This window comes from Pimephales promelas, chromosome 9, assembly GCF_988280905.1.
Source record: "Pimephales promelas chromosome 9, fPimPro1.hap1.1, whole genome shotgun sequence".
In the NCBI taxonomy this organism is placed as follows: Eukaryota; Metazoa; Chordata; class Actinopteri; order Cypriniformes; family Leuciscidae; genus Pimephales; species Pimephales promelas.
The window spans coordinates 3,944,509-4,088,687 of NC_142777.1; the positions used below are offsets into that span (position 1 = coordinate 3,944,509).

Below are 144,179 nucleotides of genomic sequence, written 5' to 3' on the forward strand. Positions count from 1 at the left end.
CACTGGCCTTCCTAAAAAGACCATAAGACAGTTGCAGCTCATACAGAACGCAGCTGCCAGGATTCTGAGCAGGACCAGAAAAATATGAACACATCACACCAGTCCTCATGTCTTTACACTGGCTGCCAGTTACATTTAGGATTGATTTTAAAGTATTATTACTGGTATATAAATCATTTAATGGGTTAGGACCTCAATATATTGCAGATATGCTCACTGAATATAAACCCAACAGATCACTCAGATCATTAGGATCACATCAGCTAGAAATACCAAGGGTTCACTCTAAGCATGGAGAGTCTGCTTTTAGCTATTATGCCAGCCGCAGCTGGAACCAGCTTCCAGAAGAGATCAGGTGTGCTCCTACAGTAGTCACATTCAAATCCAGACTCAAAACACATCTGTTTAGCTGTGCATTTACTGAATGAGCACTGTGCCACTGTTCGTCCGACTGTTACTGCACTTCATTTTATTCTAAATAGTTTTAATTTACTGTATTTTATTTTTATCATAATTTTTATTTTTCATTATTTCTTATTTTTTATTCTAAACTGTTTTAATTATTCTGATTTCTTTTGATTATTTTAATTTCTTCTATGTAAAGCACTTTGAATTGCCATTGTGTATGAAATGTGCTATATAAATAAACTTGCCTTGCCTTGCCTTGCCTTATAATAATAATAATAATAGTAACTTTAATTTATATAGCGCCTTTCAAAGTACCCAAGGACGCTTAAAGGGAAGGGGGAAATAAGATAGAGGCAAGAGGCCAGGGGAGCTAGAGCCCAAAGGCCTCAGTGAAGAAGAGGTGTGTTTTAAAGCTGGTTTTTAAAGGTTGATAGAGAGGAAGCAGAGCGGATCTCATGGGGAAGCTTGTTCCAAAGTGACAGAAAGCTCATGTGTCCATTTATAAAGTTACTCTGAGGTCTTTAGAGGACAAAAATGTCTGTGTTAAATAATGAACTGTCAGAAGACCCTCGAGAAGAAGAAGATTATTCTTGAAAAAAGTTACAAAAGTGAAAAAGGAAAAAAAAAGTTAGAGGTTTAAATTTTTTAAATTTTTCATATTTTTATATAAAATCTATATTTAATAAAACATGTTAAACTACCAAATAAAAGCCATGAGTAGTGTTTTAAATCTAAAGTAGTGTTTAAAAAAAAGGTTTCAGTGAGATTTTGTTTGGGTTCAGTGCTAAACTTTCCAGCAAATCTCCAATAAACAGTCCTGGGATCTGTGATTTTCAGTACAGTGGAAATTTTCTCTATCAAATGACACACACACACACACACACACACACACACACACACACACATTTGCTTTATAGGACAAACCTGAGCAAACGCTGCCATCTTGCAAAAAAAAAACTAAATTAAAATTTTGTATCTTTACCAACAGAATAAAAATGTTAAATATTTGTTTGTTAAATGGCCCTGGAGATATTTTGGTCCTTAATGTCTTGAGCGTAAATTTGTGTTACTCGTGTAAAATTGATTCATGAAAGAAAAAGATGAGGGTGAAATAAGAAAAATCCAATAAAAATACACACTTGTGCCAAAATGGATGAGTTTGGCATTATGATTTTTTTTTAATAAAGACAAAAATGTCCTGAAGCTCTAAATTTTACATTTATGTGTGATTGATGAACGAGACCCTTTTATTAGTGTTATTATTGAAGCATAATTTGCCAAACTGAATTAATCTAGAAGCAGAATCAGATTTAACTGTGATTTTCTGCTGTAATAATCAGTTTAACTGGTAAGATCCTCAGAGGAGTTGTATGGTTATTACATAAGAATGGAAAGACTGTGTCATTGAAGGTGTGTGTGAATGTGAGTAAATGTGTGTTAGTTACAGGATCAGAGAATGACACTGTTCCTCTGTCATAGTCCAGCTGAACTCTCACACGCTGGAGCTTCTGTTTAACAGTGAACACAGTCTCGGGTTGTTCTGGGGATTCTGAAGTGTATTCGCTGTTTATGTAATCCACACACCAGAAATTAGACTTAAAGCATTCCCCCTTCCTTTGGTTTGATGCTGTGGTTATTCCAAGACTCCAGTCTGTATTGTCTCCAACCTCCACATCCCAGGAGTGTGTTCCTGAGTTAAAGCCCTCAGATCCCAGGACACATGCATACTTGTCAATCCTCTCTGGATTATCAGGAAGTATTTTATCTTCATCACTGTCCGACACACTGGTCAGATCAGCAGAGAGTGTGAGATAAGGATTTGCTGTGTTTGGATCCAGAGTCACCGGAGCTGCAAAGAGAATAACATCAGATTACAGGATGAGATATGATGTGTTAGAAATGTAAGTAAAGACTTTGTTGAAAGAGATCATAAATCATAACAATGGTCTCTCAGTTTCTGTCAGAATGGATTCAGATAGATTTATATGATAATTTAAAATAAACACTATTTTATCTCCAAATACATAAACATAGATCATGAGGAATAGACTTTCATTATGAGTTCGCTGTATGATCTGATGATCTTCTGAAATACAGTTCAGATTCACTTGTAAATGATTAAATATATTTCTATCAAATGTTGATGTTGTGTGTGTTTATATCTGAACTATCTTCTGCTCTGTGTCAAATCTGCGAGACTCACTGTGTTGGACAGTTTCCAGCATCTTCTTCCCGACTCTGAACGGCAGGTTACCCAGATAACGCGACACATGAATCAAAGCTCCAGAACTCATCCGTGGATCCGGCTGTGAGATCTGGACTCTGAGGAACATTCAGGAGTCAGAACTGCAGTGAATTTGAGTTCACATCCACTGAGAGAAGAGATACGAGCAGCTCACTTACCTTTCCATCCAGACTTTATACTTCTAGAAAATATAGAGTTTGAAAACATTTTAATATCTTATCACACACTCTCACTGTCAATGAGTCTCTCTATACAAGTTGTTTTATACACAGAGAATGAAGCCAGATTGATTTGTCACCTTTAGAAACGAGACGTCATTGTCTTTCATCATCTCCTCCATGTCTCTGAGTGTGTGTGAAAGAGCTGAGATGTGTGTGTTCATCTCCTCCAGCTTCTCCTTCATCCTCTGCTTCTTCTGCTCCTCTTCCTCCCTCAGTGCAGTGATTGTAGCTTCTTCTTCGTCTCTGAGAAACTGATGAAGCTTCTCAAACTCTTCTTTAATCTGACGCTCTGTGTGCTCAGCTTGAGACTGAAATCACATCACATTCACTTCAGTCAGCTCTGTATGAACACACACTCCACTAATGTCAGTAATAAACTCTGTGTGTGAATGTTGAGTGTTTAACTCTTTATATCCTCACCTCGATGTGTTTAATTGTTTCATCACACTCTTCTTTCATTTCTTCTCCATGTTTGAGCTTGTTTTGTAAGGACGTCAGCGCTGTATTAAATTCCTCCTGCAGGTTAAGATGAAAATCAGTATTCAGCTATAAGAGATTTAAACATTGTTTGGATGTTTTTATTGTTATATTATTTATATGTTGAATTACGGAGCCCCCGCATGATTTACTTTATTGTCTTGTATGTCCTGTGGACAGTTAATTAATTAACTGGTTGGAAAGAGTAAATCTTATTATATATGATAGGCTTCTTGCAGAAGATTGGCTGAAGGGAAATAATCTGGCCAGTGTTGCAGAGACTCAAGAGGCTTCAGTAGTATTTGGAGGGTATTGCAAACGCAATGTCGAAGTGAACCAAATTGAAAGGAAACTGTTTCTATGTTTAGCACTGTGTTTAGCATGTGGCATAAGAGACACTTGTCTTACCTTGTGAGATGAAAGCACTTCACTGATGGGTCTGAATGTGTGATTGGTGTGTTTCTCTGAGTCTCTGCACACTAAACACACAGGCTGTTTGTCCTCCAGACAGAAGAGTTTGAGTTTCTCACTGTGTAAACTGCAGATCTCCTCAGATCCTGATGAAAGTTTCGCATTTCCCTCCTTTATCAATGAATCACACAAGTTTTTTAATGCAAGATTAACTGGAGGATCTTCTCTTGAGGATCTTCTCCTGCAGACAGGACACTCCTGAGTTTCCTTAGTTCTCCAGAACTGTTGTAGACACTCTTTACAAATACTGTGACTACAGGACAGAAAAACAGGAGCCTTGAAGATTTCATAGCAAACAGGACAAGAAAGCTCTTCCACAGATTTTGAATCCATTTCCTCGTCTTGTAAAAGATCCAATAATCTACAATTTACTTTCACTTTCTGAACTTTGGTTTGAAAAGTAAATAACCATTACAATCAAAATCTCATCTAGTTTCTTTCACAAATACTCAAAATCCTAAAATAATGAGTCCTCCTCTGTTCTTCACAACACTGACTCGTTTTAGCTTTCAGTAAAAATGAAAGGTAGAAATAATAAGACTAGTCACTTCCTGGTAGGTTTAGGGTGGAGTTTCTGAAGGCAAACAGGTAGGCTATTCATATTTATTTTATTTGTACTTTCAAGCATAGTCTACACTCAATGAACTAGCATAATCTGTATATAGCATAATGTTATAAAATAACATAATTGGCCTAAGTAAAATGATAATTATAATTGTATAATTATTTGTTCTGGTCCTTAGGTGGTCCCAAATGCTTATGAGCCGTCCAAACACTGATAGGCTAACCGCTTTTTTTAGGTTGAAGTTTTAAGTTTGAAAACTTTAACCCAAAACAGTGGTTATTATAAGTTAAGTTATATTAGTTGTAATTGATTCATAATCTTTGATGACAGTGCAGCCATTTATTCTCCATTAAATGTATGAATCCATTAAAATCGGTCATTTTTAATATTGACTCTCTTGTGTGCAATTTATCCTGTCTTTTAACAACAACAACAACAACAACATAGTAGGCTATTATCATTTATGGTCATTGGTATTATTAGCTGTTTTAGGCTCTTTTTGATGGTACATGGTAATGGTAAATGAACTAAATACTGCAGCTAAATACTAAATTTAACTCACAACTGCAGAAGTAAAAATAATTCATGTTTTATTTTGCTTTGTAGTTTCACAGGGTGTGAGATTAGATCTGTAATTTCGATCAGGCAGTAATTTAGACAGTTGACGTAGAGGTCCTCAGAGCCGAAGCGCATGTGATGTGACGACGAATACTGCGCGCGCGAGCTGCTGTGAAGTAAGTTACTATACGTGCTACGTAAATTTTATTTTTATTTTCCTCTGATATGAAGTGTTTTATTCCACATTATAATACATTATTTAGTGAGTCTGTCTTAGTTTTAAAGTAGGAACGTGGGCGATGTGATTGTGCTGAAGTGCGCGTTCAGTGAACGTAATGAACTGTCGAAGAACGTGATGAAGTTAGCTGTATTATACAATATCGCTTATTTTATCGCTTTTTAAACAACCAATAATACTTAGCGTTTATCTCTAAAGAAACACACTCACACACACTTCTATAATGCTTTAGTTTGTTATCATCTGATTGTAATATCATCATGATATTATCATGTTATCACTGCAGGCTAGTTGGACACCAAAACACTGGCTTTCTCCAAACCTAGTGAGTTTCCTTATAGATAGATAGTATGAGTCATCTTAGCCTCAAAGCCTAGTGAACATAACGTTAGCTACATGTTTGGACGCAAAACCTTGTAAACTGCTAATTCTGCAGCTTTTACTAGCCGTTTTTTTTTTTCATGCTGCGTTTTGTGTAGTGTATTGAGCGGACTAACGTTACATCAATAACATTTGTGGGCACTGGGCATCATAGTCTAAATGAATGAGCTAACAGTTGACTCAGCACACATCTACTGTACAATGGCCAATACAAACATTAGGTCTAGGTGGACAGCTAATATAGGTTTTGAGAGTCAACAGCTCTCTCCAATATGTGTCAATATATTTCACATTTAGCTTTCCAGTTGACTAAAATATGTATACTGTCTTATAGACCATTTTGCAAGATGTAAACAACACTGGTCCAGAAACACTTCCTGTTTCAGTTTGTAACTGTTTTCTTTATTTCACATGTAAAGAAAACATCTTAAAGATATTTGTTTAACTTTTTGATTCAGTTTTATATGTACTGTTGGTTGTATTTTATCCCAGCTTTTATGTAGTGTTAAAAAACTGAAACAGGAAGTGCTTCTGGACCAGTGTTGTTTACATCTTGCAAAATGGTCTATATCCGCTATTCTTAAAATTGAGAAAAATCGAAACAACAGATCTCAAATTGGAATATCGCATAACATTTGCAAATCGTTTCTATCCAGTGAGCTGAGGAGAACAAAATTGGCACTTCATGATAAATTGGCACTAAATATCACTAAGAAAAATGAAAGTTGCTGCAATTGGTGTTTGCATCCAGTGTTATTTTATGAGATATTCCAAAATGTTAAAAATGGGTGTATGGAAACATGGCTACTGTTATTTCACTCTTAGTTCCCCTCCTGTCGTCATTTACAGGGTCTTTTGAGGCACTATGGCGTTTAACTTTGGACAAGCGGGCACTGGGGGCTTTAGCTTTGGACCCCCCAAAACTACGGCGGCAGCCCCGACGGGCTTCGGCCTGCAGACCAGCGCTCCTGCAGGGGGGGGCTTCTCTTTCGGGGCCAGCCAACCCCAGACTCAGACCTTTGGCCAACCCCAAACTCAGACCTTAAGCCAACCTCAGACTCAGACCTTTGGCCAACCCCAACCTCAGACTCAGACCTTTGGCCAACCCCAACCCCAGACTCAGACCTTTGGCCAACCTCAACCCCAGACCCAGACTCAGACCTTTGGCCAACCTCAACCCCAAACCCAGAGTCAGACATTTGGCCAACCTCAACCCCAGACCCAGACTCAGACCTTTGGAAACCCCCCGCAGCAGTCTCAGATCGCTGGACTCCTCGCACAGCCCACGCCGAACAATGGAAGCACACAAGGTGGATTCAGCTTCGGAGCCCAGGCTCCGAGCAGCACATCTGGGGGAGGCTTCTCTTTTGGGTGAGACTTTATCTGAGGTGGTGTGTGTGTGTGTGTGTGTGTGTGTGTGTGTGTGTGTTTTGGGGTGGGGTGGGTTGGGGTGTCGGAACAATCCATTTAATAAAGCGATAATAAAGTTATTCTTTAGGAATAAGGAAGTGAGTGGAGCAGCTGGGTTCTGGAAATCCTGTTAGTTTTCTCCAAAAGGAATAATTGAATTTACCCTAAAACCGTTAAAAATTGACTTACTGTGAGCTACAATGTTGTAAATCGATGGTAAATGATTTTGTTAAAGCAATCTGTTTGCATTATTTCAACTAAAAAAGTCTTTAAAATTAACAAAAAATATTTGTTAAACAGCAGAATTTCTGTTGAAAACAATTTTCATTTCACCATTTTTAATTATATGTTTATTCTCAGTGCTTCATGGGATTGTAGTTCCTTCGCTCACTAAGTACCTTTTTGAATGATTTCAAATACTTTTGTTTCAGATCAAAGTTTGTAATGATGTGATTCATCTTGGAGCTAGTTGGCTTGTTCATGGCTTTAATTAAGACTTTTTTTAAAAAAATCTCTATGGGAAAAATTTGAGATTTTTTTCTGAAACCAAGGCCACTATAAAAGTGGGCAGTTTCACTGTATAATTAACCTGAATGTCATCTATGTAGCAAATTGACACATTAGGAATTTTTGCTGTGTTCTTGCTTGATTTCAAAGTAAACTGGCTCTTTCCAAACCCTCAAAATGCATGGGATGCATATTCTTATCCATCACGGCTGTTTTATGATGACTTTGGACGTGCCTCATCCAGTCAGATTTTTGAGTTGGAAATATACATTGTATAACTAAAAAATGACAGTGAAACAATAACATGTCTGTTATATTTAAAGTAACTGATATATGTAATATTTATATATTTAAAGTCTGTTTATGTCTTTGCATCCAGCGCCTCCCTTCCTAAACTCAGCACACCTGCAGCAGCTCAACCGGCGACCACAGGCATGACTCTGGGGGCTTCACCTGCCGGGACGGGCTTCACTCTCGGAGGTCTGGCTCCACAGACTACAGCGGCCCAGCAGCCTATGGGGGGATTCAGCTTTGGGGCGGCCAAAGTTCAGGCGGCCTCCGTTGCCCCGACACAGCCCAGCCCTGCGCTCTCACTGGGGGTTCAGCCCACAGGTCATACAGAGTTACATATGTCTTGACACCCAGTTCACAATATCAGATTTACTAAACAGGGCAAATCAGCGTGACAGCACAATCCTATAAAAGTGTTGATGGGAGAGTAAAGTTTTGCTCATGATCTACTGATGACACAAATTAATCTATGAAGACCAGAGAATATTAGCATTTTGACTTTAAAGGGGACCTATGCAATATTCACTTTTATAAGGTGTTTAAACACTGATGTGTGTCTACAGTGGGTGTAAACAAACATCCTATAATGGTAAAAATCCATCTACTCCCCATAATCTAGATGCGGTGTCTGAACTAGGGCTGAATGATTGTGGAAAATAATCGAATTGCGATTTTTTTTTTTTTTTAACCAATATTGCGATTGCGATTTAATATGCGATTAAAAAAAAAGTTCTTTACCTTCTGTATTAGTCGACAAAGACAAGCAATAAATCATTGTACAGTAGGGATGGGAATCTTTAGGCAGCTCATGATCCGATCTACTTTTTTTTATTAATTAATCTTAATAACACTTAAAATATCTATTTAATTATGTGTGTAAAAACACATACTTTAAAAAATTAAAAAAAAAACATTTAATTAAACCAATGTTAAGAATATTAAATAGGCTATATAAAATAATATATCTTCAAATATAAAAGCTAGTAAATAAAGAGAAACAAAAAAAAAGCATTACAAGCAATAAAGAAAGAGTGCTCTCGGTGTTTAAAAGTAGGCTGTCTGACTGTTTATCATTCAAGAGCTGGAGTGGCATTCACACTAATGCATAAATCTCTTGAAATTTTAAATGTGGTTTGTCCTGTTGGTTTAAGAACTGACCGTGTTTACATTAATTTCGCGTCATAAAAGCATTTTGACATGCAAGTTTATGCACATTTAACCAATGAGTCGCTCACGGCCGCATGCACGAGCGCTCTTCACAAAGCGCGTGTTAGTATTTTAAAATGAAAGCAGGCTTCTCAGTGATTTTCATAGTTTTAATATATAAGCCAACTGCATTCCAAAAGACATAAATAATGCCTCTGTGAAGCATTTGTAAGGAAAATTCCCGCGGGAGAGAACGCGCACTGCAAGAGTATAACATCAAGCAAAGCGGCAAAACCCATAGAAGCAAGCAGAACACGGTTCGTTTCTGAAGCACGCGCAGCGTCATCACACATCTGTGTTTAAAAACTATAAGCTCAGACTCGATTCTGAAATTCTCTGAATCGATCCAGGATTGTTGGGAAGAGAATAAATAACACATTACATTAAAAATAAACTGTTCTTTTCTGAACGCCAGACCGTGTAGCGTGGCAAGTTGATGCTTGATCTTGCAGACTGCTCCCGCGTGTCACGTGACCAGTGTAATCGCAGCTCTTGCGATTACAAAATCGCGTTTCATCATATCGCGATTTTATCGCAAATGCAATTAATCGTTCAGCCCTAGTCTGAACATATGTAGTTTGTAACACTAACACACTGGTCCCTATATGAAGGATATATACAATTATGTTATATGTATTTATTTATAGGTCTGACTCTTGGGTCTTCAACTGCCTCCACAGCCTCAACAACCGCAATTAACTTTGGAATTAAAACTTCAGGTATGTAATGTGTAGAGTGGATATTCAAATATTAGAAAAACTGGCAAAAGAAAAAAAAAATGATTGTACAACATGTTTGTTTTGTGTTATTTTTTTCAGCCACCCCAGCTCCCGCTAGCTCTGCTTCAACAAGTCAGTCCATGGCGGCTCCAATATCCTCTCTTTTTGCAAATCCTATAGCCTCAACACCAGCCACAGGATTCACATGTGAGTCCCTCATCCACCTCTTGTCATGAAGAAACTTCTACTTCAGTCAAATTCTGGAAGAACACCATTGAAAGAAATATATAACACTGTTTAAGTGGTTTTTGGATATTTTGATACATAATTCTTACATATTGTACCAACTTACATATTGTTTAACCTACTTTAACAAAGATTGATATATGCTCTAAAAAAACACACATTGCTCATTGTTAGTTCATGTTAGTTGATGCATTGATTCATGTTAACAAATGAGACCTTGTTGTAAAGTGTTACCAATTATTTATATATATATATATATATGAAGAGTTCAGATGCAAAAGCCTCTAAATGCCATTTGAAATTTTCTTCTTTAATGATGATTTTTATCAAACTTGTATATTTAAGTTCAGTAATTTCACTTAAATAACAATTAATAGGTATTTATCATTGCCATTTAAGTGAAATCACTGAACTTAAATATACAAGCTTGATAAAAATGATCATTCTAGAAGAAAATTTCAAATGGCACTTCATATATTAACTTGCCCATTAACCACAAACAATTGGAAAAGTAATGTAAGTTCATTGGACAAGGGGTGGGAGCGCTCTTGCCATCATTTTGGATTGTTCTCTAGGAATCAGCATGAGATAACATGGTCTTCTCTGTGCTCTGTCAGTGGGCACCTCGATGGCCTCCGTGGCTCCTGTGATGACCTCAGCATCCATCGCTCCCACAAGCCTGTCCCTGAAGCCTCTGGGAGCGGCTCCTGCTGTAACCTCAGGTGCGCTCACTAGGGTTGGGAATCGTTTGAATTTGAACGATTCTGATTCCGATTCCTTGTTTCGATTCCGGTTCCTAACGATTCTCGATTCCGATTCTTTTAAGAGGCAGGGTCAAAAAAGTTTAGCTAACCTTGCTAACCAACGGCCTTTCTGAAGGAAATAATCCTTCTGTCACAAATACTCCTTTTGTCACAAATTTAGCATTTTGCCGAGATTTCGTTATTTTTAGAAAAGTGAAGCCACACTTTGGACCGCCGACGTAAGCTACTCATGTTCGACTCGCGTGGTTATGCCAACACTTCCGGTAGACGCTTCTTCGTTGGTGTTGTTCAGCGGTTTCTTCTTCCGCTCGGCGGACTGTAGGTGCGTTCCATTCGACAGGGTCCCTACACAAGTGTTCACTGCTCCCTACTCCCTGAACACGGTATATCAGTTGAAGTGGACTTCACTGACTTCCTGTGAAATGATTTATCAATGTTCCCTTATTCCCTATGCCGTTTGCATTGCCCTTTGAACCGAACATGTTCGTTCCCTTCGAATTGGAATCTCACTTAAGATGGCAAAATACCCTGTGAAGTTCACTTCGCAGTCCACTTACGGTCGAATGGAACGCACCTTGTGAATATCGAAACTAGGAATCGAAATTTTAACTTTTGAACGATTCCGGGAAAAACGAAAAGTTAGTCCCGGTTCCAATCGATACTCGATTCTCGATTCCCTACCCCTCACTCACGCTCATTAAATAATTGAGGCCTAAGTACAACTATTAAAAGAGCTCTCGTTAAAGCTATTTTCCTCTGTTGTTTGTATTATTTGTGTGTGTGACTGTGTTTGTGTGTCTTTTATAGCTATTGCTAGCACTGGAGTTAGTACTGGCTTTTCTCTGGGGCTGAAGACTATAGCATCCACTGCACCAGCCACCACCACCTCGACCTCCGTCCTCACAACCAGGTACAAAGCTTTCCACATGTGTCATCTTTTCCTTCTTCAAGTTGCAGAATGACATTATTGCGTTGTCTTCTCTCAGCACTGCTCCAGTGATGTCATATGCTCAGCTGGAGGCTTTGATTAACAAGTGGAGCTCAGAGCTGGAAGACCAAGAACGACACTTTCTCCAGCAGGCCACTCAGGTCAACGCCTGGGACCGCATGCTGGTGGAGAACGGAGAGAAGGTAGAGACGTACACTGTTTTCTCTTACTGCATACACCATCTTTGCACTGGTACAATTACAGCAACATCAAATGATGACATGAGCAATAAAGAGATTTGAGCCTCTCTCTCTTTCTCTATTTTTTATATCATTGAAGCTATGAAAACCTTTTCACAATATTATAATTTTGAATTTGGGGTTTTCATAACTATAAGCCATTATCATCAAAATTATAACAAATAAAGGCTTGAAATATCTCACTTTGCATATAATGAGTCAATATGTTTCCATTTTAGGTTGAATTACTGAAATAAATTAACTTTTGCACGATATTCAATTTTTCGAGTTTCACTTGTATATTGATATAACACACACACACACACACACACACACACGCAATCAGAATTATTCAACCCCACAGAGATTGAAACAATTTTACTAATTTAAGCTTTTCTAAATATCCAATATTCCAATAAAATTTATAGCTTTTATAACATTTTAAGGTTGGGACACAGCGAAGCGACGCCAAAGAACTCATGACTCATGCTAAACTGAACAGTCAATCAGAGTTTTCTTTATCATCAATGGCCCGGAGAAAAAACAAAAACAACAACGTCCGACTAGAACAAATGGAGCAGAACATACCGTAAAAACTAAGTTGGCAGACGGCTAGGTGTACCCAAAAATTTTAGTTTCAGATATAGCCAAGACAAAAGAGCTCTCACAGAAGCTACGAGAAGATGTTTTATTACATCAAAAAGGCTATGGCTACATGAACATTGATGTTTAATCAGAGCAACTGAGAAAACCCCTTGATCTACTGATGACCTGATGAATGTAGGGGAAAAACATTTCAGTGCAGATTATAAGAAAACACCCGACAAGCATCGACTTGATACCCAGACACCTCGACGAACGCCACTCTTGAACGAGAGATCGTGATAGACTGGCTTGAATATATGCTTAAAGGGAATTGAGATGTGGCATTTATTATAATTTATGGGAAGTTTGTTTTTCATCAAATAAATGCAGCCTTGGTGAGCATAAGAGACTTCTTTCAAAAACATTAAACAATCTTGATAAATCCAAGCTATTGACTGCCAGTGTTTATGAACTAAATTTATCAGTGAGTTACAGGTGTTGGCTGTTTTCTTTGGCATGAAGGAAGTGACTGGGCTAGAGATACGTGTTATTTTAACCTACTGTAAACCCAAACCTGTTGACGAGACACTGCCTGAACAGGTTTCCAGTGACAAATCAGTCAATTTTCTTTTCCTTTTCTTTTAGATTACTTCTTTACATAAAGATATGGAGAAAGTGAAACTGGACCAACGAAGGTAATGAATGTTTTACTTGGATTAAAAGGTTATATGTACATGCAAAAACTAAAAACTGCATATTAAGTAATTCACTAAAGCTTGGTTTGGTGGTGGACGAGCATTAATAGGCAAGAGATAATGAACCATCATCCAGTCCTTATTACACACACACACACACACACACACACACACGCACACACAAACTAGCACAGCAAGAAATCAGATTCAGAATAAACTTGAATGCCAAGTACGTTTACACACACAAGGAATTTGTTTTGGTGACTGGTTGAGCTTCCAGTGCAGAAAAAAGTACATACAGATATAGATAAGGCAGTGAAAAGAATATAACACACTTATAAAGAAGAGACAATGACATTAAATATAATACTATACAATACAGTAATACAAAATATAGAATATACACAAGACAGAATAATTTATGTATATGTTCTATTTACAGATGTACAGATATATGCAAACTTAAGTGTATGAAAGTACATAAGAAAGTATATAAAATTATAATTATTGTAGGGCTGATCGATTATGTCAGAAATCATAATCGTGATTTTGTTCAGTTTTGGTCAGCACTGCAATCACGATTATTTCACATGATTATTGGTGGGTGATATTATCAACGTCTTATTTTACGATATGAGTCTATTTAAATATCAGCGAAGTTTTTCACAATTATTCATACTTCAGCATAAACTACTAGCTTAACTAATGCAAGTAAAAGGTCCTCACCCCTACATAAGACAAGAAACAGTCGGCAATGCAATAAGAACAAAGAAACTAATTACACACAAATAAATACAATAGGATGAAAATACAGATTAAATAATCAGTGTTTTAAGTTTTTCAGGAAGATATACTAACAGTGGTGTTCAGATGGTAATAGTAATAGCCTGCAACAAAAATAGACTAATCGATGTAAAATAAAATAACTCGTCATAGTCTTACTCTACACATTAAATATAGATTAATCCTTATTAAAGGTACTTAACCCTCAAACTGTATTCACTTTATAGCCCTTAATCCTGTAATTGTGGACAAATGTGGGCACAGAGGACTCAAAGTTTTTGTATCTATTTTTTTTTTATTTTTGAATGTATTTACTTCAAAAAGTAGCATATTTTTCTATGTAAATTATGCTTATTTTTATGTTTTATTAATTAATTAATTTATTTTTTTAACTACATTAAAATATCATTCCAATAAGTTCTTAGAGCTAAAACCTAAAACCTTATTTTGGCTTATTGCAGAATGCTCTATATTACAGTTTTTCCTAATTATTTCTATGGGTGCCCATTTATGACCCAAATACAAGATTAAGGAGGTTTTTTCACCCACTTAACATTGTAGAATTGAGTAAAAAAAAAAATTGTGTGTGTTCAGGAGGCAAACTTAGGAAAAGTAGTCAAGTCTTGTACCGCTCAGATCAAGGGAAGTATTTTAAAAAAATAAATAAACTATTTTGCCCACATTTATTTGTCCAGAATATGGTTTTAGGGTTAAGTTAATCAGATCAGTGAGTGATTTTCCTTTGTCATTTGCTGTTTGATTATCCTCAGTGACAGACTGCAGCTGATTTTTTAGGCTGCTGTCACTTTAAGAGCTAGGCATAATGTACGGATCCAATATACTGTTACACTGTGTGCGTTTACTTAAGACATAATTTTTAAAGACTTTTTATTGTCAAACACGTCCCGCAGTTTAGCAACAGTAGACTGTATTTTACAACACACTGATTTGGATGTAAAGTTTGTCTTCGGGAGGAATGAAAGTGCACCGCAGTGAAGGAATGCAGCAGCGGCACAATCTTTATTAATTCAATCAATCAGTTACGATTAATCGCACATTGTACGCACAATGAAAAGACCCTGTTGGAAGTATCCAATTACTTCTTCAGGTGGGAGAATGTGCTTACTATACAAACATATTGCAAAAAGTACAGCACTTGACCAGTCACAGTCAAGTATTCGAGAGCCGTGTAATAAGTTGTGCTTATTAAACCCTGGTTCACACTACATGATTTTAAAACTTCGGGCTGAACTGTGCGGTTCATGTTGTTGAGCTGTTCACACCACACGACACAACATGATTGATCCGCAACAGGAGGTAACGCACTACACGAGTTGACAACAACTCTTGTCACCCAACGATTCTATCTAGTCTACAAACCACGTTTTGTCACGAAAAAACACGCGATAAAACGAACCGGAAATGACGCGAAACAGCACGCGCGCCAATACCCAGTGAAGAAGACAAAGAACACAACACGCGAATATGGACGTTAGACAGAAACTAGCGCTGCAAACTGTTTGTGCGATGATTTGCTCTGAGAAAAAACGCAAAAAAAGAAAAAATAAGACTTACCCGATGACCTCAACCCATGCCTTGCTCTGATTGGCTGTAGCTCATGACATCATGTGAGGTTGAGTCGTGTGACAGCTCTGGATATCTAGAATGCAAGATATTATTTTCTGGGCTCGGCGATGCGTCTGCGAGCGTCTTTGATGCGTTGTTGCCTCTAACAGATTGGCGAGCGTTCATCGCCCCGCTAATTCCCCGCGATAACACCCTGACCTGTCGCAAGCTCAACGATTTGCATATCGGGCTTAAAATCATGTAGTGTGAACTAGCCTTAAACGTATTGCAGAGGATCTTTCCGAATTTTAGAGAAGACTCTCCAATTTTTCCAAACCTCTCTCAAACCTCTCCAATTTTTTTAAAAATGCACATGCGCAACACTCTATTTACTAAACATATTTTATATTTTATATATTATTATTATATATTATTATATTATTATATAAATATATTTTATATATTTTATTTTGTATATTAGAGAAATGCATCAAAGTAGATTGTTTGGAAGGGCATCCAATTAAGTTTGCAAATTGCAAATTATAAACTTACTCAAAAGCATTCATGCAAGACAAAATGTCAAATGCCCTTCCGTGTTTTATTTACTTATACTGATCGATTGAGTGACCGAGGACTCAAGACATGATATGCGATGGAGAAGTAGCTTGTTGCATTTGTGTAATAAATACTTTGGCTAACACATTGGAATTATTGAAAATGAACACACAAGGTTTTAGAATATTTCAGGGTGATACCATTTACCATTTGGTCATAAGGCTACTTAATGCCTTGTTCACACTACATGATTTTAAAACGTCGGGCTGAACTGTGCGGTTCACACTACATGACTTGCTCTCAGTGAAATCACGAGTGTTCAAGTTGTTTAGCTGTTCACACCACACAACACAACGTGATTGATCCACAACAGGAGGTAACGCACTACACGAGTTGACAACGCACTACATAGAGATACAACCACGATCAAATGATGAGAGCAAATCATTTATGACTCAATGAGAGCTGTTTCAGTACTATGGTATGGTCTAAATCCTGAAAATAATCAAATTAATAACGAGTTGACAACAACTCTGTCACCCAACGATTCTATCTTGTCTACAAACCAAGTTTTGTCACGAAAAACCATGCAATAAAACGAACTAGCAATGACGCAAAAAGCACGTGCACCAATACAAAGCGAAGAAGAGAACACAACACACGAATATGGACGTCAGAAACTAGTGCTGCGCGACGATCTGCTCTGAGAAAAAAATGCAACAAAATAAACAAACAAATAAACTAAGATTTACCTGGTGTCCTCAACCCATACGTTGCTATGATTGGCTGTACTCATGACATCACTGAGATTGAGTCGCGCGACGGCTCTGGATATCTAGCAGGCTAGATATTTTTCTGTGCTCGGCGACACGTCTGCGAGCGTTTTCGCTGCGTTGTTGGCTCTTTCATACTAACAGATTGGCAAGCGCTCATCGTCCACTAATCCCCCGCGATTTGCAGCGCGATAACACCCTGACCGGTCGGCGAGCTCAACGATTTGCAAATCGGGCATAAATCGGGCTTAAAATCCTGTAGTGTGAACTTGGCTTTAGACAAATTGAGATGTTTACCGTGTCTATGCGGTGCATGACTTGTGCCAGGGCTAGCATCGCTAATCATAGCTTTCATTAACTTTTACTAGCAGTGATTTTAAATGGATTTCTCCAAATAGCATGACAAACTTTACCTGTCTATTAGAGTCTTTGCGACTGCGGCATCAGTGGGAAGCCCAACCTGTGCTTTTAGCACACGCCAGCGTGTGAAATATTCACTTTGGTCTTGTTTCTATATTCTGCGGCCTTTCTCTTCTTATCATACACTTCGTATACATTTTTTCTCTTTCAACCCTCAGCTATTTTCAAAGGAATGGCTGAAACCGCAACTCCGACATAATAATACACCTGAAAGTCAAAACTACATGGGGACGAGCACGTACGACGGCCTTACGTAAACATATCACCAGAATGATTGACACTTAGGTGGACCAATAGTATAGGCTACCCACCCGGAGAGAGAAAATCCTCCGCTATACCTTTAAGATGCTTGAAACGAACCCTCTAAGATATCACCAGACGGCATGCATACTGTCATTTGCTGTGTTTGATGTGAACTGTGCGTTACTCATATCTCAGATAGGGATATTACTTTATTTTATTTTATTTTTACTCTTAACTGTTTTTATTTATATTGATTGCATTTACTGAATGAGCACTGTGCCACTGTTTGTCCGACTGTTACTGTACATTTTATTTTCGACACTGTATTTTATTTTTATTATTATGATTTTTTTTTTTCTAAACTGTTTTAATTATTCTGACTTCTTTAATTTCTTCCATGTAAAGCACTTTGAATTGCCACTGTGTATGAAATGTGCTATATAAATAAACTTGCCTTGCCTTGCCTTGTACCACAGGCTGGATCAAGAGCTGGACTTCATCCTGTCCCAGCAGAAAGAGCTGGAGGATCTCCTCAGTCCGTTAGAGGAGTCTGTGAAAGAGCAAAGTGGAACCATTTACATGCAGAATGCAGATGAAGAGCGAGAGAGAACGTAAGAACAAAAGCAGTCCGCTCGTGTTTCCTCTGCATGCACTGTGACGTCACTGACTGTTTGAATGATCTCTTTTATTCAGGTACAAGTTGGCAGAAAATGTGGATGCCCAACTCAAGAGAATGTCCCAAGATCTGAAAGAGATTATTGAACACCTCAACACATCCAGCGGACCTGGAGACACCACCGACCCGGTATGCAAAACATGATCCATATTTGATACAGAAAAGCTTTTTATGAATCGTCATGCGATCTGATCAAAGAATGATTTGTGTTTGTGTGTTTTCTAGTTACAGCAGATCTGCAAAATCCTGAATGCACATATGGACTCTCTACAGTGGGTAGAACAAAACTCTGGTTAGTATCTTTCTTGGATTTAGAGCCTTTTTATGGAGTCTTTTCGGGTGTGTACACACTTGGCATGTTTGGTTGGATTAAAACAGGGTTTCTCAAACTTTGAGTTTAGCTCCAACCCTGATCAAACACACCGGAGCAAGCTAATCAAGCAGGGCTCCAGACTAACTTTTTTTACTTGGAGCGCTGTTGATTTAAGGAGCGCAAGCAGAAAATTTAGGGGCTCACCTTAAATCAGCTTGCAATGCAATTATTCAAATTTCCCCCAAAATAACTGTAATACTGACAAATTCTTTAATAATAAATAGACTTGACATTATGATATGCTGTTTTATTTTAAGTTCACAGGGCTCCAGACCCAAAGTTGAGGGCATCATCACCTCAAATGAGAACTCACAGCGAGTTTTACAAAAAAAAAAAAAAAAATTCTGGTAGCACTGGGGCTGACAATAAATCACTAAGCTTAATTTAGGGTGTAGATGAAATTAACTTTAGTTATTATCATTTATAATGTCTTAATATCAATTAATAAAAGTAGTGAAGATATGTATATGGAGTGAAAATAGCCAATAAACATCCTACTGTTAACAATGGTATTATTATTTTTTTTAAGTGTTTAAATAAGAGTTTTAGGGCTATCTTTAAAGGATGAACAAAAAAATGTGTTGGTAATCACATAAAAAATACAATATTATTGAAGTGCTGGGAAAAGATGTGTAGTAGGCTACTTGTAAGCATTTGACTATTTCTTGCACATTATCATATTTATGGTTAGAGTTAACTTACTATATTAGCCTAAATGCATGGTTCTGTTAGGCTGATTTGTGGATTCTCCTGGTTTCCACGTCAGCGCTGTTTGATCTGATAGGGTTTATAACAGAACTCTGCGCCGAATCTGAGTGTTTCTCACTGGATCGCGTGGTGATGATGTTTTTAATTCTGAGGCGAATTCAATGGATTTCTTCACTGGATCTCCTAGTAACAGTGTTGCGTGAGCGAGATCGGCCCGCGACTGGCAACTTCGGGGCTTTGTTTTACTGTCAGTGGTTCGGATCGCTGCTGCTGTGCTGCTCCACGGTCCTAATCATATGAGTGGCGTATTTTCGTTCCACTTTCATTTTGTTTGCATTCGCTGCTAGGTAACGACTAACGAGTCGATGGATCGCTTATTGCTCAGACGCACATCAGGTTGTGATATTTGTCTCCGTCTCCTTCCCGCACGCTATTCTTGTCACGGATTCATTGACGCGCCCCTTCCACGCTTTACCATGCGTTCATGTGCCAAATTTACTGGTCGCACATGTGCGAATGGATGTAAAATTCAGTCGCACACTCTCAAATTTTGGTCGCAAAATGCAACCATTTGATCGCAGTCTGGAGCCCTGTCAAGGTCTTCAGGATCACTAGAAATTCACAGGTAAGTGTGTTTGATCAGGGTTCGAGCTAAACTCTGCAGGACAGCGGCCCTCCAGGACCGAGTTTGAGAACCTGGATTAAAACAAACCCTGGTGTGATTGCTGTGTTAGTGCGGATCATTTGAATGAGTGTGATCTGAACCCTGGTGCCAGGGGCCTATACCATGAAGCCGGTTTAGGTGGCTAGCCAGCTATATTTCAGTTTCGTTTGCGCCAACCCTGGGTTTTAGGCAGCATGAAAGTGGTTTGGCTTTTAGCAGGGTTCATCGCCATAGTAACTTGAGCTCCACAGCTAACCTGGTCCGGGGCAGGTTATGTTCCAGGTAAGAGGTTACAAACCGAACTTGGACCAATCAGCTGTGAGCAAAGTGAAGTCACTTCACCTGTTTCTACTCCAAATTAAAGGTCACTACATAGCAAATGATTTAAAAAGACAAAACCGTGGCTTTTTGTATGCTTTAGAAAGGATTTCTGTAATTATTATACCCTTAAACGATCTCACATGTACGATTTCAGTTCATCAATTATTATTATTACGCAGATTTTAAATGAATACGTATATAAAGGTCATATAAATGCGCTTTAGAATCAATAAATGAAGCTATAAAATTACTACATGTAACGATTCACTCGCAACTGATTGAAAATTGATAAAAATGTGTGATGATTCAAGTCGGTTGAAATGTTAAACGAATCACGATTCACGTTTTAAACAGCAGGGGCGTTTACTGAATAGCCTACTGTGAAGTTGTGAACCTCGCTTTACAGTCACAATAGCAGCGATCACACACTGGCGCAATCCTAGCGAGTGTTTTCACTTCATTCTTAAGGAACTTGAGCTTGTGTGAGCACTCATAGTAATGAACTGAAAACTCTTGGTTTGCTCCGCTCGCACCGCACCAGTGTGTGCCATAGACTGTGTGCACGTGCTGTCAAACACATGGCGACGGCAAGCGTAACGTTAGATGTTGACTCATTTAAATCGGAGCTGTGGCGGCATTTTGACTCTTCGTAGACTAATAATAATCACCACCGTGAGAAGCACATCACCTCCGTTTTCACGTAAAAGTCATTAATACGACAAGTGTGTGAGCTATGGAGATCACAAGATGCGTCAGTGTTTCCATGGCAACCATATGTTGTTCAACCATATGTTTTTTCATATGTTGTATATTTTACTATATGTTTTTCTAAATGTGTACATGGATTATTTTTTAATTTTTTAAATATTTTGTTAATGGTTATGGCATATTTTGCTAAATGTGTTCTTTTCACATTTAACTCTTTCTAGTTTAATGATACAAAAAATATGACAAAATTAAAATCTTTCCTTTATTACAATGTAAAACGCCTGTCAATGTGGTAGGCCTACTAATTTTACAGTCTTTTACTTAGTGTGCGAAGGTACCAGTGGTCAGCCTCTTGACCAGACTGACAGAAACACTGAGTTAAAACAACCTTTTTATTATTTGACAAATATATTTCAAAATGAAAAAGAAATGTGCACCATTTTGTTTCAGAAATAATAAAATAGACACTTTTTCATTTTTAATTTGTCTTAAATCTCATTTGTTTAAAAAATCATGAGAAAATCGTATCGCGAAACCAGTGTCGTGAATCGTATTCCATCGTGAGTTGAGTGAATCGGTATCCCTAACTACATGGGAGCTTAAATGTTCAATTCTCTCAAGTGTATAAAATAACTTCACAACTTTTACTTGCACTGATATACAGTAACACGACATTTTTCCTTTAGTTGTCCTCTTTTATAGACGGCTATTTTCTTCTTGCTGTGTACATTTGTTTAAATTCTTAATATTTTAATATTTCTATTTATTAAGTAACTACTTCTCTCGGGAGAAATTCATTTCAATGAGTTTTGAATGAGTTTCACTCTTTCTCAGCATGCGATTGGTTGTTCGCTTCTGATGTCGCTCCTAAACTCAGGATCAAAGTCTGAGTTGACAGAGAAAGTTGATGATCAGCATCATGGTACCAAACAAAGCCTGGTTTGATTGGTTTGGTTTTGTCAACTCGAAACTTATCCTGTAATCCTGAGTTTGTTCAACTACCATCATGGTACAGGCCCCGGATCTTACTCCACTTCCAAACAAATTATTGCGGTTCGAATGAAATATGAACACAACAAGAACCAAAGACATGTAAACAAACCAAAAACAGGAAGATGTGGCCTTAAATAGCACAGAATGCTCAAGCAAACCTGTTTTTTCTCATCATAGTGGTGATGTTGCCCATCAGAAACGCATCTCCTCACAGCAGATCTTCATTTGTGTGTGATGGAGGGATTTCTTTCTTCACGAGTTCTCAGCTGGTCAAAATACCATCATATGTAGGCTACAAAGAGCGCATTTATCCCAGAACACAGCATTGTTTTAGATGTGTAATAAAAGACGACCAATCAGGTTGTGAACGTATCCCTATGCCCTTAGGTTTGGTGTTAAAATGCCAAAGTGAACACATTGGCATTTTAACAAACTGAACTACAAGTGTGAACGCACCCATAGACATAATATAAATAAAATGCCTGTCCATTATAAAATCGTCATGTTTAACGTGTACTTTTTCTGTGCAGTGTTACTCCAGAGGCGTGTGGAGGAGGTCTCGAAGGTGTGTGAAAGCCGCAGCAAGGAACAGGAGAAGAGCTTTCGTTTAAACTTCCAGTGAACATGCATAAAATATGATTTTCAATCAGATGTAAATGAATGTCATTGTTTTTGTTATTTGCTTCAAAATAAAATCATTTCTTTTACCTGATTCGCTCTAATTAAGTTTCTTTGTGTTCTTATTGAATGCAGTTTTGCTAAATGATCAATTTTCACACACGTTAGTGATGAAGTCATTGCAATGGCAGACCAGTCTATTATTTTATTTATAAAAATGTAAAATGAAGAATGTATCTGTAAACCAAGGACTTTCTCTTCCTGGTTTACATTTATGAGATAAAACCAGCCAATCAGCTGCATGGAGCTCCACCATAGCAACATGGATCCTGGCATTGTTTAATATCAAGCAATCCAAGTCTGCGTCTAGGGGGAAATAAATTCAAAATATAAAAAGCATGTTTTAAATGAGGTCGCAGGTTTAAAAAGGGGACGAAATGACCACCGACATCTGCAGGTATGTCTGCTCATGCACACACACACGACCGACACATGTGCTGGAACACACAGACAGACTCCTCTCCTCCACATGCATGCAGTCTGTATGTTGAGTCTGTCTGAAGTGCAGTCTGCATTGCGATGCTTGCATAACAAACTGCAACTGCACGGTTGCTAAGCATATCGGGGTCATAACGTCATGTGAAACAAAATGCATGCCGTGATTTCCACACATTAATTATTACAGCACGCGCCGGTAACGGCAGGCATGTGTCTGCCCAGAATGCATCATAGAACTAATGCCCTAGTTTCCCCTTCCATGCCGCACTTTATTTGCATTACATTATATATTATCTTTCTGTGCATTTCAAAAATGCACGCAAAGAGGTCGCGGACTGTCGTGTCAAAAGTGAACTGCATGTGACCACTCGCGTCCAGTGTGTTCCCAGAGCGCGCGCGCAGATCAGAGGAGTCTCGCGTGCGCCATTTTAGCGCGTCTCGAGCCATCCGGCAAGATGGCGCTCTCGCTTTGTCTGCCCTGATCGGCGTAAAACACAATTTACTTTTACCACACACGTGAAAATTGACCGGATCGAATGCAAAAACAGCTTTCCTCGCGGGGCCAAAACAGTGACATCTCGAAGATCTGCGCGTGTGAGGAGCATTGAGATCTTCAGGTAGGTGTAGGGATGTAGCCGGGTAATATGCGCGTGCATTTGTGCACTTTACATCCATGCATAAGTGTTGCGAATAGTTAGGGGGGTGTCATAATGATATTTAATGATGATTTCATCCTAATGTAGTGCATTGCTTTATGTTTTACAAGTAGTTTTCTTTATTCACCCTATTGTGGAGATATATCTGCATTGGTCGTGCAAAAACTAGGCCGTTCTCCACCAAATTCTCAGTACTTCATTAAAATGGCTGTTTTGGCGTAGATTTAGGGGATGTGTGTATTACTTTTGTGTCTCTCTATTGTGTTTTCTTTGTACATCAGCTCGTGTATTGAAAATTAATCAGTCAGTGTCAAACAAGTAGCCAAAACATCATGAACAGTCTGTAGCGAGACGATTTTTTTTTTTTTACCCCACTCTCGTCTTATTCATGTGTTTGGTTTGGTGGCATGTTTCTTACTCTTAATGTGAGCACGAGCTGATCGGTTTGTTTATGTTCGCTGTTATCAGTGCGTGTCTTCCGTCCTGTAACCGGCTGTTGTGTTTCGCGCTAATAGGAGACGGGCTCAGTGATGACGCCACCTGCCAATCAACAGAACCCGCTAAAACTCGCCTCACATTAATAACGGCTCTCATTTTCGGTCATTGCTAGTGTTTAACCTTAATTTCAGCTATTTATGTTTATTTAGACCTAAATTGTGTTTTTTTTTACGACATACAAAGTCACTTTTGTTTGTTGTTAACCGAGGTTTAAGCATGATTTTATTTTTCAAGGGACACTTCGTAAATCAATGGACCGTGTGAATTCTGCTTCCTGTACTATCATTTTGTTACTCTTTTATTGCTAGTTATCTTTATTAAATTAACTGTGGTTTCTTCCACAATATCTTAAGTACTAACTTACAGTAATCCACTGATGTCCTTTTTTGTGTTATAAAATGTAGCTCTTCCTACACTGAAATTCCTTATTCAATTCAGTCTGTGGTATTATTGTTTGTAAATGTGGCCTATTGTTTTCGTATGTCTTTGTTTCTTGATACATACTATATCATGTGTTTCTTTCAGGTCCAGTAAGCTGAATACATTGGTGACTAAACTTCATGAGTTCTTGGGTAATTCTCCGGACGACGAAAGCATTGGTTCTCAAGACATTTCCAATGGTGAGGATAAGTGATGGGAGTCTTCTCCAAAAGAGCCGATTCAAAGACTCTGAATTGTAGAGATCGACTAATATAGATTTTTTTTAAATAACCCAATTCGATTATTTGGATGTGTATACATGCCTGAAAAAACGGTATAGCACACAGAACCATATGCGGTTAATTTACCACAACTGTAATTTCTAATAAATTATGTAAAACTAATCACATATTTATATTAATAAGCCATAAATCATAATAAAAAGCCTTCATATATAATACATAGCCTAATCAGCACTCAAACGCACACATAATGCTTGCCACAGCTCATCTGCAAACCTAATGATTATGAATGTGTTGTGAAAAAACAGGAGACAACATTCTAACTCTATTGTTTTAATAATCTATTGTTAATGATCTATTGTTAATGTTTTCTGTTTTTTCTCGGCTATAAAGATTAAGAGCCAGTATACACTGAGGTTCGGTTGGTTTTGTTACGAGACTGAGAGTGCCCTGTTTGTTTTAATTATTTAACATAAGCACAATGTTTTGTTGTTATTGTGAGTTTAACAAATATAAAAGTAGATCCTTTATAGTTTGCATTACTCTTATCTGCATGACCAAAAATTACAGTTAAAAAAATATATATTTTCAGTGAAATGTAAGTGATCACACACAAACGCTTGAATTTGTGGCTAATTGTATTCTGGAAATGTACATTTTATTACATATCATCCAAAACATAAGAGCGATGTTTCAAGTGATGGGCCATATTTGAGGTCGATGAATGATAGGCGAATGTTTTGATTTCCTGGCGTTAGCGATCCGTCCGTCGTGGACTGTGTGATTTCGCCACTTCCCGTGGAGTTTTTATTTTTTCTGCGACGACTAGATTAATACAATTTTGGTCGACAAAACCTCATCTAGTCGACTATCAGGGGTCAGCCCTTGAATCAACTCTTGCTACGTCTGAAATGGCTCGCGGATTCTCTGATCCCTGTATAGTGCGTGGCAGTTGAGTGCACTAGATCAGCAACGAGTGAAGGAAATAAAGCGAGGAATTCAGACTCTGACGTATTACACAGTGCGAGAGGAGCTGTTGCAGAAACAACGATCACACACTTTTATCCTGCATGGAGATTATTGTAGAAATACCAGTCAGAGTAACTTTAGTCTGTTTTATTAATGTTCATAATTGTTTATGACCATAAATATTTAAAAAAAAAAATCACATCAAGCATAAATACATGTACATTTTTTGTATTTATTATTTTTAGTAACTTTAACTCTCCTCTCCTTTTAGCCTAGAGATGACCAAGGCCGTTTAGCACTATAATTTAGCGATATAAAAAGCTGAATTTGTTAAAACATTTAATTATTTAATTTTGACATAATATTCGACCATGGTTGTTTCTTGTGTCTTTTGCCGCTGTAAAATTCGGTATCGGAACAGCTAGGTAACGACGTTGATAATATTATCATTTCAAGGATAAAATATCAACAATGAATTCGTCTAATTTGGACAGTCACGCTAAAACTGCGTTTTGTTAATAAGGCTTTGTGTTGGGGAAAAAAACTGACTGAATATTTCCCAATAAAATTATTTGCATTTAATTTACGATTATGTTATTCGTGATTGAAAATTTTATAGATGTATTGTAACTAGGGTTGGGTATCGTTTGAATTTGAACGATTCTGATTCCGATTGCGATTCCTTGTTTCGATTCCGGTTCCTAACGGTTCTCGATTCCGATTCTTTTAAGAGGCAGGGTCAAAAAAGTTTAGCTAACCTTGCTAACCAACGGCCTTTCTGAAGGAAATAATCCTTTCTGAAGGAAATACTCCTTCTGTAAAAATACTCCTTTTGTCACAAATTTAGCATTTTGCCAAGATTTCGTTATTTTTAGAAAAGTGAAGCCACACTTTGGATCGCCGACGTAAGGTACTCCTGTTCGACTCGCGCGGTTATGCCCGGTAGACGCTTCTTCGTTGGTGTTGTTCAGCGGTTTCTTCTTCCGCTCAGCGGACTGTGAATATCGAAACTAGGAATCGAAATTTTAACTTTTGAACGATTCCGGGAAAAACGAAAAGTTAGTCTCGGTTCCAATCGATACTCGATTCTCGATACCCAACCCTAATTGTAACTTTTGCTTTTCTCATATTTCAGGTAAAATGGCATCCAGTGACTTAAACATCCCTGATGAGAAAATGAATGAGGTGTGTGTCTACAGAGCCTGTTTTTTCTTTTTCTGTGTTTCTCTGCAGTTTGAAGAGCTTTTCCCATCATTCTCTGCATAGATAAAACATCCATTATACAACTAGGCCTAATGCACATCAATTTGTTGGCCTCGGGCTTCCTATCTTTCTTTGTGTATGTTAAATTGAAATCCAGCACTTACATTTTATTCCAACAATGTTAAGACTAAAATCTCCTGAACGCCCATCACACCATTGTAATGATTTCTGAATTGGTGTTAAAATATACAGATATTAAGATGTCCCTGTGGGCATTGTGGTTAGGACCCTTTTATGCAACACTAATATATGAGGCTAATGTTGCTTGAATAATTACTCCGTGCACACAGTTTATTCAGATATTATTTCTGTGATCTGCAAATCTGTTTTTAAAACATTTGCACTATAAAAAATGCTTTTCTTAAGAATTTTTAGATATTTGGACTGGAAACAAGACAAAAATGCTAAGCAAAATTACTTGCTGGTGGGGTTAGAAAAATAATTTTGTTTCTGTTTGAATTAAGATAATTTTTTGTACCACATAGTCAGATCATTTAGCTTTTTTTAAGCAACAACTCTTTTAGCTTTGATTGATTTCCCCAGAAAACAAGACATGGCTTTTTTCTCTAGTAAATGCATCTTGATTTAAGATTTTTTTGGTACTCGTACTGGTGGAAACAAGACAAAAATACTAAGTAAGAAAAGCATGTTTTGCAGTGTGGAGAGTTGAATTAGTGACATGTGGATTTAAAATCACTGAAAATGAAATTTTCTTTTCTTTTTTCCAGCCCGGTTGCTCCTCCGAAATGACCAAACCCTCATCTTCACGCTCAAAGAGGTGAGTTGCACTCGTTGTTTTGGCTCTGGCTCTTATCTAGTGAAATAGCTGGACTGAACTGATACCGTCTATGTTGTCTTTTGCTGTGTTCAGTTCAAAACCAGATGCGAAATATTCCCTAGGGAATATGGTCATCTGATCTTAAGGCCATTAAATGTCACGTGTGTATTTCCTTGATCTGAGCATTACATTTTGAGTTGTGGTCTTAAATCTGATGGAAAAATATAGCCCTTTAGGCTAAAATCAACATTGTTACTTGGTCATGTTTTCTAGGCTTGCTGTAGTCTGTGTTACCGGTGTTTACAGTTATAAACTGAACGCGTCGCAGCAGGAGTCAGATTCACGGTTCATTTACGAGACTGGAGTAATGAGAGATGTCTGACATTGACAAATATCTCCATTTACTTGGATGTACGTGTGAATTCGAAGGCGAAAGTGAAAAGCAAACCCACATTCAAGAGCGATTTCCCTGCATGCTGAATTTTCTATTCGTCAAAGAATCCTAAAAAATACAAATTTATCACAGTTTCCACAAAAGTATGAACGTTGATAATAATCAGAAATGTTTCATCCGCATATAAGAATGATTTCTGAAGAATCATGTGACCACAGGAATATATATTCACATAGAAAACAATGGATTTACATTGTAATAATATCTCACTGGTCTCCTGCTCTTGCTGCAGGGTCACAATTAACACGCTACCTATGTCTACGCATCTGGTACAATCGTGATAAATGAGTAAATAAATACATTACGAATAAATGCATAAACCAAACTGAAATTACATACTCTAAAAATATATATTTAAGCATTTTTCTCATATTGTACAAGGATTAAACCTAAACCGTCTGAATATGTTTTTTAAATTACATAAATACATTTGCGAAATTACATAAAAATCTATTCCAAATGATAATAAAAATTAAGTTCTTATGTATATCAACCATCAGTTGAATATAAAAGCACAAAAACTGTCAATCTATCATGGAAAACACTCTGCAGTGGTCTCACCACATGATATTTAAACATTTTCTAATTTTAATTCAGAGACATAATTGGCCACCTAAACAAAATAAGCTAGCTTCCCACAAAAGGTCACTGAAATTTTATAATAAAAATTTATATTTTGTAGAAATAACTTTAATCTTTTTTTTTTTTTGAGGTCATATCACATGATATCCAAATGTAACTACATACCAGCCGTTAAAAAGGTTTTTTTTTCTTTTTCCAAATCTGAGAGAGGGTTACAAACTTGCTGCTTTCATGGGTCCTTGGTGAATTGGTAGGTTAAATGATGCAACTTCCTGTCTCTGAATGGATCTCAACATAAATTGCCGAAATGGTAGCACCACTTGATATTTCATAAAATTGACTTCATCGGACAACGTTTGTTTGTATATTATTATGGAAATATAAATACAAATACTTAGCAATTTTTACCATGACTTCAAAGCATTTTGGAAATCATGCCAAACAGTGTAGAAAATAAATTTAGAGTCATTTCAAAGACGTTTCCGAAACAGCAGTAATGGCCGGATGGTCGCACCACATGATATTTTGACATTATAAATAACAGAAAATGTAATGGTTCTTAAAAAGTTAAAGTGAGTACATAGATGGGAGAGGTACTATATATAAAGTATATGATATCTTTTCATGCATTTAAAGCCGTTTTTAAGGTCTTAAAGCCTTAAAGGGTTAGTTCACCCAAAAATGAAAATTAAGTCATTAATTACTCACCCCCATGCTGTACCAACCCCGCAAGACCTTCGTTCGTCTTCGGAACACAAATAAAGATATTTTTAACTAAATCTGAGAGGTGGATCACTGCTACATAGGCTCCCTAAGGGAATGAAACTTGACGGCCCAAAAAGTCAATGAAGAAAAGGTTTAAATATTCCATGTGACTACAGTGGCTCAACTATAAGTTTATCAAGCGACGAGAATACTTTTTGTGTGGAAAAAAAACATAAATAACGACTTTATTCGACTATTCCATTAGTTCCTTGTGGGCCTTGAGACGAGAGTTGAAGAGATTTCCAGAACGCATGCGCGAGAACTGCGATGAGGACATTCTTCTTCGACAACTTCTTGTTACCGGCTGCTCACTGCTTAGGAGTATTACCGCCACCCAGGGCTTGACATTAAGGCTTGTCCGCTTGTCCGGGACAAGTGGATTTTTTTGTAGGACAAGTAGAAGAGAAAATTAGTTGTCCGACCGGACAAGTTAAATTTCAGACAAAATAAAATGCCATGTTACTTCACGTTATATGTGCCACTCGTCACGTCTATTTTACAGATTTACCGATTTTAAACGAACACATTTTTCGTGCTGCCTCTGAATGTGACTCACAGAAAGACACGCACCAGTATAATGCGCATGCACAGACCGCGCTCCAGAAGTTCTCTTTCGCGCTTGAACGAACATCAACACACACAATTTAAGCCAAAATGTCATTTGTCGAGTATCTTCGTAACATAATGGACATAAAGAGTTGTGACTCGTGAGAGAATAAGGCGCGTGTGAGATCCGCGTCTCTGTCCACAGTGGCTGCTCTTAAAGGGCCAGCTACCAATAAAGCGTTCTGTCAGTAAAGTTAATGAAAGAACAAAGGGAACAGAGAAAATTACTCACTGCTCTTGACTAAAGAACTTGTGTAGCTTTAATAAGGAGTCTATACATAATTTATAATTTATGCAGCGCACACTGTTTGATAACTTGATTCAATTTCTGTATATGTCCTACCTGTTAGACAGTTAATTTTTATCCAGACATCAATGGCTTATTGATCATTATAGGTGTTATCAATCATTTAGTTGTTATTGCTAATTTCAGAATTATCACTAATCTGTGTGTGCATTGGGTTTAGAACCAAACAAGTCGACTCATGAAACCATTTGTTTATATCGCAATCGCATATCACAACCGCAATATTGACCTCAATAATCGCAATATGACATTTTCCCCAAATCGTGCAGCCCTAGATAAAATTATAAATCTTTGCCCAGACAAGTGACTTTTGTGCATGGACAAGTGAAACATAAATTTACTTGTCCAAAGGACAAGTGCCTCAAAAATTTAATGTCAAGCCCTGCACCCAATGTATAAGATGACGTTATCAGCACATATATAAGCACGTCATATTATACGGTAGGTGGCGGTATCGTTGGAAGCCGAAATCTGAATACCAACTGCTGTTGTTGCTTGCACATTACCTTTTATAACAATTGAGAGATTACAATGCTTCTGTAGTTTGACACATTTTATGGCCATGCTCTTTGAATTAGCATGTGGGAATTGTGTGCCTTTGGGAGGAATGTTAGAAAAGTGGGAGGGAAAAGGATATATATTGATGCTGTGTATCAGAACAAACCTGTTGACCTTTCCCCCCCTTTTTTTAAATGGAAGAAAACCTTCATTTGTGACCAAGCACACCGCTGTAGATGAACCCGAATGTGCAAATGAGAGTGGAGGTGAACACTGCACAGATGACAGCATGCAGAGCGGCCTGGATATTAACAAGTTACCGCAAGGTTGGTCCTCTGTTAAGATAATCGAGTGTCTTCTGAAGCGTGTAGTTGAAGAGCCACACTGAACCTCCTGGCTTCCCGTCTCTCAGGCACAGTGGTGGTGAAGCCGGAGCCGGTTGCTAATGAAGCTAAAGATGAATTTAGAGGTCCGGAGTTTCGTAACCGAGGAAGTAAAGTGAAAGAGGACGCACCACGGAAACGTTCGGGTGAGTGAGCTCATGTCTGCTGTAAATTATCTCAAACGCCAGTGAAGTTTATTGAATTTTCAGAAATCAGTTATTTATTTGCCATTTATTTGTTATGTAACACCTATTGCACATGTTCGAATAACATGAATGTAATAGTCGTAAGAAAGATTCCCTTGAATCTAAAGTTTAAAAAGTAATTTTGTAGTGTAACCTGTTTGGCCGCAAAATGGGAGGATTTTGAAAGTAGTTATGTTTTGTGATCATGACACCTTCACCTCTGCAATTTATTGCATTGCCTTTCTATTTTTGCAAAATTTCACTTATTTGGATGGCTATATCTGCTTTTTGTGTCCGTTATGCCGTTTATGTTGCAAAGCCGTCTACTTAGACGGAGTCAAGTTCATCATTGATTATTATTCGCACAAAAATATTTTCTCAGTACATCTGCACATTTCAAAGTGGAAGTATCATGTGTCCATCAATCCTTGCTGTTGCTAAAACATTAAAGCGCAGCATTCACAAGTGTTCAATTGCAGCATATTCTCTACAAATATTTTATTTAAATTAATTTAAAAATGTTGTGACTTATTGATAATGATTGAAATTTCAGTCCTTAACTCGATTAATGAGAGTGGCATATTTAATCTAAATGTGCATATCAGATGTAAAACAGAGTTTAAATCTGTTTACTTCATTACTTCGCTCACGCCAGTATAAGAAGGTCTACGTTTATTTTTTTATAAATCCCGATATGTGAGCGGAAAATTGCATATGTACATTTATATGCTTTTTTTTTTGTGCGTACTCAACTTTATACATCAGGCCCCTGCTTCTGAATTACATTTAAGGACCCGTCCACACTACTGCGTTTTCGTTTAAAAACGGAGAATTAAAACGAATACCATCTCCGTCCACACCAGCGTTTTATCTGCGTTTTAGAAATGATCTCCGTCCACATTAAAACGACTGAAAACGCGGATCACGTGACCATTTACCAACACTGGGCATGCGCGTGCCGGTGTAAACAGTGATTGACGAATCAGGGAAGGATACGTCATGACTGATAACACCCAATCATGGAGCCAAGCGTCAGCCCCTGCGTCAGCGTTTCTGAAGTCCTACGTTTTGTCCCGTCCACACTAAAACGCCCTCCGGAGATTCAAAACGCAAATCGGAGCTGCAGCGTTTCTAAACTTCTCCGTTTTAGGTCTTCGTTTTTGCCGCTTTAGTGTGGATGGGAGGTGCAAACTAGGGATGGGCAACGATTAATCGCATCCAAAATAAAAGTTTATGTTTACATAATATACGTGTGTGTAGTGTGTATCATTAATTTGTATGTATAAATACACACACATGCATGTATATATTTAAGAAATATTTGCATCTATATACTTTATATGTATTTATACATAATTAATATTATATAAAAATATAAATATTTAATATATTAATAACACATTTTTCTTAAATATACACATGCATGTGTGGGTATTTATATATACAAATTAATTATACACACTGCACACACATATATTATGTAAACACAAACTTTTATTTTGGATGCGATTAATCGCGATTAATGGTTGCCCATCCCTACAAAAGGTCTCCGTTTTTAAACGAAAACGCAGTAGTGTGGACGGGGCCTAATCTTGGGGTGTTTTCACACTTGAGTCCTCTTCAAAAGAGTGTGCCAATTGCGGAAACACCCTAAAAACACCCAATTAAATCGACCTGATTATCAGTAGTGAATTTGCAGTGATCAACTAACAGATGCATACAAAATGTGCAGTGTTGGGGCTGCTCTAAGACCAGGATTGAGAAAGACTGCTAGAAAATTAAAGAGTCTAAGGCAGCATTGCAGTATTACCGTTTTTTTATCTTCATTTATTTTTTAATCTCTGACAGACGAGAAGCTCCAGGAGATATTTAATTGCACAGCATGTGGACAACAAGTCAATCATTTTCAGAGGGACTCCATCTTTCAACATCCTGCACTGCATGTTCTTATCTGCAAGGTAGAAGCCAGATTCACTTGATACAGCCAATCATGCACTTAAATCTCTGTCATTAACATGCATGCCTTTTTCTTACAGTCATGTTTCAAATATTATATGAGTGATGATATCAGCAAGGATGATGAAGGGATGGATGAACAATGCAGGTTGGTGCATAACATTTATTTTTTTATATAACATTATAGCTGGGATGAGTAGTTATGAGTAGTAGTTAATACCAATATTTGTGTAATTTCATGTTTACCACAGCAAAAACTTATTGTAATGAATGCACTGCTTAATTAACAAAAAAAGTTAAATTAAAAGAAAACTGTATTTAATGATTGGATGTTGTATTTTATTTGCAGGTGGTGTGCAGAGGGTGGCAATCTGATTTGTTGTGACTACTGCAGCAATGCCTTCTGCAAAAAATGCATTTTGCGCAACCTTGGACGAAAAGAGCTGTCTGAAATAATGAATGAAGAAAGCAAATGGCACTGCTTTGTGTGCTGCCCAGAGCCGCTGAAAGACTATGTTAAAACCTGTGAAAAAGTTTTGCTCAGTTTGGAATCTCGTTATAAAAAGCCCAGGGGAGATAATGACAAGACAAAGCGTGAAGACCGAAAACACAAGCATACCAAGCGAGAAAAAACCGCAGTAAATGGACAGGATTATGCTTCAGACGGAGCGGGAACCGTAACTTTTTCCTGTAAGACCTTGAAAGTTCCCAAAGAGCTAGTCAAAAAGACCAAAAAACTAATCGAGACCACGAACGGTTTGAACCGTACTTTTGTGCAATTCCTCCAGCACACATCAAATGGCCCTGATGTTAAGGCGGTAACTTATAGACACTTAAAGGCCTTCAAATCAGTTTTGGCTGATCTGAAAAAGGCTCATACAGCTCTTGAGGACTCGCTTGAAAAAGAATTTGAAGAGAGAGGCCTCAAGTTTCAGAATGGAGAGGAGCAAAGACCAGCAGACAGTCAAACTGCAGGTAAAATGGTTGTTAACTCGAACCATGCTGACCCCACAACTGTCAGTGATGATGGTTTGGATTGCCCTACTAAGGACTATAATCCTGTGGTTGAAGAGGACAACCAACAGGAGAGTAACTTGGCTGATGTTGAGATGAAGGACAGCCTTCCACTCTCGCCAGAAGAAGCTCAGGATTGGTCTGAAGAAGGAGACCGGCCTGAAGAAAGACCCCAGTCTGAAGAAAGAGGCCAGTCTGAAGAAAGAGGCCTGTCTGGAGAAAGAGAAGGGTCTGGAGAAAGAGAAGGGTCTGAAGAAAAAGTCCGGTCTGGAAAAATAGGCCCGTCTGCAGAAAGAGAAGACTCTGGAGAAAGAGAAGGGTCTGGAGAAAGAGAAGGGTCTGAAGATAGAGAAGGGTCTGAAGAAAAAGGCCGCTCTGGAAAAAGAGGCCGGTCTGGAGAAAGAGAAGGGTCTGGAAAAAGAGGCCGGTCTGGAAAAAGAGGCCCGTCTGCAGAAAGAGAAGTGTCTGAAGAAAGAGAAGGGTCTGAAGAAAAAGGCCGGTCTGGAAAAAGAGGCCGGTCTGGAAAAATAGGCCCGTCTGCAGAAAGAGAAGACTCTGGAGAAAGAGAAGACTCTGGAGAAAGAGAAGGGTCTGAAGAAAGAGAAGGGTCTGGAAAAAGAGGCCGGTCTGGAAAAAGAGGCCCGTCTGCAGAAAGAGAAGTGTCTGAAGAAAGAGAAGGGTCTGAAGAAAAAGGCCGGTCTGGAAAAAGAGGCCGGTCTGGAAAAATAGGCCGGTCTGGAGAAAGAGAAGGGTCTGAAGAAAAAGTCCGGTCTGGAAAAAGAGGACGGTCTGGAAAAATAGGCCCGTCTGCAGATAGAGAAGACTCTGGAGAAAGTGAAGGGTCTGAAGAAAAAGGCCGGTCTGGAAAAAGAGGCCGGTCTGGAAAAAGAGGCCAGTCTGAAGAAAGAAGCCAATCAGAAGAAAGTGAAGCTAAAGATCAGGAAATGGCAGATAATCCTGACTTTGAGGACAGCTCTCTGCCAGCGGGTGAAGCGTCTCTGGATAAAGACATTGTGTCTATTCCACCGTCTGTCCCAGAGGAACTCTTTGAAATGGTCGAGAGTCTCGCTGTAAAGAAAGAAGAGGATGCTGGCAACTCGACAGACTCCAGTGATGGGAAATCGACAACCAAAGCTGAGGTTGTGGAATCCAATAAGAGCCTTGCAAAACTGGGTAAAAAACTTGTCGTTAAACTAACACCCGTTCCTCTTAAAATTACCATAAAACGAGATAAGAGCAGTGAACGGTCACCTTCAGAAGAAATGGATGGAGAGACGTCACAAAAGGAGGGTCAAGATAGCCGACGCTCCCCCAGGATGAAGACCACACCCTTACGCAAGTCGCCGGAGGCAAAGAGCAAACGTAAAGCAAGGTCATCAAAGGCAAAAGAAGAGCGCAGTGACCCAGTCGGGGAGCAGTGTGATTCAGACTCGGATGAGGTCCCTGAGGTCCTGCAGACGGCGGCTTTGGAGGCCAGCTCTGATGAGAGTGAAACCGAAAACTGCGAGAAAGCTTCCGGAAAACGTACCAAGAAGAAATTGGTTACTCGCTCAAGTGCGAAAGGGAAGCCAAAGCGCAAACTCGATATGGGCTCCTCGGATTCGGACCAGAGTGACAAGTCGTCAACAGCAAAAAAAAGTAGAACCAAAAAGAAGAAAGGCAGGGAATCGGACTCCTCAAACCACAACTCCGATCTTGAGAGGCAGATGAAAAACCTGGCCAGGATGGGTAGTGGGAAAAAAAAATCCAAAGGCGTCAAAAAGGAAGAGGAGGAATCCAGTAAAGAGGGCAAAAAAACACCTAAAAGGTCATTCGAGCGGAAACGAAGGTCTCAGAGAGAGAAGGCTAAAACCAAGGAAGAGTCTTCCTCCAGTGACGAAGAAGAGGAGGAGGAGGAGAAGGAGGCTGATAACTCAGGAGAAGACAGTGATCAGCAGAAGATTAAACCAATACTCGAGTCTGTTATGGCTAGTATTGATGGTTTCCATCAGTCGTCAGGTCAGTCAACAAAATGGTTGAATTAAGCTACATTTTATGGTAGAAAGTATTCGCTTTTATTCGATTTTGAATTAGGAAAAATAAGATGGTAGGAAAATGTACTAAATTAACCACTGTCTTTTTATAATAAAAATAATTGATGCCTACGTACCGTACCACTTTTTGGGTAGCCTTCCGTTGGGGTACCTAGCACAGTGAAAGGGTACTAAAAGGTGGAGCTAGACTCACTGCAGAACGCTGATTGGTGGACGGTATCGTCACTCGCGCGTGCTATACAAGGGCATTAGAAGCATACAGTTGAAATATAATTCTATTGTTATTGTGTCCCGAAATGTAGTTTTAAGACTTTTTCAGGCAAGAAAGTAGTTTTTTAAAGTTCAAATCTGTGGTTTATTTACTGAGATCCATTCCAAGCGATCACCGGACGCTCGCGTCTCCCGCCTGGAACAGCCTTTCCTCGGCTAGTCGTTCTGATGTTTGCCGCTGACTCTGACGTCTCTGTAGTGGTTAAACATGAGATATAATTCGTCTTGTATAAACCTAACAGGTGATCTTTGGTCTCGTGAATATATAATTCGTTCCCTGGCCAATAGTTTGGGCAGAAGGATAAGTCATGTTTCATATATTTGAGCGCTGAATTTGTATATTTGACTGAATTGTTTCTTTATGTTAATAAAGCTTTACTGTATATCTTTTTGTACCTTTTACTTATACTTTTATAATGGCTATTATTGATAAAACTGAAATTCAACAAAAAGAGATCGTTTTGTCATTTTATTTTATTAGCCTATAAGATCATCTGTAATGTTGTTTATTGCAACATTTGTACCAATGCGATATGCAACACATTACATATTGCCTGGAAAATGCTTAATATTTTTAAATTTAAACGAAAAGAGGCAGGGTTGTGATAATAAATTCAAAACTGGCAGAGTTTTGTAATAAATGTAATGTTACATACATGCCGTGAATATAATCAATAGGCTATGCTTTGCCTGAACCACATTTGTGTGCTTATAATGTATTGAAATTAAATCGAAAAGAAGCAGAGTGGCGTTTTATAAAATATTTCGTTTTATTGTTGCCTAAAATGTACAAACAGAGATAACCGGAGTAGCAGAGCGAGCTGGCGCATTCAAGAACGTGCTGTTCCATGTAGCGTTGTCACGATACCAAAATTATTGTTTCGATACCGATACCAAGTCAAGTATTGCGATTTCGATACTTTTCCTGAAAAGGAAAGTATTTCTTACAAGGCGTTCGTTTCATATGCACCTCCTTTGCATAGGCCTGTGCTCTTTAATGCTGTAATAACCTAATATAAATAAATCACTGACTCTGATTATAATCATATAGCCGATAGATCATTTTGCTGATGTTTTGTATCCTTTATTTTAGCAGCTTGCAAATTATTCATGCTATCTATGAAAGTCGGGGGGAAAGTTGTACACCTAATACAAAAATAAATGAAACATCTCCAGTTAACTAGCAGATAATTCATTTAGTTCGCTATTAAATAAGAGATCTAGCGCTAAAATCAGTTTGTTTTTTTTGTTTTTAAATCAAGCACCACTCTTTTTCGCTGCTATCAGTTGGATACAGTGTCTTTTGCGGCTCGCGCAGTCGCGCACCGTCTTCACACGGACGCGCGCTTCAAACTATCGCCGTTGCGGAGACCTCTGGATTGTGTTGCTAATAACTTGCAATGTATAACTATCAGACCGGCCCTCGAAACACCACCGGCCCACCGGGAAAAGATCCGACTCTCCTGATTGCCACTCCGCTACTGACAGGCGGCCACTGTATCACGTGTGCTCGCGCATGCAACACTAGTTCCATTAGCAGAATTACTGGACTCGATCGCGTCCTCAGGGTCGTTCTCCTGAGTCGGACTTTGCGTAGACTACTTGGTATTGAGAAACGCCTAATGCCAGCGCTTGTTTCTTGTGAAAAACATGTCGAGAAGCAAGAACAAGATCTGCTGTCTGTCATCAATTGTTGTTTACTATGTCGCTTTCTTCGCGCGAAAATGACGTCGATCGCTTCTTTCCAGCAAACACCACGTCTATCAAGGGTAGGCTACTGTTGGCGGTGGAAACGCAAGCCAGATCATGGTTTACTGACCCGTACTGTACTGAAACGTAGCGTACTGCTCAGTGGAAACGAGCCATAAATGACCTCCTACTTTGGGCCAGGGTCAAACCCAACACAATAGGATCCACCAGTGATGTTTTAAATATCTACATTATTTTTAATACATCTAGACAGTGAAAGAGTGCAAGCATATTCATCTAAGGCCCCGTCCACACTACTGCGTTTTCTTTAAAAACAGACACCTTTTGCTACATTTGCACCTCCCGTCCACACTAAAACGGCGATAAACGAAGACCTAAAACGGAGAAGTTTAGAAACGTTGCAGCTCCGTTTTGAATCTCCGGAGGGCGTTTTAGTGTAGACGAGACAAAACGGAGGACTTCAGAAACGCTGACACAGAGGCTCACGCTCTACTCTATGATTGGGTGTCATCAGTCATGACGTTTCCTTATCTGATTCGTCAACCACTGTTTACACCGGCACACGCATGCCCATTGTTGGTGAATGGTGATGTGATACGCGTTTTTAGTCGTTTTATTGTGGACTGAGATCATTTCTAATACGCTGGTGTGGACGGAGATCGTATTCGTTTTAATTCTCCGTTTTTTTAAACGAAAACGCAGTAGTGTGGACGGGGCCTAAAATAATTCTGTATCTTCAGGATCATGAATATTGCTATTCTGGTGTCTCTATTGTCCTGTTCTTTGGGTTTCCAGCAACAAGTCCAAGTTTATTAGTTTAAACACACAATGTAAAACCAAATTTACCGTTTTAATCAACAGTAAATTTTTGTTAACTTTTTTTCATACATCTTGGAGAATCACTATAACATCATATCGTGAGTTCAGCATCTTGATATGTATCGAATGGTGACATGAATGTCCTGTTTAGTGAATAGAAGTTAATTGATAAATGATCAAAAAAACTTTACATAATTGTCTAAAGCTCTTCACAGTACTGTAGCTTTGCAGGAAGGATTCTTCAAGCTTCTTGGAGACGTTGTTGCAGTTCCTCTAGATCTCAGTTTTTGGTTTTTGATGATGATGAGATCAAATCATACCGGCTGTTGTCCAAAAAATCACTTGTGACTTGTGTTTATTGAATTTCATGTTTTTTTTCTTGTTTATCAAGGTGATGAAGTTGAATTAAAGGCTGAATCCTCCCAGGTGGTGGATGATGATGATGACCCTGAAAACAGGTATCATTTATACTTGCTGTGAATATTTTTTTAAAGTTTCTGTCTGTTTAAACACTAACACTGTGGGTCTTAAAAATATCATCCAGTGAAAGTTATTAAAGTCCCTGTATTATGCTTTTTTTGGATATGACGCTTCATGTAGTGTGCTGTATAATATCTATTTGTAAATGTAAAATATCTGCAAAGTTTTAAAGATCAAAAGTACACTTTAACCTCCAGGTGCGTCTAATAAAGGACAAAACGCATATCTCTGGTATTTGCTCTATTTGAGTTTGTTTGACACGCGCAAGTTTCGAACAATATAAAGCTAAAATACCAACTTAGGCAACTTGGTGTTGAGTTTTTTTATTTCCTGAAAAGTATTTTACATACAAGGTTTCTGCCCGACAGCAACGCTTCTGCATTTCAAGACAGTAACTGTTGAAATTATTATTAATATGCAGAATCCACTCTGTTTTTATCATTCCCTGGGGATCAAACCCATGATCTTGATGTTTGTAGTTACTTTGATGCACGCCATTCTGCATTTGATTAAGATGATCAAACCAGTTACCTTAAAAACATTCTAGACTAGACATTCATAAGTTAAAGTTGTATTTTTAGGGACTTTTGGCCTAATCTTGTTTCTATCTCTTCTAAAAGAATTGCCAAGAGGATGCTTTTGGCGCAGATCAAAGCCAACTATTCGTCTGGAGCTGATAGTTCATCGGATGATGAAAACGCAGACAAAGAGGATAGGAATTCACGAAAGAGAGGAAAAGATGGTGCAAAGGAGCAAGACGAAAGCGGTGAGTTAAGAATTAATGCAGATTTGAATGCAGTTTAAAGCAGATGTGTTCTTGTCATGTATAATGCATTGTTGTTCCTTGCAGAAAAAGAGGATGAGGATGAAACTTCAGACTCCGGCTCAGATGTGGATGTGAAGAAAGGTGGCCAAAGGCACCGTTTGTTGCGCAAGAAGTTGACTCTAAGTGAGGGTGACTCTGATGAAGAGACCCCAGTCAAAAAAAAGAAAGAAACCAAAAAGAGAGGCCGGCGGAAAGGTCAGTGTCGAGTCTAAACATAAGCCGCCGGCACATGTGACTCCTCTGAAGTGTTGTTGAATTGTTTTATTAATGTGTGTGTAGTGGACAGTGATGATTCGGCAGACTCGGACTTTGAGCATTCGCTCTCGGGCTCCAGTGATGCGTCAGGGCTCAGTGAGGCTGTGAGTGAAGAAGAGGATGAAAACAAGAGCAATAAACGCAAAACACGGTAAGGATGGCATGCCATGGCACAGCCATTGACACATTAGTTCTCAAGTTTGAGTCCCTGATCCACGTTACTGTCCCATATTTAACCCTCAGGTGCTCTTCGGTCATTTGAAATTTTAAAAATCACAACTTCATCGGAATGTTCCGAAACTTGGTGACTTTTATGGCATTGGGTATGTGAACACAAAAAAAATTAAGGTCATGATCCGAGCAGGCTAAGTGCTCGTAAAAAAAATAGTCACACTTGTGCTCTTCGGTCAAAAATGACCGACCATAGGAAATGAATGGGAAATTGACAAAAACACAAAAACTTTGAGAATTTTTGTGTGTACAATCTACAAATCGGCCACGATGCAGAAAAAAAGTGCTCAGCATTGAAGGGGTGACACTGTAAAACATCAAGAGTGCAAAACAGACATAACCACCCCTACGCACACACATACACACGCACACTTTTATACACAAAAACACCAATAAATTGTGATTAAAGAAATCTGTTTTGAATATTTAAAAATCACAGCTTCTTCAGAAAATTCCGAAACTTGGTGACTTTTATGGCATTGGGTATGTGAACACAAAAAAAATGAGGTCATGATTCAAGCAATTTAAGTGGTCGTAAAAAATGAGTCACACTTTTGCTCTTCTGTCAAAAATGACCGACCCATAGGAAATGAATGGGAAATTGACAAAAAAAAAAAAATTCTCAGAATTTTTGTGTACAATCGACAAATCGGCCGCAATTCAAATAAAAAGTACACCGCAGGAAAGGGGTGACACTCAACAACGCAGTGCTATGCGCTCCTCTGATTCTGTTGATGTGTTTAAATGCAGACTTAAGACACATTTATTTGTTCAGGCTTTCAATTAGCTACCTGTGGGTTGATATGATCATGTACTGTTTATGTTTTTATTATGTGTATTTTATGATATAAATTGTTTTTGTTGTAAAGCACTTTGTGGCCCTATACCTGTGAAAGGTGCTATATAAATAAACTTTTACTTACTTACTTACAACATCTAGAGTGCAAAACAGACACACCCACCAACACACACACATACAAACACACTTTTATACACGTACACACCAATAAATTTTGATTACAAAAAGTATGTTTTGAATTTTTAAAAATCACAGCTTCATCGCGATGTTACGAAACTTGGTGACTTTTATGGCATTATGTATGTGAACACACAAAATTGAGGTCATGATCTGTGCATGCTAAGTGGTCTTAAAAAAATAGTTACACAATTTTTCTCTGTACTGTAACCAGTGGTGCTAATTTTCTTCAAAAAATATTTTTTTTTCTGAAGGCCTACAGTCTATATTAAACTAAAATACTGCATTAATGTTTTTTTGAAAAAAATAATATATACATAGAAAAATATATATATATTTTTCCATGGCAAAAATAAACCATACATATTAATAGATTCAATTAAATTGTCTCAAAATACTAAATTAAAATAGAATAAATATTATAGGACAAAAATAAATTGCATTGATTTTACTGGGATGGAGAAAGTTTCATTTTTAGGTGTCCGGTCACTTTTGACTGGGAAGATAACAAGTGTGACTCCGAAACGAAGAGCACCTGAGGGTTAAAGGGATAGTTCACTTCAAAATGAAAATCCTGTCATCATATACTCACCCTCAAGTTATTCCAAACTTGTCTGAATTTCTTTCTTCTGTTGAACACAAAGGAAGATATTTTGAAGAATGCCGGTAACCAGACAGTTAACTGGACCCATTGACTTCCATAGTATTTATTTTTCCTACTATTGAAGTCAATGGGTCCAGTTAAATGTTTGGTTACTGGCATTCTTCAAAATATCTTCCTTTGTGTTCAACAGAAGAAAGAAATTCAGACAAGTTTGGAAGAACTTAAGGGAGAGTATATGATGAACTGTCTAATGTTAGTCAATTGACCCCAATGCATCTGAAACAAAGAGCAACTCAGCTCTCAATTTCTGCTCTCCAGGCAGAGCATCACGAGGGAAACGCCATCTATGTGTCGCAGACAGTCAGTTAGTGGGTAATACTTAGAGCCCAGACCGAGATGCAATCACTGAATGCATTTATTGTGGTCTATAGTTTGACCTTTGCTAAAATAAATACCTGATCATTGTGGATGTGAAGGTCCACTGACATATTTCCATTTAAGAAGTCTTTAGTTTCTCATAGTGGTGCAGTGTTGTTGTGGGAAGCTCTCTATTTCGATAGTCCAATTCAGACATCCTACTAGTGTTGTCAAAATATATTGGTATTTGGAAATGTATCGATACTGAAATATTTTAAATGGTTCCAGTGCAGTGTCGATACACTCACTCTCTCTTCTCTCCCTCTCACTTAATCGTCTCATTCCCTCCGGTTAAATAATGCTTTTATAGCGTACAATTTCACCGCTATTTAAATTGCCGCAAGCCCAAAAGCTCGTTCACCACTGATTTATAGTTTAAGTGGCGCTCTCAATCTCATACAGCTGCCTCTCTAACAGCTCGCAAGTACCAAATAGACTTCTTTTTCGTGGCTTATTGTGCTGGTAACACTTTATTTTGATAGTCCACTTTAGACATTCTACTACAAATAAGTAACGTTTCAGCTACATATAAATTAACTATCATTAGAGTATTAGTTGACTGTCAGCTTAATATCTGCTAACACTTTATTTTGTTGGTCCCCCAACAGACATTCAACTGACTTTAAGTGACTTGGCGACTACAAGTAAACTTATTCTCCTAACCCGAACCGTAACACCTAACCATAACCTAACAGTCTACTGACAGTCTACTATAATATACTAACACTCTAATGACAGTTAGTTGACATGTAATGTAGTTGAAAAGTTACTTATAGTTAGTAGAATGTCTAAAGGGACTATCGAAATAAAGTGTAACCTTGTAAATAGTTTAGAGACAAGGCATGTTGTGTAACCGTACATTCGATTGGAATATTCCTGCTGCTGTCTGTCATGTTAATCAAAGAACAAAAGACAAAGAAAATCACTCTCTTCTCTTGATTGAATAACTTGAAGCGTAAATTTGTATTTCATTTTTACATTGAAAACTATCCAGTGTTATTTTGCATTGGATTACTTTGATTTTCTGAATACCATTGAAACGCATGAAAACATTGATATAATTTGTCTCTTTCTTCTGTTGTATTTATTTGTGCTATCATTTGCAATTTTTTCTTACTATATATTTATATAAAATGAAATAACAATTTTATAATATAGTAATATAAAATATAGCATAATACATATATAAAATGTATAATAATATAAAATGGAATTGAATTGTCATTGTTTTAAAATAATATAAAATATAATTTGCCATGACTGTTTACTTGTCTTTTTTATATTACTACAAAATTACCCAAATTATCAAAAAAAATTATGAGATGATAAAATGATCTGTATGTGCGGTATATGTAAATCATATTAGAGTGATTTCTGAAGGATCATGTGACACTGAAGACTGGAGTAATGATGCTGAAAATCCACAGGAATAAATGACAGCTTAACATTTATTCACGTAGAAAACAAATATTTTAAATTATAATAATATTTCCCAATATTATGTTTTTTTACTGTGTTTTTGATCCAATAATTGCAGCCTTGTTGAGCATAAGATACTTCTTTCAAAAACAGGAAACAAATCTTATTGACCCCAAACTTTTTATGGTAATATATGTTTTAAGTGTTTAGTCTCAAATCAAATGAGCAAATAAAAAATTGTCTCTCTGGCCACCTTCCCCCTTCATAAAATCGTCCGCTAAAGTATTATGGATTATTAATAATCATGGTTTATTAATGTATTTTTTACGACAAATAAGTCTTTTACTGTTCGCTGAGGTAAGCAAAACTAACCAAACATGTCCTGGCAACACTTGTAGATCGTCCAAGAGAGCAGGCAAAGACGGTGAGAGAAGTTACCAGAAAGAAAAGAAAAAACGACGTCGCATTAAGGTTCAAGACTCCTCATCCAGTGCCAAGGTGCCGTACATTACACATCCATTTCAGCACGATCAATTTACAAACGGCTGTTGTGTTTATGTGAAGGATGTTTGGTTTGTCTGCTCTACAGAGTGGAGAGGAAGGAGATGGAGATGGTGATGGTGACGAGGAAGGGGATGACAAAGGAACACCCAAAAATCGCAAGAAGATCCGCAAGATCATTAAAGATGACCTTCTGCGGACAGAGACCCGGGATGCCCTGAAGGAGGAAGAGGAGAGGAGGAAACGCATCGCTGAGAGGGAGCGCTTGAGGGAGAAACTACGAGAGGTACAAATCTCGGATGCAAATATTTAGGGCTCAGAAACTGTTCCTCTGGATTATAGTTTTCATCTTGTACAGGAAACTCAAAGCTGGGGCTCTTTAATTTCAGACTATCGTGGTGGAGGAGTCGTCACAGATCGCGTGTCCCATCACCACAAAACTGGTGCTCGATGAGGACGAGGAGACCAAGGAGCCTCTAGTGCAGGTTCACAGGAACCTGGTGACCAAACTCAAACCCCATCAGGTGGATGGTGAGTCAAGCACACGTATATTTTTTTTTAACCCTTTCACGCGTACGATCACACCGGTGTGATCAGTCTTGGCTGGTCCCTGGAGCATACGATCACACCGGTGTGATTAGAACGGTCAGTGCTTCACGTCATCAACTGCAATTCAAACTTACTCTCACGAGCCAGAGACGGACGACTATTATCTACTATCTACTACTATTGAACTACTATCACAACTATTGAGTGTTTTCAACCACATAATGTTTATTTTAGGTTTCAGACATTTAAATACACATATGTACAAGCAAAACAATGATTTTGAGTTTGTAAAATACACACTGATGTCTATGGAAGCGGCAATAATCCTTTCAATTATAATAAGACGACACATTTTATTCATATCAGCAACACATTGTGTAAGTAGCTTAACATTTGACCCTATTCTTCTCCCAGTTCATCAGCCACTTACTTTCATGTATTTCGTGAGAAGTGGAGGAATTGACGTAAATCCGACAGATCCGATTCTCTGAACTGAAAAAGAAACTAAAATGGCGCCACCCATTGTGCATACAAAATGGCGCCCCGTCACCGGTCCTAGTATAGCTCATAACCCCCGCCTCCCCATGTTATTCAATAGGACGCGAGACCAACTAAACAATTAAATTACACTTCAAATATCCTTTTTCCAAAGATAGTTTCTGTCATTTACTGTAGTTTCTATCACGTTGATGTAATTTCAAGTGTTCGTTTTTAAAATAAGTTTGTTTTTAGTTGGTTAAGTGATGATAAAAACGGTGCTCTGACATCATGATTGACAGCTGTGATTGACAGGTTCTCTGTGCGAGGTAGTCACTGAAGCACCAGCGGACTTTTTTAATAATGTTGATTATGTGGTTAGTAGTTGTATTTACCTTATTTTAACGAGGTTCTGCAATCAGCAGACATCATTGGAGAAGAACGAAGCAGACAGGGAACACTTAATAAAAGTGCGGGGCGTGTGCTTGCGTTTGATTCAGCGAGAATGAGGGCGCGGCCTTGATTTCGCGGCTTAACTTCCTGCTCACGACTGCGCATGACTGGTCCTGAAACACGCAAGTGCGCAGACTCAAGTCCATGATGTCAGCGTCATATCGAGACACTGGCGGCTTCAGTTCTCTCTGATGGAAAAGAGCGAAGGGGTGTCGTCCATCTTTTTTTACAGTCTATGATACAGCTCAACTAACGCGATCGTTATAAAGATGTTTAAACAACAAAACCCATCCACTTGCACATATTTGACAATCAGAATATCAGTGTTTCATGTTATAGCTAATACATTTGTGAATATTTTTAATAAAAAAGGAAAAATTACATAAAAGCAGATCCTCATTCATTCCGTGCCCTGTTTTGGTTGTGCTGCGTCATGTGACAAGCAATGACGCGTCACCATGGAAACATTAAAGTGGCAATAGGCTTGGGCGGTATTACGGTAATATCGTATACCGCGGGATCTAAAAATAGCAACGGTATCATTTTGAATATCGTCATACCGTCAGAAAAAAAAACAATGCACTTAAATAGGAGACAAGGAATCCTTGTCTCCTATATAAGTGCAATGTTTTAAATACAATTTATTTAATGGCTACAATGCTTATATCTGGTTCTCATGACGTGACAGTGTGGTGACGAGAGAGTGGGGGAGAGAGGGCAAAGATTGCAAGTTGCGCACCGAGTGACTTGGTCTCGAAGAAGAACACGACTTCTGCAGTTTGGCAGGGATGGGCATTTCAAGCAAAAATAATATTTAAAGATTGCCTGGTATTATTCGATTATTATTTGAAAGTTGTGCCCCACCACCACATGCACGCCACATGCATGTCTACAGCGGGACCGACCGTGTGACGCTGGTTTGGAAAAAAAACGTATTCCTTTCATATTTTTTTAATAATATGATGTTTTTCTATGTATGTTGATTTTATGAAAAGGGAACTTCATGAGATGACTAAGATAACATCATAAAATGCGCAATATCGGAAAACATTTGTAATGGGTCAGTCAGACATGATTATGACCACTTATTACGTTTTGTTTTGTCGAAATCCTTTCTTTAAAACGAATTTCGTTTTGAATAAATTGCATCTTCATTTTAATTTTTTTTTCATCAACGAATTGCCTGGATTAATTAATAATAAGCAAATATAGTGATCAGGACACGCGCCGGCGCGTGACTGGAGCGCGACTCATGCATGAACTGAACCTCGCATATAAGAAACAAGATCTGAGACGTGTATATATATAGTAAGCTTGAAATGTCTTCTTTAACAATCTAAAAGAAATTGCGCTGCTCTCTGCTTATGTTTAGGCTAATTCATATGAAGTGTGCATTACTCTTTATTCGCGTTCACTACCGCGAAGATGCCAGTTTGCATGCAATCTTTAGCAGCAATTGCCATAGAAAACACGTTGGGTCAGTCAGACATGATTATGACCACTTACTACGTTTTGTTTTGTACAAAGCCTTTCTTTAAAACGAATTTCGTTTTGAATAAATTGCATCTTCCTTCCGCATCAACGAATTGCCTGGATTAGGCTAATAAATAAAAAGCAAAGATAGTAATCAGGACACGCGCCGACGCGTGACTGGAGCGCGATTCATACATGAACTGAAACTCGGCATATAAGATACATGTCTTAATGATCTGAGAAGATGTGTATATATGTAAGCTTGAAATGTCTATACTTTTAAACAAAACAATTACAAGCTAAAAGAAATGGGCTGCTCTCTGCTATAGGCTTATTCATATGAAGTGTGCATGATTAGGCTACTCTTTATTCGTGTTTTCATACCATGAAGATGCAGTTTGCATCGTCAATGCAATCTTTATCTTTGCAGCAACTGACATAGAAAACACTAGTTTATTAATAAATAATTTTATCTCGGCTCCACTCGGCTTGCGTCGAGAGCTCGTGGCGCGTGATCTTCAGAAATGCGCTCCCCTCTCTGGAAATATCACCACTCTGCTCACATTCTCTGGTGTGAGACAATGTGTATCTCCTGTTTTCTAATAGTTGATTGACAGCTTTTAGATGCATTATTGGAACCGACACTCTCTGGTTGAACGTGTCATCATGTGTGATGCCGTCTGAGCCTTATCTCGCAATTTTTAATTAGTCACGCGGTAATACCGTATACCGCGGTAAAATAGGGAGGAGGTTTGACGGTATAAAAATTTGGATACCGCCCATGCCTAAGTGGCAAGTTCTAAATAACGGTCGCCTTAAAGCTCACGCTGGGGGGTCAGTTATAATATTTTAAACTTGCGTCTGAAAGGGTTAATGCTTTGGTTATAGCAACTTTTTAGTATTTCTAGTGTGTCCCTGAAAAGGGTTCATAAAATATAAATCAATGTTTAAAGTCCTCATGAAATAAAGATTTACCCTATTTCTTATTAAATGTTAAAAAAAAAAAAAAATAGCAAGAAAACAACTTTCTCCATCTCTAATTTTTTTTTTGCTGAAACCAAGGCTGCAATGGCCCCAAAAAAATTATATAACAAAGTCGTACAATAAATCTTTACCCAGAAATGCGTCATGTTTCATGTTTGTTTAAATGTGTCAACTAGTAATTTTATTTCATCTCATTTTTACTTTTTTAATTTTATTTGGGAGTTACATTTTTCATGCATTCATTCTTTTGCAAAATGTAAAAAACAAAAGAAGGAACCCGTGCACCAAACAAGTTCAAACAAATGTAAGATCTATTGAGAAAAAAAGTTTTAATGAAGAGTTTTAATGAATGAATGAAGCAAAGCACAAAAGTGCTCTAACAGAAAAAGTGATAAAAAGGAAAAAAGAAACAACAAACATTTCAGTCCATCTTGAACTTTCTTCAGTGCTTTTCAATTTAATTAAACTGCATACAGAGTTCAAGGGACTAATTGGAGACGCTGGATAATTGACCATATGAGTAAGATACAATAAGTGAATAATGTTAATCCAAGGCAGAGGCATTTTTACTTGAATATGCCCTCCGGCCTCATCCGAAGCCAGTTATTTTAGCTGTAGAAAAACAGCATGTTTTTTTTTGCTTGATATTGCAAACTTTTACTTGTCATATTATTTTAATTGGTGTTTGTGATCATAAACGCTGGTTAATATCCCCTTTTTTATATTAGCACGTTTTTAACTGCATTTTGTTATTCTTCCCGTTATTACCTTTAGCGGCAAATGTATCGAAAATAGTCTGCACATTCACAGAAAACAGCTTGCTTCTGCATAGCTAATTGGTGCAGGACTTTTTCATATTTAATTAGTTTTAGTCCATCGTAGTGTCCTTTTCTAAGTGGAGGAAACATCGAAAAACTGCGTGACGTCTTGTGTGTTCTGTGTGCAGGTGTGCAGTTCATGTGGGACTGCTGCTGTGAGTCGGTGAAGAAGGTGGAGAAGTCCTCTGGCTCCGGCTGTATTCTGGCCCACTGCATGGGTTTGGGCAAAACCCTCCAGGTAACTGTGCTTTTATGTATTTATTTATTTGGTAACACTTTACTATAAGGTTCATTAGTTAACATTAATAATTAATAATATGTTTATTTTCTATAGCACCTTTCAAGAACCCAAGGTCACTTCACAATGCAATACAAACAGCAGGCAAACAGATACAAGGCCATCTGCTTATAACAAACATTAGTTAACTACATAATGAACTCGCGTATACAGCATTTATTAATCTTTGTTAGTGCCATGCTTTTTCAATATTTACTAATACTTTATTAAAATGTTGTTTACATAAGGTTATGCACAGTCAACTAACATGAACAAACAATAAGCAGCTGTATTTGTATTAACCAACATAAACAAAAATGGTAACAAATGTGTTGCTTATGGTTGGTTACATTTAACTAATACTTTATTCAAATCTTGTTAACATGAGTTAATGCACTGTGAACAAACAATGACCAACTGTGTTTTGATTGACTAACAGTAACAAGTATTGCTTATGGTTGGCTAATACATTAACTAATGTTTAATAAATGAACCTTGTTGTAAAGTGTTACCATTATAATGCTATGAACGGCTGTAAGTCATTGTTTTTGTGATTACGCTGTGTCTGGAGCGTGAGTGACTCTGCTGTTCTCTGGGTGTCCTGCAGGTGGTGACGTTTCTCCACACTCTTCTTCTGTGTGAGAAGCTGAACTTCTCCACAGCTCTGGTGGTGTGTCCTCTCAACACTGTGCTCAACTGGCTCAATGAGTTTGAGAAGTGGCAAGAAGGCCTGAAGGACGAGGAGAGTTTAGAGGTAGAGATTTGGCATTACATCATGTAGATCTTTCCATTTACTCTTTACCATTGTTTGTTAATCACATGGGTCCATTTGAAACTCCACACATGTATGTTGAAGTATTGTATAATGAATGGACTGCGCTTTACATATTGGCTCACATTCACCCATTCATACACCAACGGCGGTGTCAGCCATGCAAGATGCCATCCAGCTTTTCGGGAGTAGCTGGGGTTATGTGTCTTGCTCATGGACACCTCGACACTTGGTCAGGTGGAACCGGGGATTGATAACCTACATGAACCACTGCCGCCCCAATGAATGTTACAAATAAATAAAAAAAATTAAATTGAAGAGACACACACGGGCGAGTGACACATGTATGTATATGTATGTGAGTGAATCGGGGTAAGACAAAAACACATTTTAGAAGGATTGATGTATTGACTCGATATTTAAATTTTGTAATTTGAACAAAAAAATTTCATAGTGTACCTTTAACAGTTGGAAGTGTTGATTAGGTTATCATCGATCAAGTAGTCGGTAAAAAATAAAAAAAAATAAAAATTGGTGCGAGGTCACAGTGTTTGGGTTCAAGCGCTCCTAAGATTTGCGAAAAGTAAAGGCTTCAAGCAAAAACACTCGAGGTTAGAGCCAGGGCAGACGACAGGATGAAGCCTGCAAAGAAAATAGTGTGTGGGACCATTTCACCAAAAAGAATGACACCGATGGGCGTAGATTTTATACATTATATTTACATTTCAGTGGTAACAGATAAGGTAATGATGATCATCTATCTTTATTATTGTTAGCACTAACGTTAACGTTTCCTCAAACTAAAGCGGCGTCTCTTCTGAGCTGTCATTTTCTTTAATGAGCCCCGGCAATGTTTCAAATGAGCTTCTAACGCCTCTATTTTCAACGCGATCACCTTGTACCCAAACCCATTTCGAAACTAAAAAGGAGCCATTTGTCCTCTGATTACATACAAGCTCCTTGGCGCCGCGTTTGCGCGACTCATTTTTCGCACTGTATGGGGATTTTAAAAAAGTGACATGATTGGAGGGGCGGCGCCGGGGCAGTGTGTGTGTGTGAGTGAGTGGGAGGCAGAGCGACAGAGAGATGCGACAGAGTTGTGAGATTGCAGGCGCGGCTCAAAATGGCTGTTATTTCAAATAGCGTAGCATATTTTAAACCAATCGGTTAAAGGGTTAGTTCACCCAAAAATGAAAATTAAGTCATTAATTACTCACCCCCATGCTGTACCAACCCCGTAAGACCTTCGTTCGTCTTCGGAACACAAATGAAGATATTTTTGATTAAATTTGAGAGCTGTATAACTACCACATTGGCTGCCTAAGGGAATGACTCTTGACGGCCCATAAAGTCAATGAAGAAAATGTTTAAATATTCCATGTGACTACAGCGGCTCAACTACGAGAATACTTTCTGTGTGAAAAAACAAACAAAAATAACGAGTTTATTCGACTATTTCTTTTCTTCCTTGTTGGCCTGAAACGAGACTTCCTTAGATTTCCACGACGCATGCACGAGAACTGAACTGAAGTAGTTGAAGGAGATCGCAATTCTCGTGCATGCGTCGTGGAAATCAAAGGAAGTCTCGTTTCAGGCCAACAAGGAAGAAAAGAAATAGTCGAATAAACTCGTTATTTTTGTTTGTTTTTTCGCACAAAAAGTATTCTCGTCGCTTGATAAACGTATACTTGAGCCACGGTAGTCACATGGAATATTTAAACATTTTCTTCATTGACTTTATGGGCCGTCAAGAGCCAGTCCCTTAGGCAGCCAATGTGGTAGTTATACAGCTCTCAAATTTAATAAAAAACATCTTAATTTGAGCTCCGAAGACGAACGAAGGTCTTACGGGGTTGGTACAGCATGGGGGTGAGTAATTAATGACTTAATTTTCATTTTTGGGTGAACTAACCCTTTAACCGGTTTCAACCGGCTAATGAGGCTCGGTGGTCGGTCAAGAAAATTTTTAGTTTTCGGCATCCCTAGTGTTGATGCATTTAACACTGGACAAGCGGCAGAAAATGTGAGTCCTGAATCATTGTTTCAAAGATCACTCTTTGGAAAAAGAGCACATTCCTTTTCAATGTTTAATCTCACCCCATGTCGGTGTGTTTTCCCTCTGTGTTTCAGGTGAACGAGCTGGCCACAGTGAAGAGACCTCAGGAGAGAGCGTACGCTTTACAGCGCTGGCAGGAAGACGGCGGCGTCATGATCATAGGCTATGAGATGTACCGCAACCTCACGCAAGGGCGCAACATCAAGAGCAAGAAGCTGAAAGAAACCTTTCAGAAAACTCTAGTCGATCCAGGTGAAGTTACTGCATTTTATGATAAAGCTGGAAATATCAGCTGGAAAAAATCATTGAAGTGAATAAACCTGACATGCTGCTGTAAATTGTTTAATTTACTCTAAATTTTTCTTTATGTTTTGATGCACAGGTCCGGATTTTGTCATCTGTGATGAGGGTCACATCCTGAAGAACGAAGCGTCTGCCGTCTCTAAAGCCATGAACTCCATCAGGACTCGTCGGCGGGTGGTGCTGACGGGAACGCCACTGCAGAACAACCTTATTGAGTGTAAGTCACTCTTTTTGCTTGTGCTTAAAGGATTAGTTCACTTTTGAAAAAACTTTTGCTGATAATTTCCTCACCCCCATGTCATCCAAGATGTCCACGTCTTTCTTTCCTCAGTCGAAAAGAAATTTAGGTTTTTGATGAAAACATTCCAGGATTTTTCTCCATATAATGGACTTCAATGGGAACCGGATGGTTCAAGGTCCAAAAGACAGTTATAACAGTTTCAGATGCAGCTTCAAATGTCTTTAAACGACACCAGACGATGAATAAGGGTCTTATCATGCAAAACGATCGGTTATTTCAAAACTTATTTCAAAAATGTAACTTTTCTGAGGACAAATGCTAGCCTTGCTATGTTCTCTGAGGCGCGTTTGTAACGTCACGTAATACGTAATTACGTTCAAAAGGTCACGGGCGACGTAGCCGGAAGTACAGAATCAAAATCGTCCGACATCGTTGTTTTTCCTTTTAATTCCTTTTTTTGTAAACGGCGTTTGAGTTAGTTTGCACGTTCAACCTATGCGTTCAACTTGTAAACACTGACTCTGTACTTCCGGCTACGTCGCCCGTGACCTTTTGAACGTAATTACGTAATACGTGACGTTGCAAACGCGCCTCACAGAATTGAGCAAGGCTAGCATTTGTCCTTAGAAAAGTTACATTTTTGGAATAAGTTTTGAAATAACCGATCGTTTCGCATGATAAGACCCTTATTCATCGTCTGGTGTCGTTTAAAGACATTTGAAGCTGCATCTGAAACTGTTATTAACTGTCTTTTGGACCTTGGACCGTCCGGTTCCCATGTAAGTCCATTATATGGAGAAAAATCCTGGAATGTTTTCATCAAAAACCTAAATTTCTTTTCGACTGAGGAAAGAAAGACGTGGACATCTTGGATGACATGGGGGTGAGGAAATTATCAGCAAAAGTTTTTTCAAAAGTGAACTAAACCTTTAAAGGTGCGATTGTTAAAATGACGGTTCGGTATATACTGTACAATTCGGCATGTTTTCCGTACAGCAGTTTTGTAAAACTAAAAAAAAAAGTATTTCCACTTTTAGATGCAAAATGTGTGTTTTTGATCGAGTGGTCATTCAGTGAAATCTGTGAAAGGTTTCTAACGTTTACAGAAGGATTGTAAATGTAATGCACTGAGGAAAACAAGTCACAAATGCATTAAATGGCACACACAGGGGCGGAGCTACATGGTGGCCAGGGGGGGCCACGGCCACCATTGGTCAAGGCTCGGCCCCCCTGCCGGCCCCCCCTCCCAACCTCACGGGAAAATAAATTTAATAATAATAAAAAATAAAAATAAAAACTCCAGTAACGGTCTAAAAAGGAAGCTGAAATGTATGCATTTTTTAATCAAGTCATTGATTTGTCACTTACGCTATAAGCCCCATATTAGCAACATGTTGGGTCTCGCCCCCATCAACAGTGCGAGACATAACGTGCCTGCATTCTGACAGCGCTTGGGCTGTTTACACCTGGCCACTTCATGCGTTTTCTCAGATCGGATAGCTATCTGATTTATCAAAATGATTCCATTTACACCTGGTCACATAAATGTGTTTTTGCAAAATGGATATAAATCCGATCTTCAATTCCCGCGTTATATGCGGATTTAATGAAGTGCACGTCACCGAAAGCAACAGATATGAGTTGGATTTTATTGATCATCGGCTATATTCAAAATCAGCAAAGACGGTGAAAAGAGAGAGCGGCAACAGAACTGGTAAGATCATTTCGTTTCTTTACTTTTAATGAAGATGGTAGTGTTAATCGTCTGCGACTTACTTTCACTTTGATTAGCGATTGCGGCGCGTTGGCTTGCGTTCAGCCGCTCATCTGAGGTGATGCGCGTCGCAGTAGCGTCGTCATATCTGACTAAAATAGCATGACATGTAGCCTGTAACACGCTCTCACGCGTTTCTTTTTTTACCATTTTTGGGAGTATTAACATTTACATATGTGGTTTCAAGAACCAGATGCATTTACACTTGTCCAGTTTCGTCTGGAATGCGGCCCAGACCACCTCCTGAAGTGGTTTGAGCGTTTGGATTCAAATCCGTCTCGAATGCGTTTCGGGGGGCATTTACACCAAGTCTTTTCACGATCGAAAACGCATGAAGTGGCCAGGTGTAAACGGCCCCTATAATGTAGCATAGGGTTCTTTAATCAACTCCGAAGGACATTTTAAGGTTCAAAACTGACAAGAAAGAACCCTTTTGGCTCAAATGTTTTTTAAAGGCTGTTATTCATTCATATATTACACTATTCTGCAACATTTGTAGTTGTTATTAAATTATTGTTTATTAAACTGTTGTAGTAACTTAATATCACATTTTAATCATGCAGATTTTTGGAGGATAAAAAGTGAAATGGCACTCTTCGTCTGATATTGATTAATTAAATTTTTTAACCACCATATTGAATTTTGTGATCATTCACATGCATTGCATTTTAAGGGTTCCAAATACGTAACGCTTTAGAACCTTTTAAGGTTCTATATTGAACCTTTTCTTCTAAGAGTGTAATTGTTATAGCAGACACAAAGCGAACAGAACATTTCAGGGTAACACTTTAAAATACGGTTCCTTCGTTAATGAATAACTACACAAGAACCAATGAGTAACACAATATTAACAATCTAGTAACTATTATAACTCTGATTAACAAACTAGTAAGTAATAGCGCACAGACGGAAGTGGTAGTTCACTATTAAGTAATCAATAACTTCTATTTTTTAATACTTCCCAGAGAACTACTGAAAAAGTTTATTAACAATCTAGTAACTACTATTAACTAAAAGAAACTCTTATTAACGAATTAGTAAGTAATAGCTCACAGATGAAAGTGTTACTAGATACTTCTGTGGGAATTACTAATTATTTAGATCCGTATTATAAAGTGAAGATCATTGGAACTAACTAGTAATGACTCAAGTGTTACTACATGATCTAGTCATGATTTGTGCAACCGTTGTAACTTGTTGTATTATCACAAATAAATTGGATGTTGCACTTAAAATGCAATGGTTTACCTAAAGAAATTATCGCCTAATATGACAATTCATATTGTGTCTTTCTGTCATTTGCACTAAAACATCCCTGTCTCATGTTAAGGTCCCTAACCCCTCCCATAATGATGACGCATTGCACTCGCACATTTATCAATTAGACATTATTAGTGTCATAAGGGAGTTCAATCCATTGTTTATGGCCTGACGAGCCACGTGTGAGTTTTAGTAATAGTAGTTTTTGACAATCAAGTGCCACCCCAAATAAAAGACTGGCACAAGCTGGCCCCCCCAGAAATAATGTCCTGGCTACGCCCCTGGGCACACATCTTGCATGAGGGCAAGCCGCTTTAAACTGAGCTTGAAATTGAGCTTCCAAATGGCCCTAGAGGTTCATAGCTCCTTGACACCCAGAAATTGTTGCAACTAGCCAATCAGATTGGAACCGTTGGTTCATGGTTGTGCCATTTGAGGTGAACAGTATGTCGTTCTGAATTTGGAAAGGTGTCTTTAAACACTTCAGTTATGACCGTAATGTTTTCTGAGAGTGTAAAAGTGTCATCTTCTCCCCCCAGATCACTGTATGGTGACCTTCATTAAGGAGAACCTGCTGGGATCAGTGAAAGAGTTCAGAAATCGCTTCATCAACCCAATCCAGAACGGCCAGTGCGCCGACTCCACTCTCGTTGATGTCCGTGTCATGAAGAAACGAGCGCACATCCTCTATGAGATGCTAGCGGGATGTGTCCAAGTAAGCCAAATCACCACAGCCAATGAGGGCTTGAATATTGGGCTTTTATTTCTCTTAAGTCATAGTTTTACACAATATCGGTCTATAAATGAGTGAAATATTCAGTGCTTGTTCATGATGAGTTATATTTGTTCTTGTTTTTGTCACACAGAGAAGAGATTACACTGCCCTGACAAAATTCCTCCCTCCAAAACACGAGTATGTGTTAGAGATCCGGTTAACACCCATTCAGTGCAAGCTTTATCGCTACTATCTGGATCACTTTACAGGTACGACTCTACGTCATTCTGATTATTGCATGTTTGCTCTTGGTTGTTAAAAGCAACTTGAATTCAAAATGTTCCCTATTTCACCCTTTTTTAATCCTAGTATACGGGCAACCTAAATTTACTGAATTTACTATTAAATCCTAATCTAGTCATGACAAAGTATATATCGTTGGAAAGGTCTAAGACTCTTAAATAGATATTTTAGCGCTGTTTTTTTTCTTACAAATTATGAATGAACAGTAATATATGAATTTATGACAAAAGTGCACCTCAAAAAATCGACGTCATTACAGGAGTTTCTGACCTTTGTCACAAAAAGTCGATGTACACACTTGTCACAAAAAGTCGATGTACACACTTTTAATAATTGAAACTTTGGTTTTTAGTGCTAAAAGTTCACAATAAAACATAATTAGTATTTTTCAATGAAAAAAGATAAAATTATATTTTAAAAAGTAAGGTAAGAAGTCCTCTAAAAAGTATAATATATATATATATATATATATATATTTTTTATTATTATTATGCCACATATTTTAGTAGTTATCATAAATTAGGTATCATTTGAAAGCTTATGAACTCAGAATTCATCCTCTGAAAACCGTTTTGAAATTGGACGTTGCGTTACCATAGAAACGGTATTTCTTTATTAGGCCCCTCCCCTTTTGGGCATCATCTTTCATAATTTATTATGAAAACCTTTTCTAATCTTGACAAAACACACATTGTCAGAAAGGTCTGAGTCTCAAGGTTCCATATTTAGTGACAGAGGTGATATTTGGACAGAAATTTATTAATTTGTTGTGGCAAAATGCATACAATTAAATTCAATGGAATTCATTGGCACCCGGTGGCTATTTTTGGTACTACGCCCAAACGAAATCTCATGGGAACTTCAATTTTTGTGATATCAACTTCAAATTTGACACATGCAATCAACACTTAGCAAGCAGGTTAGTTAAGCTCTCAGATTCTGTCAATTTTATTATGCAATTCAAACAATAAATACCGTTTTGGCGCTTGTACATGTTACACCTCAGATCCCTAGCGCACGTGAACCGATCATCTCTACTAGCTAATGGAAAAAGAACCCGAACACTGTTGAAAGATACAGTATGCTACAACTTACCAAAATGTATTCCTCATGCATAATGTCGACCAATCATTTTTTGAACTCTTCCCTGAACTGAAATGTAGTAATGGGCTGTACTTTCCACACGACTGACATCAGGTTCAAGTACACACACAAGCCGGCGCGAGCGCGACTCACTCGTGTACTGCAGTTTGGCTGGTGGTAATGTTGCCCGGCCGCATACCGCCTCCCATGGCCGGAACTGGTATTACGACACCTGCCGGGGCGGGGCTAGTCATTTAGCATGCTAATTTAGGTTTATATCTCGGCAGCACTATAACTTGTCAGTTTTTAATTACATCATTGCACTTATTTCTTCTCATTCTTTTGTTGCGTGTAGCTCATTTTTTGGATATTTTTACCTCAATTATTACATATGGCACCTTTAAATGCTATTCGTGAATAGTTTTAATCAAGTAAGTTGTGTGATCCTGCTCATAAAGTCTGTCCGCTTAAATCCTGAGTCTCCTGAGGTGAAGCCAGCTTTTCCCCACCGGCTCTTCTTTTTTCAATGAAGTGGTCTGGTGGTGTTATAGTTCAGGCCTCGATTGTTCTGAAGAGAGAGAGGGAGAAAGGCAGCTGGCACCAGGCCGCGAGGCTATCTGAACAAATTCCCACGTCCTTATCTAATGAAGAGCTTGGGGAGAGTTTCCCAGCCGGAGGCTCATTAGTCCGGCTTTCCTCTGAGCCGCTGCTTTGCTCCTGCGCTGCTGTTGTGACTGTGGGTGCAGACCCCCCGAGACCACCAACCAGACACCGTCTTTCCTTTAATGCTTGTGCTTTTGTCCCTGTGGCCTGCTTTACCCAAACCCTGATCCAATTTCATGCTGCATTTAGGTGAACTCGCATTCAGCATTTTACACTTGACTACAGTGTTTGCAACACTACAGTCTGTGACAGTTTTTGCTCTCCCAGATTTGACAGCAATGACTGTACTCTGGCCCTGTGTCTGCCTGGTATTGTGATGCAAAAATTAGATAAGTGCTAGATTATTAATTATATATCATTTGTCTTAAAAAAACAAAAAACATAATTGGAGCCCTATATATTACGTTTTTTTCCCCCTTTACATTTGTCCGGATTCCCTCCATTTTATTCTTCTGGCTTCTGTTTGAATGGTTACATTAGATTTTATTAGGCAAAAATCATATCTAATTAATTGAAATATAAAGCTTATACAAATAAGTTTTTAGAGCTCTATAAAATCTGTTTTATTTATTTTTTCTGTATTCAGTTTTTAATGGTTTAATTAAATATTAATAGTCAAAAAGCATGTCTAGGCAATTTAATTCTTTAAACTTATTAAATATTTTTTATTAACATTTTTACAAAAGTAGTGCCCTATGAAATTAATTTTTTTAAAATATTTTTTATTTCAGATACTGTTAACTTTGTGGGTTTTTTGTTTTTTTTATGCAATTTTTTTTAAATGAAAAGCGGTTGTAATTAAATAATAGGCATAAAACACAAATTGTTCAGGCATAAAACATGAACAATTTAAAAATATTTTTACATTTATTCAAATAAACATTTAACAATTCTGTTTATTTTTTGGGCAAACAATGGGATGCTACAGAAGTCCACTTTGAATATTTAAACAATGAAGACATTTGTGTGATAATTCTTTATCATTGTTATTATTATTATTACTTTTAGAAGTACTTTCGTCTTTGCAGAGTTAATGAACACCAGTAAACTGAAACTCTTTGCAAGCTTTTAGGTTAATTAACTCACCCGAACACATCTAATAAGATTAACCAGATATGTATATGCAGGCAAAATATTACAACTGCACAAAATGAGTCAAATGCATTGAGCTTGTCAGAATGTGTATCACCTGTTGTGGATGCTCTTCCCATGTAACACCAGTCTGAAATATGGACAAAGAGTGTTCTTATTATAATGTGATGTATTTTCATCATCATAGTGATTCCAGGCATCACTGTAAGTGTATGCTTTCAAAGCCATTACTTCACTTTAGTTCTCAGTCATGCTGTCCTTACGGTAACCAATCAGGGAAAAATAAAATAGATTTTCATTTTCATGAAAGTTCATCACTAGTTGGTTCTCGTGCTCACCCCTAGAACATGGGCATCAGGCGCTGTACTATATACAGTATGCTAGTGTTTGTTTTTGAACATAGCAGTCATTAGTTTGTGGCAAAGCCTTTCTTGCAAAGAATTTTTTTGGCTTTGTTTTTTGCTAAGTATCAGTGTGAAAACAGGCAGCATGAGCCTCTCACAGTCCTAAGAGCTTGTTTACCTGCTCAGTTAATCCCCCAGGCTAATCTGAATGCAGGATTTGGGGTGCTCTGGCATGCTGGGATAGGGGCTGTGTGGGCACTAAACGTCTAAACCCTCTCAACAGGTGTCGGTTCTGCTTTGGAGGGTGGGAGAGGTCGTGCGGGAACCAAACTCTTCCAGGATTTCCAGATGCTCAGCAGAATCTGGACCCATCCGTGGTGCCTCCAGCTGGACTATATCAGTAAAGAAAACAAGGTGAGGGAATAAAGACAAGCGGACTGCAGACTTCTCTGGAAACACAACCTGAGGGAATTTACTTTACGGAGAACTTTCCCTAATATCATCGCTTTCTGTGCACATGCAGGACTAGGGAGCCGCATGATGTTCTTTAGGCCGCACATTACATGGTTCAAGTGACCCAATCCTGAATTTTTCTTCTCCCGTGTGGCACAGAGCGGATATGACACGTGAACGTTTAAGCAAGACAAAAGCTCATGGATTCTGATATTCTCAGATTGATTTCAGGGCTCATTCACATTAAATAAATTTTACCTCCTTTTCTGCCTAAGCTTTTCCGGCTCAGTACATGAATCAAGGGTTGTGTCCCCCAAGTCTATTGTGTAAATGCAGATATCGGATATGGGGCTGGTCGGGATATTTAAGCTGGTCCTCTAAAAAAAATCAGATATAGTCAACATATCGGAATTGGGCATCTTGACTTGCAGTGTAAATGCGGCCTTAGTTTCCAAAGAATCACTTTTGTACATGCTCAGGTTCATATTATCTATCCCAGGTTTATTGTGCTAAGCCATAGAAATCTAGAAAATCCATTAGTTACAGGATTTAAAGGGATAGATCACCCAATTTGTACATGCTCAGGTTCATATTATCTATCCCAGGTTTATTGTGCTAAGCCATAGAAATCTAGAAAATCCATTAGTTACAGGATTTAAAGGGATAGATCACCCAATAACGTCATAAATAACTCGCCTTCATTCCACAAGAGTTTGTTAAGAGTAGTTAATCTTCGAATTATAACTTAAGATATTTACACGCTATAAGATTTTTTTTTTTTTTTTAAGGAAACCTGGACTGTTTCTGTCCCGCCATTGAAAGTTCAGATAACCAAAACATAGAAGATCCAAAAAGGTCATGAATGAATTCATATAAGTGGTTTTATCCAAGTTTTACAGAGACACAATCACTTTATATGATGAACCGATTTAATCAGGCTTTTATTTACATAAACAAGGATCGACTCACATACATGTATAGCGCATCAAGTATGATGAACGCTGAAGCTCAAACTTGCATGAGAACCAATGATTTTTGTTCTACTGCATGACAAGCAATAACATCAATGTTTACCATATGTGATGTGTGTTAATATGTGAATAAAAGACTAAATTACATCCGTTCATCATATAAAATGATCATATTCTTGGTTTAAACTGCTTGATTTTTGTGGATTCACACACATCTTCCAAATTTTGGTTACCAGGACCCTCAGTGGAGGGACGGAAATATCTCAGGTTTCATTAATGCATGTTTTGAAAGTGAACAAAAATGATGATGAGTAAATGTTGACACGTGTTTTATTTTTTATTAACTACCCCTTTAACTCTATACTGCTTTTTTCCCCTTCATACCAACAGGGATACTTTGACGAGGACAGTATGGAGGAGTTCATAGCCTCGGAGACAGAGGAGTCCTCCATGAGTTTGACTTCTGAAGACGAGAAGCCCAAAAGGTTTGAAATGAACCCTCACTCTTGCTTAGCAATTGTTTCCTATCTCTATTATTATGACTGATCTGGTTTCCTAAACCCCCATACAGGAAGAAGAAACGAGGCAAAGGAAAAGACAAAGGCTCAGACAAGTCTGACAGTGATGACCTGGAAGTGATTAAGGAGTGGAACACCAGCTCTCGTGGAGGAAACCCTGAGGGGAGGAACCGAGCAGAGCCTGTAGAGGAGGGTATGACTGACACCATCACCTCCTCGAATAGGAGTTTAATGGGTTAATTCACAGAACATTTTTAATTCTGTCAGTAATTGCTCTCCCTCATGTTGCTCCAAACCCTTTCGTTCATATTCGGAACTAAAATATGAGAACGGTCTCACTCCTTCATAGGCTTCAATGTTATTGAAACTTGCTGGGCCAGGAAAGTTAGTAAAGACATCGTTAAAATAGTCCGAGTGACTACAGTGGCTCAACCATAAGTTTATCAAGCGAGAAGAATACTTTTTGTGCGCAAAAAAACACAAATAAAAACTCTATTCAACTATATCTTCTCTTCTATGGCTACGTTCACACTGCAGGCTGAAACGACCTAATTCCGATTTTTTTTTGCCCCTATGCGACCTGTATCTGATTTTTTCATGACAGTCTGAACGACACAGATCCGATCTTTTCAAATGCGACCCAGGCCACTTGGGTATGTGGTCCAAATCCGATATGTATCCGATCTTTTGAAATGCGACTTCAATCTGAACGGCCAGGTCACATATATCCGACCCGCACGTCATTGGACGCACCTGTAGCCAGCCAATACACGCTAACTCCAACGCGTTTCTGCACTGTTATGGGCCGCTGCAGACGTCTCTCTTCCCCAGTGTTGTGCCTGAACGCGTTCAATGAACGATAGTGCATGAACGTGTTCATATTTTCGCGTATCATATTATTCACGTTCGCCCAAAATAAACATACTGTATTATTGCCTGATGAACATTACTGTGAACACGTTTATTCTGGTGTCTGTGAATGCGCTCTCTGTCAGTATAACTTTGTACAGTAGGGTGCCAGATATAGAGACTTCCAAGTGAAAACCCGGCTAATACACATGTGAACATGCCTTAAAGTGTAGCGAATAACCACTCAATCTGGCAACACCAACCACCAGTGTCGCGCCGGTGACAAAGCAAGGAGCGCCGCGGACACGCACTATCAATTAAACGGGTTTTATGACGAGGTCGGTGAGGATCGGAAAAATCTTATATTTATGTGCAAACTGCCCGTCGATAAAATAATTATTGTCTGTGTTTGTATATGGGCTGTGGCAATAATAATAATAAAACAAAAGCTCGCAACATATGAAAAAAAAAAGAACTATTCCGCAAACAAGAGACGTCGTTGACCGTTGATTACTCTTCTGCGCATGCGGGTCACTTCTGGGTCATTTCACGTTCACATAGGAGATCACAAAAGGTCGCATTTAATTGGAAATGTGAACGGCCTTGCAAAAAAATCGAATTTTTTCAAAAAATCGGAATTGAGCATTAAGCCCTGCAGTGTGAACGTAGCCTATGTCACTTTCCTAAGCTGTTGACGTAGTGTAACAGCGCAGCACTTCTGGGTTGTGCGTCAGAGCGTATTGGCCGATGCTGGTCATGTGTGTGATGCTGTCCAATAGTGAGCCCACGCTCTGACGTACAACACAAAGCGCTACTTTGGGCACCCTTTTTTACTAACGATATAAATATGTTTACATGCGCCCTAATAATCCGCTAGTAAACGGAGTGGCAGCTCAGTTGGACTGAAAAGCCTTCATGTAAACACCGTACTCGATCCAAATTAAGTTAATCTGATTGAAAGGGGTGGTTTATTCCTTTTCCAGTCCGATCGAGAGAACGGGCAAACACTTGATCGGATTGAAAACCGAAACCGAACCCAACCGCTTTTTTTAGTGTAGCTTGTCATTAAGGATTCCTCAATCGTAATGAATTTAGTCCGATTGAAACAAAAGCTGTGCATGTAAACACAGCCACTGACTGCAACTAATGACCCAGGGGATTTCATTTCAGTTATTCATTATCTTGGTGGATTTTTAACTTGACACAAGTCACAATAACTTCTGGTCCCTTTTTATGATTTTTTTTGTGCTGAAAGTTCGGATCCAAGGTCCCTGCCGTGCGTGTCTTCTGTAAATATAATCATAACAGTGTGTATCTGTGTGTGTTCCTCAGTTCGGGCCCCGTCAAACTCCGGTCCCGGCAGCCCATCACCGGACTGGTACAAAGAGTTTGTGACCGAGGCAGATTCAGAGGTCCTGGAGCATTCTGGGAAAATGGTGGTGCTTTTTGAGATCCTCCGCATGGCTGAGGACGTGGAAGATAAAGTGTGAGTTGTGTTTTGTCATAGTCGCATCAGATCAGGACTCATTATCTTCAGTGTCATGTGATCATCTATGTAATGATTGTGTGCTCAGGTTGGTGTTCAGCCAGTCTCTCATTTCTCTGGACCTCATCGAGGATTTTCTGGAGTTGGCAGGCAGAGCCAAAGAGGAAGGGAAAGTTTCACCGTACAAAGGTTAGACATGCTGGTATTTCGTAAATTATTCTCTTTCAGGAACGTTTTCCCTCAGCCTTGAGCACACTGCTTCATAAACTCTTGTGTTTTCAGGGTTAGGCTGACATTCATGCCACTCACAGTCTGCATGCTTTTCATTCTTAATAACCTCTCTTGCAGTTAATGACAGTATATTTTATTTACTGTTCTGTGCGGTGTACATCATTTTAAATTCTTAGCATGTCATGCACAAGAAATTGTCAATGAGTCAATCCATGTTTCCAAAGAAAACAATTCTCAGGATTGCTTCTCAGTCTTTCAAAATGCTATGTTAAATGTACAAAATATAATGACTTTGCCTTTTGACTGTCACATGCTAAGTTGTTATTAAATAGCCATTTAAGTATTATGCCAGTATTTTAGGCATGCTAGTTTTTATAGATTTAAATTAGAGCCCGACCGATAAAGGATTTTGGAGGCCGATACAAATATTTTTTGGTTTTAAAAATCCGATATATCGGCCGATTATTATTATTATTTTTTGTTATTTTTTTTTTTTTCAGAAACGCGCAACAAAACATTAACAGATTTCCCTAACATTAGTTATTTGTAGTTATTTTATGAGTTTTAGCTAAAATAATATGAGAATGCATTATAAAAAGAAACTTGTTTCTTTTATTGTCAGAACAGAACAGACTGATGATAGTGGCATTAGCTAGCTTTGTGGTTAGCTAGTCTATGATGAGCCGTAATTTAGCAATAGATTATGTCATACTGCAAATTGTAAAACATACACAAACATAAAACATTGTTATTCAAGCAATGTATGTATCGTGACGAACTCAACGATTGTTGCCAACAGGAACGGTGTAGAGTGTCCTCTGGTGGCCAAACTATACAACTCCAACACTCATGACATGGTTCGAAGCGACGAAGCGTTTTTCGTCCATTTTTTTTTTATTGAATTTTTGAAATATTCATTTATCGGCCATTATAACTGCCGAGACCGATAGTTTGGAAAAGGCCTAATATCGGCCGATACTAATATCGGTCTGGCTCTAATTTAAATATTAATATATGCCAATAGATGTAAAAAAAACACATTTGGACCACGTCTTGCCTGTGGGATTACAATATATAATATACTTCTAATATTGTTTATATTCTTTGTTCCTTATTTATGACTCCATATGGTTTGTACAGTGGCCCATGTGTCTATTAGGAGTTTTCTGTTGTATGTTTATGGCCAATCCTGCCGTTTTTATTTGAATTATTATATGTGCTGTAAATTTAACATTGATTTTAGCAAATAAAAAAGCAACGTGAGCACTGATCCTGTAAGTGCAAACTTTGGGTTTCCATGTGAATACTCATCATCTTATATTTGCGCACACATCTGACACAGATCTAGGTTAAGTGTCTGCAGAAACACGCAAATATGCGCATGTAAATATAAAGACTCTGGAATAAGGTCATGGTCCTAATTAAACCCTCACAGCTGTTTTTACTTTCATTTTGAAAATGATTAGGCCCTTTTTTATCTTGCAAAAAAATGTTTGCTTAAGGCTTTGTAATTTGTAATGAAAAGATCACAGGAATAATTGGAAACATATTGAAATGTTAGGTATGAACACGAGTGTGGGAGGCCACGATATTAGATGCTGAACATGAGTTCTCTAGACTTTGCCACCTATGTAGGGTGCCTACTTTCCCCAGAGCTCTTTATATAAAGCACACACCCTGGTTCCCATGGGTCCTTGAAATCCTTGAAAGTTTGTGAATCTGAAAGAAAAAAAACCCCACCAAGGACCTGGAAAGTTTTGGAAAATAAACCCCCATAGATACCGCAACTTGAAAGTGCTTGAATTTATTTTTATCATTTATAACATGATGTAACCTTGCTCTCACTTGAAACGTGTCCCCATGTTAAGTCCTTGAATTTGAGGGTGTTGGACCTGAAAAGTCCTTGAATTTGAAGTTAACCAAGGTGTGGGGGCCATGACCGCTGCAGAAAACCTTTGCTAGAAATGGCTTGTTGACTGGCTATGCTGTTGTTCCTTTAAGGTGAGGGCAAGTGGTTCAGAAACCTTGACTACTACCGCCTGGATGGTTCCACGAACGCCTTGACCAGGAAGAAATGGGCAGAGGAGTTCAATGACACCAGTAATGTTCGGTAAAAACACGTTTCCCTTTGGAGTAGTAATCAGTGGAACCTTTCCTCACTTTTCCACTAGTGTCAAGCACTAATTGTTCTTGTTCTTCAGGGGTCGATTGTTCCTCATCTCAACCAGAGCTGGTTCTCTCGGGATCAACTTGGTAGCTGCAAACAGGGTCATCATTTTTGATGCCTCATGGAACCCGTCCTACGACGTTCAGAGTATTTTCAGAGTCTATCGCTTTGGTCAAGTGAAGACTGTGTTTGTCTACAGGTTTTTGGCTCAGGTGAGAAAATAGCTTGGATGAGTTTATTTGTTGTGTTCATTTCTATGTATAAATTCACATGTTTATTTACTAGGGTTGGGTTCCGAAACTCGGTGCCAATAGGGAACCGGTTCTGACGTAAACGGTAGTAACCAGACCGAATTAGAATGAACATTTCGGTGCCTGATTTCGATTCCTGAGTCTATGGCATGAGGCGCACACACGCATTCTCTCGCTGTCTCCCTCTCCGACGTGCGCGCACTATACGGTTTATTGAAGCACTGTCTGATCTGTCTCGCACGTGCGCTCTTGCTCGCTCGCTCTAGATTACTGGAGATTTTAACTAATTTGCGATCATCCAGGAGCCGTTATCAATATGCGGGAGACTCACCGAACGTCTGCTGATAGCGAGGAGATTAAACACACGTGAAATGTTTGGCTGCATTTCACGTGTAAAATTACGTTTCAGAATAACGATTGTCTATGGATATAGAAGAATCACCATTCGCGCCGCGTTGACGCTCACGTCGTCATATTAAATTAGCGCGCGCATCATCTGCTCCTCAGAGTTCTCTGCCGAAAAAGGAAGCTTGTCGGCAGCGCGAGATATTTGGCAGCGAACGCAGCGTCTCGTTCCCTATTCAGAGAACATGAGTTACACAGAGACGTTCTCTTTCATATGTTTACTCAAAGCTGCGTATAAGACGCAGTGGGAACGAAATATCAAACTGGCTAAGCTTAACTAGTAAATGACAATATAACTTAGCCTACATGACTAATTAAAGCAAACCTGTAGCCATGTCGATATTACCCTGGTAGTAATCTCTATTAATCTCCAGTATAATTACATTGTTTAATATAATATAGTTTTATTTGATATTATGTAAATATGAACTTTTATTTTATATTGGTTTATTTATCATTACCATATGTTACTTGTATTTATATTGTAAGTTAATATTGTGTCCAGTTTGGCCCTGTAAATAAAGGGGTAGTATTATTTTTTTGACAAAGTGTGTGCGGTTTCGTTTTCTTAAGTACCGTTTCAAGAACCGTTTAGGCACCGGAACCGTTTAAAAAATACCGAGTAGGTACTGGTATCGGATAAAACCCAACCGATACCCAACCCTATTATTTACAGACAGGGCTTTTGAATAGAGAGTAAATTGAGAGACTCAACTAACACCAGTTGGATGAGAACAGGTTGCTAAGCTAGTAATACTTTTATATGCACTTGTTTGGTTCTGCAACAAGCTTGGCCAATATTTCCATCCAAGAGAGCATACAACATTCTGAGACTGCTTTATTTGTGAAGCATCTATAATGGCTACAAATGTTGCCTAATTGGGCCTATTTCTAAGTCACTCATCAGATCTGTATTCTTTTTTGTTTCTAAAGGGAACCATGGAGGATAAGATCTATGACCGGCAGGTCACCAAACAGTCGCTGTCCTTCAGAGTTGTTGACCAACAGCAGATTGAACGTCACTTTACGATGAACGAACTGACGGAGCTCTACACTTTTGAGCCCGATCAGCTGGACGATCCCTCCGAGAAGAAGAGCAAGCGGGCCACACCCATGTTGCCCAAGGTGAAAACCACTTCATTGTCTCTTTCTCCAATTTGTCAAGTCAGAGTCATTTGAATAGAGCTTTTCACAACACGGGTGAATAGAAAATCATGATGTTGATGTTTATAACATCTTAATGCCTCATAGTAGCGTTTAGCAGATCTACATTTGCATTGATACAAGCAATCAAGCAGTTGCTAGATGGCTGTATGAATGTGAATAAAGTTGGCTTGAATATCCAACTTTATACTTAAAGCTTGGCGATAATACAGTTTACATTGTGCCTCAATATAAACAATCAAACAATTTGCATCTCTGCTTTACACTTAAAGTGTGAAAAGGTACAAAATAGTTTTTTATGTCAGTCTTTGCTATGTACATGTTAGCCTGTCACTGTTGTAAAGTGTGACCATTGCCAAAGTCTTGGCTGTTTTAAGTCGTCAGTGAGCATCCACCCTGACGTCCCCATATAGACACCAAATTAAAAGGATACAGCACATCTCAAATTAAAGGATATAATGGACTTATTCTGAGCAATCTCTCGAGGTAAATTTGGTTGTGTGAGTATAATGTGACAGAAAATTAGAAAGCAATCTGTTTTTCTTGCATATCATAGACGAGCAAGTGTCCGTTTTATCTGAACATCTTTCGCACATACCCGTTTCAATTTCTGTGCTCCTAATGGATCTTCATTAGTCTGTTGTCTGAGCTTGCAGTCTCTGTCTTGAGCTTGAAAAAGACGATCCCCACAATCAGAGTCATGTGTGCACCCGGGCCGAAGTCGAATGCTCCTGGCTTGTTTTGTTCCATGCACGTTTCCTTTTGATGTTCGCAATGGATGAGACACTGTTATTTACTGGCTTCCCAACCATTGAGCATTTTAATGTTGGATGAGGATTGGAAGAAAAGCACTCTGCTCTTGTCTTAATAGTTTTGTCCCCTTTGTGCACCTGCGCTTAGAAACGCTCAGAGATCATAACAGGAGAGAACCCCTGAAGATTTTACAAGACCACATTGGCCTTCGATTGTGCATCTAATCTTTCACAACAGCTCACAGCTGCACACAGCTACCTCTTGTGACCCTTGTTTACTGAAGGGCTTTATAGTGCAGAACCGGTGATGCTGGGATCCTGTAATTGGAGGCAAAGGCATCTAGTACACGTCAAGTCACCTTTATTTATATAGCACTTAGATTGTTTCAAAGCAGCTTTACTGAGATAACAGGAATATAATGCAACAAAGTTTGTTTCCAGAAGAAAATAGCGTCACAGTCCAGCTTAAGTAAGTTCAGTGATGGTTCATTTTTGTTGTAATAAATTTAGTTCATATATATATATATATATTAGGGCTGTGCAAAAATTAATTGCGATTAATCGCATCCAAAATAAAAGTCTGTGTTTACATAATATATTTGTGTGTGCTGTATATAATTATTTTGTATATATAAATACACACACATGCATGTATATATTTAAGAAAATGTGTTATTCATATATAAAATATTTATATTTATATTATATAGATTATGTATTTATAAATATATACAGAATTTAAGCGCAAATAATTCTTAAATATATACATGCATGCATAGGTATTTATATATACAAAATAATTATATACAGCACACACAAATATATTATGTAAACACAGACTTTTATTTTGGATGCGATTAATCGCAATTAACTTTTGCACAGCCCTAATATATATATATATATATATATATTATATATATATATGAAGAGTTCAGATGCAAAAGCCTCTAAGTGCCATTTGAAATTTTCTTCTAAAATGATCATTTTTATCAAGCTTGTATATTTAAGTTCAGTAATTTCACTTAAATGGCAATGATAATTACCTATTAATTGTCATTTAAGTGAAATTACTGAACTTAAATATACAAGCTTGATAAAAATGGTCATTTTAGAAGAAAATTTCAAATGGCATTTAGAGGCTTTTGCATCTGAACTCTTCATATATATATATATATATATATATATAGCTGCTCTGGAGAAAACAGTGATGTCATCGTCCAGCTAAGTTCAGTTCTCATATAGACCTTATGTAGCCCCGCCCCTTTTCTTTGTCTTTTGACTTCCGGTCTGCATTTCCACAGCGATCTAGCATAGGTACGAATGAACTGCTCATAAATAATTTCCCGGTCGACATTTGTTAAGACTTCTGCTTTACAATGCTTATGATAACTTTTGTTAACTCTGCAATAAGTAAATCCACTTCACCAGCTAATTACTCCTCGACAGCGATGCCATAGAAATATACAGAGCGAAGTTCAAAGATAATATTCTAAAGATTACGGCGCCCACGTTTCTCTGGTGCATAAGGTCTATAATGGTGTCAATGCAGGCAGATAAATAATATAGTTGAAAATTAGATGCACCAAATGTGTCCAAAGCACACAGCAGCGAATCACAGAAGGGTTATGTTGGCTTTACAACCCTCTCATCTCTCCGCTGAAGTCTCCCCGTTTTATCATAAGCTGTAGTTGATGTTTGAGGAGCTTGTTGTTCTTTATCAAGCTTTTAATCTGTGATGGAGCCCACCCTTTGCACACAGCAGATGACCACATTTGACCAAATCTGCACCAGGATGTAGCAAGTCAGCTGTTATACCTATAATCGTCTGAAGATGAGTCAGTCAGCCCTCAAAGCCTGTAGTCATATTTCTATTTCTCACAATGCCCTCGCCAAGTTTATGGAACACAGGAAATATTTCTAAACTTGGCAGACCTCTACCCATCGCCCTTTTCCTTACCTTGTGCATGTGTCTGTCAATGCCCTGATCCTTTTTTAATAAGCCAAAAGAATATGACATTTGCACTTTTTTTTGTAACCACTGTTACAAAACCACTTTGGACTGAGAACTAAGGGGTGTTGAACTATTAGCTAATATAATTTGAATAGCTCCGTAATATTCATTCTCAGTTGCACAAATAAAACCTTGCAGTGACATCATAATTTTGACCATTTTCAATTTATCGTACATCTCAAATAATAATATTATAATAATCGTACATCACAATAATATTTATATGCCGCCTTTGCATACAACCCAGTTACTACATTATTCCCCCCTCCATTAAATTAATAATAAATAAAAGTGTAACGCATCATTTGGATTCTTTCTTAAAGCACAGTGGGAATACAGTCCCACATTTATTTATTTTTTATTATTATTTTATTTTATTTTTAAGATTTGATTGAATTTATTGACAGGATAGCCCCTTGAGATGCAACATCTCATTTTCAAGGGGGTCCTAAAAACATAAGTAATTTACAACACAGACAACATAAGACACAACAACATTACAAGACTACCAAAAAAAAAAAAAAAAGCTCAACCTGCTTCTCTTGTGGGCTTATACACCCAACATAGTTTCAGTAGTTAGTAGTTTCATTACAGAATCTCATCTTCATAAATCATCAACATAGAGCCACATAACAGCAAAATATCCTTAAGTGAATCTCAACCAAGGAAAAATAAATAAATAAATAAAATTAAAAACATAAACAGGTGTCAGATGTCAGTTTTACATTCTATTTTTATTTTTATTTTATTATTATTAAACAGTCAGACATACATACAAACCAACATAGTGCAGTGGTGAGCAATCTTGTAATTCCATAATTCCAGAAGTGACATGAGAGTGATTTAAGTGTTTGATCTAAGTGTGCTTATGAGTGAGTGTGGGTATGTACATAAGTCCCACATTTTAAATGCATTGTAGTGTTTACTGCATGTAATCTCAACCATTCAAGCCAAACCAAAAAGAAAACAAGTTTTTTTTTTTTTACCACTACCAAATATTGTTCATAATAAAGATGATCCTCGGTGTACAATTTTAGAATTTAACCTTGAATGTTAACGTTTTTGTTTTATTTGGTAAAAGGGCTGGGTAAAAACAAAAAAAAACTCATGAAATAAACATAAAACGACTAACCACATAAATTAGTTGGCTTGCCTGAGGTAGACATTTACTTGTCCACTGCTAATACGATTTTTGTTTGTTTGTATAAGTATTACACATTAAAATTCAAATGAAACCTGATAGTTAAGTTAACATTTCCTTAAAAGCCTCTAGGATACAGAGTATAAGCAATTCCCTCTGTAATAATAGTACACTATAAACTTACTCTGATCTAGCGATAGCAAAGCTCCCACCAGTTACGTTCCCCCAGTGTTTCTGGGAACGCTCCCCATCTAAAGCACACATCCCGCTTTTGAACCTGTGTGCCGTTTCAGCTCACCCAAACATCATACCATCATGAAGGCCATCTGTTACGCTGATTCACTATTTAGTCTCTGAAGTTTTCAAAGGAACGCCGTAAACCTCCCCCGACCTGATGAACAGTCATTATTCCAAACCTCTTTTAGGATGTTCTTGTGCTTTTCAGAGGAACTAATTGGAGACAAAGGAAGCTAGTGGACTTCCACTCTAATGACAAAGAAGAGTGCTTTGGCCCAGACACAAGAGCCACCCAGCTTGGGGTCTGGCCCTGCCTCGGGCTCTTCGGAGGCCCTTTATAGAGCTGAGACCCTTGGGCGGACTCGAGTGACACGGTCGGGTCGGTGTGTACGCTTCCCAAAAGTGGTCCATCGGTGGGAAAGTGGTAATTTGCTTTCGCTCAGGCTCCCCTGCCGACTGGCTCTCGTTGAGCAAAGGAACAGACTTTAGTTGGGGTAATTAGGTGCAGGAACCGGCCTTAATAAGTCCCCCAGATGTTCCTTAAATGAGTGGTTGCCTTCAACCCTCCATTTTTAGATATTTGCCCCGACCTGAAGGTGCGAACTGCAGTGCGTCGTAGAAATTCTCACCCCTAAAAAGTCCCCCATTTAGTCAATCGTAGAAAAGTTGCGTAGAATGATATTCCTGACGGACATCTGACATACGGTCCTGGGCCAAACATCAAGAGCTCTGCAGACGCAGACTGTTTATATCAGGGCATTGAGGTTATGTGTATAATTTGTGTGCAGCTGTAGAGTACGTTTTGCCTGGCTAAGGTTAGGTATTACAAATATCTCAATCCTTCACATTCCTCGAGTCTCTTGCCCCGGACCCCTTGGTTTCTTTGGTTTGTGCACCTGCATGTCAAGCGTAGTGTCTTGTGAAATCTGAGGCACGCATTAGGCTCTTCGTTTTAAAATGTTAGGTAAGGTTTTTGTTCGCATGGATGCCCGTTTTCAGATCGCAAAGGTCAAGTTGCAAGGTACGATCGGAACAGGACAAAAAAACAAAACGTTCTTCCACATTTTTCCCGTTTCTTTAGCTTTTTTTATGGTTGTAGCCTGTCGCACTTTCATTTATCCTGTCTTTCTAAAGAGCGTACAGCAGAAGTTTATAGCGGTGGCATGATCAAAAACCTTAAGAGGCAATTGGGCTGAAATAGCTGTAAATGTGCTGAACATTTAGTAGGAAGCCAAATGGCAAGAAAAAATTACCGTGTGCTTTGAACCTGATTGCGTTCTTCACACCAGCAGCATTCATCTGGGACTGTGTCTTAAGTAAATTGCCTTTTGTTTGCCAAGTCGTAAATGTATGTAGTTGAGCAGAGCTCTTCAAGTTTATTTTAATGTTCTGTTTCACAGGCAGTGATTTGGGAGCCGTGTCTTTGTTTCAGCTTTCTATTTTAGGAAAACCTGCGAGAAGCATACTTACTGCTGTCAGCCTTTAATTGATAGCTGTTAAAGCCAATTTATAAAATGTCATGCAGAGAGCAAACAAGCTGTCAAGTAATGCATTAAGAGTGCTACTGTTCAGGCAAAACGTATGACCTTTTTGCCTGAAAGGTCTTTGCATAACAGTCTTGATGGATTATGAGTAGAACTGGCCAACATGTACGATTAAAATGGTGCACAATTAGACATATGATGCAAGTCGCACAATTTAAACAAATGTACACAGGAAGATTCGTCGTCTTTTGGGAGGTGATGGAAACTACAGTCGTTGGCAGGATCACTCTGATTTCGTTTTCAGCTTATGTTCAAAACGATCACGTTTAAGCCACTGAACTAGTTTAGTCCGGTTATACATACAACCGCGAACAGCACATGTTGTCCCTGAGCTCCGTAACGACATCTCTCATAAAGATTTGCGTCTTTAAATAGTAAAATAATTCTCCGAAAAACAGCTAGCCTCTTCGCTAACTAACACACAAAATACCATTGGAATGCTACTTCCGCCGCCTCACCGGAAGTTTCACCCACTTTATTTTTTACAGGAGCGCCCCTCGGAAACTTGTGGATAAGCAGTTGTATATTACTGTATTCAAAACATAATTGGCCTATGTTTTATCCCCAACATTAAATGCTTTAATAATTTGGGCTATTTTGTCACAGCGCCACAGAACACTTGGTTCGCACCTGTGGCTGGCTGCGCTGCTGAATTCGTGCTCAGTAGGGGATATAGGTAGTTTTGCTGTATTCATTCTGTTCACGCCACTTGTGTCGACAAAATGTCCGAGAAATCTAAATCTTTTCTCTGGCTACATTTTACAAAAGAAAAAAAAAAGACGACAAGACTGTGGAGTGCAAGCTATGCGGGCTAAAGCTAACTTTTCATAGCGCAACGACCAATATGGCATTCTGAAAAGTTGAGATGTTTTTATCTCGATGCGGCGTGGACGCACTGTGACGCGTAGTTTCCATTATGAGGGCGCAAGCCTACGTTTGAAATCGAACTTGAGCACGCAAAAGACGTGAGTAGGCCCTTTAACGGCTTCATCATGCTGACTCAATAGATTGTGTTTTCTTAATGTTTTTGTTTTTATTTGTACACTTGACGCATTTGAAAATTGCCTAAATAATGTAACAAAACGAAAATAAACCTATACGCGGTTCTACAACGGTTTTTTAGGCTATTTGGGTTTGGTTTAAAACGCCTAGATCGGCTGGACAAAAGTTAACACATAGCTTTGAAAGTAAAGAAGAATATACAGCCTGTGTAAACGAGAGCTTTTGTTAGGATTTTTGGTTATTTTTGGTTGGTTTTTTTTTTTTAGTAGCGTGTGGTGTGGTCAGGTGCGCGATTGTGACTTGTCACTACAGACCTAGGACAGAGCTCATCACTTTTTGCAGTTAAAAAAAAAAATCACTTAATTTTCAAAGAATTATAGGCTTATATTATAATAGTTTTATGTATTTTTGATGATTTTTTTTCGTTGTTGTTTTATAAATGCTCAATGTCAATTGGATTTCTTTGGTTGACTACAGCCCTAGTATAAACACTTTTTCCAGCTAGTGAGAGAATTACACATTATAAGTTCAAACAAAACTTGTATGTCAGTTTACTCCAAGCTTTATTATTATTGCTATGGGGGTCAACAAACTGTTTTCAAAAGGATGCATGGACAACAGCGCAAAAAATGTTCAAAGACTCACAAGGAAATGATTTCCGTGGTTGTGAAGTGAAAAGGCGCTGTGTTCAGACACGGGCAGATCGACTGCTCCTCACCTGGGGCTGTATTTATCCTTGCAGAAGTCTGGCTCAAGCACCTCCATGCTTTGATCAGAAGCAAAAAAAAAGCTTCCTCCCCCCGTTTCACTTCCTGTGGGATCCCAACTCCCAATTTCCCTGAGAAAAGAAAAAAAATCTGCCGTCTGCAGACTGATTCCCCCATTCCCCCACCCAACCTATTCCACATCCATGCATGGCGTAAAACGATATCCTTTTCCTAAGCCGTCATTATGCGCGGGGTTAGCTCACATTATGACAATGCAGGAGTTCTTGTTACCGTCATTAGTGCCTTTAGTCGAGATGCACATGTAGGGCAGGTTACGGAGACGGGCGAGACCACCCGCGGAGCCCCAGCCTGGAGATTAATCAGGAATCCCAGAATTCCTTGCTTCACTGTCATTTGACCCGGCGGCTCAAAATTGGACAACGTTCAGATAAGCTCAGGTCTGACGTCTCGTGACGGCGAGTGTTTGAAATGTCTTCATCTTCGGGTTGTCTTTCGCTCTGCACACTTTCAGCAAGAGGTCATCTTTTCCGTGGAGTCTTTTTCACGGTTGTGATGTAGAAGGGCTTTCTCACATGGCAGCATCCAGCCATGTTTTAATTTAGCCACTTAGCCAGAAATTACCATCATAGGCCGGGCCTGGCGTGATTAAGCTTGCTTTCGCCACATGTTTTTATTTTCCGGCTATTTACTGAAAAGCCTTGATGTGGATGGGTCTGTAGCCGCGCTCTCCGTTACACTCTGCCGTAATGCAGAAAGCATGGCTCTGTTATTGGTACCTGTCTTACCGCTGTTATCTTTCTTTCTTGAAATAAACCTTGACCTTGGTTATTCATGATACACTCTTCGGAGGATGATTGAGTTTTTTTCACTTCATTCCTGCGATTCGGTTTATCCAAACCTTTTCTGTAGCAATTTAGTAATCAATCCTATATTTGGCTTTTTCTCTTTGAACATTAGTCTCGATTATGATTGATTTTGTTTTTGTTCAATTTTGTTTGTTGTTGCTGCTCAATCAGGTGACGACGTAACTATAGAGCGCGTGTTTTATTCTCGTATGGTTGGGATTCCAGATCTTGAGGACCTTTTTAATGTAAAGGCAAGACAAAGAAAAGCAAACAATAGCTGTAGAGTCATTTTTAAACCGTGTTTGTAAGAGGCCTGGATGTGAATTATGCGCCACTCAGGTATTGTTATCAATAACAGTGTAGTCATGGATACCAGAGTTGCATGGAAGTTATTTTAAAAGTCCTATTTTGAACATTTGGCTGGAGGCTGTTTCTTTAATTGTAGCTTTGTAGTGCAAACGAACTGCTGTTTATTTATATTAAAGAATGTGTGTTATGAAAACATACTGTAACTTTAGGAAATTAAAACTTGTCCAAGAGTAGACTCGTATATGTGATGCAAAATCGTGAGTCATTCATTTTCTTGATGACTAAAAGTTAGCAAGTTTCCGAATATGTCCACACATGACTGTCCAAGTGTACTAGGTAGGTAGTGATGTATATTTTCTTCCATATTGTGATGTAAAAAATAAATGTTGGGCGGGACGTGGTTCTGGTGGTGGATTGTTGATTGGATGTTGAGATGTGGGCATGGCATTCAACGAGGTTAAAACAAGAAATATGGACGAATCGTTCACAATAATATCTATAACTATAATAAATTATAGTCTGTAAAATTTACATAATACATGGGGTGAATTTTCAGAAATGTTCATTTATTGTTATAAACGTATTACAAAACTCATTGGATCATTTTTTGATCAGCAAATAGTTCAAACATCATCAAAGGCAAGTGAAAAGTGAGTACAAAAATATGATTAAACACTAATTACAAGCATAGATAAAGTACAAATAAAGTAAAGTTTAACAGTATTATTCAGGTACAGAAATGATTAAATGTAAAATAACACAGCGTAGTGTTCACTATATTAATTAAATCTAGATGAATCTTTGTTAAAGCTGTCTTTTCTTGTTTGATTAACATAAATGCCATACAGCAGCAGGAATTTATATATATAGATTATAGCACAGATCCAATATAATGATACACATCCACATTTCTTTATCAACTGTTTACTTTCACTTTGCACATAACCGACAGTGTTTACGTGAATACTAGCCAAGTCGTTTAACCCATTAATTATTGTATGTTTATATAAATAATCGTGGTAAATTATTATCTTTGTGTGTATTGATGTAGGATGTTGACTCGTCTCTTTCTCCTTTCCCAGGATCCTTTCCTTGCAGAGCTGCTTCACAGCTACAAAGATCAGATCGTCGGCTACCACGAGCATGACTCTTTGCTGGACCACAAGGAGGAAGAGGCACTGAGTGAGGAAGATCGCAAGGCAGCGTGGACCGAATACGAGGCAGAGAAGAAGGTGCGTAGCCACACAAACCCTTTACTGTTATAAAGATATCATCTAATGTCACTCAGAAAAATAAGGCAGATTTTAGACATGTTACAAAGTCTATCTGTATCTGTCCATTACTGATAGCAGTTTAAGAATTCTTGGTGAGGTATTAGTTCTGTAGTTATGGACTGCAACTCTCAAATAATAATTTGGAGTTGTATCATCATAAGAAATGAACAAAAAAATGGCCATTTTAGTTATGGACACATTACCATGAGAGAGGTCTAACTGTTTACACATGTGCTTACATAAAAGTTTTCAAAAGCTTCAAAAGTATTGCTCCTTGTAAAAATAAAGCTGTTTTTATAGCTACATAAAGGCATTGAGAGCTACCAAAAAGCCCTGTTGCTTGCAAGAGGGGTAACAGTTCTTCCTGAACCCATTGAAGCACAGCTTTTCTGAAGTGTCTAGTAGTTCAGAGGGTCAAATCATAATCATAACCCTTACATAAACATAGTGAAACCTGCTTGTCTGATGGCTGAGAGTCTGTCTTTATAGCCAGTCCTGGAATCTTTTGTTGGATTCAAACAATCGGAGTCGTTGTCTCCAGTTTAGAGACTCTAGTTGAATTATATCACAAGTGCCTTCTCTTTAATTTCTGATTTACTGTAATGATTCCTTTTCAAAATCAGATCAACATCTAAACTGATTTCCCTATTTAAACGCTACTTCAAAGATCTTCAAAAACTACTTCAAACTAGAAAAAAAGCTTCTGCTGAAATAAGATGCGATGCGATGTAATCGCAAACATTGACATAAATGCACATAGACCTACAGCTAAAAAAACAGACTGAATCTGCTCCTTTTCATGAGTATTTAAGCAGTAAAAATGACAAAAATGCACATCCCAAGTATTGCAATAAAAAGACCACATGGAAAATATCACTGTACTTTTAGTGCCCAACACAGGAGCTGTATTTGTAGTCCGCAGTTGTACCTGCTGGCTCTCAGCTGTTACACTGAGCATTGAGAGTGCAGACATGAGTTTTGATTTGTGTGTAATTCATACCATATTGACACGCACATTCTGCTCTACATGTGATCTGTCTCCTAAATTTCATGTTTTTTCTTGGCAAGATGTTTTAAATATGCTTGTAGATTTGGCTGAAGAATTCACCTGCTTTTGATCATCTCGCTTCAGTCATTTGTGTATTTTGAGATTGGAAGAGTTTTGTCTAATTTGGTTGCTGAAAATCATTAACAATGTCAGAGCCGTTAAGGTGGATTTAAAGCAGTCACTCGCAGTGATTAGAGAACCCTATCGAGTTCTGCTCATGATTTAGTTGAAGACAGCCATTCAGTGAGCGTCATCTTTTGAAAGCAGATTGAAAGAGCGTCAGTTTAGATGTTTGAGTGTCTGTGGTGCAGCTGTGGTCCTCTCTGCCGAACACCTGCTTATGCCAGGTCTGAACACCGGACACTCAGCTGTGGAGTGTGTTTACGAGCTGCACGCACCGAAGACCCAATTAGAGAGCGGGATCGGCCGCATCTGCCTCGGTAGTTCATTTACACACAAACACGGGCATCCTGCTGACCTTCGCGAGGGGAGCGCTGTGTTTAGAGCCGTAAGACAAACACAGCTTGGGCAGGACCCTAACAGAGGTTCACATGGGTGCACATCAGGATTTTTTGGATCATCCAGTGATTTGTTGGCTATGAATAATAGTTTGCCGTGCGTCTTCGCCAGATCGGAGACAAATCATGTCTAAAGTCGCAAATCGAGTGGAAAACACCATTCTAAAAAAACAATTGTGATGCGCTATGATTACCCTACAGCAGGCGCTAGTGTGATGGACGACTAACGTATCTGTCAGGCCGAACCTGATTTGAAGACCGCATGTGACCTCGTGTCATTAAATTAACAGATGAGGTGCAAGTACAAGTGCTTGAAGTACTTGAATTTGACTTTTTGAAATTTAAGTCCTGGAAAACCCTTAAAAATATATATATTCATATTTGTGATGTTTTTCTTTTTTTATGAAACAATATTTTTATTCAAAATGTTGCAGCCTGTCTGGTAAAGATATGAAGACATTTCACAAGACTACGAATGTGATATTGCTCATATTAATATCCAAGTATACACTCACCTAAAGGATTATTAGAAACACCTGTTCAATTTCTCATTAATGCAATTATCTAATCAACCAATCACATGGCAGTTGCTTCAATGCCTTTAGAGGTGTGGTCCTGGTCAAGACAATCTCCTGAACTCCAAACTGAATGTCAGAATGGGAAAGAAAGGTGATTTAAGCAATTTTGAGCGTGGCATCTTCTCAGGTAAGCCTAGTTCACACTACGTGATTTTAAGCCCGATTTAAGCCCGATTTGCAAATCGTTGAGTCGCCGACAAGTCAGGGTGTTATCGCGTGCAAATCGCGGGCGATTAGCGGACGATTAACGCTCGCCAATCAGTTAGTGTGAAAGAGCCAACAACGCATCAAAGACAGCTCGCAGACAGGTCACCGAGCTCAGAAAAATATCTAGCATGCTAGATATCTCGCCCAGTCGCGCGACTCAATCTCAGTGATGTCATGAGTACAGCCAATCATAGCAACGCATGGGTTGAGGACACAGGTAAATCTTACTTTTTCTTTTTTGCATTTTTTTTTCTCAGAGCATATCGTCGAGCAAACAGTGTGCAGCACTAGTTTCTGTCTGACGTCCATATTCGCGTGTTGTGTTCTTCTCTGCAGTTTCGCGTCATTTCTGGTTCGTTTTATTGCGTGGTTTTTCGTGACAAAACATGGTTTCTAGACAGGATAGAATTGTGTTGTTGTCAACTCGTTATTTGTTTGATTATTTTCAGGATTTAGACCGTATTATAGTACTGAAACAGCTCTAATTGAGTCACAAATGATATGCTCTTATCATCCGATCGTGGTTGTATCTCTATGTAGTGCGTTGTTAACTCGTGTAGTGAGTTACCTCCTGTTGTGGATCAATCACGTTGTGTTGTGTGGTGTGAACAGCTAAACAACTTGAACACTCATGATTTCACTGAGAGCAAGTCATGTAGTGTGAACTGCACAGTTCAGCCCGACATTTTAAAATCATGTAGTGTGAACAAGGCATTACTGGGATTTTCACACACAACCATTTCTAGGGTTTACAAAGAATGGTGTGAAAAGAGAAAAACATCCAGTATGCGGCAGTCCTGTGGGCGAAAATGCCTTGTTGATGCTAGAGGTCAGAGGAGAATGAAATGAATTGACTGAAATAACCACTCGTTACAACCGAGGTATGCAGCACAGCATTTGTGAAGCCACAACACACACAACCTTGAGGCGGATGGGCTACAACAGCAGAAGACCCCACCGGGTACCACTCATCTCCACTAGAAATAGGAAAAAGAGGCGACAATTTGCAAGAGCTCACCAAAATTGGACAGTTGAAGACTGGAAAAATGTTGCCTGGTCTGATGAGTCTCAGTTTCTGTTGAGACATTCAGATGGTAGAGTCAGAATTTGGCGTAAACAAAATGAGAACATGGATCCATCATGCCTTGTTCCCACTGTGCAGGCTGGTGGTGGTGGTGTAATGGTGTGGGGGATGTTTTATTGGCACACTTTAGGCCCCTGGACATCGTTTAAATGCCACGGCCTACCTGAGAATTGTTTCTGACCATGTCCATCCCTTTATGGCCACCATGTCCCCATCCTCTGATGGCTACTTCCAACAGGATAATGCACCATGTCACAAAGCTCGAATCATTTCAAATTGGTTTCTTGAACATGACAATGAGTTGACTGTACTAAAATGGCCCCCACAGTCACCAGATCTCAACCCAATAGAGCATCTTTGGGATGTGGTGGAACGGGAGCTTCGTGTCCTGGATGTGCATCCCACAAATCTCCATCAACTGCAAGATGCTATCCTATCAATACGGGCCAACATTTCTAAAGAATGCTTTCAGCACCTTGTTGAATCAATGCCACGTAGAATTAAGGCGAAATGGGGTCAAACACAGTATTAGTATGCTGTTCCTAATAATCCTTTAGGTGATCAGGTCGATCATGTATTCATGGAAAAAAAATAAGTTTCAATAAGGAAAGCGATATCTTTGTCATAGTATCCTTTTAATGGTAGATGTTGCCACAGTCATTGCGTATTTTGCATGTGCTGCACTTTATTTGTTCCATTTTGTTTTGTTTTTAGGATATTTTTATTTATCATTTTACCTTTTTTTTAGATAATAAAGGATAGTAAGTGAGATCTTTGATTGTAGTCCTTGAAAACCAAACAAATTAGTGCTTGAAAGTCCTATAATTAAATTTTTCAGTATCTGTACAAACCCTGAATTAAGTTTGTCTGGTTCTGTTGGACTGATGGACTCGCTCTGCTGTTGTTTCAGGGTCTGTCCATGCGTTTCAACCAGCAGGCCTATCCTCAAATGGGCGTGGGAGCATCAAACTCCTACTTCCCCTTCAACGTGGCCGCCTTGGCCTCCATGAGCAACCAACAGTTGGAGGTAAGTAATGAGCCCCACATGCACGTTTCACATTCCTTCAGCCGGCAGCTAATTGTGACATGCGTCCTCAGGCAGCGACATTTGGCGTCGCGCTATGCCAGCTGCTATTTATGTATGCTAGTTATCCCTGTGAAAATATCAGATTCAGCGTTTGTTTTAATCTTGTCTACTGTGTTCTTTGTGTCTTCTCACACTTGATTCTTTCCCTCTATGCTCAAGGATTTGATTAACCAGGGCAGGCAGAAAGTGTTGGAGGCCACGAGTGCTCTGAAGTCAGTGCCTCGGGAACCACTGGAGGACATCATCGCGCAGGTGGTGAGTGATGGGTGGAGGGCGAGTCCCTGCGTTCAGGCACTTCATCCGAAAGGCTGCACATAAAGGCTCCGAAATACTCACGGCGAAGTTATTTTTCGTTCCTCTGTGAGGGGTAAAGAGGAGTTTGAAATACCTCAGCAGCGGTATATCCTTAGCCAACGTGTGTGTGGATGTAAATATGCGCTTGCCGCTTTCCTAAAACGAAAAAAAAAAACGCAAGAGAAATCACAGCAATAGGACAGCATCTGATCATAGCGACGTGGATATTTTTGCATTTCGGCTCTTTATACAAAAGATTGATTTTCACTTTGAAGTGCAACTTCAATTTCTACAATGAAGCAGCTCTCCAATGTGTTCATGTTTTTACTCGCATCTGAACTCGACAGAAGACATAAACCACAATGTTTTTTCTGTCACGGAAGACGGAGCCTCAGAGTAGGGCCCTATAAAATCCGTTTTATTTTTTCCCAAATTCTGTTTTATTTTATCCCAAATTCCGTTTTTTCCGTTTTAATTTTTGGGAATTCAGTTTTTTTTTAACCCTTTACTGTTATTTTAGTTGTAAAAAGAGCTTTTAATGTTAATGATTAAAATGTACACAAATAAAATAGGCATTTACTCTTAAAATGACAAATACTGCATGATGCAACATAACACTGCACTCTAAGTACTTCAAGTAACAACAAAATATGGTTATGAGCTTTAAACTGTCCTGTAAAATAAATTGTATTAGTTTATATAAGTTAAAAGTCACTCTCTAGCTGCGTCGTAATGTGCATACTATCCATCCTAAATAGTATGTGACATTAATAACTGTCAATACTATTTCGGGCATAGTTGCACATTGGGACGCAGCTTCTGTCTCTCGTGTGCACTGTTGAGCGTGCTGTCTCGTCTCTCTCGCGCGCTCTCGACTCGGACACACACACTCAGTCCGGCACCTCATAGACAGACGTGCACGGAGGGGACTTTGTGTGTATGTGTGTGCGACGAGTTTCTTAACTTTTTCGCCGACGAAAGCAGAGCCGGGGAGAGCCGCTTCGCCATGCTTTCAGTGGAAACGCGGCTATTGTTTTGATGGGGTTGTGTCGCCCAGATTTGCTTCCCCGTCTCTCTGCATTTTCCCCAGACATGCGTTCTTCTCCCACACAAAAAACGAATTTTATTCCAAATATGTAAAATTCCACGTTAACACTAGATTCCGTGTTAATTGGCCAATTCCGCGATCGCGGAAATTTTAGGGCCCTACCTCAGAGCCACTTACTTGTTATGTAATCGCCACTGACCAATGGTAGGTCGAAGTTGTTCACCAGCCAGAGCAAACTTTTTCTAGAAAGTTCACTTTGGCAAGCTGTTTCAAACTCCAGAATCAAACTCCAAACACACTTGATTTTGGCCGGATCTGTTTGAAATGACATCACTCCGCATAAGGTATATCGGAGCCTTATCAGTGCAGTTCCAGGTTTGCTTCTGTAGGCTAATGAGACGGATGCATATCACACTTTTCCCTGATAATAGTGGAAAATTTATGTTAACAATTGTAAACATTTCTAAAGTGACTTACATTTGCTTGGCAGTCGGTGTTTGCCGAGGCAAGAACCACTTTTGTGGTTAAAAAAAACAAACTGATGTGATAAAACATATCAGTCTTACATAGAACAAACGTGTGGGTAGACTCTTTGTACCTAGCAACCACTTAGAACACCTTAGCAACTGCATTACAACGAGCCACAACTTGCAAGTCTTGTATGGGCAAAACCTACACTTTTGAGGCTGTGCTTATTGACTCTGTGGGTTGCTGTGTCATCAGTATTATTAAGCTTGTGTTGGACTGAGTTCTGAGTTCTCACTGCTAAATGTGTTTGTGTGTGTGATGAGCGTGTAAGTGTTTGTTTGTTGAGGTCTACAGGATGTAACAGGTGTGTTGTTTTTGGCAGTGGAAGGAGAATCCGAGTTTACCGGAGGCCCAGGTCCAGTCCATGGCTCTTGGGAGGCAGGCCGGCTACGAGCTGGAAATCAAACACAGGGAGGCTATTTACCGTGATGTCCTCAGCAAGCAACAAACTGTACGTTTGCTCACTTCTCAATGTTTCCGTGACATCATCTGCTCTTCTTGTGTTTAAGTGACATGAACTTTTGAACCTAAATAGAATGAAATGGGACTTTTACTACTGGGACCACTTTTACCAGCATATTTCGGCAACTTGTTTTCTCCATTCGTCAAATATAGTTAAATATGAGGTGTGAATTAATTTAGGGTCCTTACGAATCCTTAAAAAGTCTCAGAGTTAAATTCAGAGAAAAATCTCAATATTTCATCTAATTTAAGGTTATAAAAAGTCTTAGATGTTTAAGAACACATAAAGTGTCCCATTTGGGACAAGGGCCTACATTTATAGTGTTGTATTTGATCTCCATCATCGTTTTAAATGAGCAGCTGGCAATAGTAAAGCGTAGGCCTTTAAAAAAATAAGAGTCCCATTATATTTAAAGCAAGTTTTTTTTTTTTTTTTACATTTATAAAGGGCTTTTTTTAAACTTATTAAAATGAATGCTTCGTCTTTCATTTCAATTTCTTAAAGCTACACTGTGTGATTTTTACCCCCATCTAGAGGTGAAAATGGTATATAACCATCCAGTGAATATTAGTTTCTGTTCCTCTCAATTCCGATTTCGTTTTAACTCCTACGGTGGCCAATGTAGTCCAAGATTAACATGGCTTCCAGTTCAAACTCGTCCATGAGTGTTAACTCAAACGTAAACGCGAACGGCGAAGCTTGAATTAACGGGTATGTCCCTCTTTGGCTAATGTACTTTCAAGATGGAGGGGCAACATGGCGACCGACATTAGAACCCCTTACCCGTGTGTATGTTCAATGGCATATTATACACTCACGACAATACTTTATTACTTGAGCGAAGTAAATCCACATTAATGAGCACATATATTTTTAGAAGAACTAACTCTTTTTAGCTAAGAATAAACTAAAAGAGTTGCACAGTGTAGATTCAAAATTGATCAATAAATTTAATTAGAATAATAAGACACTATAAGACAATCAAATTAAATCACTTTCACTTACTAAGATTGTTTAAAATATATATTTTTTTAAATATACAAATAAGAAATGTTGGAAATGGTACTTTTAAACTTGAAACTAAACCTCTAGTAGGTGGCGGCAGGTGAACGTCTAATTGAGGCTTTGAGTTATTAATTCAAACGATTCGTTCAAATGGCCAATAGAGTGCCGAAGTTATGACGTCACTTTGTAGGACAACTCGGAAGCTAGCGGCGCATGGGTTCCCTCGATCGAAATGCTATGCATTTTTCCCATAGGCTTTTGGAAAATCACAAAAAAATAAGATCTGTGTTCAATAAAGAGTTGTGACCCTTAGGCCGTGTGTCCACCAAAGCATTTTTAGCCAGCTGAAAACGCTAGACGCTCTGCTGAAGACGCCGTGCTTTGGGCGCTTGAGAGCGTTTTGGCAACGCAGCGTTTTTCCGTTGAGACGTTTCGTTGCTATGATACAGAATATCTGCAGCAGTTTGAATGTTGTGACAGTTGGTCGGTGTGGTATTAGTCCCGCCCCCTCCTCCACTGTGATTGAACGGATGGGTAAAAAGTGACAGTGATGAGCGCTGTGTTTTATCCAAAGTTGAACATTTTTCAACTCCCACCGACCAGTACAAACGCCGGGCGCTCGGCGCTTCAGCGTGAGAAAAAAAAAACGCACAGCGCCTCGGCACGCTCATGGCGTTTAAGAAACGCACCACTCCCATTGAAAACAATTGAAAACATACGCCAGAGGCGTGGAAAAACGCTTTGGTGGACTCTTTACTAGTAATGTATACATTTTGAAGCCTATATAAACATTTACAAAAACACAATCAGACACAATAAAGTAAAAAAAAAACACAAGCAGGTTATAACTGTGTTTTTTGTCATAGATCAACACGTGAAAATATTTAGAGGCTCTGCTCACCACAAACCTTATTTCAGGCGATTTAGCAAAAACCCATTCAAAAATCACATAGACTTTAGAGCGAGCGAACCGGGAGTGCTAAAATGCTAACTCACTTCCGCGTTTTGGCCTACAAGAGTGACGTCGTAACTTCGGCACTCTATTCATTCAAGAATGAGGCAGTTGTGACTTAATATTAACTACTTGTTTATTGAACCGTTGAATGAAATCCATCACATTTTCAATCGTGATGGTATTCTGGAAAAAAGCATATTTTGTCGTTTGATGTTTCTTAACAATATTATAACTATAAAAAATCGTCCGTATATAGACCATTTTGCAAGATGTAAACAACACTGGTCCAGAAGCACTTCCTGTTTCAGTTTTTTAACACCACACAAAAGCTGGGATAAAATACAACCAACAGAACATGTAAAACTGAATCAAAAAGTTAAACAACATCTTTAAGATGTTTTCTTTACATGTGAAATAAAGAAAACAGTTACAAACTGAAACAGGAAGTGTTTCTGGACCAGTGTTACTTACATCTTGTGAAATGGTCTATAGTTCTCGTTCGTTCAGCTCAGAAGAAAAGCCCCAGTTCTATTTGAAACCAGAGATCTTGATATGCTGTATAATATAATGAACCGTCCAGAGACTTTCTATGACATTTAAAGTATGCTGATCCTAATCTTTATGCCGAGATGGCGAACAGAAACATGATTTGTGTGACATTAGCAACACTTTAGTAGCTGTTTGGTAACAGTTATGTGTCCGACGTTATCAAGAGCTCTGGTTTATGTATCGCTCTCACAAATGAATAACGTCCATTCCCGGTCTCCCTCCAGCTGATGATGTACGTGCAGAAGGTGGTGGCCAACCGCAAGGTGCAGGAGCAGCAGATGGCCCTGGCGAGACAGGGGATGCTCCTCAACCAGCTGGCCATGCAGAACGGCCTCTCTGCCCCCATGAACCAGATGGACCTGCTGGGCTTGTACCAGCAGCTGGGGGCGCTCCAGGGCCTGCCCTCCTCTCAGCTGGGCAAGAACCCGGGCCCGTCCAAGGGCCTGTAGGAGACGAGGCCTCGCTGAACACACAGCTGGACTGACGCAGCCAGGACACCTACGTGAGCTCCTCGCCCAGGAGAAAAGGGCATCCTGGGACTTTGTTTAAGGGGTTTTTGGCAGTGCAGTTTGTCATTTTGTGTATATAGCCTTAATGTTATTCAAGATCTTCTTTTTTTTGTCTCTCACGTATTTAAGAATTAAAGAAGATATTCTCCCCCAAATGCTTTTAGGCATTGCAAGTTTTTTTGTTTTCCCTTGAAATAAGGGCTGTGCATATATGAATAATTATATTGCAAGGAAAACAGCGTGATTGAAGAGGGACCATAGCGTTTCTGTTCTATAACCATAGAGAAGATTTCACCCCGTAAATACTATCAGCGTTAATATCTTCCTAGTAGAGGATTGTCATAGGTACGGTGATAGCCAGAGACACTGAAAACGTAACGTCAAATCAAATGGCCTTATATCAAGCAGCTAGATCTCTTCTAACGTTTTAAAAGCCCCTTTTCTAATCTGCTTTTAGGTATTTAAAATCGTTGTTGCTAATCATGCTATGGAATGTCTGTGTTGTTAAAACTGCTTGCTGAATTCCTCCGGACTTTTGTAACATCAAACTTCTCGTTGTAGTGTTGCCTAGCATATTGTTGTGAGTACTGTTCATAAGTTCTCTTTCTGTTGTTTATTATTATTATTTTTTGTTGTTGTTGTTTTGGGTTCTTTTCTGTTTCTCTCCCCGCTTGGTTTGGGTTTGTGCCCGAGTTGGTGTCTTGGGTACATGTTTGTGTGGTTTAACCTGTTCTGATGATGAAATGATGACGCCTGACACTTTCCTTAGGTTAGTGCTTGGGCTGTATTGATCTGTTCTTGGGCACATCTCCACTTCGGATTCTCAATTAGATGTTTTTCATTGGCAAACATAAGCCCTTTGATATCCACTGGGTGTCGTTCAGAAATGTAGAGGAACTTTTTTTTCCCTGCTGGAAATGTTCAAATGTTAGCATATACACCAACAGTTTCTGCCATTAATATGATCTGCTACTTAGTATTTAATATCACATTTAAATAAAGTGACCAAAAGGATGTTACATTCAGGTCTTGCTTGTGGGTTGTCATTTTTTTTTTTTGCTGCGATGGCAATTTCTGCAATACCTGGACACAATGAATTAGCAAAAACTATGGTCTGTGAAGACCTAGTATTTCCTAAACGTTCCTAAGGTTGAATATAAATCGTTCTATATATATTTATTTATTTTTTGGTCTGGAAAAAAATTTCTCTGCAATTGATCAATCGAATGATCATGACGACAACGAAAGTCGTAAAAATGGTGTGGATGATGTGGGAACCCTGAAATATTTTAAAGTCCCCCTGTATGTATACGTCTATGTGATGTTTTTAATAGGCTTTAAGACACACCATGTGTAAGTTCATAAGTATTTCCTCCTTAAAACTGCAGTGAACCAAAGAAAGTCTCAAAAACACTGTTTGAAATCTCGGGTGTTTCTGACTACCTTGTAACCAATCAGATCAACGTGCCGGCGGGCTTTAGCATATCATTAACAGCGAACTAGCAGGGGAGTCTCGGGAGATGCCATGTGTTTTTCTGTTGATACTGTATGAAAAATCAGGGACATGTAGCAATATATAACAATTATACATGAATTATGTATGTGGTGATGTTATGAACTTTATTTTGGTGAATGACTTGTAGACGAGCCTACATGAGTGAGTGGAGGCGGGTCTCATTTGCATATTTATGGATCACTTACACTAAAAGAATGTTGAGTTGCGTTTAAGCTATTTTAAGGCATGAAGAATGTTGTCATTTGGGTGATCAAAGATGAATTTGAAGGGATAAAATTAGCTACAGATGGACATTTATTTGAGAATTTTATAATATTTTTATATTTATATTAGATTTTAATATTGAATTTCTGCAAATGAGAATTTTTGGAAAAAATTCCCATTTGTTCCATCTGCAATCCGCCACATCGACCGCTCCAGACACGTCGCCCGTATCCGCCATCTTGGAACAGTCAACGTGAGTCTGTTCTTCACTCACACTAAAAAAAACAATACATTTTCAGTTTGAATATATCTATATTGTGCAGCCTATAGGCCTGTTCACACCGGGACGAATTTCGATTTTTGCATGTTCACTCGAGTCATCGTCAGCGAAAATCGCTTGGGTGTGAACACGAAAAAACGCGCTGAAAAGCGCTGACCCGGTGTGTAAAGGGCTTATGGCTGTAAAAACCACCGAGCTGATGAACTAGGATAACCTCTCAGAGGTAAAATTGTCCTGGTTTGAGTTTGTATTACTCAATGTGCAATATCCATATTCATAATCATCACATTAATGATAAACTAAATGCTGTGGAAACCATCTCATTATCTATCTATACAGATATTCATACATGTAAATATATGTGGGTTGCAAATCCTCAGTCAACTTGCTCTTGAGTGTCACAGATTGGATTTGACTGTCCCAATATGGCGGACAGCTAGCGTATAGCAGCCCATATTTTAGTGATCAAAGATGAATTTTAAAGGATAAAATAAGCTACAGGTGGACAACGTTTATATGAGAATTTTTTTTTCTACATTTATATTAGATTTTAATCTTGAATTTCTGCAAATGAGAATTTTTGAGAAAATTCCCATTTGTTCCATCTGCAATCCGCCACATCGACCGCTCCAGACACGTCGAACGTGTCCGCCATCTTGGAACAGTCAACATGAGACTGTTCTTCACTCACACTAAAAAAGCTATACAATTTCAGTGTAAATATCTCTACATTGATGGCCTAATGCTGTAAAAACCACTGAGCTGATGAACTAGGATAACCTCTCAGAGGTGAAAATGTGCTGGTTTGGGTTTTTATGGATTACTCAATATCCATATTCAGAATCATCACATTAATGATAAACTAAATGCTGTGGAAACCATCTCATTGTCTATCTATACATGTAAATATGTGTGGGTTGCAAATCCTCAGTCAACTTGCTCTTGAGTGTCACAGATTGGATTTGACTGTCCCAATATGGCGGACAGCTAGCGTATAGCAGCCCATATTTTAGTGATCAAAGATGAATTTTAAAGGATAAAATAAGCTACAGGTGGACAACGTTTATATGAGAATTTTTTTTTCTACATTTATATTAGATTTTAATCTTGAATTTCTGCAAATGAGAATTTTTGAGAAAATTCCCATTTGTTCCATCTGCAATCCGCCACATCGACCGCTCCAGACACGTCGAACGTGTCCGCCATCTTGGAACAGTCAACATGAGACTGTTCTTCACTCACACTAAAAAAGCTATACAATTTCAGTGTAAATATCTCTACATTGATGGCCTAATGCTGTAAAAACCACTGAGCTGATGAACTAGGATAACCTCTCAGAGGTGAAAATGTGCTGGTTTGGGTTTTTATGGATTACTCAATATCCATATTCAGAATCATCACATTAATGATAAACTAAATGCTGTGGAAACCATCTCATTGTCTATCTATACATGTAAATATGTGTGGGTTGCAAATCCTCAGTCAACTTGCTCTTGAGTGTCACAGATTGGATTTGACTGTCCCAATATGGTGGACAGTTAACCTATAGCACCCCATAGTGTGTGTGTGTGTGTCTTAACAGCTGTCACTGGATTGACTGCAAAATTGGGTGCTTGAGTGGTAATAATGAACACACACGCACAGTATTTGCCATCTTGAATTTTAGAGATTGGTTTTAAGGGTTTCAACACACCTGATCAAGCTAATGGAGGCCTTGGGGATTACTAGAAAGATACAGGCAGGTGTGTTTGAGAGGAGGAGCCCTACACACCCGTCCCATGACTGCAGCGATGCAGTTGACAGTCAAATCTCGTCTGTAAACCGATGAGAACGTACTGAACGTCCATGAGCACAATAGCACATTTCAGATGTGCTTTCTCCAGACAGCTGTTTTCACACCCTGAGAAGCCTTCGCCTCTCGTACACCCCAATCTACCCCTTCAGTCTTTCATCTGCTGTGTCTTTTCTACTTATTTTCATTTCTTTAGCAGCCAGGGTTTTTTTTTTTCTTCTCCCCCCTCTTTTCCATTCGCCCCCTCTCCCTCCCGAGGGGAGCTTGCATTCACAGCTTGCAGAAAGCTGCCAAAAGGGAAACATTACAACTATTGCAGATGTTGAAATGTTGATCCCATCCTTGGTATGCCCAGATTACCACTCGGCTAGTTTTGCAGCGCCACGCGGGCAGCTGTTCCCTCATCTGTCCCCCAATGTGAAAACCTCCTTCCGTTCACATGAATATGCCGCATACACTTCGTATCTGACAGTATTAGAGCGCGTTGGCAGCGAGGCCAACAATTGATCATCTGAACGGAGCCGAGCCAAGGATGTTGTCAGGCGTCTGTGATGGGTGGGGTTGTGAATGTTTGTAAATCTGGATTGTTCCATCCAAATTGTTCATTTCTGATTATTTTAAGGGTCGTCTGAAACCCTATAGAGTCCATTCAGGGCAACACCAAATCTTCATGGGAGTTTCGTGTTGCTGTGATTTACAAAGCGTCGGATTAATAAGCAATAGTTCTAGGTACGTTCTCATTAATATTGCAGGTTTGACGGCCACCGATGCTACACATTCTCTTGTATTGTTTCGCTTTCTGCAGGGCGTTGATTTATGCCTCTACAGACTGCTTGGGGAAAACTTTCCCACAGCTTTCCTTGAGCCAAGAGCTGTCTTTTTACATCATCAGCTAACATCCACGTCTCTGGAGAGCTGGATTATTCTGTGAATGCTGCTGTGATGTTCTGGAATTTACGCTGTGCTAGATAAACAACATCGATCGACTCCCGCTCGTGTGCTGAACACCCCTGACATGAAGATTTTCTGAAAGAAGAAATCAAATGTGTTGTACTTTGAAGACAACGTGAAATCAGAAGACACTCTACCTACAGTACTTGACAACATGTTTGTCTTTGTAATCTTTCAGCGAAACATAACTTGCTCCTCTGGTGAAATGCCACACACAGTTTTACTAGCAAAATAGATGACATAATAGATAGAAGTACAATGGTTTGTGAATGCCGTATATAACTAGTGATCTATACTTAAAGGAGTAGTTCACTTTTAAAAAAAACTTGCTGATCATTTACTCACCCCCATGTCATCCAAGATGTCTATGTCTTTCTTCAGTCGAAGAGAAATTAAGGTTTTTGATGGAAACATTCCAGGATTTTCTCCATATAATGGACTTCAATGGGAACCAAACGGTTCAAGGTCCAAATGAGAGTTTCAGTGCAAACTGTTCAAAGGGCTTTAAATGATTCCAGACGATGAATAAGGGTCTTATCAAGCGAAACGATCGCTCGTTTCAAAAATAAATAAAAAAGTTTAAATTTTATCATAGACATACACTAGACCTCACTTTGGGGTTCTAAGCATGCGTCAAAACCACCGCCATCTTGGAACAGGGGTCTTGTCATAGGAAGCAGTGTTGTAGTCGAGACCACCTCACTCGAGTCCGAGTCGACACCGAGACCAGAGAGAGTCGAGTCAGAGTCAAGACCGAGTCCAAAGAGAGTCGAGTCCGAGCCGAGACCAGTGAGGGTTGATTACCAAATTTACTTTTATTTACTTAGAGAAATCCTTTTTTTTTTTTTTTTTTTTTTTACTGAATTTACTTAGAGTTTTAAAAGTATGATCAGTTTTGGGTAAAAAGACCACATAGTAGGTGGTGTTAATTTTATTACAATTTGTCATGCGCAGTTGCGCACTAGAAAATCACCAATCACTGGGCGTGACAATCAATTTAAAGAAATATTTTATTAACATACATTAATAATCATGAAAAACATTTTGAATTGAACTCGAGTGGACTCGAGAATAATTCCGAGTCCTAAAAAAAAATGTTCGAGTACGAGTCAATTCCGAGTCCAAATGGACACGAGTCCATGACAAGACCAAGACCATTAAAATATGGTCTCGAGACCGAGTCCGAGACGAGTCCGAGTCTCGAGTACTACAACACTGATAGGAAGTAACTAGGTAACGCTGCTATCTCTGCCTTTACTTCGAATCAATGATAAATACATGTCTGACTGTTGGAACAAACCAAAAAAACAAGAAAAATGGCATTCATGACGATTTATGGTGATTTTATTTCCGTTAGACCTGTGTCTACTACATTGACGCTGATGCATTAAAGTGGAGGGGCTCCCCTGTTTCAAGATGGCGGCTCTATTGATGCATTCGTTCCAATGAACTGCCGTAGCCAAGGTGAGGTCTAGTGTATATGTCTATGAAGTTTTATAAGCACAAATGCTCGCCTTGCTCTTTTCTGTGATGAGCATCCGTGACTCTCCTGTTCGAACTCGTTCATCAAAATGAACAAATCTGTTTTCGAGTCATGACTCGAAGGGTCCTAGATAAGACCCTTATTCATCGTCTGGTGTCGTTTAAAGCCCTTTGAACAGTTTGCACTGAAATACTCATTTGGACCTTGAACCATTTGGTTCCCATTGAAGTCCATTATATGGAGAAAATGCTGGAATGTTTTCATCAAAAACCTTAATTTCTTTTTGACTGAAGAAAGAAATACGTGAATATCTTGGATGACACGGGGGTGAGATTTTTTTTTAAAGTGAACTACTCCTTTAACTGAAGCTAAACTATCATAGAAGTCAAACTCAATCAGCTCAGTGTTTCTCAGATTTTAATTGGTACAGAGAATCCTTGCAAATATGGTCAATGACAATAAACAATAGCAGGACAATTTTATTGTCAGTCATTCAGATCGAATGGTTTAGCCCTTCTGTTTATTTCAGTAGAATCTACAGTTCCAATAACTTCAAGTTCATTACAAAATAGAGCCTTTGAAATAAATAAATAGATTTATATATAGATTTATAATTATACTTTATATGTTGAAAATAAATATATTGTACATCTTATAAATAGGTTTGTCCATATTTACATGTCTTTCACTTACATTTTAGTAATGTTCCTGACAACCTGAACATTATAAGTCACTCTTTGTCAAATGACCAAAGCCTCTACCGAACCCTTCAGGAAGCGCCATACGTTTTCTCCGTTTGCTTTGAAAGTGGTTAGTTGTGTTTGCTGTTTCTACAAAATTTGTAAGGTTTGACCTCTCCCGAACCTTCAAAAGCGGTAAATCTAAGCCCCTTTTTTCCAATTATTATAAAGCCTTAATAGTTTTTTTCCACAATCTCACAATTCGTTCAAAATTGATATCGTTTCAGTAGAAGCTGGTCATTGTTCTTCAAAGCGTCTTTCTCTTCTTAAGTGCCCTGAAAGCTATATTTAATTTGAAAAGCTCTTGCTTTGCATTCGTCCTACGGGGAAGTCGGGGTAACTCCCCGTCCCCATCTTCTTGCTAAGTGCTGCGTCATGACCTTTCAACGTGAGATCCGCCCCAGAGTTTATCTTTACAGTCACAGGTGGTTTGACTTCCTATGCTCAGTTGCTCAATACATTTAGTTGTAGACCATAGTTTTTTTCCAGTGAGAAAATGGCCAAAACGTGGTTCACTTTACAAAAAAGCGTGGCTCGCACAATGACTGCAGAAAGGTCGATTGTATGACACATGTGATGAGGCCCTGAAGTCAACACCTCTTCCTCAAGACATCTTTTGGCTCCAGCTTTTGATGCAGGAATGTTCCCTCTTCTCTGTGGTTTAAAACCCATTAAGAAGAGGAAACGGAGCCATCCAGGACACACACGTACTGTTTATCTCAATCACCATTGGAGAGGGCCTCCTCATTTTGGACCAGAACCCAAATATAAACAGCTGTGAGGCGAGAGAAGTAGGGTCTTGTATTTCTTAATGTTCTACAGAATCCGTCTTTCCCATCAAGCAACTCTACTACACCTCTCCAACACAGCGACTCCGATGGATGCTCTGGTCACCTGTGCTGGAACAAGTCTCTGTACGCTTGGGGTATCTTCTCGATTTCAACAGGTCTGGGCAGGAAGTGAGTCAACTTCTGATGCTTTTTAGTCCTGCCGCCTTCTCGGGGCGAGCCGTCCTTGTTCAGAGCCACGTAATAGTATCTCCCAGTGTCCGCGTGCTTGTAGAGTGTAGACGCATAGGTGTTGTACCAGTTCTCCTCGAATTGCTCACGGAACACACACTCTGCCATCAGCTTCTTCTGCAAGGCAGACGGAAAGAGACAAAAACATTGTTTCGGTTATCTGGATATGGTCAGTTGCAGTAGCATTAAGTGTTGTCTAAGTACCGACTTCGGTGCCAGGTCAGTATTGAAATTTTAAACAGGTGATGAAGTGAGAAATCAAATTTTCCTTGAGCTTTTGATATCTTATGCTACGTTCACACCGGACGCGAATCGCGCCTGACACGTCTAGTTTGACGCTTGGCCACTTTGTGTTAATTTGCGTGTCAAGAGTGAAACTGGCGCGCGTAAAAACAAAAGTTTGAAGCGAAATTTACGCGCGTCAGAATCGAAATCCGTTGGCAGCCATTAATTGTTTTTATGTCGACGAGCATTCATCAAGAGAGTTACCGCTCTGTATTTACTCTGGAGAGCAGAACAGCGGCGTGGGGATCATCGTCGCCGTATATTTGTGTCCACCGGACCCTTCAGAGCCGAACCGTTTGGCGAGTTTCACCATTTGCTCGCTCCAGGAGCTGCGCTGGATGACGGCCGCTGTCAGCGATACTTCCGCCTGTCCCGCGCCCAGTTTGATGACATGTTGTCCCGCATCGGAGCGAGGATCACCCTCGCCCTCATCGATCTAATCTAGCTGTCATTTATTTTTGTTTTGATGATAAATAGAGCCAGCCTTCAAAAGTTATTAACCTGTCCTGTGATTTTTTTTTTCTCTCTCTCACGTCCAGACACGAATTTATGCACATATGTTGATTGTCTTTACATAAAACAATTTCATATAATCTAGCTATGGAATGAATAACAATTAATACAAAATGAACATGTCTCGTATATAGAAATAATGTTTTAAGTGATAAAACATTTGCTTTGTTGTGCATAATCCCACCATGCATTTAGTCATATTAACAAAATAATTTATTGAAGCATCCAGACACTTCACCACGTGAGCAAGCAGCTAGGCTCCTGATTGGTTAACGCGGCGCGAATTCACGCCAAAGTTCAGATTTTTCAACTCGAGCGGCAGACGCGAATTCGCGTCAAACGCGTGAATGCACAAATGGCACGCGCGAATGAGGCGTATTCGCGTCTTCCGCGCCTCGCTCCACGCCTCATTCGCGCCGCAGGAATTTTTCATGCGCGTAAAGCGTCTTTGCATTGACTTAACATTGAAATCATTCGCGCCTGACGCGCTATTCGCGCCCGGTGTGAACGTAGCATAAGAGGTCATCATCATATTATTATTATAAGAAAATCATAAGTTTCAGAACTGAAAACGTCCTTGTTAGTCCAATAAAAGCTTTTATTGTCTCTAGCCTCTTGCAAACGAATCGTTTTTCAAAGTGAGGAACTATAACGTCAAAGAGGATAAAACCCCACCCCCGCAGAAGAAGATCAACGCCTACTTCAACACGGCCGGTTAAGCCCCGCCCACCGATTCGCGCATTACACGCATAGCTAAATAACATAGGCCTACCTCGTGATGACAAACCGGGTCGACGATGAAACTCATTATAATATGCAAAACTGTTATCCACTCACAGCAGTGGGCGTTTACTTCCAAGTCTTAAGTGCGAGACGCCCATAAAAACCGAGCGTTTTTGAGCTAGGCTCAAAACTAGGGTAGAAAATAGCTTATTACTTATACATTTTGATGTTTTTTAATGTTAAAAACCAAGCGAACGTCATAAGTTGACCTCAGAAAACAATATAAAAAAAATTAAAAAGCCAGTTCATGACCCCTTTAAAATTGTGACGCTTTGAACGGAATCGTCAACACCTCTGATTGGCCGTTGTGTTCACGCGCTCATCGGATTTGTCTGTGATTGGCTGAAGTGTTTTGAAAGCGGGAGCACCGGTCCACTGATAGACGCCTGCTTTCAAACGCTCCCGTCTGTATCGGTGTAAGCGCTCGGTGAAGAGCGTCATTGATGTGTATTTACAACATGTTTTTGAAGCGCCAAACATTGTAGCCAATCACAGACAAATCCGATGAGCACGTGAACACAATGGCCAATCAGAAGTGTTTATGATTCCACTCAAAACGTCAATTTTTTAATTTCAGTACTGACTTGGTACCCAAGTAGGTACTTTTTGCCAACTCTCGTAGCATTATTGAAAAGATCCATGTTAAACAAGCTTTGCCTAAAATGGTGGTGCCCAGTCCGGAAGGGCCACCTGGCGACAGAGTTTAGCTTCAACCCAAATTAAGCACACCTCAGCCAACTAATCAAAACCTTCAGGATTACTAGAAACTGTCAGGCAGCAAGTTGAAGCTAAACACTGCAGGAAGGATGGCTTCTTCAAGGAGCAGGATTAGACACCCCTGAGCAATGAAACTTTTAGAGACAATGTGAAATTAAGTGTAAAATTGTTGTTCTGTCCTGACCCAATCATAAATATCCTAGAAATCTAGCTGGAAATCTTTGCTCTGTCCATCAAGAGTCCAGTCTAAGTGCATTTGACCACATGTTTAAGAACTAAAATACGCCTCCCATTTCCAAACCTCCAGATGCGCTGGAAAGCATGAGGGTGTGAAGACGTGGTACTGTTTCTTTCTCACAGTGCACAGTTTACCCTTGTCACCATCGCAAAATGTGTGGAGTGGAAACTATCTTGAGACCAGACGGCAGGTGCTCGCTGCACCAGAGGAGGGAAAGTCATTATGGGCAAGCGTTGCCGTTTACACCCAAAATCATTCTTCAAAACTGCTAACCTTTTTGTCTGCTTCCCCCATGATGCAGCAAGCTCTCTCGCACAAACACGGCAGCTTGAGAGAGTCTGTGTGGGCTGCTACTACTGCACCACTGACAGAACTCCATGAGCAATGACTTCGGGTTAAGCAGGTGAACATTTGCTGGCTGACTACACGGCCGAGAACAATAGAAGACACTGGGGCTACATCATGTTTCCTGCCAAAGAACAGTCATGCAATGGGCCAGGTTCAAGTCTTGGTGTCGAGACAATACATTTAAAATTAGTTTTTAAGATAAAGTCAACTTTAAAAGTTCTGTTAAATCGTTTAAACGGTTGGCCGTGTGAACTTTTTTCAAAGGTAAAAATACAAATAATGACTGTACGGCTGCTTAATTTTAGAAGTAAAGCCATTTGGAGTAAATAATGCTCCATGCACGGGATTCACCTTTAGATTCAGGAAAGTTAGTTTACTCACCCCCATGTCATCCAAGATGTCCATGTCTTTCTTTCTTTAGTCAAAAACCAATCAAGGTTTTTGAGGAAAACATTCCAGGATTTTTCTCCATATAAGCCCCTTTTCCACCAAAGCATTGCCTGCGTGCGAACCAGTTCTTTGTGTTTCGACAGCCAAAGAACCGGTTCTCGGCCAGGAGAACTGGTTCCAAAGCGGCACCAACTCTTTGCTGGACTGGAACCGTTCTTTTACCACGTCATGCTTACGTCGGGTTCTGGGGCGGGTTTAGATGTGTTCTAAACATCTTTTCTGACCATAATAAAGGATCGCAAAACCAAGAGAAACATTTGCAGAAACACGATGGAGTCCGCCGTTGTAATTGTTATGCTTGAAGTTAACGCAAGCGATTCTATTTTTGTAATTTTTTTTATTGAAGACATTATAAGCAAAGAAGAAAACAGTCACAAACAAATAAGTGGAAAGAAAAAAAGACACAAGACAGGGGTACATAACTTATCAGAAAAAAATCCATATCAAACGAAAAGATTAAAAGACTTACATATTTCAATTGTACTTGCAAGCGTTTCTAGCTAAGACGTATGGCGACGTACACAGTGACGTAACAACGTCATTCCCTGGGCGCTCTAGTCAGTGGAAAAACAAATAGGTTCTGAAGCGGTTTGCGAGTTGAACCAACTCCAAACCAACTTTGAACCGGCACCAGTCCCGAACCAGTACTTTTTTTGGTGGAAAAGGGGTAACAGTAACTTTTAACGGGTTAAAAGTCCAAATGTCAGTTTTAGTGGCGCTTTAAAGTCTCGACACAATCCAAGCTGAGGAATAAGAGTCTTATCTAGCCAAACCATCAGTCGGACCTTCAACCTGTTGGTTCCCGTTGAAGTCCGCTGTTTTCCTCACAAACCTTGATTTCTTTTCAACTGAAGAAAGAAAGACATTGAACATCTTGGATGACGTGGGGGACAGGACATAATCAGGAAATGTAACTTCTGAAGCGAACTACTCCTTTTCTAACTGTCTCCTTGATCACACTGCAACACGACCTGCATTTAAATCTGCACAGTAAACCTAGGCCCGAGTCTTCAGGTGATTTGCAGTGCGATTGCATGCTGACATTCATTTACAGTCTGATTTAATGGGATGTTATCGCGTTACACGTGAAGTCATCTCGTCTTGCTTTAAATAGGTTTGTTTTAACTCGGGGTCCACAGAAACTGACTGGGGCCCCCGCTTATTGTCTCTGGAAATCTGATAGCTTGTTTCTCCCGCATGCATGGCAAAGTCTGCGGAGGGGGAGGCCAGGCGCATTTTCCTATATATGGTTCTCTATGCTAGCATGCAAAAAGTCAGTCAAATCCCGCCACATGCCTTTATCTCCTGGTCTCCGTTTCAATCAGCACTCCAGCAGAGAAAAGCGCGGTCCTCGCGCAACACGCGAGAGCTCTCAGCTCGTATATCCACGATATGTGGGTGTGTATACGTTACGCGCTTCATGTGTTCCTGGAAAATATGTAAATATTTTAAGTATGGAGCGAAATGAAGAGGCAGTTTTTCTTCTCTGAGATTGAACGCTCTGGCCGAGAGCTTGTTCTTATGTGGAAAAAAACAAGGTGAGCCACACGGGCTACAGACCTCGATCAGAGGTCAGTGGAAACACTGCTTGTTTTGTCTGGTTAAGTGTTTTTTTTTTTATTGTACATCTACATCATATGGGGAACAGACTATGAGCCGGTGGGTGGGTTGTCGTTCGCTCCTCATTCCAGCTTCGACTGCATTCCTATTGAAACACTTCATAGAGCAGAACCTTCTGTTGGTGGATGTTGTTTGGAGTGTGTGTGAGCACTACAGGGGTTTGACTTACCGACCCATAGAGTTCACCTTTCTCATTCATCCCCAGATAAAGACCAGCATCCACGCCTCGTATGCTCACCAGCCCGACGGCCAGACTGATAAACTCCAGAATACCTGCCAGACAACAACACTCGTCAGACATTGACCAGACACCCTTACGACTGTATACGCGAGAGTCTTTAAGTAAGATGTTTCAGAGAGCTTTTTCCCCAACTTAAACCAAGGTAAGTTGCCAAGCTGGTGGTTAGCTGGTTAGCCAACTGGTCTCTCAGTCTGACGAGCTGACAAATGTCCAAAACCACCGAAGCTCACCAACCAACCAATGCTATGACGTTTGACTGGATTATGTTTTTGCTTGTATTGTTTTCCATCAAGAATAACTGATGTTTAAACTCGCCTCTACTTTGAGAGTTTTTGGTTTTTTAAAAGATCACCTCAAAAGGAAGCTTTCAGCAGACTACTGTCTAAAAAATGTGGCACCATCTAAAAGGACAGGAAATTAAAGTCTTGTTGCGAACACTTTGATCATGTGCACAACACAAAAGTCAAAAGTCTCTGCTTGAATCTGAGTAACATCTCCCTTTGTTTCGCTGACTTATTGAAGTTATCTGCATCCACGGTGCCTTCGTGTCAATTTTCAGGATATGAGCCCAATCTCGGCCCAAACCAGCTGTTCACGCGCTCTTGATTAAAGACTAAAGCAAAAACTACACCTTTGTGGCCTTTTACCACCACCTGGACCGAGTATGTTGTGATTTGGATGCCAAACGACGACACCGAAAGCTCTCTGAAGCTGGGTTAAGCAGAAGCACATTTCATATGCGTTTAATCAAAGACGCTGCCAGCTTGCAACATTACCGACAAACGGCTCGCGTTTGCCAGAAGGATGCCAGAAACATGACCACGGACCACCCAATCCAGTGAAGCAGCTTGTCTCAGCCTAAAAACAAGCATTACCGCTGGATTCCACAGTGGTCATGCTTTAATTTCGAGCTATTCCCGTTTTCGAAGCGAGGCCTGCACCTGCACCATGATTACGGATCACAGCAATGCAAAATTGTTTATCATTGTAGTACCGAGAACTCCTTGACTGATTTATTAGTGCTGTAATTAGTAGTGTCTGTGCCTGCGTCGGCCGGGGTCCTTTGAACACGTTTTCGGAGAAAAACAGCCTCATGCTGTGAGCTTGTTTTCCACTGCAGAGGAGCACCTGCGTCCCTTGACCCTGTGCCGGAGTTCGCCGAGGGCAATTCCAGTGTACGACTGAGATATGCTGCTCTCATCTACGGGCGGATTGACATACAGCGGTCGCAAAACAAAATATCAAAATCTGCTCTCAAACGCTCTTCCAGCTTTTCTTACAATAGTCCTTTTAAAATCTGGTGATTTTTAGTGGTTTCACAATCACATTTCCATCTCAATTTTTGACACTTTATCTTGTATCTAACAAACCTCTTCTGCTTTTAATGATTCATGTTAAAAGGTTGATTGTGCTATATGTCTTTACTATAAATGACCCTTGGTTATTTTGTTGTGTAATGCTCCTATACTTGTGTAATGTTCCTGTGATTCCTATACATTAACTGTTCAAGCACTTTTAGGGCACACTGGGTGTAGATTCTGACATGGGACGCGTGAATTTATCAATATTGTAAAGAAACTTTCCTTCTTGTACTCCCTGACTACAGATCTACAGCTTCACTTGAAATCTACTCATGATCTGCTAAATTTAACGTTTCAAAATGTTTGTTTTTTAACTTCATAGTTAAGAAACAGTTCGTTTTAGGATTTGTCCTGAGGTGGACTTTCCCTTTCCTTCACAATGACTGACTGCATTTGATTGACTGATTGGCTGATTATTCGCTCACTGAATCAGGAGGGACATTTTTGGACGTTAAACAGGTGCAGTTTTGTCAGGTCTTTAATAATGCATTTTATGAGTGTAATCCAAGTTTAAATGTTATGATATTGTCATTTTTGTGTACATTTTTGTGTATACCTACTTAACAATATGTTGCCCATGTATACCCAGAAGTGAGCCAAACCTGACAATCTCTCAAAACCTCATTTGTAAAAACAAAGTAAATACAGTTTTTTTTATTGTAAAAATGCAGAAAGTTTTCAGATAGGGTTAGATTATAGTATTTATAACTATAGCTGTGTGTGTGTATATATATATGAAGAGTTCAGATGTAAAAGCCTCTAAGTGCCATTTGAAATTTTCTTCTATAATCATTTTTATCAAGCTTGTATATTTAATTTCAGTGATTTCACTTAAATGGCAATGATAATTACCTATTAATTGTTATTTAAGTGAAATGACTGAACTTAAATATACAAGTTTGATAAAAATCATCATTAAAGAAGAAAATTTCAAATGGCATTTAGAGGCTTTTGCATCTGAACTCTTCATATATATATATATTATAAAAGCAGAAGTCTGTGTGTGTAAATATCAGCATTATTACACTGCAAAAAATATTTTCAAGATTTGTTATCACAACATATTTTCTTTTGTCAAATCAACTTGAATAATTTATTTAGTTCAGATAACATATGATGATTAAATCATTCTCCTTTATTGCATTAACTCACTTTTTCCAGTTCAATGAACTTAAAATTTTAAAGCAAGGTTACTTACTTTTTTAAGTTAAACCAACAATATTTTTTTACAGTGTATTTTTTCATTAATAAACAGATTAAAGTGCCCTGATCTTGTAGAAAGTCTTGTCTTTGCTACATATAAACTCCTTGTTAAGTGTCAAACGGCACATCCCATCCGAAACAGTAAGTAATGTTTATTAATTTAGCTTGAAATGGCAAAATGCAATTTATACATTAAAAAAAACGTTATAAGACAGAACGTTTTAATCCTCCAGGACTCTCCCTAAAATCGGACAAGGCAGCAGTTTCCCAGAGAGACTTTTAAACACACACCTATGATGCCCCAAACCACGGCTGACTGACGAGGAACGGATGAAAGGGTTGGATGGAGTTCTCACCGAATCTGCTGTGGTCCTGTCTGGTTCCGTGCACCGTCCCGTTGGGGAATATCTCCAGCTGGAAGCCGGTGCGGCAGTAGAGCTGTCTCCTGCGCAGGATGCCCTTCAGGTGGCCAAAATCCGTCAGCGATCCGCGCTGCAGTCTGCCCTCAATCAGACCCAACCTCTCATTCAAACCATCCGACAGAGGCACGTTCCCCAATGCTGGAAAAGCCTGCAAATCCAGATCGATGCTCCCGAGAAATCCGGCCACCTCTGCCATGACGAGGAAACTTTAGTGTGTTTAGAGAGCGGAGAGGAGAGAGACGCTCTTTTCATCTGTGATCAGACTGAGCGAGTCATTTATATAGACATCCATATCCTCCCCGAGCCACGCCTGGATGACATCCCTGCTGCTTCACCTTCAGCATGTCAACGGAGAGCTTCTGCTGAGACTCTCACAACTGATGCTGGCTGTCTGTCGGAGCGCACGCGTGTCTGGAGTCCGTCCGTGCGCGTGAACTCCCAGCCCGCAGAAAGTCCTGAAGAGAGGATCAGTGACTAAATATCAAACCCTCTCAGCGCGAGAAGTTCTGACACAGTCTCTCTCTCTCTCTCTCAGTGTGTTTTATGGGTCTAATCGCAGTGACTGGAGTCAGAGGATCAGTCTCTTTCACTAGAGGAGTTCAGGCTGCGTCTCAAACTCTCATCTGCTGCCTCTCTCTCTCTAGATTGCATTTCTGTCCGTCCCGCAGTTCTGGGCATCACAGGCACTTGCAGAAACTTGTTGCTCGGTGAAATGCGCACCTAGACATTATTTTGGGTATCAAAGGTGCGTGCAGCAACCTGTAGCCTAACAGAGCTGCCTACCTGAGTGTCTGCAACAAATGACAACAGATTGGGGCATAACAAAACCTAGTGAACTGCCTACCTAGACAACATAATTGAATATTATAATGGATATATACAACATTTCTTACAACCCGGCATTTCATTTGTTTTAGCATTACAGGCATCTTCTGAGTTAGAATAAGAATAATTAGCTGACACCTTGTTTTTTTAGGCTACAGAGGCCCAAAATTAGCAAAAGTATGCAGTGTGCGTTACCGATATTTATAGTCATTGAAAATAATATGAAATGCTGATTGTAATGTAAATCAATGAGATTATACAGTATACAACACCTCTTAAATAAAATGCATTATATTATACATTTAGCCTAATTTATTAGATTTGATACTTTTTTTAAATGCATAATAAAGTCAAGTCACCTTTATTTTTATAGCGCTTTTTACAATACAGATTTTTTTCAAAGCAGCTTTGATAACAGGAAAATGTTGTAATAATATTGTATATAGAAAGTACACCTTGATTTTTATTTTGTTTAATTTTTTGTTGGTGTACACCAATATTTATGGCATTTAAAGAATTTTCTGAAAGCTGTATCAACACCTGAACTGCCTACCTAAATATCATTTTGGCATCACATTTGCGTGTATTATTTTTGGACCTTAGATTGGGTCCGCAAAATTTTGGGGGGTGATGCAAAAAATGCCGCACATGTTTGTGATTCCTACTCGCTAAATTTGTATGTTTCTTCATGCAACTGATGCCAAAAAAAATGCTGTCTTGGTAGACAGCACTGTCAATGACACACAGCCTCAGACTGAGGTTTTCAAAGATTTCATTTCTCCACCTTCCTTGTGTAAGCAGGTGTTTCCTCCTCCTCCTCCTCTCCAGACCAGCTGCTGGATATCTACTGCAGAAATTAAAGGAGCAAAGAAATAGAAAAGTTTGATGACGTATTTTATTAAAGCTGAGCGGTACAGGGAATGCACGGCAGGCGGAATTTCATAAAATGTGAAATGTATGCGTCACATGAAATAGCAATGAGAAGTTCACCAGATGACCACAAACTTCATACGGGTTCTTATAGGAAATGATGATGAGTGCTGAGTGCTGCCAGAGGCGGCCAGCAAATGTGCACCTCACAAATCTATAAAACATATCTCTATGTTTCCAACACACTCATAAAGATAGGGCTTGTCAAATATGTGCTCTCTGTTTCATGTCTGAAAGTAGTTAAAGTCCCCGTGAACCGGAAGTTGCAAACGATTTTTCTCCAGTGCTGTGACGTATTTCCAAGTGAAACGGAATATTGAACAGAGGGCAGGGTTTTACTCTAGCGCTCCTCCTCTCCAATTCAATTCAATTCAATTCAGAAAGCTTTATTGGCATGACAAAAAAAATACATTTTGTATTGCCAAAGCGTCAAAACAACATAGAAAATGATTTGGAACATTTAGTACACAAAATATTAAAACTGATATCATACAACAATAATAATAAAATGAACAGATTAATAAATAAAATAAAATGGATTTAGAAATCATCTATATATATATATATATATATATATATATACACAAAAAAGAAATCTCTCTCCATCTCTCGCTCATAGCAAACTAACGGTTTGAGGGGAGTGGTTAAGCGTTTCCCCACCCAAACTGTGAAGCCTACGTCATCAGAAAAAGAAACCGTTCCAGACCGGAAGTAACTTTTCAGATTTTGATTAAAGATAACTAAGGTAAAACATTTTTTTTTAAATATATATTCACTTGCACGGATTAATTGTTCACCACAAGACTAGTAATATGCGCTAACAAAGTAGGTTCAATTTTGATTTCACGGGGACTTTAAAGGTCAGTGTTGACCCTATATGGTGTGTCCTTGTTTATACAATAAGTAGCTACGCTACGCAAAACCCGATCACACTAAATGCATCTTTTGTGTATTGTCGTGTAATTAATACGCTTTTACGTGCATAGGATACAAGGGTTGGTTAGAGTAGGTTTAGTAAAGGTGTGGGGTGCGTGTGTATTATACGTTTGGTTAGAATCAGAGGTGTGGGGTACGTGTGTGTTACACGCAAATGAACTGCGTATCAAATGCACGCGAAAACTGCGTCTCCTATGCACGTAAAAACTCATGTCTTTTATTTTATTAATTTACAGTGTACTTGCTACTACAGTTTTAAAGCATTCTTATATCTGAGGAATTCCCACTTTTTAATATGTACAGGAAACCTCTCCTTATTTTTCAAAATAGACACTTTGCAAAAGCCACTTGCTATGTGATGATCTTTAAAAAGACATTGAATCAAAAGGTGAAAATATGTGTTGTTGTTGTTGTTGTTGTTGTGAGAAATGTAAAATTAGTCTTGTTAACCTCCGCTTAGTTGAAATACCAGCCTATATGTATTTATATGAAACAAAAGGGGAAAAGGCATTGTGTTGTCTAACACAAAACAATTTAAATACAAATTAAATACAACTTAAAGCTTTTCACTTTTTCAACTTTAGTTAGTGTGTAATGTTATTGTTTGAGCATAAAAAAGATTGGCAATGTTAACACCAAGTCCACTCCAAAGGGAGACATTTTATTTAACAGAACACACTTTTCAAGAACTACAACAAAAGGCTTGTTTGGACTACAACGCACTTTTTCCTGATCTTATAAAGTCATAATGTTCCTGATTTAAATAATCTCCATCTATGGAATGCGCAAAAATGTTGGCGAGACCTGGTCGAGCTGCGCTAGAGAAGACGAAAAGCATTGTCACACTGTTTTTTTTCCACCCCAGAAAAAGTTTATCCTAAGGCTGACGAACTATAGGCTAAAATGTATTTTTAACCCTGTTCCTGAACATTATAACCTCAACGTTTGTCTATGCGCTGCACATTTTACGGAGAACAGCGGACAGACCAACGCATTCTCATCCTAGGTCGTCATATAGTGACGCTTTTGAAATTTTGTCTTCCAACGCACATGGCACCCTTTAGCGTCAATATAACACGCACAGAGCATTGTTCGGTTAGGTCTGGGGTAGTGTTAGGGTTAGACCACTAGGAGGCGCCTTCTGCCCCATATATATCTGCGTCTCATATTGACGCTAAAGGGTGCCGTGTGCATTGGATGTAGACGAAATGTCAAAAGCGTCAGTATATGACGACCTGGGATGCGAACGGGCTGGACAGACAGAGTACAATACAGGCTATACGCACAAAAGCTTCTCCTAAAAGACGGAGCCATTCCCATTTTGTCGAGACAATCTGTTGTTTGTGGATCACAACTGTAGTTATGTTTTCTATTAAGTTCCAAAAATAAGCTGTTCCAAATATGAGCTTTATGTAGTTGCTATAATAGATGCAAACAAAGGGCAAAGCTTTGCCTCCGTTAGCTTGCTATTGATGCAGTGTTTACTGTAGCTTTTGTGAGTTCTTGCTTTAATAAGACGGTTCATCGCCCCTTAGGAAAATTATCATTCATTTTGTGATTGATTACTCTTTGTATTACCATAGTTTTCAACGCATTCTCATCCCAAGGCGTCATATACGACACTTTTGCCAAAGCGTAGACATCCAAGGCACATGGCACTCTTTAGCGTCAATATAACACGCTTCGGTTATGGGTAGGTTTAGGTCTGGGGTAGGGTTAGGGTTAGACCACTAGGAGGCGCCTTCTGGCCCATATATATATCTGCGTCTCATATTGACGCTAAAGGGTGCCATCTGCGTTGCATGTCTACGCTTTGGCAAAAGCGTCATATATGACGACTTGGGATGAGAACGGGCTGTAGTTTTCCGACAAATATGATTAAATGGTGGATAACTTTGTATCTATAAGAAAATGTCCTGTGAAAACTGTGCTTGCACAGTTCAGCACAATCCTCTTATTCGTTAACATTGTCAGGATCTGAATCAGGCTCGAAATGGTTTGAAATTGACACCATTGTTAATATTTACACCTGAGTAGAGATCGCAGTTATGAAGAGGCGGGATATTTCCTGAACACACACAAACCAATCACAGGAGAGAGGAGCTGTGATAATGTAAAATAGATGAAAATTTTGTTTTTTAAACAATCAAGCATGAAAAAATATTCTAGTACACCCCCCAACAAAAAAACTAAATCAAGACTTCATAAAAGGGCATATTAGGACCCCTTTAAAGTTAACCTATCCCAGCAAAACATTTACTCACTTGCAACATCTGTTCAATTTGTGTAATATAGATATGGAAACACATACGGTATAAGTAACACTTAAACATTATTTGAATGAAGCACATTTCTTATACATTTCTCACTGATTTACACTCAATTTCCACCTGAATCAAAATGTTCTTTTCAACAAATCTTAGGTATCCTGTCGAAAACATAATGGAGAATGCATTAGCTCAGTTCTCAGAAGTGGTGCCAGTCTCACATACACTAAAAAAAAAAACCCGCTCTAGTGACTGAACCCTGAAAGAGAGATCTCTTCAGTCCGGAGGGAGTGATAACTGAAGGTGGTCTATGGGTTTTCACTTGCACACCTCATCCAGTGTTTGGCACAGGAACCATTTGTGAGAACTCAGCAGGTTGCATACTTAGCTGTAAAATTTAGAACTAGTGAAAATTTAGATGAGATTTCTTTTCCCCTTTCCTTTTTAAAAAAAAAAAAAAATCTATAACGACATCTGTTGCTGGTCAGCTATATTTTATAGTTGACACTGGTTGATTTATGAGTGAGTGTAGAAAATGTTCCCACATGCTCCGGGGACATATAGTGAAGATAACGACCTCAAGATCATGGCTCATGCTCCAGCACCTCGCTCGCTCTCCACAGAGAATAAAACCTTGCAAGTTAATCAAATTTGGGCCTTGAATTGGGGGCAGCATCTTACCTGTTCTTGTGGGATTCAGCAGTTCTCGCTCTCATCGGTTGCACCGCAATGCTCTTGTGAATAATACACCAGATGTTATTAAACTTTTATTTGTTCAGCATGTTAGATATAAACAAAGTCCGATTCAGGCAAGTCATTTCACTCGGCGGCCATCTTTGAAACACTTCTCGAATGGGGAAACATCAAAGTGGTTCACCAAGCTTGCGATTCAATTTCATATTTGAAATTATGAATGAAATCTGACAACAACTGTCAGTTACACTCTATTTTAAGGTGTCCGTGTGTCGTAATAATTATAAACTACATGTACTAACTACAGGGTAAGGGTTGCGGTTGGTTTAGGGTTAGTTGCGTAATAATGCCTCATTTATAGTAATTACTACAGTACATGTAACACTTGTAACAATGAAACAGTAAAATATAGGGTCCCACTTTATATTAAGTGGCTTTAAGTACTATGTACTTACATCGAAAAATAACTACGATGTACTTATTGTGTGGATTTTGTATTGTAAAACACTTTTGCTGCTATTGAGGTGTGACATGGGGGAGGTTAGGGACAGGTGTGTGTGTGTGTGTGTGGGTCGGTTTAAGGGTGGGTTAAGGTGTAAAGGAAGGGGCAACAGTGTAATTACAAATGCAATTGGATACATTAATCACAGCTACGTGCTGATATTTTCAAAGTACAATGTAAAAACAAGTCTATTGTATAATTATTAATTTCACAGCCACTTAAAAGGGCACCTATTATGCCCCTTTTTACAAGATGTAATATTGGTCTCGGGTGTCCCCAGAATGTATTTGTGAAGTTTCAGCTCAAAATACCCCACAGTTAATTTATTATAACCATTTGAAAATGTCATTTTGGGGCCTGATTAAAAATGAGCTGTTTTGGGTGTATGCCACCTTAAATGCAAATGAGCTGCATATCCCCGCCCTGCCTTTGGATGAGGGCGTAACTTGATACCTATGGCAGTCGGTACTGAGAGAGTGAGAGACGCGCTGTTTTGTCTGTCATTCAGCGTACGTTTGAATCGGAATATATAAATAGTACGAAGAGACTCCGGCAGAATAAACACAAATGAGAATGGACCAGTACGTCTCGGTATGGTTATTTGATACATTTATGTACTTATAGAGTTGTAATCGCGTCTTTTTGGACCTGTGGCGTCATGTTTACTTGTCATACGGGTGCTTCTGTGGCAAATGTGAGAAGATGGCTAACTTACAGAACAAGAACATATATGCAGTTTTTAATACAATATCTTTAAAAATATATTTATAAACGTGTGGTTACACACTATACAAACAATGTTTAAATTATATAGCCTACACAGACATCCTACGTCAACGACGACAACTTTAGACGCATTTGTTGATGAATTGTCTGACAGACTGAAATAACTATTTGCTCAAAAATCATAAAATACACTTACTGTTACTGGATGTGACGGTGGATTGCAAACAGTAGACGACGATCCACACTTGAGGATTAATTTTTAAGCCACAACAACAGGATTAACCCACGAGTCCACGACAGAACACTTATGTTTCCAAGAGACATTACCGGCTGTCGTTGAAACAATGGAGGATGGTGTGTACAGAGTCTAGGCCACAGCCACACTGTCAATCAAACCCCTTGCTCAATTCTACGTCACAAAGAGCTGGATCTCAGAACAGCTCGTTCTGAGGCAGTGCATATGATTTATTGAGATTGTAAAAAAACCACTGGGTGGATTTTTATCATTCTAGGGTGGTTTTGCTCACTCACTGCCAACACACATTTATGTTCAAACACCATGTAAAAGTGAATTTTCCATAATAGGTGCCCTTTAAATATAAAGTGGGACCCACTGACTGCTTCTATAGCAAATGGAACTTCTAATTACCGATGCAGAGATGCAGTGATATTATACATCACCGATTGGCTCTTTATTTAGAAGACGGGACTTATTCCGCCATATTGCGCGGTGCATTTTTTCCCATTCATTGGTAATAAGAGTGCACTTCTTTGTTGTTCTAAAGTTATTAACATAAATCAGTTGCTTGTCTCTGCAGGAATGTCAGAACTAATTCGACACCTTATAGAAGTGGCCAAGATTTTATCAGCATTCACGGCTTTAAACTGGAATGGTCTCGAACACCTTTGTTGTTGTTTTTTTTTTTAAACTAAGGGTCTAGAACATACATGATTATAGGGTTTAGTTAGAGACTATTTATATATAGACATGCCACTTCCTCAATCCTTAATACAACTATATAGGGAAAACCCGTAACACCGAAGATGGCGGTTGTATGCACATGTCCCGCCCATGTTGTTTGCTGATGCCCGCAAATTAGTTAAAATCTCCCGGAATCTAGAGCGAGCGAGCAAGAGCACGCATATACTGTGTTTCAAACTGTGCAGCTCGCGCGCGTGACAGAGAGCGAGAGAACCCTTGTGTATGTGTAGCACTAAGAATATAAAATGGGACAGATATCAAAGCACCCCCCTTTAAATTTCAAACTGTTCATATTATTGTTAGTTACTTGTATGACTATTTCATTGTGTTCAATTTGGTGAGACTCGGAGTCGCCAGCAGGGGGCACCCGGGAGTTGCGCGGCGCATGAGTGGCTGACTTTAGCAGCGTAGAAGTAGTCCAGCACGAGATAAAGCGCGAATGTGCAGAGAAATGTGCTCCTTGTTTGAACATTGCATTTCCTTGTGTTTCATACAGGTAAGCTGACAATAACCTTACACTGGTATATGTATAACAGTATTATATTCTTATAGAGCCATAGTTTGTGCCTGAAACGTTAAGAAAAGTGAAGTTTTAACGGTGATTAAGAGTTATGTCGTGAAATGGCGGACGGGAGTGTTAATTCAATTAGTAGAAAACTAGTAACTCTTAACGTGAGCAAAACGGAGTAATAAAGGTTTAAAAAGATATATACTCGACGTGAGTGTGGGATGAGGCATAATTAACCGAATATATGTGTATGGACATTGATTAAAATGCGTGTAGAGACAAGTCTGGGCAATTGGAGTTAACGAGGCACACGTGACTGTTCTTAGCCCTCGTATATACACGTGACCCTCATTTAGCATTGCTTTGTCAGCCATTACATGTAAAAATAAAGGACGTTAATACTGTTAAATTAAGAACCACAGTCAGATTGAGAGGTAAAACAGTTTATTAATAATTTTGTGAGTTCATAGTGATAACACAGTAACTGTTAAATGGTTAACTTAGTTCATGATGTAGTCAGGTCATTAGCATATTTCATGGAAGAGTAAAAAAGATTAAAGACAAGTTAAACAGTGATATGAAAGAGTATTAGGAATACACGTGCAGTTATCAATGTTAGCGTAATGTGGGTATAGACTGAACTATTGCTGATACCTGAAAATCTATTTTAATTCCAAATATTATTCACATGCTATTTGCTTGAGTTTAAATGTATGACTCATAGAGTTTATTGTACTTTAATGATGTTATTTTTCAGACCTTTTCCTTTTATATCAGTTTAATAACGGCCGGGCATAGGACATGTTTAGATCCATGTTAATGTATTTGTGTAAAGAACATGTATTTCCTGATAATGGAATATTATATAAAGAGTCTAGATAGTGTGACGTATCAGCTTAGACATAAGACATGTGTTTTAAGATAATTTGTGAATGTATCACAGGAAAAGAGCGTAGAAGTAGTCCAGCACGAGATGAAGTGCGAATGTGCAGAGAAATGTGCTCCTTGTTTGAACATTGCATTTTCTTGTGTTTCATACAGAAAAATAAATGTGTTGCACGGTTGCACCCGGAAGTGACATTGCTTCATTCCAAAAAGTGTAACATATGCATAGTAAAATTATAACCTGCGTGAAAAACGGCGTTTAAAACCTTATTTTGGGGCAAAGTCATCAAACTTTTCCAGCGATTTTTGTCATATTTTACTGCTGTTTCTATGCAGTTTTTATGTTCTGGACTGGTGCGCAGTGAAAGTGCAGTTCTGACTCTCTGCCCATTCATTTAGATAGGAGCCTGGTCTTGTTAGTCCGAAATAGCTGGCCGGAGGCATTGCCAAGATGGCGGCCGAGTGGCAGGACTTGCCTAAAAGGACTTTGGTTTAGTCTTGGTCAGGGTTTGGACCTTCAGGGGACTAGTCTAATTTTGTTTTTTAGGAGGTCTGTTAATGGTCAATGTTTCAGTCTGGATTTGGGTGTGGGTTTCAAGGGGTCTTGTGTAGGTCTGGGATGTAGTGGCTTTGATGTTGGTCTGGTTTTGGGTTTTAAGGGGTCTTGTGTAGACATGTGCCGGTATTCGGTAATGCCATAAATCGCTGTAATGAATATGCACAATATTGTTATCGCGGGCTCTTCAAAATACCGTGAAAAATAATAGATTTGAATTTAGACTTTTAGAGCGCGCATTAGCTGGTTATTTTCCTTCAACCATTCAAACACTGCGTGCTGCGCAGAACAAGCGCGCACTCTGATGTAAACAATCCCCACATGTATAAGCACTGTGTGCATGTGGCCCAAGCTTGAGACTCAAGCTTGAGACTTAAAGACAGGACGCGGAATACGCGCAGGGATGTCTTGTTGCTGCGCCGACCTGCATCGACCATGCCGGTGTTAAAGTTCAAAATAGTTAAACTTTTTATTTGTAAAATGGCAAATCGCGTTGTATCTGAAGGGCAACGTTGAACCAAGCGGCCAGCGTCGCGCATTCCGCGTCCTGTCTGAAAGGCGCTTAATGCAATTGACACTTTTCACACGCTCTCCCACAGAGAAAAATCACAGAGCAAAGAGGACACTGACTCCGACAGACTAGACAGAGCAGGTTACTTTTGATATGAAAGTTGTTATTGATAAATTGAAGTTGATAAATCAGCTCTTAGGTTCTGATCACAGATCCTTGCTCCTCAGTTCAAGTAAACCGATCATCATGTTACTTTCGTTTTTATTTAAAGATGCAGTACAACTTACCGAAAGGTATATTAACTTGTACATAATAACGATCAATCAGTGTTTTCAAACACGGAAAGAGGTCAGTAACACTGCAGGAGAACAGTTACATTTACCTCAGGAAAGCCATTTAATGACCAGCACAGAGTATTTTTCTTGAGAAACATTAACAGACTGGGGCCTACCTAATGTTTATCCAAATGAGTCAATATTGAATTAAGACTGAAATCAAATCCAAGAATTTAATTGAATAATACAAACAGTAACATACCAGTCATTATAACATGTTGTCACTAAACTTTAAACAATTTGGTTTAGCATATGTTTTGAAAATCACAATTACACATTGTGATACAAGTTGAGTTTTTTTTTAGAGACCCACAATGCATCTGTTTTTCTTGAGCATTAAAATATAATTTCATTAAAATATCGTGATAATACCGTATACCGTGATAAAAGCTCAATCAATTAACCACAGCATGAAAATTTGATACCGGCACATGCCTAGTCTTGTGTTGGTCTGGGATGTAGTGGCTCTGATGATGGTCTGGTATTGGGATTCAAGGGTTCTTGACTCTTGTGTTGGTCTGGGATGTAGTGGCTCTGATGTTGGTCTGGTTTTGGGTTTTAAGGGGTCTTGTGTTGGTCTGGGATGTAGTGGCTCTGATGTTGGTCTGGTTTTGGGATTCAAGGGGTCTTATGCTGGTAGTGGCTCTGATGTTGGTCTGGTTTTGGGTTTCAAGGGGTCTTATGTTGGTAGTGGCTCTGATGTTGGTCTGGTTTTGGGTTTCAAGGGGTCTTGTGGTGGTAGTGGCTCTGATGTTGGTCTGGTTTTGGGTTTTAAGGGGTCTTGTGTTGGTCTGGGATGTAGTGGCTCTGATGTTGGTCTGGTTTTGGGTTTTAAGGGGTCTTGTGTTGGTCTGGGATGTAGTGGCTCTGATGTTGGTCTGGTTTTGGGGTTAAGGGTTTTTCTGTTGGTCTGGGATGTAGTGGCTCTGATGTTGTTCTGGTTTTGGGATTCAAGGCGTCTTGTGTTGGTCTGGGATGTAGTGGCTCTGATGTTGGTCTGGTTTTGGGTTTCAAGGGGTCTTGTGTTGGTAGTGGCTCTGATGTTGGTCTGGTTTTGGGTTTTAAGGGGTCTTGTGTTGGTCTGGGATGTAGTGGCTCTGATGTTGGTCTGGTTTTGGGATTCAAGGGGTCTTGTGTTGGTCTGGGATGTAGTGGCTCTGATGTTGGTCTGGTTTTGGGTTTTAAGGGGTCTTGTGTTGGTCTGGGATGTAGTGGCTCTGATGTTGGTCTGGTTTTGGGTTTCAAGGGGTCTTGTGTTGGTAGTGGCTCTGATGTTGGTCTGGTTTTGGGTTTCAAGGGGTCTTGTGTTGGTAGTGGCTCTGATGTTGGTCTGGTTTTGGGTTTTAAGGGGTCTTGTGTTGGTAGTGGCTCTGATGTTGGTCTGGTTTGGGGTTTTAAGGGGTCTTGTGTTGGTCTGGGATGTAGTGGCTCTGATGTTGGTCTGGTTTTGGGTTTCAAGGGGTCTTGTGTTGGTAGTGGCTCTGATGTTGGTCTGGTTTGGGGTTTTAAGGGGTCTTGTGTTGGTCTGGGATGTAGTGGCTCTGATGTTGGTCTGGTTTTGGGTTTCAAGGGGTCTTGTGTTGGTCTGGGATGTAGTGGCTCTGATGTTGGTCTGGTTTTGTCTTTTGGAGGGTCCGCTCTTGACACCAACTCACGGCTGGTGACTTCATGTCGTTTAAATCAGACAAAGCGAGAGCACCTCTGTTCCCGCGTATGATATCATCTGTTCTTATTTTACTCTTGTGTCCAGCGCAGTGCAGAAAAATGATCCGTGCAACGAGCTGTTTGCAGAGCTGGATTCTGTGTTATTTTTTTCCATCACTGAGACATAACAGGCTGGGTCTCTTCTTTCATGCAGGTGGTCCTCAAACTTCAGTCAAGGGCGAGAGGCACGTAGAGCCGGAGCTGAGGGAAGACATGGACAGATGCATGCGAATTTAGGTAATGGTGTTGTGTTTCAGGGTTTGCTTGGCTTGGCCATCCCTAGTAAAGATAGTGTTAATTAATTTGTTTGCTTTGCCTTAAGCTCTAACGAATGGGGCTCTCCAGGCCTTGAGGAGCCATCAGTGGGTGAGGAATGCCGTCTAAAACCAACATTTGTTATACAAATTAGTTTCATATGCTGCAGGTACAGGGGGGGATTCACCCCCGCATACTTCTGCCCCTCGACCACTGTTACCACTCGCGCTCTTTTATCCACTTGAGCCTTTTTATACGCTATGGCTGCTTAACAATTTGGGTTTGTAGGTTAAAATAGTTCTCTGCCTAACTTGCTTCAATGTCATTGAAGGAATGAACTTACATTGACCCAGACACTGAAGCTGATTGGCAGATTTAAGTGATCACCAGTCTCTCAAATTGATGGCCTCATGATTACAACGTATTTCAATCAGGTTGATAAATTACGAGGTCTGCATTTTCCATGGCGTACCAACGCCTCACGTCAAGGAATGTTCGATATTCATGGAATGACTGGTAAAACAGATAAATTCAGAGTTGTGAAAAACAAAAGACTGGATCGGCTTCCAAGTTTGTTCCTGGAAGCGCCAACGTGTCCTTTGAAACATTCAAGCCAGCGTGTGACTGTGTTCCTCCAGAGCTGCTTATTTTTGATGCGATCGTCTCTATGCATGATCATGTACAAGCGTCTCATTCCAAGCAAGAGTGTTTTTCTTCCTCAAACACAGAGCAGAAATGTGCCGTCAAACAGATGTTAGGAGCCCTTTGTAGAGTCTTGGCACACGTCCAGACTCTACCTATCTTCACAAGTATTTACATGGTAATCCAGCTGGTCACTCCCTCTGTTTCTCTCTCTTGCTCTCTCTTTCTCTGCGTATGTCTTATTCAGGCTCTTGCATCAATTGGAATACATTTCTGTTTTTACATGGTCAAATATTACATCAAACCCTATCAATCTATTAGCGTATTATCCAATAATTAGTACTAGGTCCAGACAGAATCTCATGTGGTTTAAAACTTACGTGCTATTTTTTTCTTCTTCTGTGAAACAAATTTTTCAAGAATATTCACACTTTCTGGGACACCGAAATGTATCAATTTTAAGGGTTAATTCACCCAAAAATGCTCATTCTGTCCTCATTTTCTCACACTCATATTGTTCCAAACCAAGATTTGAGACACAAATTGAGATATTTTAATTAAACCTGAGAAATATATGTCCTTACAAAAAGTTTGTGAAAGAAAGTCGGCGGTTTAGTCCAATCCTACTAGAGAGACACCTGTCAAGCAAGCACGGTTGAGCTTCGGTTTAGCATACTTGATGTGCAATATGAAGTGACACTTTTGCTTGAACAGATTTAAATGAAGCCTTTATTCACACATAAACATTGATCAACACACATCCAACATGGTAAATAGAAGCTCAGCCGTGCTTGCTTGATATGCGGGAACAAACCTCATTCGTTTAAACTGGCTTAAATCAAACCCGTTCGTCTTATAAAGCGATCGTGTCCGTTCAGAAAACTTGGATTGAAACGTCAAAGTTTTGGTGGAAACTGAAAACTGTTGTCCGAAGATCAGCGAAAATGTTAAGGGTTTGGAACGAGGATGAGTAATTAATGACAGATTTTTCATTTTGGCTTTCACTGTTTCTTTACGTCACTAGTCGCTGTTTGGGAGCCACGACCACAGAAATCACCATGATTGGTTATCTTTTTATCTTTTCGGGACAGCCCGAAATCATGTGAACCAGCCATTATTCTTGCATGTCTAGCGACCAAACATCAGAGCTGACGTGTTCATTTGACCAGAGAGCTGTATTTGATGAGCAGATATACTTAAATATTGGTTCTGTTCCCCATACAAAACTATTATATAACATATAGACTACTTTTGAGATTTTAGCTTGTGAGATGATCAGTATGAACTGTTTATCTACACAGAAAATATTCTCATTTTGTGTTCCACGGAAAAAAGACACAAGGCAGCATACATAATGGACGAATTTGCATTTCATTTGGATGGATTTTAAAAGCATAATTAAATTAGACAAAATATTTATTTAATTCAAAGGTTGATGTGTAGAACAGATTGTAGGTATGATACTTAGTGACGTCTAAGGATTTAGGAAAATTTTGCACCTCTTTAGTGTTCACACCTTCAATTCGGCTAAATAAATCAAATAATCTGATTCACATTCTTAAAAAATATATTTCTGTCCTCCTGTCCATGTTGCGGTGGGTTCTTGACTGTTTTTGAACTAGAATTTATTTTTTTTTCCTTATGGGAACAAAAATATGCTGCAAAGTCCTACTGCATGCATATTTAAAAAGTTGTTCTTTTAATGTGATTGACTTCAGTCCAAGTAGACTTGAAATAGTAAGCTTTTCCTTGTTCCAGGTAGTAGCATCTGTTCTGAGCTCTCGCTCTACCTTATATGGGCTCAACCTGCCTGACACTTGACTCTCAGACACTAGAGGGTGCAAATTATCTCAGGACTTGTACAAAAATAAATCGAATTCTCAAGCTGCCCAAAAAACATGACCTGTCAACATTTGACAAATAGCGACGCATTAGTTAATTCCACTTGAATGTTCAGTGTGGTTAAGGGTGATGTAAGTCTGTGTTTTTTCATGTTGCCTTTTATTTTTAGAGAATTCAACGTTCCACAATACTGAACCAGAGCCAAGGTCAATCTGCGGCATCCTCTCTCTCCTGGATCACCACTCGTTCAGCATTTTTAACCACTTCCTACAACCTGACTCAGACAGCTGTTTCTTCATTTGATGTTGACTCCTCAACAGGATCTCCTTATTTGAGCTACAGTAAGTGCACATGTGACTCAGTGCTTTGAGTACAAACGCTTAAAGGGATACTTCACTTTGAAATTATTGATATTTTTGGTATGTTTTAGCTTACCTCAAGGGCATCCAAGATGTAGGTGTCTTTGTTTCCACAGTAGTTTCAATTTTGATATTTTTAGGTCAAACCGTTCTTGTCTGTCAGTCATATAATGCAGGTCTATGGTCACTAGGGTTGGGTATCGTTTGAATTTGAACGATTCTGACTCCGATTCCGATTCCTTGTTTCGATTCCGGTTCCTAACGATTCTCGATTCCGATTCTTTTAAGAGGCAGGGTCAAAAAAGTTTAGCTAACCTTGCTAACCAACGGCCTTTCTGAAGGAAATACTCCTTCTGTAAAAATACTCCTTTTGACATGTTCGACTCGCGTGGTTGTGCCAACACTTCCGGTAGACGCTTCTTCGTTGGTGTTGTTCAGCGGTTTCTTCTTCCGCTCGGCGGACTGTGAATATCGAAACTAGGAATCGAAATTTTAACTTTTGAACGATTCCGGGGAAAACGAAAAGTTAGTCCCTTTTCCAATCGATACTCGATACCCAACACTAAGGGTCAACACCTCAAAGACCATGCACAGAGAAGTCCAAATTAAACGACTCGTAAATGTAAGTACACATTGATGGCCTAAGACACGAAACGAGCGGTTTGTGTGAGAAAACGAACAGTATTTATATCGTTTTTACCTCTTGTAACCACAGCCACGTCCGAGTGATCTGAAGGCGCGGGCGATTCGGTCCGTGCAAGCGGCGGAAATGATCTCTCGCGTTGTACGTCACTCATTGTTTACACAGAGATTTTGGAAGTGTCACCCTTCACTGTAAAGATCTAAACAGATCGCAATGGAAGACGATTTCGATATAACAAAGAACTTTTAATTTTTTTTCGCAACCGTGCGATAGATCATTTCCGCTGCTTGCGCAGACCGACGCGCCCACACCCTCAGATCACTTGGACGTGACTGTGATTACAAGAGGTAAAACGATATAAATACTGTTCGTTTTCTCACACAAACCGCTCGTTTCGTGTCTTAGGCCATCAATGTGTACTTACATTTACGAGTCATTAAATCATGTTTAATCTGGACTTCTCTGTGCATGCTCTTTGAGGTGGTGACCATTGAGAGATATTAAAGTGTTAATGCATCACTATTTAGATGAAACGGTTTCAAGCTTTTAAAAGCAGGTGGTGGATATTAAAGGTTGCTCCTTATGTAATGGATGCCACGGATGATTGCACAAAGTTTCGGGATGTCAGAGGTTGAGCAGAAATTACTTATTAACATTGTTCTGTGTTTACTGGTAGTTCTCATTAACATTTGCATGAGGGAACTGAAAACTCACACTCAATAAAGTTAGATAGGAGGAAATTATCTTGTAATTGCAATAGATTTCTTTGTTGTCGTGAGTGAGGAATTTGAAATCGATGAACCCTTGTTTATGAAAACGTCTGGAGTCTGTGCTTTGTGCATTCCAGGCTTTCACATAAAAATCTGGGGATGGCAAAGTACCCACAGGTGTACTACATCACATTCATTGCGAACATGTTCCCCCAATGTTTCACAACCACAAGGTGTCACAACATGTTTTGTCTTCATTTTCATTTCTTGGTCTATTATATCATTTAAAACACATTTTAAATGTTTTTCTTGAAAACTGCTTCTTTTCATGCAGACATTACTTACAACGCTGTTTCAATTTCAAGTCACTTGTTTTAACTGATGCGACACACTTAGTTCATTCCCTGGAGCATGTTTGAGTGTATTACACACAAGTCTCATCTAAGGTCAAACAGTCACAGCTGGCATCCATGTGATGGTTTCACCATGTGAAAGTTGCAATAATAAGGTTAATCAGGTGAAAAGATTAGTGGAAACAGATTTTCAGAAGATTCAGTGTTTTTAAAGTTTGCTGGATTACTGTCTTCAGGACTTAACCTTCTTCTTCTGACTTCTTGTCTAACAAAGGCTCAAAACTGTGATGTAATCATTGATTGTAGTCCTTTCTGGCAGATCTTGTACCTTACTCTCCCTGTTTAGTGGAATAAAATGACTCTTTAAAAAACTTTTTAAAAGCCAGAGAAACCTGTCAGCCAGATGTTTTTGCTGTAAGAAACAAAGTATATGGTGAGGTAAGTGAAAAAAAAAATGAATCATGGACATGACTTTCCATGACCAAAGCTATCGTTTCTCATCCCTGTGATTAATGTCCCAGTTTATTCACTTGTTTTCTTTCAGTAGTACCATATTAATGAGATTTCTGTTTTCACGTAATTTGAGGTCTAAATCCCAAAAATGCTCTATTGGGTTGAGATCTGGTGACTGTGGGGGCCATTTTAGTACAATGAACCCATTGTCATGTTCAAGAAACCAATTTGAAATGATTCGAGCTTTGTGACATGATGCATTATCCTGTTGGAAGTAGGGAAGTTTATGGTGGCCATAAAGGGATGGACATGGTCAGAAACAATGCTCAGGTAGGCCGTGGCATTTAAACGATGCCCAATTGGCACTAAGGGGCCTAAAGTGTGCCAAGAAAACATCCCGCACACCATTACACCACCACCACCAGCCTGCACAGTGGTAACAAGGCATGATGGATCCATGTTCTCATTCTGTTTACGCCAAATTCTGACTCTACCATCTGAATGTCTCAGCAGAAATCGAGACTCATCAGACCAGGCAACATTTTTACAGTCTTCAACTGTCCAATTTTGGTGAGCTCTTGCAAATTGTTGCCTCTTTTTCCTATTTGTAGTGGAGATGAGTGGTACCCGGTGGGGTCTTCTGCTGTTGTAGCCCATCCGCCTCAAGGTTGTGTGTGTTGTGTCTTCACAAATGCTTTGCTGCATACCTCGGTTGTAACGAGTGATTATTTCAGTCAAAGTTGCTCTTCTATCAGCTTGAATCAGTCGGCCCATTCTCCTCTGACCTCTAGCTTTAACAAGGCATTTTCGCCCACAGGACTGCCGCATACTGGATGGTTTTCCCTTTTCACACCATTTTTTGTAAACCCTAGTAACGGTTGTTCATGAAAATCCCAGTAACTGAGCAGATTGTAAAATACTCAAATTGACCCTTCTGGCACCAACAACTATGCCACTCTCAAAATTGCTTAGTCCTATCTAGAAAACAAATATTTTCACAACATAAATAATGTTACTAGCATGTCCTCTACAATAGCAACACCTGGGAAATGGCAGCAAATGAAAAAATCTTTCTTTGATTTTTCTTATTAGCAGGCCACTGCTTAATAATAATAATATCTTTATTGTCCACCAGGGTGGAAAATTGTCTTTGGCTCAACCAGAATAAATATACAGACATATAAAAACACAGTATTAAAAAACACACAGATCACAAGTTCATTAAAAAAAAAAATAGATGAGTCACATTTCCTACTGTTGTCAATAATAAAGAATGAAAGATTATTTCCTGTAATTATCTATCATTCCACATCATTTAAAAAAAGAGAGACATTTGGCTCAGACATGTTAGTGCAATTCTAAATGTTGAATTTTAGAAAATAAGCATTTGTATTATGATAAACTGCATTCAGTGAATATGATATATGATAATACCATCAAAAAATTGATGACTCACAATGCACTGCAGAATTGTTGACCAATCAAATGCTTTCCAGAGCATCCTTTAAATTATACATCAGTACCACCTTCAAATGAAGGCTGGATTTCACGTCAATGTCATTCAACCCGGTGTGCCCGGAGTTATAAAAATGTCACAACTACCAAAACGACGTGTCTACACCAGAACACAATCAGCGTGATGTGACACGACAAAAGTAAACAGAACACATCATAATCAGTGATGCTGTCTACACACTGGATGTGGCGCTGTATTTCTGACATGAAGGACAAATAGGTTTGCAGTGTTTGCTTTGTCGCTTCTAGTGTTGACAGCCTCAAGTCTAGAAAATATGACAAGGCATTCACCAGTACAATGGTGGGTAATAAAGAAAGACCACAATGTGTTGCGTGCCTCAAAATATTAGCTTCTGACAGTAGCTACTTTGAGACATTATCACAAACACAAAGAGAAGCCCGTTGAAGCTGAGAAGTTGTTGTTCTTTATTACTTACAATTTCAAATAAATCCTAAATAAATTTTCTAGCAAGATCATGTGTCTTTATTTGGGTTATTTTCTGAGGCCCGGCAGAAAAAGTTTGGGAACCTGTAATAGGAGATATCTATTACACAATTTTTTTAAATTATTTTATCTGTGGCAGTTACAATCGATTTAGTTTTGCTTTAATGCTATTGACAAACTCGTCAGTACGCTTCAGAGAGAGGAACGGCTGCCATGGCCATGATGAAGGGGCAAGGAGTGGCCTCCCTGACCATAACAGATTAGAGGATGTTACACTGTTCGTGGCAGGCATGTTTGCGGCCTCCAGGGCTGGTGCTGATAATGGACTGAGCTCCGAGGCTGGAGCGGACTCCAGACTGAGCTCAGAGGCTAATGGGGACTCCAGACTGAGCTTCAAAAATAGAAATAGATTCTAAAGGTTCTAGATAGACCAGAGTGTGTACAGGGGAGATTGGTATGGCTATGATGACTCTGTACCGACAGAGTAGCTGTCTTCTTTATGTTCAGCCACCATCAAGGAGGAGCCATCTAATATAAGGGCATGTAATTGACTAAGGACTCTGAGGTGTTTCCCACAGGCATTGGAATAAAAAGGGAATCATTCAGTTAACACATTATATGCACCTGTAGGATATTCATTCTATCATGTCATGTAGATAGGATACAAATCTCCAGAAACTCCCTCACATACCACTCTAATGGGTGTCCACTCAGTGAGAAAAGTCATTCTTGATGGGTTTGTTTTGAAGGTTTCAGGCATGTGATTGGCTAAGGACAAAAAAGCAGGAAAATGTACCAAAAATGTTCAATCAAAGTCAAATATAGTCTTCACTGTATAAATTATACATTTCTTCTTATTAAAACTACTATGAAAGTTCTCAGTCAAGAGCAGTGAGTGATTTCCTCTGTGTTTTGTTGTTTAATTAACATTAAATAGATAGTTCTCCCAAAAAAAATAATTTTCATCATTTACTCTCTCAAGTTGTTTTAAACCTGAAAATTTTCTTTCTTCTGTTTAAGTTACTTAAGTTATTTGGAAGAATGTCGGTAACCAAACAGTTGATGTACCCAAGTGATTTCCATAGTAAATGTTTCCCTATGGAAGTCAATGGGGACCAGCAACTGTCTGGTTACCCACATTCTTCAAAATATCTTCTTTTTTGTTCAGCACAAGAAATAAATTAATACAGGTTTGGAACAACATTACAGTGAATAAATAATGACAGAATTTTTATTTTGGGGTCAACTATCCCTTTAAGAACAAGCGGCTGCATTTTTACTATTAGGGCTACTGTCACTTTAAGACCTGTACGCGACAAGCAGATTTCTCTCAATTTTCTCGGTTTGCTTTGAATTTAGACATAACCAAATGTTCTTATGTAAACCTTGTGTGTATTTGAGAGTATTAGCGAAATAATACTCGAAAGATAACTTAGTCCAGCAACCAGGCGCTGTTAGACAAGCTTTTAGTACATGTGCACGTCGGGTGTTCGCGCTCAGAACAGCGCATCAGCAGTGAATGACATGTTTAACCGGCAAGGCTTTAAAGCACATGCAAATTAACTTTTGTGAACTCGCTGAACTGATGTAGCCGTTCCTCTGCGTTAATATTGCGAGTATTTGTCGCGTTGTACACTATGCTGTTGAGACGGAGGTGTCAGGACTGCAACTGACAGAATGCACGATATAGCTGCTACATATTTCTACAAAAGCAGTCAGCAGCTTGCTTGGAGCAATGGATCATAGCGCAAATTTGAAATATATCGATATATCGCCCAGCCCTGGTGACCTAACTGTGATGTTCTTGTCAACTAACAACGATACCAGCGCGAGAGCGACTAGAGATACGAAATTGAGCAGGTGAACAAGCTGAACCAATTAGACATTTTCTGGCTGAACGCAAATACGTCCTTGTTGATACTTTGAAAGGAACTTTCTGTACGCACGTCAGCCAGTTATGGGTTATGTCCTCATATTGTCTCCTTTTCACTCCGGCTGCCGACACCCGTTTTTTTTTTTTTTACAGATCTGCATGATTCACGTAGGTCACATTTTCAGGTCGGAAAATCCGGAATTCCGGATTAATCCGGAAAAATCACATCCCTGAGGTTTGTTCCTCAGTAATGAATCACACAAAGAGACGGGAGAGTGAACCCAATATCTGGGAGTTAATTTACAGAATGGTGATTCACAGGTAAGTGACAGTTTCATCAAAACAGAAAAGTCACAGCTGGTGAGTGACAGTAATGTCCTTGCAGGTATGTCAGCCTTGGTACCATTGAGGATAAATACATGAGGAGAACAAAACGATGAAGAAAAATAAAGACAAGGAAGTAGCTTCACTGGAGTATAACAGCACTGGAGAAAAGGTAATAACTCTACAGAAAAGTGAAGATGAGTTTGTGTAGTCCTCAAAAGTGCAGTCCTTAATAAGGTGATGGGAGTCAGGTGTGATGATAATTAGACCACGAGTTGGATTGGCCGAAAGGAAGATGACTGGGTGTGGATGGGAGCTATCGGATTTGATTTGGTGGGAAAATGAATGCAATTGTCATTGAACTACTGTACTTTTTTAGATTTGCACCATTTTGTTCAGACAAAACATATTTCCTGTATATACTACATAGCAACTTGATTACATATGGAAAATATTGGACATAAATGGGAGCTCTAACATGCAGTATTTTTGGTGGAGCCACATAATGGGTCTCTGCCCTGTGCACGGTTCACTGTAACTGGTGTAAAGGTTCCCCTAGGAGCCTCTAGGGCCAGAGTTGAAAATGCCACAGTCATTCGTCACCAATGGAAGTTCACTTTACAAGCCAGTGGAATGAGAGCATCTTGGCCGACTGCAGAATCAGGCTGGGACAATAGACTCACGCCCTTCAGCTTGCCACAGTCCCTCTAGCGCACATCTCAGACAAACCCAGTGAACACTCACCAAAAACATCATCCATGCCAGTGGATGAGGCTAGAGTCTCTGCCATTGTTTAAATATCCATAAAAAAACGTCTTGATGAAAAATTTAGATTTAAGATGCCCATGCGGATACATGTGCATTTACAATGATTTGTTCAGCGTTGGATTTGTGTATTTTTATTTCTCTAGCTCAAGAAGGGAGTATGTCATTTGCAAATGAATGACTTCCTCAGAGTGGGGTCATGATGTGCGGGAGTAATTATTGTGAAAGCCCGTCTACTCCCGCTTTAAGTGCTGAGAGTTGGGTGGTCTGTCCTTCAGCACTACATTCAGACTCAGAGGGGGAGACGTACGGCCCGTATCACTTTCAAAGAGTGAAACTCTAAGCCCTGCTGCCTCTTTCTAGCCCTTAAATTTTGACAAAGGCACCTGTTGTTTGACTCTGATGGATTGACTGGCCTGTTTCAAGACCGCTAACAAAAAGATTAGGATATTTTTACATAAATGCTTGTGATAACAAGGATGGAGGTGCATGCTTTGTCAATAGTGTCTTAATAAGCGTCATATTTACTAGACTAAAACTGCATTCCTCAATGCCAATCAATGGGTGGTCAACTATAGAACATCAGAGAAAAGAAGCTGTTTGACTCTCGAATCAGTTTTTTCCCCCCCATCTAAGCTGTTTTTTAATACAAATATTTCACCTCAGTGCTCACAGTGCTCTTCACTGCTGTCTGCACTCTCAAGTGCAGCATAGTAAGAGGCGTACGATGGTGTGGCCTTTTGATAACTAGAGTAATCAACATATTTTAAAGATTATTTCAAATCATTACTGGACTGATAATAAACAGTAAAATATTATTGCGATGTTTCACTTTGACATTGACTACAAGTAACTTTGTTACTACATGTAAACTAGCAGTCATTTGAGACTGTCAGCTTATTATGTGCTAACAATTTATTTTGATGCTCCCCAACAGACATTCTACTGACTGTAAGTGACTTAAAGAAGTAGTTCCTTTAAGTCACTTTTGGTATTGGGAACCAAACGGTTTAAGGTCCAAATGAGAGTTTCATTGCAGCTTCAAAGGGCTTTAAACGACACCAGACGATGAATAAGGGTCTTATCTAGGACCCTTCGAGTCATGACTCGAAAACAGATTTGTTCAGATTTTGATGAACGAGTTTGAACAGGAGAGTCACAAACGCATCACAGAACAGAGCAAGGCTAGCATTTGAGCTTATAAAACGTAAACTTTTATTTTTTTATTTTTTAAATGACCGATTGCTTCGCTTGATAAGAACCTTATACTTAAGGTTAAGGGAACGTTCCCGGAACATTCTCCTTACCTTATAAAAATGGAACCTAAAAATAACCTACATGGAACGTTCCTATAACGTTCTTGTTTGGTTCCCAAAAAAATAACCTCATGGGACCATTCGGGAACGTTAGGGGAACGTTCTGTGTTTGCTGGGAACCTACAACAGTCTACTAATGAGAGATGTAGTTGTCTAATGTTGTCTAAAGTTGACTAGTGAAATAAAGTGAAACCAATTTTAATACTAATAAAAAATGAATAAACGGGGAAAAAAAATTTCTCAGAAAACAGTGTCATGCCTTATTAAATAGTTATGCTGTGACTTTGCACCAATATATCTACAGGATACTGAACTTAGTCACAATATTTAATACATTTATCTCATTTATTTGGCGTGCAATGGAAAGGAAATGTCAAAATGAAACAACGTGTGTGTTATTTGGATGGTCCTATTCATCACCACTGACTAGGAATACAAAGTATTAATAATATTGCTTTAATGTATAAGTTTGACTGAAAACTGTTTTTACAGTCTAATTTTATATTGTGGTGTGATATTTCCCACTCAAATCCGTTTTTAGCAGTGTTTGCAACCCTTTAAAGTTCAACCTTAGACTGCAGTATTTGAATGTAAGAGGGCTGATGCTAACTTTTGTTTTGAAAGTTACTTATTACTTATTATGATGATTGAATTCTTTAAAAGAACATTTAAAAAGTACATTCATTACTTTTATTACTTGTGAATTTTGAAAGGTGCTATATGGATAAGTTAACTTGACTTGGCCTAATAGCAGAGAGAACAAAAAAGGAAACATGAAAAATTTGATTGTACATCAACCGAAAACATACACTGTAAAAAATATTGTTGGTTTAACTTAACTGGAAAAAGTGAGTTAATACAATGAAGGAGAATGATTTAATCATCAGAAACTCAAAATGATATGTTATCTGAACTAAATAAATTATTTAAGTTGATTTACACAAAAGAAAAAAATGTTGTGATTACTTCATTGTAAAAAAATATTGTTGATTTAACTTAAAAAAGTAAGTAACCTGGGTTGCCTTAAAATTTTAAGTTGATTGAACTGGAAAAAGTGAGTTAATACAATGAAGGAGATTAATTTAATCATCAGAAACTCAAAATAATAAGTTATCTCAACTAAATAAATTATTATAAAGTTGATTTGACAAAAGGAAATATGTTGTGTATACTTGCTCAAATAAACACAAAGGAAAGATGATGCCTGATATGATAAATTAATTTAAACCCAACAGTTTTTGTTGGGGTCATCTGACATTAAAGGATTAGTTCACTTTTGAAAAAACTTTTGCTGATAATTTACTCACCCCCATGTCATCCAAGATGTCCATGTCTTTCTTTCCTCAGTCGAAAAGAAATTTAGGTTTTTGATGAAAACATTCCAGGATTTTTCTCCATATAATGGACTTCAATGGGAACCGGATGGTTCAAGGTCCGAAAGATAGTGTTAATAACAGTTTCAGATGCAGCTTCAAATGTCTTTAAACGACACCAGACGATGAATAAGGGTCTTATCATGCGAAACGATCGGTTATTTCAAAACTTATTCCAAAAATGTTACTTTTCTAAGGACAAATGCTAGCCTTGCTCTATTCTGTGAGGCGCGTTTGTAACGTCACGTAATACGTAATTACGTTCAAAAGGTCACGGGCGACGTAGCCGAAAGTACAGAGTCAGTGTTTACAAGTTGAACGCATAGGTTGAACATGCAAACTAGCTCAAACACCGTATACAAAAAAAGGAATTAAAAGGAAAAACAACGATGTCGGATGATTTTGATTCTGTACTTCCGGCTACGTCGCCCGTGACCTTTTGAACGTAATTACGTATTACGTGACGTTACAAACGCGCCTCAGAGAACATAGCAAGGCTAGCATTTGTCCTTAGAAAAGTTACATTTTTGGAATAAGTTTTGAAATAACCGATCGTTTCGCATGATAAGACCCTTATTCATCGTCTGGTGTCGTTTAAAGACATTTGAAGCTGCATCTGAAACTGTTATTAACACTATCTTTCGGACCTTGAACCATCCGGTTCCCATTGAAGTCCATTATATGGAGAAAAATCCTGGAATGTTTTCATCAAAAACCTAAATTTCTTTTCGACTGAGGAAAGAAAGACATGGACATCTTGGATGACATGGGGGTGAGTAAATTATCAGCAAAAGTTTTTTCAAAAGTGAACTAATCCTTTAAGCCAGTGTTGCCGAGTTGTCTTGGAATTGGGCTACTTTGAAATAGTTGCGTCAGGTTGATTTTTTTTTTTCCATCCGCTTTACGTTCACAAGTTGAACGCATAGGTTGAACATGCAAACTAGCTCAAACACCGTATACAAAAAAAGGAATTAAAAGGAAAAACAACGATGTCGGATGATTTTGATTCTGTACTTCCGGCTACATCGCCCGTGACCTTTTGAACGTAACACATAGATTTGAAGATAGCATTTGGCTATTTTTGGGCTTTTTTGGATTGGTTTTGTTCGATTGGTTTGTCGGGTAGACCTGCCAATCCTGCATCAAGGGCAATGAGTTATGCAATAGTTCTGCCTCACACTCCTGCTATAAAGCACCGCACAATTAAGAGCGACTATCTCAGCCGAGGATAGACAGGATTCTCTTTTGGCTCTGTCTGTCCGGTAACTGTGGGTAACACGATCAGCCTCAGCCTCCCCTCACTACGGATGATTTGGAAATAACAGAGAATGGCCTTTGTTTAACTGCCAAAGTGATTTATAGAATCCTGGAGAAATTTTCATTCCCATGTTTGAGGCGATGTTTATAAAATTCAGATAAAGATGCAGTAAGAGATAAGATACCTCTAGTGAACCACTGTTGCCTCTTTTTTTTTTCTTTCTTGGACACACATGCAGACTCGTCTCACAAAATGTAAAAAATTAGACACTAATCAGCACAGTACTGACTCACATGAGGCATCCGTCCAAGTTTTATTACATACATCAGTGCATTTTTGCCCTTTCATTTTTCATATCGTCAGATTGCACGCAAAACAAAAAATGTGGATATCTCTGCATCAAAATTGTGCTTTCTTTCCAGTGTTGATTGTAAAAACAACAAATGATGTCTGTTGATCTAAGTTTGTCTTTTTATAAAAAAACAAAAAAGATGCCTTGATTAATCAGCTATGATGAAAGGTTAATTTTCCATAAACTGCCAAGCAATGCGTTCTATAATTAATATTCCATTTGCTTTTTGTCTGGTTTGTTATTGCGTGAATGCAGCGTATTCCAGTCTGCTGTCTATTAATATCTCTTTCCATGTGCATAAGGAGCTCTCATCAGTGTTTATATGCCGTCAGTAAGCTTTCATGTGGCCGTACCAGCAGTTTTTAAATGCTGTCGTCATGTTTAGTTGAACTAACCCCTTTCCCCCTTTTTGTTGAGCTGTTGTCATTTTTCCACCTGTTCCCATATTATATTTCCATTTCATTTTATTTTGAGAAGCCCAGACCTGCTTTTGGAGATGCTTAAACGGAGGCCTAGTTAACCTATTTAATTCACTCCAAGTCCATCCAGTTTCACTTGTATATTTGGTGAGCCTCTTGTGTCAAGCTCCATGATGCCACAGGAAAGTGCAACACAAATAAGAAAACACCAAGCAGGATTCTCCAATCCTCTTCGTAAGTTCACCAGCTCTGCCAAAATCTGCTCAAAATCATCCACTCCTGCTGCTCATAGCTGCGGCTTCACAGCTGTTTCAGAAAGGTGCAATAAATTAATAGGCCTGCGTTACAAAGTACACAATGGAAGCTGCCAGCCACCCCTGTGAGAACGTCCACAGCCAGCTCTAACTCTCGCTTGTCAAGAAGCACTGACCTGATGGATGAAAAAGAGGAATGTTTATCATGGCCACACATGTATTTTTAGTAGGAGTGTGCTCTTGTCAGCTCGCGAGTTTCGCGCTAAAGTTATTAATGATGTCCCTGTCTCCGCTGAAAGGAGTGGTAGATTTAGTGCGCTGCAGACGGTCGCCACAAAACATCAGCCAAGAACGGCAGTGGCTCTTCTCAACTAACCGCTGCTCTTCAGGAGCTCGGCGGTGTAAGTGGCTCTGACAGAGTGCTGGGTGTAAACTGCTTTCAGGATCAATGACAAGACATTTATTTCTTTGGTCCAGATACACACAATGACTTGAAGACACATCCTCTACTTTGAACATGCTTTTTTTATTTCTGATTTGAAATCCATGTCGATATTTTCCAGGGGATGGAGACGATTAAAAGGATGCAATTCTTAACAAAAACGTTGGATTTATTGAATTGTTAAAAGTGGTGTAAACATTTTTCAAAATTATACAAAACCAAAATGAATTCAAATTACAAATAGCATTTTTACTTGTCATGTATTTCTTTATTTCTTTTATTTGTTTTCCTTACACTTTTACTTGTCATTGACCTGTAAATACTAGTTAAAAATGGGACATGAATATACCACTGGGAAACGTGGGGATAATTTTGATACCCAAGTTTCCAAGATGACGAGGGGAGAACGATTGCTGGTGTGCTGCTTTAATTTATTCGTTTTTCGCAGACGCGTTGCCGAGCCCAGAAAACTATCCACAAGTTTCCGAGGGGCGCTCCTGTAAAAAATAAAGTGGGTGAAACTTCCGGTGACGCGGCGGAAGTAGCATTCCAATGGTATTTTGTGTGTTAGTTAGCGAAGAGGCTAGCTGTTTTTCGGAGAATTATTTTACTATTTAAAGACGCAAATCTTTATGAGAGATGTCGTTACGGAGCTCAGGGACAACATGTGCTGTTCGCGGTTGTATGTATAACCGGAATAAACTAATTCAGTGGCTTAAACGTGATCGTTTTGAACATAAGCTGAAAACGAAATCAGAGTGATCCTGCTAACAACTGTAGTTTCCATCACCTCCCAAAAGACGACGAATCTTCCTGTGTACATTTGTTTAAATTCTTAATATTCTATAAACTCTATCAGCATGTGATTGGCTGTTCGCTACTGATGTTACACCTAAACTCAGGATCAAAGCCTGTGTTGACAGAATACCAAATGTGCCAGTTAATGTATTCAAGCAGCACATTCATTTATAATTTTGAATAAACTCCAAAGCACAATGACTAAGTGTGTATTTTTTATTTTAATTGTTTGTTAGCTCGCACAACTGTCTGTCACCGCATGCCTTGATGAGTATTGATTATTAATAATGTTATTATAATACTCCCAGTCAACTACTGCGGAGGGTAAAGGTACTGTTATTTCACCCTTTTGAATTTCGTTGAGGTTGTGTTCCCACATCGTTAGCTAGTTTGGATCGCTATAACTTGAATGACTGTCAACTGTTGAATGAACGAGTGTCAAGCATGTCAAATCGTGCTTTGTTTACTTCCAACCGGAAGTCGCGCCCACTTTTGACGCAAGGCCTCATGGGGCGTAGGAAACTTGTGGATAGATTGCATGCTAGATATCCAGCGCTGTCGCAGGACTCAACCTCAGGTGGTGTCATGAGCTACAGCCAATCAGAGCAAGGCATGGGTTGAGGTCAGTATTCTTTGCTGGGTATTTGCACGCGTGCTGTTTCGCGTCATTTTCGGTTTGTTTTATCGCGTGATTTTTCGTGACAAAACGTGATTTGTAGACAACTCGTGTAGTGCGTTACCTCCTGTTGGGATCAATCACGTTGTGTTGTGTGGTGTGAACAGCTCAACAACTTGAACACTCCTGATTTCACAGAGAGCAAGTCATGTAGTGTGAACCGCACAGTTCAGCCCGACGTTTTAAAACTCATGTAGTGTGAACAAGGCTTTAGTGTGGTGAATGTTTATATTGTCAATTAATGGGATGCTCAATATCATTTTGGCTTCAATAATATTTTCCCAATGAATAGGCAAGTATAAACCTGGTGTCCTCAATGATTTCTGTTCTTTCTGACAACAAAGCATTTGAACACAACAAGCTAGTAATAACGATATTAGAAGTGGGAAGAAGGACATTTCTGATAGCATGTGAAGGCAGCATTAACATACAGTTGAACTGTTGAGCAATTCAAATAAAGGAGTCAAACCCCATCTAGCCATCCGGGCCGCCGGTTGGGGCAAACCCTGTAACGTACGCACAAAAAACCTCTCTTCCAACGCCTCTCTTCCAGATTTGAATCACAAATGATCTTGAAATTGTGCAAAGATGAATGGATTCAATTCTCTGACTTGTAAACTGTGCCTAATAAATGTCACTTACATGTTTTACTTGGCGAGTGGCAAGAATTGATTAGATTTCCAAATAGTACTCCGACTCTCTACCAGAAGGAAAAGTCAATATAGACCTTGATATGGCGCTAAGCACTTTTCCACATCAAAGACATTATAAATATGGATGCATGCATTTTAGCGTACACACCCTCAGATCAAATCTGTGCATATGCACGTTTTATAAATGAGGCCCCTGGAGCAATCCGAGGTGTCTTGATCAAGGGCACGATGGGGAAAGTTCACAACCATTTAGGTTTCCAGCACTAAGCATTAGCCTCTACACCACAGCATTTTTATTTCATTATTTTCTTCTTTCTGAACGGTATTGTAAACTTACAAAACTAATGAGTTGACTGACTAACTGGAATGAGTTGGATTGTCCTCAGAGCTCTGGGAAACAACAGTGTTTCTGCAAAACTACGAATGAGCTCATTTTTCCGAGCTGTATCATCTGCAAATGGTCTGGTGAAGCTTTGCAGGGGAAAATGTCCTTGAGTGCCCATAGCAGGTGTCCATCTGAACTGTTCACCTTGAGCTAACATCACTCAGTTTGACTACCTGCAGAATGCTCCTCTCTCTCTTACTTCAGTCCTAGAGTGTTGATGTAAGGGTTTTCTTTGAAAATGTTTCCATGTAATTAATGGATTCTAGGAACAGGGTTAGGAAACACTGTTCTGTGTCATTCCACTAAATCACTTTAGCCTAATCAACAGCGTCTAACATCTGATAGGACTATTCTCCAGGTATGGTCTATGGATGAGTGACACCAGGAGTTTGTGGTTTGTGGTCTGTTAGAAGTCTAGAACTTCTTAAGCCAAACTATTTCTTGAAATGTTCCTGGGCCCACACATGTGCAAGACGCTCTACGTTGTGTTTGTGCATACCTTGTCTACACATCTGTCAGTAGTCTGGAGTAGTGTGAAACGGGCGGCTGTCCTCTGCTGTTACTGTTTGCATCAGCTGACACTGCTCCTGAGTTTTAGATTTGACTGCATAAACATTTATTTATCTGAAAAATAAATTGTATCACCATCCAAAAATTGCAAATCAAACCCACTTTGTATTAAGTGTCTTTCATGGATGTGTATGGACATTTAAATCAGTCATTTGATACAATGCACTTATTAGGGCTTTTCAAACTTGAACTACTGGGTCATTCTAAACCCCAGGTAAAGGGAAACCTGGGTTATCTTGCTTTAGTTTTCACACTGCTCATAATTTACCCGAGGTTAACAATTAATCCTGGGTAATTGCATTCTGCTGTTTCCGAATATTTATACAGTGGGGCCAAAAAGTATTTAGTCAGCCACTGATTGTGCAAGTTCTCCTACATAGAATAATGAGAGAGGTCTGTAATTTTCATCATAGGTACACTTCAACTGTGAGAGACAAAATGAGAAAAAAAAAATCCAGGAAATCCCATTGTAGGATTTTTAAAGAATTTATTTGTAAATTATAGTGGAAAATAAGTATTTGGTCACCCACAAACCAGCAAGATTTCTGGCTCTCGCAGACTTGTAACTTCTTCTTTAAGAAGCTCTTCTGTCCTCCACTCGTTACCTGTATTATTGGCACATGTTTGAACACGTTATCTGTATAAAAGACACCTGTCCACAGCCTCAAACAGTCACACTCCAAACTCAACCATGGCCAACTGTGGGAGCAATTGTAAGAAATTGGAACACAGACAAGGCCAATGATAATCTCCCTCGATCTGGGGCTCCACGCAAGATCTCATCCCATGGGGTCAAAATGATCATGAGAACGGTGAGCAAAAATCCCAGAACTACACAGAGGGACCTGATGAATGACCTGCAGAGAGCTGGGACCAAAGTAACAAAGGCTACCATGAGTAACACACTACACCGAGAGGGACTCTAATCCTGCAGTGCCAGGCGTGTCCCCCTGCTTTTTATTTTTAATTTTTTTTTATTTGTGCTTTGGCAGATACAGGCTTTAACAGTTTGTGGCCTGAGAGCCTATCGTGATCTGCAGGTACTCAGAACTAAGAATGTGTAATAAGTGGCAATAAGCATCAAGATATCACAGTTTTTTGCTAAGGAGATGTTTGTTTAGTCTCTTCTTGAAGGCCTGAATATTCTTTGAGGTGATTTCACCTACTACGCTAGAGGGGAGGCAGTTCCAAGTTGTTACAGCTGAATGAAGAAAGCTCCTTCCCAAGCATTTTGTGTTAGACTTGGGTAATTTTAGTGCGGGACTTGCTCGTGCTCTTCGAGTGGTTCGGCAGACGAGATCTGGTGGGGGTAGCAGAGCTTTGAGATCCTCTGGACAGTTTTCAGTGTGCATTTTGAAAAGCACAGTTGTTGCTGCAACATTTCATCCAACAGTTCAAATTTGCTTAAGCCAGTACATGTCCAGGCCCGTCTGAAGTTTGCCAGAGAGCATAAGGATGATCCAGAAGAGGATTGGGAGGATATCATGTGGTCAGATGAAACCAAAATAGAACTTTTTGGTAAAAACTCAACTCGTCGTGTTTGGAGGAAGAAGAATGCAGAGTTGCATCCCAAGAACACCATACCTACTGTGAAGCATGGGGGAGGAAACATCATGCTTTGGGGCTGTTTTTCTGCAAAGGGAACAGGAAAACTGATCTGTGTTTTCCGGAAGAATAAACAGGGCCATGTATCGTGAGATTTTAAGCCGAAACCTCCTTCCATCAGTGAGAGCCTTGAAGATGAAACGTGGCTGCATCTTCCAGAATAACAATGATCCCAAACACACCGCCCGGGCAACGAAGGAGTGGCTACGTAAAAAGCATTTCAAGGTCCTGGAGTGGCCTAGCCAGTCTCCAGACCTCAACCCCAAGTCTGTGTTGCCCAGCGACAGCCCTGAACCACCACTGTTCTAGAGGAGATCTGCATGGAGGAATGGGCCAAAATACCAGCTACAGTGTGTGCAAACCTGCGAAGACTTACAGGAAACGTTTGGCCTCTGTCATTGCCAACAAAGGTTATGTTACAAAGTATTGAATTGAACTTTTGTTATTGACCAAATAATTATTTTCCACCATAATTTACAAATAAATTTTTTAAAAATCCTACAATGTGATTTCCTGGATTTTTTTTTTTTCATTTTGTCTCTCATAGTTAAAGTGTACCTACGATGAAAATTATAGACCTCTCTCATCATTCTAAGTAGGAGAACTTGCACAATCAGTGGCTGACTAAATACTTTTTGGCCCCACTGCATATAAAAGTCCCAGTGCCACAAATTTAGCAGATTACTGAGTGACCTGTTTGTTACAGTGTTTACTTCCTTTTTATTCATAGATAACCAACAGGTGTGATGATCTGATGAGTGTCCATGACAATTACTACTAAACGGAACATAAATGTGACATTAAAGCTACAATACCTAATATTTTATGCCACTAGATGGCGCTACATTCAAAACAACAACGGCTTTGCTTGATGACGCCGTGGAGGAACGCGGAATGATGGGAACTGTTGTTTTCAACTCCACCGTGGATAAATCAGTCAGACAGGAATCGAAAATTAGTTGTCATGGATGAGGTAAAGTTCGATTTCTATAACTGTTGCGTTTAATGATATGCTTGTTTTTCATTAAACTGAAATAACCGCAAGAAAAGTAAGGTTTAAAAGTAAATTAGTTATTATCACAGATGTTAGGGGAGAGCCGGGACGGGACACTTTTCAGATAAACGTCGTTTTTTAAGATACAGCCAACAGTTCACATTCCGAGAAGTATTCGCGGTGAATATGACCTTACGATTTTTCACATCATATGCATAGACAACAAGACGTTCTAACAAAAATACTAATTGTTTTGCATCGTTTACTGACATGAAATTTCAATACAGAACACGCGGTGTTACCTGTCAAGTAAAACACATGCAAGATCGGCGTCTCTTTCTAGTTAGAGTTTTTTACGAAGTTCTCTCCATTTAGGAAATGCCACACCGATGTTGAGCTGGTTTTCTTTCTCTTGTCCCAAATTCTTCTTGGATCATTTGGTTGACCCGTTCGTTGACTTTTGCGTTTATGAGTCTTGTCTTTGTCGACAAACCCAGATGCAATCGCACAACGCACAACAACTACAACTTCCGCATTTGTCCAGGACTACACGCAGTACGAGCGGAAACTGAGGTAACGCGGATATGACGCGATTGACTGGCGACTCCCAGCTCACCCCTGCTCACACGCCCCGTTTCCTTGGTTAAAATCTCAATTTTCTCGTGATTTAAACATTGTTTGAAACATTTGGAATATTGTAAGTTATCATCTTAACTAAATATATAACACTGGCCTTGTGATTTTGGGATATTTTAATGCAAAAATCTTAGGTATTCCACCTTTAAGCCCCTGACCACGCAACTTGGTGAGGAGAAGGGGGAGGCTTAGGTGGAGGATGTGGAGATGGTGCAGGCATGGTAAAAGGAGATGGTGAAGGGATAGGGATAGTGAACGCAGGTGACGAAGGAATGGTGACAAACAGCCCATGGCAGAGTCGAGGGAGGGAGGAGGGAGTAGAGGCTGACATCATGGATCCCAGGGTGCAGACGGCTGGCACGGAAGGCCTAGGCGATGGCGGGGTGACGATCGTCTGGGAAGGAGAAAGACTGCCCGAGGACTGAGATGATGCCGACGTGATGGAGGACCAAGGCATACGGAGGGAAAGAGAAACCCGCTGCAGCTGTAGGGGTGGAGGAACAGAGCGTAGTGGAAGATCTACAAGTCCATGGTGAAGGTGGTGTGACGACTGACCAAGGGGGAGCCGGTGGGATGAGGGAACCCAGTGGAGTTGAAAGCATGAGAGTGTTATGGGCTCACACCCCTGGTCAGGCTCACTGGGGGTCTCCTCTTCTGAGGCGAGGGTCAGCGCTGTCCACTTATCCTCGGGCTCTGGCTGAAGCATCGCAGTGGGTGGTAGATCTCCATCTGTGGGGGGCTCAAATGATTTCTCAGGTGGTGAAACTAGCTCTTGGTCTGATTGTGTCCTCGATCGGGGCAAGACAGACACCTAATGACCAATTATGTATAAAATGATGGACCTTACTGCTTTACTGATGATGACAGATCAGACACAGTCATTACAAATGTTCATTATTTTGGCAATTCCATTTGGTGTTTCTAGAGATGCCGAAATTATCTACTTCACCTTATAAACTCCTACAGATTTTTAGGGAAAGTGCATTATGCTGGATTTGACCAATAGCATTTTGGTATAATGACCATGAGAAGGCTTGGACCTTTTTTGGTCTAAAAGACAGAATGTGTTTTTGCACTCCACATCCAGATCTGCTGAATCCATCACCATTAGCACCTTGTCCAATATGATGATCTTTTACTGAACAACTCATAAAGTGTCTTCATTATCAATCTCTGAAACATTCTCAGTGTACTTCTCCAACTTAAACAGTGTCCCATGAATGACTTTATAAACATGGTTAATTTTGTGCTTTTCTTACAAAAAGGGATTAGCAACTGTCCAGATCTATTGATGTGAACATCATAACTCTTTTGAAACAATCCCCTCCATTACGGTAAAAAATAACTTTGTATCTCTTACAGCCTGGTGTTATTTTTTTTAGGTCAACCTTTGTTGTAATTCTGGAGTGGCCTGATGTCACTTTTATTAAAACAACCTGAACAGAAAAAGCAGGCATGTGAGCTTAATAGCCATCATCTGTAACCTTTCCATGCCTTAAGCTCATGTCTTCTCTCTCTCTCTCTCTCTCTCTCTCTCTCTCTCTCTCTCTCTCTCTCTCTCTCTCTCTCTCTCTCTCTCTCTCTCTCTCTCTCTCTCTCTTTCTCTCTCTGTTCTGGTCAGAATCGGGACTGCTTTGTTTTCATTTCCAGGTTCAGTTATTCATTTCCATCCTCACTTCTCAGACCTTGAGTTTGTTTTATTAAGGAGCTACAGCACGTATGATTTAGCGGCCTAGCTTTTGACAGTAAAAAACGGATAATTTTATGATGCCACTGATTTTAGTTAATGTACATGATGCTTTATCAATGCTCAGCTCAAGTTAAAAAGTCACTTTATTTTGATGGTCCACTTTAGAGATTGATTTGGATATAAGTAATGTTGCACCTCCATGTCAACTAGCAGTCATTTGACTATTAGTAAACTGTTTGCTTAATATCTGCTGACACTTTATTTTGATACTCCACAACAGACATTCTGACTAAAATAAAGTTTAACAGCAAATGTTTCTTATTTAAAAGGACATTGCTACCTTTGTCCACAAGCATTATTTTCACATGAGCTGTGCTTTCTCATGAGATATTGCCATAATTACTGATGTCATTTACATCATGTTCCATATTAGCCATGTCATTAGGCTGACAAATTCCTTCTCAATAGAGTATGCATATCAGAATCCAAATTTAACATTATAAGGACAGTTCTAACTTTTAAATTCCCACAATTGTTATGGGTATGGGACATTGTTGGACTATATTGCCTTTTTTGTAATTGCCCATGACTGGGTGAAATTCAAATTAAATAAATAAATAAATAAATACTTGGTAACACTTTATTTTATGACCTGCAAACAACTGCAAAGTACTATGTTTAAGGGAACAATATGTTAAGTTTTGGGGTAATAAAGAGGTAACAAGCAGATATACAAGCTGCAAATAACTTCATAAGTAAACCGAAATTACAGTGTACGTTTCTGTAATTATAGTGTAACTCCGTGTAGGTATAAGGGAACAATATGTTAAGTTTTGGGTAATAAAGGGATAACTGAACTATCATCGTAGCACATCCCAATCTGAAATACCACTTGATGGCCAAGCACACCTTGTCAAAATCAGGACCTTGTCAGTATTTATTGTAACCCTTTTATTGATGGACAGTGTTACATTGTGTGAGAGATTACTTGCTCTAAGTGAGAATGTTTTAGTGTGAAATTGAACACAGTATTGTCAGTGTTTCATTAAAAAAACATTTGCACAAAGCTAACTGATCCACTTTTTCATGTTGATAAGAGCATTAAAACTAGAAAAAAATAATGGGACAAAAAGAAATCAAGAGACATTTAGAATAGATAAAACTGTGCGATTAATTGCAAGTAACTATGCCATTAATGCGATTAATCGTGGTTAAATATTTTAATCATTTGACGGCACTAATATATATATATATATATGTGTGTGTGTGTGTGTGTGTGTGTGTGAACACCATGTTTGTTGTCCCTTGTAGGCATATATGTGTAGGTCTACATAAAATATTAACAATAGCCTATAGCAGGCAGCTATAAATCGTTAAAAAGGAACACTTCAGTAAAACTACACTAGAGAATAATATTTGGATTATCATACAGTACATAACTTTAAACGTTTCCATACGTTACGACATTATGAAATGAGATTGGAGTAAAAACATGAAGCCTAATGTTTGGTGCGTTTTTTTTTTCTTTTCAAATCCACAGTGCGAATGACTCAAACTCACAGCTCGTGCAGAGGACATTTACTGAAGCGACCGAGCCGCTCCAAACTATGAAACATTATTCTCACAATATTACACATATTTACGTGTGAGCAGATATCCACAAACACAGTATTTAACAGTAAACACAAGTCTAAACATTATAATACCATTATGAATAAACACTCATACGAGCTTACAGTTATATCATGCTGTGTTTAATTATCGAACATAAAAACATTCTCGTGTTGAATACAGTATGTACTGTAGTTCTATGTACATTTAGCATTAGGCTTCTTTTTTTTACTACAATCACATTTCATGATGTACATTTTAGTCTGGCACCAGTTTAACTAGTAGCTACAATGTAAAGTTATGCAACATTTAACATGCTACTATTAGTGTCTTACCTTAAAAATCATTTTCATAATCAAATCGTGTTCTTCTAATTCTTCTGAGGTAAATCCAAGGTAAAAAGCACAGCACAAACACAGTCCTCCAAACTCGATAAAAAGCAGAGCTGTAATGAAGTCGCTGATTCTTTGTTTTGAGGTGATGAGGGCGGTAACAGCTCTGCATTCCTCCGCGTGGATCATTTGCATGTGTAAAGTAGTGATGTATGTTGCATGACTGGTCTCGAGACCATTTTTACGTGGTCTCGGTCTTGTCACGGCCTTGACGGTCTTTGGTCTTGGTCTTGTCTCGGTCTCGGGCCTCTCGGCCTTGTCTCGGTCTCGCTGTCTCAGACTGACATAGTGGTCGGGGGATTTAGCAATACAATACTACAATATCCATGACGATATCTGCAACGAATTGAAGCGCGCGTCCGAGTGAAGACCATATCCGTGCCACTGATCGCAGGGAGCACTTTGATCATTTGATTTAAAAAACACATATCATGTACAGTTTTTGATGTATTAATATTTTGTAAAACACACATCAGTGACATGATGGGTTTTAACTTCATTCAGGAGATTTTGGGTAATTGGCTGCACAACTGACAACTAAGTTACAGGACATATTGAAAGCTTTACCACTCTCTCGACTCCCAGTAGGCTACAGATATTTTCAGACAGAGAGAAAGAGGAAGTTCCCGAAAAGAAAGTTGCTTTATTTTATGGTTGTCAGGTAAAGTTTGTCAAGGCAAGTTTATTCGAGACAGATCGGAGAGGAATGTTCTTGGTTGAAAGCCACACTTTGGAACCGACGACATATACGGGAGGCCTCCGCCGGTGGCGATCGGCTTTGGCCTTGGTGCGTGCTCCCACTTGTAGTAGAGTCTCGCGGGCTCTAGTCCAAGTGCGATGACACCTCTGGATGAAGGCGTGGGCGGAGGGGACCGCGACTTCGGACTCCAGGCTAGGAAAAATTGGTGGCTGGTAACCTACAATACACTCAAACGGAGATAGGCCCGTAGATGACACTGGTAACGTATTGTGGGCGTACTCCACCATTGACAGTTGCTGACTCCATGAGGAAGGATTCTTGGAAACCAAACA

The 144,179-nt window shown here is 39.1% G+C and overlaps 4 protein-coding genes across 7 annotated transcripts; 2 read left to right on the forward strand and 2 right to left on the reverse strand.

Moving 5' to 3' along the window:
* Positions 1-1,581: 1,581 nt before the first annotated feature.
* LOC120494849 (E3 ubiquitin-protein ligase TRIM35) lies at positions 1,582-4,373 on the reverse strand. The gene is made up of 6 exons (XM_089134688.1): positions 3,760-4,373; positions 3,295-3,390; positions 2,952-3,182; positions 2,812-2,834; positions 2,612-2,730; positions 1,582-2,257 (listed from the first exon to the last, which is right to left on the reverse strand). The coding sequence occupies exons 1-6, from the start codon at positions 4,153-4,155 to the stop codon at positions 1,719-1,721; spliced, it is 1,404 nt and encodes a 467-aa protein (XP_088990814.1). The 5' UTR covers positions 4,156-4,373; the 3' UTR covers positions 1,582-1,718.
* Positions 4,374-4,993: 620 nt separating this feature from the next.
* Positions 4,994-22,649, forward strand: nup62l (nucleoporin 62 like). Of its 3 annotated transcripts, XM_089134687.1 has the most exons (14): positions 4,994-5,121; positions 6,414-6,700; positions 6,773-6,935; positions 7,861-8,093; positions 9,626-9,697; positions 9,797-9,904; positions 10,561-10,665; positions 11,515-11,617; positions 11,694-11,838; positions 13,105-13,154; positions 17,971-18,105; positions 18,188-18,299; positions 18,396-18,462; positions 22,468-22,649. In XM_089134687.1, exons 2-14 carry the CDS (start codon positions 6,430-6,432, stop codon positions 22,557-22,559), a joined length of 1,656 nt encoding a protein of 551 aa, XP_088990813.1. In that variant the 5' UTR covers positions 4,994-5,121; positions 6,414-6,429; the 3' UTR covers positions 22,560-22,649. The 3 variants fall into 3 exon arrangements, with proteins under 3 accessions (XP_088990813.1, XP_039550116.2, XP_039550118.2); XM_039694182.2 differs by having other exon boundaries at positions 6,414-6,935; XM_039694184.2 differs by having other exon boundaries at positions 5,083-5,142; positions 6,414-6,935.
* A 224-nt stretch (positions 22,650-22,873) lies between these two features.
* On the forward strand, positions 22,874-89,437 carry atrx (ATRX chromatin remodeler). 2 transcript variants are annotated; one of them, XM_039694200.2, is made up of 35 exons: positions 22,874-23,012; positions 24,733-24,827; positions 26,974-27,023; positions 27,830-27,879; positions 31,293-31,417; positions 31,504-31,620; positions 33,508-33,617; positions 33,696-33,763; positions 33,965-36,627; positions 39,853-39,919; positions 40,562-40,707; positions 40,792-40,962; positions 41,047-41,173; positions 45,068-45,167; positions 45,259-45,456; positions 45,560-45,701; positions 50,053-50,162; positions 50,809-50,955; positions 53,104-53,281; positions 53,412-53,549; positions 57,147-57,322; positions 57,474-57,591; positions 61,091-61,221; positions 62,622-62,716; positions 62,803-62,942; positions 64,931-65,084; positions 65,173-65,273; positions 67,317-67,425; positions 67,517-67,694; positions 69,072-69,263; positions 78,954-79,103; positions 83,491-83,607; positions 83,827-83,922; positions 85,860-85,988; positions 88,734-89,437. In XM_039694200.2, exons 1-35 carry the CDS (start codon positions 22,993-22,995, stop codon positions 88,956-88,958), a joined length of 6,933 nt encoding a protein of 2,310 aa, XP_039550134.2. In that variant the 5' UTR covers positions 22,874-22,992; the 3' UTR covers positions 88,959-89,437. The 2 variants fall into 2 exon arrangements, with proteins under 2 accessions (XP_039550134.2, XP_039550135.2); XM_039694201.2 differs by lacking the exon at positions 22,874-23,012 and adding an exon at positions 23,504-23,670.
* A 6,230-nt stretch (positions 89,438-95,667) lies between these two features.
* Positions 95,668-105,975, reverse strand: fgf16 (fibroblast growth factor 16). The gene is made up of 3 exons (XM_039694137.2): positions 105,119-105,975; positions 102,127-102,230; positions 95,668-97,120 (listed from the first exon to the last, which is right to left on the reverse strand). The coding sequence occupies exons 1-3, from the start codon at positions 105,378-105,380 to the stop codon at positions 96,875-96,877; spliced, it is 612 nt and encodes a 203-aa protein (XP_039550071.1). The 5' UTR covers positions 105,381-105,975; the 3' UTR covers positions 95,668-96,874.
* Positions 105,976-144,179: the final 38,204 nt, after the last annotated feature.

Coding starts and splice junctions, on each gene's coding strand:
- atrx (XM_039694200.2), top strand. CDS start 22,993: ATGACCACCGACATCTGCAG. Junction 41,174..45,067: donor AGCAATAAACGCAAAACACG/GTAAGGATGGCA, acceptor CAACACTTGTAG/ATCGTCCAAGAGAGCAGGCA. Junction 61,222..62,621: donor ATATCAGTAAAGAAAACAAG/GTGAGGGAATAA, acceptor TCATACCAACAG/GGATACTTTGACGAGGACAG.
- nup62l (XM_039694182.2), top strand. CDS start 6,430: ATGGCGTTTAACTTTGGACAAGCGGGCACTGGGGGCTTTAGCTTTGGA. Junction 8,094..9,625: donor ACTGGGGGTTCAGCCCACAG/GTCATACAGAGT, acceptor ATTTATTTATAG/GTCTGACTCTTGGGTCTTCA. Junction 18,300..18,395: donor CTGGAGACACCACCGACCCG/GTATGCAAAACA, acceptor TGTGTTTTCTAG/TTACAGCAGATCTGCAAAAT.
- fgf16 (XM_039694137.2), bottom strand. CDS start 105,380: ATGGCAGAGGTGGCCGGATTTCTCGGGAGCATCGATCTGGATTTGCAG. Junction 102,231..105,118: donor ACAGGACCACAGCAGATTCG/GTGAGAACTCCA, acceptor GTTGTCTGGCAG/GTATTCTGGAGTTTATCAGT. Junction 97,121..102,126: donor AAGGTGAACTCTATGGGTCG/GTAAGTCAAACC, acceptor TCTGCCTTGCAG/AAGAAGCTGATGGCAGAGTG.
- LOC120494849 (XM_089134688.1), bottom strand. CDS start 4,155: ATGGATTCAAAATCTGTGGAAGAGCTTTCTTGTCCTGTTTGCTATGAA. Junction 3,391..3,759: donor AAGTGCTTTCATCTCACAAG/GTAAGACAAGTG, acceptor CTTAACCTGCAG/GAGGAATTTAATACAGCGCT. Junction 3,183..3,294: donor AAACAATTAAACACATCGAG/GTGAGGATATAA, acceptor ATGTGATTTCAG/TCTCAAGCTGAGCACACAGA.